Source organism: Osmerus mordax, chromosome 4, assembly GCF_038355195.1.
Source record: "Osmerus mordax isolate fOsmMor3 chromosome 4, fOsmMor3.pri, whole genome shotgun sequence".
NCBI classification, from domain to species: Eukaryota; Metazoa; Chordata; class Actinopteri; order Osmeriformes; family Osmeridae; genus Osmerus; species Osmerus mordax.
Window position 1 is genome coordinate 17,767,242 of NC_090053.1, and position 125,159 is coordinate 17,892,400.

General features: G+C 45.2%; 9 protein-coding genes and 2 non-coding genes across 15 annotated transcripts; 7 read left to right on the top strand and 4 right to left on the bottom strand.

Annotated features, from left to right (window-relative positions):
- Positions 1-622: 622 nt before the first annotated feature.
- slc12a3 (solute carrier family 12 member 3) lies at positions 623-10,421 on the top strand. Its single transcript, XM_067235546.1, has 26 exons — positions 623-742; positions 1,030-1,173; positions 1,264-1,339; positions 1,527-1,622; positions 1,709-1,848; positions 2,019-2,129; positions 2,233-2,344; positions 2,542-2,672; positions 3,145-3,229; positions 3,393-3,550; positions 3,806-3,913; positions 4,108-4,231; positions 4,354-4,455; positions 4,810-4,965; positions 5,073-5,172; positions 5,521-5,629; positions 5,976-6,107; positions 6,377-6,483; positions 6,763-6,845; positions 6,950-7,024; positions 7,268-7,369; positions 7,597-7,708; positions 7,967-8,053; positions 9,561-9,693; positions 9,886-9,953; positions 10,075-10,421. The coding sequence occupies exons 1-26, from the start codon at positions 623-625 to the stop codon at positions 10,214-10,216; spliced, it is 2,913 nt and encodes a 970-aa protein (XP_067091647.1). The 3' UTR covers positions 10,217-10,421.
- Positions 10,422-13,817: 3,396 nt separating this feature from the next.
- On the top strand, positions 13,818-22,474 carry herpud1 (homocysteine-inducible, endoplasmic reticulum stress-inducible, ubiquitin-like domain member 1). The gene is made up of 9 exons (XM_067235547.1): positions 13,818-13,949; positions 14,061-14,534; positions 14,749-14,826; positions 15,227-15,298; positions 16,129-16,337; positions 16,481-16,591; positions 17,002-17,361; positions 20,523-20,658; positions 20,739-22,474. Exons 2-9 carry the CDS (start codon positions 14,382-14,384, stop codon positions 20,922-20,924), a joined length of 1,305 nt encoding a protein of 434 aa, XP_067091648.1. The 5' UTR covers positions 13,818-13,949; positions 14,061-14,381; the 3' UTR covers positions 20,925-22,474.
- Positions 22,475-23,561: 1,087 nt separating this feature from the next.
- cetp (cholesteryl ester transfer protein, plasma) lies at positions 23,562-28,592 on the top strand. Of its 3 annotated transcripts, none has more exons than XM_067234736.1 (16): positions 23,562-23,817; positions 23,992-24,106; positions 24,269-24,400; positions 24,697-24,767; positions 24,990-25,077; positions 25,406-25,475; positions 25,691-25,751; positions 25,869-25,960; positions 26,137-26,316; positions 26,432-26,482; positions 26,703-26,852; positions 26,950-27,017; positions 27,141-27,183; positions 27,304-27,373; positions 27,632-27,717; positions 27,849-28,592. In XM_067234736.1, exons 1-16 carry the CDS (start codon positions 23,667-23,669, stop codon positions 27,924-27,926), a joined length of 1,506 nt encoding a protein of 501 aa, XP_067090837.1. In that variant the 5' UTR covers positions 23,562-23,666; the 3' UTR covers positions 27,927-28,592. The 3 variants fall into 3 exon arrangements, with proteins under 3 accessions (XP_067090837.1, XP_067090838.1, XP_067090839.1); XM_067234737.1 differs by having other exon boundaries at positions 26,718-26,852; XM_067234738.1 differs by lacking the exon at positions 26,703-26,852.
- A 3,145-nt stretch (positions 28,593-31,737) lies between these two features.
- nlrc5 (NLR family, CARD domain containing 5) lies at positions 31,738-52,102 on the top strand. Of its 2 annotated transcripts, none has more exons than XM_067234307.1 (49): positions 31,738-32,067; positions 33,697-33,792; positions 34,086-34,274; positions 34,490-35,628; positions 35,932-36,321; positions 36,453-36,691; positions 37,010-37,093; positions 37,371-37,454; positions 37,774-37,857; positions 38,255-38,347; positions 38,454-38,504; positions 38,624-38,653; positions 38,761-38,841; positions 39,118-39,201; positions 39,742-39,831; positions 40,515-40,571; positions 40,720-40,764; positions 40,878-40,961; positions 41,305-41,388; positions 41,501-41,590; positions 42,626-42,673; positions 42,761-42,817; positions 43,092-43,175; positions 43,265-43,348; positions 44,333-44,479; positions 44,726-44,809; positions 44,905-44,988; positions 45,138-45,227; positions 45,725-45,790; positions 45,930-46,013; positions 46,384-46,467; positions 46,562-46,648; positions 46,874-46,933; positions 47,016-47,054; positions 47,215-47,298; positions 47,812-47,895; positions 48,703-48,786; positions 48,940-49,023; positions 49,141-49,227; positions 49,451-49,534; positions 50,122-50,217; positions 50,306-50,389; positions 50,508-50,591; positions 50,784-50,867; positions 50,973-51,056; positions 51,147-51,224; positions 51,340-51,423; positions 51,509-51,592; positions 51,818-52,102. In XM_067234307.1, exons 1-49 carry the CDS (start codon positions 31,755-31,757, stop codon positions 51,897-51,899), a joined length of 5,772 nt encoding a protein of 1,923 aa, XP_067090408.1. In that variant the 5' UTR covers positions 31,738-31,754; the 3' UTR covers positions 51,900-52,102. The 2 variants fall into 2 exon arrangements, with proteins under 2 accessions (XP_067090408.1, XP_067090409.1); XM_067234308.1 differs by having other exon boundaries at positions 47,019-47,054.
- A 1,699-nt stretch (positions 52,103-53,801) lies between these two features.
- On the top strand, positions 53,802-72,701 carry cpne2 (copine II). Its single transcript, XM_067233866.1, has 16 exons — positions 53,802-53,932; positions 55,790-56,014; positions 58,241-58,420; positions 58,641-58,715; positions 58,866-58,937; positions 59,101-59,184; positions 59,629-59,718; positions 60,218-60,316; positions 61,058-61,144; positions 61,923-61,982; positions 65,480-65,613; positions 65,930-65,984; positions 66,964-67,015; positions 67,163-67,296; positions 71,060-71,296; positions 71,910-72,701. The coding sequence occupies exons 2-16, from the start codon at positions 55,841-55,843 to the stop codon at positions 72,015-72,017; spliced, it is 1,641 nt and encodes a 546-aa protein (XP_067089967.1). The 5' UTR covers positions 53,802-53,932; positions 55,790-55,840; the 3' UTR covers positions 72,018-72,701.
- A 121-nt stretch (positions 72,702-72,822) lies between these two features.
- psme3ip1 (proteasome activator subunit 3 interacting protein 1) lies at positions 72,823-77,936 on the bottom strand. Of its 2 annotated transcripts, none has more exons than XM_067233868.1 (9): positions 77,879-77,936; positions 77,150-77,212; positions 76,035-76,163; positions 75,609-75,707; positions 75,013-75,135; positions 74,104-74,239; positions 73,849-73,931; positions 73,499-73,690; positions 72,823-73,191 (listed from the first exon to the last, which is right to left on the bottom strand). In XM_067233868.1, the coding sequence occupies exons 3-9, from the start codon at positions 76,153-76,155 to the stop codon at positions 73,187-73,189; spliced, it is 759 nt and encodes a 252-aa protein (XP_067089969.1). In that variant the 5' UTR covers positions 76,156-76,163; positions 77,150-77,212; positions 77,879-77,936; the 3' UTR covers positions 72,823-73,186. The 2 variants fall into 2 exon arrangements, with proteins under 2 accessions (XP_067089969.1, XP_067089968.1); XM_067233867.1 differs by having other exon boundaries at positions 77,164-77,212; positions 77,879-77,935.
- A 481-nt stretch (positions 77,937-78,417) lies between these two features.
- rspry1 (ring finger and SPRY domain containing 1) lies at positions 78,418-86,903 on the top strand. Its single transcript, XM_067233865.1, has 15 exons — positions 78,418-78,875; positions 79,349-79,979; positions 81,154-81,206; positions 82,312-82,424; positions 82,924-83,050; positions 83,341-83,399; positions 83,567-83,633; positions 83,753-83,884; positions 84,628-84,743; positions 84,885-85,028; positions 85,292-85,403; positions 85,495-85,597; positions 85,852-86,004; positions 86,273-86,377; positions 86,566-86,903. Exons 2-15 carry the CDS (start codon positions 79,606-79,608, stop codon positions 86,660-86,662), a joined length of 1,755 nt encoding a protein of 584 aa, XP_067089966.1. The 5' UTR covers positions 78,418-78,875; positions 79,349-79,605; the 3' UTR covers positions 86,663-86,903.
- A 924-nt stretch (positions 86,904-87,827) lies between these two features.
- On the top strand, positions 87,828-89,867 carry arl2bp (ADP-ribosylation factor-like 2 binding protein). The gene is made up of 7 exons (XM_067234485.1): positions 87,828-87,955; positions 88,238-88,313; positions 88,393-88,454; positions 88,573-88,679; positions 88,762-88,847; positions 88,971-89,067; positions 89,189-89,867. Exons 1-7 carry the CDS (start codon positions 87,937-87,939, stop codon positions 89,297-89,299), a joined length of 558 nt encoding a protein of 185 aa, XP_067090586.1. The 5' UTR covers positions 87,828-87,936; the 3' UTR covers positions 89,300-89,867.
- Positions 89,868-94,723, bottom strand: pllp (plasmolipin). Its single transcript, XM_067234487.1, has 4 exons — positions 94,338-94,723; positions 92,414-92,587; positions 91,913-92,032; positions 89,868-90,703 (listed from the first exon to the last, which is right to left on the bottom strand). The coding sequence occupies exons 1-4, from the start codon at positions 94,467-94,469 to the stop codon at positions 90,596-90,598; spliced, it is 534 nt and encodes a 177-aa protein (XP_067090588.1). The 5' UTR covers positions 94,470-94,723; the 3' UTR covers positions 89,868-90,595.
- A 503-nt stretch (positions 94,724-95,226) lies between these two features.
- On the bottom strand, positions 95,227-95,309 carry trnal-cag (transfer RNA leucine (anticodon CAG)). Its single transcript has one exon. It is a non-coding gene; the product is annotated as a tRNA-Leu (tRNA).
- Positions 95,310-96,145: 836 nt separating this feature from the next.
- Positions 96,146-96,228, bottom strand: trnal-cag (transfer RNA leucine (anticodon CAG)). Its single transcript has one exon. It is a non-coding gene; the product is annotated as a tRNA-Leu (tRNA).
- Positions 96,229-125,159: the final 28,931 nt, after the last annotated feature.

Here is a 125,159-nt window from a genome sequence, read left to right on the forward strand (position 1 = left end):
ACCCCTGGGTCAGTTTCCAGCTCTCAATGCCCTTCCATCGTCCTGTCAAGGTTATCTTAGTTCTGGTTTCAGCCAGTCGGTGTAACAACCCTACAGGCAGCCTGTAAACAGCTTGCACTCTAACTGGTAAAGCCCTGAAGGCAGTTATCCAACACAATATTAATCACCCCGCTCTCCGAGAACTGTTAAAGGAGAGAGTCTGGTGAACATTGACTGGTCCTAACATGGCCCAAGGCTTCCCTTCCTGTTGCACGTCTATATAAACCTCTCTCCTCACCAGCCCTGTCCCATTACCTGAATGGTCTACCGTCCGGTTTATTGAGGACTGGTTTCTTCCGGAGTAATGTCTTGCTGACCGTTCTTCTCACTGGTGGTTTTAGTGGCCGTCATTGGATGTCTGAAAACTGACTGTACTACACTGCAATACTGCATGTTATCCTGCTAACAGCTGGCTTGCCGACTGGTTAACTGCTAGCTTACTGACGGTTGTCCTGAGATGGAGGACGGAATCCGCCTGTCAGTCTACAAAACCCAGCTATCAAACGGAGGCAGGGATGGGCCAGGATACAGCCTGGACAGCTATCACCACAACGGGGATGGATCCTCCCTGGCCTCTGTGCCCATGACGGGTTATGAGACGCTCGATGAGCCGCCTAACTACGACTTCTACGCCAACACCGAGGCCTGGGGGCGACAGAAGCGCTCCAGACCCTCCCTCTTCCAGCTGCACGCCAGCCCCGAGGTAGGGAACACAGCTGGTACACAGTGCACCTGCATGTCCCACCCATGTATAGTGAAAGCTACGCTCCTGCGTCTGGAACACAGTCTACCTGAGCTTCCTCTATGATCCAGATCAAGCTTTGGTCTCTAAGGCCACGCAGTTGGGTTTGATTCCTAAACTTCACCACAGACGTTTAGTGAAGCCTAGTCTGGGTTTGGGAAATTGGGATCTGGGAGGACACTGATGGGAGGGTTCTTCCTGTCTTCATCCACCTCATCACCCTATCTCCCGATCTCCCTCCCCAGGAGGACCCCAGCCCCCCTCCGCTGTACGAAGAGACCAGTGGGGAGGGGAATGCGTCCGGGGGGTCTGCAGGTAAAGACTTGGAGGATGAGGATGCGGAGGGCGCCCCGCCGGAGCCCACCAGGTTCGGCTGGGTCCAGGGCGTCATGGTAAGACGGGGTTCAAAGGAAACCGATGGTACCGGTCACGGTTGTCTAGAACCTGAGGCTCCTCTTTCCCCCCCACCTGTTCGTCTGTAGATCCGCTGCATGCTGAACATCTGGGGGGTGATCCTGTACTTGAGACTGCCGTGGATCACAGGACAGGCCGGCATTGGTGGGTCACACACACAGCACGCTCGCTGTCCCTGGATTGGGCTGTATTTGTCGTGGTGACACACTAACGACGTGTCAGACAGTGACTCTTTGTCTCTGTTTCTCTCTCTCGATGCATCTATATTTCTCTCTGCCTCTCTTTCTCTCTCTTTCTGTCTCTCGCTCTCTCTCTCTATATCCTCCCTCAGGACTGACCTGGGTGATCATCCTCCTCTCCTCTTGTATCACCGGCATCACAGGTCTCTCCACCTCAGCTATTGCAACCAACGGCAAGGTCAAAGGAGGTACATGTACGCGCACACTACAAATACACAACACACACACTTACACACACCCCACCCGTTCTCACACCCTCTGTGTGTGTGTGTAGGAGGGACATATTTCCTGATCTCCCGGAGTCTGGGGCCAGAGCTGGGAGGTTCCATCGGGCTCATCTTCGCCTTCGCCAACGCTGTGGCTGTGGCCATGCACACGGTGGGCTTCGCAGAGACTGTACAGGTTCTCATGCAAGTGAGTGTGTCTCTACCCCAACACACACACACTCCCTCACATACACACATACACAGTCAACTTCTCTCTGATGCACACACACACACTCCCTCACATACACACATACATACACACACACATGCACATCACAGTGTACTTCTCTCTGACACACACACACTGTTTCCCTCCAGGAGAACCAAGCCAGCATGGTGGATCCCCTCAACGACATACGCATCATTGGAGTGATCACGGTCACATGTTTGCTGGCCCTCTCCTTGGCCGGCATGGAGTGGGAGTCAAAGGTTCGTTTGTTTTTGTTGTAGAGGTCTGTTACAAACAGGACTGTTTTGATGTGATGTGAGGCTTCACACACTGTTTGAACTGTGTGTGTTCTGCCAACTTCAGGCCCAGGTCCTGTTCTTCATTGTCATCATGGTGTCGTTTGTTAACTACTTTGTGGGGACCATTATACCTGCTACCACAGAAAAACAGGCCAAGGGATTCTTCAGCTACCGAGGTCAGGAGTGAATCACCTCCCCTGTTTCACCTCATCACTATCAGACAGGAACCATGTGGCTGAAACATTCTCATAAACAGGACTCAATTTGTACCTGTTGTTCAATTATGATGTCCATTTGCAGGTTATGTACGCTGCATACAATCACAATCCCAACAGACTCCACCCTCCTCCTCCCCCTGTCTCTCTTCCCATAGCGGACATCTTTGCAGAAAACTTTGTTCCCGGCTGGCGTGGGCCAGATGGCAGCTTCTTCGGAATGTTCTCCATCTTCTTCCCCTCAGCCACAGGAATCCTGGCAGGAGCCAATATCTCTGGAGACTTAAAGGCATGTGGCTCGCCTCAGGCTGGAGTCTGCTCTGTCCAGTCCTGTCATCTCCTCTCCCGTCGTCTTCTTTCCTGTCCCGTAATCTCCTGTACATTTTACATTTAGTCATTTAGCAGACGCTCTTATCCAGAGCGACTTACAGTAAGTACAGGGACATTCTCCCCGAGGCAAGTAGGGTGAAGTGCCTTGCCCAAGGACACAACGTCATTTTGCAAGGCCGGGAATCGAACCGGCAACTTTCTGATTAATAGCCCGATTCCCTAACAGCTCAGCCATCTGACCCCCTGTCCTCTCCTCCCCTCTCTCCTCCCCTCTCCTTTCCTGTCTGGTCCAGTTCTGCTGTACTGTCAAGACTAGTCTGATTCTAATCAACAGCCTTACTGTTGGAGGGGGGTTCTTCATATGAGACTGGGTTCTGTACTTGTGTGTGTGGAGTGGTGTGTCTAGTAACGCCCCCCTCTCTGCCCCTCAGGATCCTGCTGTGGCCATTCCCAGAGGAACTCTGATGGCCATATTCTGGACCACCATATCTTACCTCGCCATATCTGCTACCATCGGTACCACTGGCACACACACACACTTACCCTGGGTTGGCATTTTTGGGTCTGGAATGTGTGTAGCCTATATTCTAAAATGGATAAATAATTGCATGTATGGGTGTATGTGTGTTTGTGTCTCTGTGTTTATGTGCTGTTGTGTGTGTGTGTGTGTGTATCCCAGGGTCATGTATGGTGCGTGATGCCTCTGGATCGATGAATGACAGTATATCCTTGGGTAGCTCTGAACACTGTGAGGGTCTGGCCTGTACTTATGGCTGGGATTTTTCTGATTGTGCTAACAACCACACCTGTCCCCATGGCCTCATCAACTACTACCAGGTAAACACTGGTAGTCAAGTATTAATGAGTACTAATCAACAGTAATCTACTAGTACCAGGTAAACACTAAAAACGAATGACCACTAACAAATACTTCTGATCCAAAACATATACCCCTGAATCATTTACAAGTTAGATCAACTATGAATTGTTTGTTTGTCTTTGCCAAGTAGGTTTTTAGTTTTAGTCAAGTATACATTTTTTACATGTATACATCTATTTTATAATCGTTTCTCTCACTTGTCAACCCTGTAGACCATGAGCTTGGTGTCAGGATTTGCCCCTCTGATCACAGCTGGGATATTTGGGGCGACACTCTCCTCTGCCCTGGCTTGCCTGGTGTCTGCTCCTAAGGTCTTTCAGGTGAACACAACTCCTCTGACACCAGCTAGAAATTCAGGAAACACAGTTACTTGTTGAACTACCATTTAGCTTCTCTTGAACATACATGTAGCCCCTCAGTGACCTGCTTTATTCCAGTGTTACAACACCACGAAGGTTTCCTGCAGTACTCTCCTCATGTCTGCTCCTCTCACATCAGCTCATCTCTCCCTCAGTGTCTGTGCAAGGACAAACTATACCCTCTCATCGGCTTCTTTGGGAAAGGTTACGGGAAGAACGATGAGCCAATCAGAGGCTACGTCCTGACTTACCTCATCGCTATCTGCTTCATTCTCATTGGTGAGAGCGATAACGAGTGAGATGAAGGTTATGGCACGGTGTGATCCCACACAAACAGAGCCTGACTGTTCTTCTGTCATCCTCTCTCCCCTCTTCCTCTTCCTCTCTTGCCCCTCCCCCAGCGGAGCTGAACACCATCGCCCCCATCATCTCCAACTTCTTCCTGTGTTCCTACGCCCTCATCAACTTCAGCTGCTTTCATGCCTCCATCACCAACTCACCCGGTCAGCACGCTGTCAATGTAGCAACGTGTTTTGAGTGTAACGTCCCTTTAGAAACATCGTCAGTAACAGACTTGGTGCGTGTTCATCAGCACATTCGGCGCCCTAGGCGAGATGTATCAACCCCCCCCCCCCCCCCCCCCCCCCCGGGCCGCACCCCCCAAACGCAAGACGGAGATATGACGTGGCGCGGTTGGCGCCCTCTGCTGGTTGTGCGGGAGGGTTAATTAATGGATGCACTTGGGAAAATGCCGCCCCCCTCTTCATGCGGCTGCCTATGTTGCCTGTAGGAAGGATCAGCTCTGATCAGCATCGAGTGTAAATGTCAAGGTTTTGTGTTTTTTGATGTGTTTACAGGTTGGCGGCCCTCCTTTAAGTACTACAGTAAGTGGTTGTCGCTGCTGGGCGCAGTGGTTTCCGTGGTGATCATGTTCCTGCTGACGTGGTGGGCGGCACTCATCGCCATTGGCATTGTCATCTTCCTGCTGGGATACACCCTATACAAAAGACCTTGTAAGGCACACACACACATAGGCACAAACTCCCATTGTCTCCATGTGATGCAAATAGATATTGGCTGCATGTGTTTGTCTGATGTGACCTGTGGGATTGTGTCACAGCGGTGAACTGGGGCTCGTCAGTGCAGGCCGGCTCCTACAACCTGGCCCTGTCTCACTGTGTCGGTCTGAACATGGTGGACGACCACATCAAGAACTACAGGTGAGAGGTCAAACGTCTCTCCCTCTACTGAGGCTGCTTTGAGTCGTATGAATATTCGGTTCTGTTCTATTTCTTTAAAACTGAGAATGATGTATTTATCCTTATGTTTATCCTTGTATGTATTCCTCTGTCTTCTTTCTTTTTTGTCTCTCCTGCCTCTGCTTGTTCATGTCGCTCCTGCCTCTTCTCTGATCTCTTCTCTGATCTCGTCTCTCCTCTGATCTCGTCTTTCCTCTGATCTAATCTCTCCTCTGATCTCGTCCCTCCTCTGATCTCGTCCCTCCTCTTGTTTGTCCTGCCTCCTCTGCCTCTGCTTGTTCATGTCTCTCCTGCCTCTCCTCTGCTCAGGCCCCAATGTCTGGTTCTCAGCGGGCCCCCCAGCTCTCGCCCCGCCCTGGTGGACTTTGTAGGAACCTTCACCAAAAACCTCAGCCTCATGATGTGTGTCAACGTCACGGTAAGTTCTCCTTTCCATTCTCCGTTCCCTGCAAGAACCCACAAACTGATACACTTCTCACTAGTCACTTTACACGCTGTCACCTTCAGCTACTGGTTGCACTATCAGCAATATTGCACGACTGTACTTCACTTGTCTTAGGTTAGTATAGGTTTATAAGGTTAGTATAGGTTATTATGTGTATTAGAGGTTTAGTATACTGTATTTAATATTGTATATTATTTGTATATTAGGAGGTTTACTATATTTTAGCTTATTATTGATGTAATCTATGTTCTGTGTACTTATGTGACCCCAGTCCTGAACCTGTCCCTCTCCTTCCTGTGACCTTTGACCCTCTCCACAGGGAGACCCCTCCATGATGAAAGCAGTCAACAGCAGCAGTCATGTAAGCTGGCTGAACCAGCGAAAGATCAAGTCGTTCTACCGTGGAGTGGTGGCCAGCAACCTCCGCAGTGGTGTTCAGATGGTTCTACAGGTGGGTGTGGGTTCAGACAGTTCTACAGGTGGGTGTGGGTTCAGACGGTTCTACAGGTGGGTCTAGGTTCTGACCTGGCTACATGTGTGTCTGGTTTCTAACACTGTTACAAACCCTAAAACACCCCTTTAACACTTACAATCTGACCCCTGAACCACTTCACTGTGATCTCGTGGAGAGGATATGGGTGATTTTGCTCGCTGGAGTCCACTGCAGTGTATCTGCTGTGTGTTTTCTGATAGTCTGTCTGTACCATCTGTGGCCTGCAGGGGGCAGGGCTGGGCAGGATCAAGCCTAACGTTCTTCTGATGGGCTTCAAGAGAGACTGGCGCAAAGACACACCTGGAGCCATGGATAACTACATAGGCATCCTGCAGTAGGTTAACGCCACACGTTTAAAATCCACAGGCATCCTAAATTAAATAATAGTTATGAAATGCTGAAATGTCACTTTAGCTGCATCAAGTAGGGAGGCTAATATTGATAGCTAGCTATATACTGTGCATAGTCTGTAGACAGCAGATATACCCAAGAATAACTTTCAGGCCAATGGAAATGCAGTTCTCTCTGTCAGCCCCCCTAAGCAACTGTGACGTGCGTGTTCAACAATCCAAACAAACATTTAGAAGAGTTTGTGTGTCTGTGTGTTTTTCAGTGATGCCTTCGACTTGCAGTATGGAGTGTGTGTATTGAGGATGAGGGAAGGGTTGGACCCTTCTCGACCCAATCAGTTCCATGGTGAGAATCCACATCTCACCACACCACAGTCAGGACTTGTGATGGTCACCACTCTTCCTCCCCCAGGTCACGTTTAACCCCCATCTCCCCCCCTGTTGTAACAGTGAACCCAGGCTTTGATCTGGGGCCAGAGAGGGTTAGCTCCACAATGCCTTCTGCAGCTTCAGCCACCACTACAAGTACGTATGACTGGACTAGGTCACGTTTCTCTCTATGATATTTACATAAAAAGGATGTCGAGTGATTATCCTCCAAAAGCAGGTTCGACCGTGGGGTGTGGGAATAGCACAGTGGCAGAGCAGTTTGACGGTATAGCGAGAGTCAAAAGGCTCCTTTATTTTTATGTGTAAATCAAATAATATCTCTTTCGAAATGAAAGCGTCTGCTAAATGAATGCGTCATGGTGATGTCTTGTGTTCCAGCAGGCTGTTCTTCCCCCCTTGACGAGCCACAGCCTCACACGGTTTTCCAGGACAGACAGGGAAAGAGGACCATTGATGTCTACTGGCTGTCTGACGACGGAGGTCATTATGGGATAGATAATACCATACATTATTATTGTGGGGTGGACGTGAACCTGATTGGTTTCTTTTGGGCTGGAGATGGATGTTAGACAATGATGAGCATGTGTGTGTGAATGCGTGAATGTTTCTGTGTGAACGCGTGCATGATTATGTTTCTTCTGTGTGTGCACGTGTATGTGATTATGTGTGTGTGCGTGTGTATTTGTGTGTGTGTGTTCCGCCCTCAGGTCTGACGCTACTCCTGCCCTACCTGCTGAAGCGTAAGAAGCGCTGGGCCAGTTGTAAGGTGCGAGTGTTTGTGGGTGGAGACTTGCACAAGAAGGAGGAGCAGAGAGAGGAGTGAGTACCCTCCTCCAAGTCCCGTCTGAAGAACACGCTGTTGTCTCACATTCATGTACCTGCTGGTGGATCAAACTGAACAACATTCACCTCTCATATCCTCTCCTTACCTGGAATTAACAAGTGTTTGAACTTCTCTCTGCGCATCTGTGAATGATACCAAAGGACAAAATAGATGTCTGTATTTAGAGACAAGTAGATACTGATAGGTACCAGCCTGGCTGTGATTGGTTGATCGGTTGCCATGGTTTCTTTCAGAGTGCTGGGTCTCATCAAGAAGTTCCGTCTTGGTTTCCATGAAGTCGAGGTGTTGCCGGATATCAACGGCAGACCTCAGCCTGAACAGTAGGATATTTTCTTCGTGCTGAAAACCTTGTTCCCCTCACATGCCCTTAGTCACATGCCCTTATTCAACAGATTCTGGAAGAATTCTAGGAGAAAGCAAGAATAATTCTTGAACCACACCAAAGAACTTATATAGAATAGAAAAGCCTTTATTGTCTTTGTATTTGCATACAACGAAATTTTGAGTGCTTCTCCTGTTGGTGCAACAAGGGACAACATAAAACACAACAACATATAACACAACAATATTGTATATATATATATATTGAGTTCAACAAGTGCGGTGGTATAGATTGAAGTACTTCCCTGAGGAACAATAAATACATCAACAGTACTTCCCTGAGGTGCTTCACAATAAATACAGAAACAGTTATGTTCATATACATGTGTAAGGTGACAGAGATGGTATGTGTGACTTCTAGTCAATAAAGTGATTAGTGTTGAGTGCATGTCTATATTTAGTGTTCTGATGGCCGTCGGGAAAAAACTGTTCTTAAGACGAGTGGTCCTTGCTCTAAAGGATCTGTACCATCTGCCTGAGGGCAGGAGAGTAAACAGGTGGTGGCCTGGGTGAGAGGAGTCTTTCAAGATGTTATTGGCCCTGCTAAGGTAGCGGGAGCGGGCAATGGATTCCAGGGAGGGCAGTGAGCAGCCAGTGATTTTTTGGGCTGTGTTGATGACCCTTTGGAGGGCTCTCTTGTCTGCTGCAGTGCAACCGGAGTACCACGCTGAGATGCAGTAGGTTAGTATACTATCTATAGTGGTGCGGTAGAAGGCCACCATCAGACTACACTCCAGGTTGTTTCTCCAGAGTGCTCTCAGTAAGTGTAGTCGCTGCTCTGCCTTTTTGACTGTCTCTGAGGTGTTGGCAGACCATGAGAGGTCATCTGATAAGTGGGCTCCTAGGAACTTGAAGGTGTGGACCTTCTCCACTATTGACTAGAGTATAGTGCTTCTATACTCTTTGACCACACTCGGATAATTCTGAAAGAATTCTAGAATAATTGTAGAAAAATGCTTTCAGAATTCTAGATGTCTGCTAAATTATTCGAGAAGAATTCCTAGAAGAATTCTAGCAGATTGTCTTTGAATGACACCTTCTATAAAAAGTTGTATTAGTCCAGTGATGGTTCATGATATGGCTTTAGGAAACTGGCACACTGTGTGTTTCCCTTTAGTTCAGTTCTTACATTACATTTACATTTAGTCATTTAGCAGACGCTCTTATCCAGAGCGACTTACAGTAAGTACAGGGACATTCCCCCAAGGCAAGTAGGGTGAAGTGCCTTGCCCAAGGACACAACGTCATGTGGCATGGCCGGGAAGCGACCTTCTGGTTACTAGCCCGATTCTCTAAGCGCTCAGCCACCTGACTCCCTGTTCTCAGTTCATTACTTCATAGAGTGTCTGAAACAGGAGATGCGGTTGGTTTTCTGAGCTGAATGGAATCCCACTGTCTCTGCACTAATGAGGAGACGCACCTGTCTAATCCCCTTTCACCCTCCAGCGTGCGCAAGTTTGAGGACCTACTGGCGCCTTACAGGCTGGACACCAATCAGAAGGAGGGCCAGGCAGAGGAGAGGAGCCAGGAGCAACCGTGGATGGTGTCAGAGGAGGAGATCTCCAGGAACAAGGCCAAGGTGACGTCTTGACACAGTCCCTGTAAAACATGTTCTGAACATCTAAATGTGGGTTGGTGATGTTACATGTGATATTACAGCGCAGGTTAAGTCCTAACTTTATTCTGTATGTATGTGTGTGTCTGTCTGTGTGTGTATATATGTCTGTGTGTGTTTGACTGTTTATATATGTGTGTGATTTCTGGTGTCTAGTCTCTTCGACAGATCCGTCTCAACGAGATTCTACAGGACTATTCCAGAGATGCAGCCGTCATCATAGTGTGAGCTCTCTGTTTACCAACTGAACGTTTCTACAAGTTACCCAGGAACTGTATAACTGATCTCACTGTGTGTGTGTGTGTGTGTGTGTGTGTGTGTGTGTGTGTGTGTGTGTGTATATAGGACCATGCCCGTGGGGAGGAGGGGACAGTGTCCCAGCGCCCTCTATATGGCCTGGCTGGAGACCCTGTCCCGTGACCTTAGACCTCCGGTGCTGATGGTCCGGGGGAACCAGGAGAATGTGCTCACCTTCTACTGCCAGTGACCCCTGAACCTTCACCCCCATTCCAACCATCTTATTCTGCCTGCAACCCCTTTTAATCTGATGTTATGTGAAATTCTGTTATTATTGAACTTTTTCTGTGTGCCACAAACAATCCCGAATGTCAAAACAATCACTGTCTGCCATTCCGGTGTATATTTCAGTATGCTTGAGAAGCACAATAAAAAGACCACTTATTTTAGACCTGATAAAGAGTTAGTGTTTCTTTCTCTCTGTCTCTCTCTCGTTAGTTCTCTCGTTCTCTTTATAATCGTTTTCTCACAGAAATGTATTTGGAATAGATTTACATTTTGACACTTTAGTTAGGAGTTGGCTATTAAAAGAAACTGGAAAGGGTATAATTTCTGGGGAAATTGAGATGTGCTTGCGTCCGTTGCGGATGGGTTAGTTTTATTATTTAAATTTTACAACTAATATTTCTGTATATTCTAAGGATTTCGGCTTGATATCGCAACCAAACGGAGGGGAGACTGTCTCACATTATAGTTTTTGGGGGAAGAGAATGAAAGATAATACGTTTTATACATAGAGGTGTTAGTACTTAGGTAGCCTACATTTGCAATCAAGGGGTGTCATTTATTGGGTGTGCTCAAGCCTTCGGCGAGAGCACAACCTTTGTTCTCTCACATATATATTTATTTATTTATTTATTATTATTTATTTTCGCCCCCCTAAGGATCAGTCAATATTTGGACTACATACACAACGGCGGTGTCAAAAGGTTCGTCTTGGTAGCGATTGCGTTGGTTGTATTTTTATTTACGTTCCGTTGCATGGTTTAAGTAGAAATTGCGTTTTTGTGGTGAAAAGTGAAGCTAACGGTGGCTAATTTGCTAGCCACAGTCACTGACGTTACTAACGTCACTACGTCACTAACGTCACGAAAACACGCGTGACTACCTGTAGCAGAACATTCGTTTCACATCTGTTAACTTGGGGGATAGCTAGGCTAACTATAGCTTTACTGCAAGGCAGCTGCAGAAACGCCACAAGCAAAGAGGCCAGGGTGATAACTATTTTACTTTGTGATGTGAAACACAATTATGAAATGTAATGTACAATATTAGCTGATATTATTAAGGAAGTAGGCCCACATCTACTTTTGGAAACGGTAGTCTACTATTTCACTGAAGCATTAGCATCATGACATTAGCCTCTGTTGCCCGGGCAACACATACTACTGTGGTCTATGATGCATCTGTTTTCAATCTTTAAAATAAACATTCCTCACAAATACATTTTCGTTGTAGGATTTATTATGACATTACATTACAAGTAAACGATTTGTGGGTGAAATTATCATTACCTGTGGTTTCAAACCAGTGTTGCTCACTGCAATGCTGTAGCCTAAACATCTACACAGCTGTAGGAAGTCAAACGGCGACAGAACATGTTCGGCACTCCCCTTACTTAATCAAAAGTCTATCTAACTACTAACCTGAACTTCATTGCCACAGCCTAAACGTTGCCAATCTGTTCATGAAAATAATTAATTTCAGCCTAAACCGTACAACGGAACCTTAAATCCAATTCAACCAACGCAATCGCTACCAAGACGAACACAGCAGTAGTCTACTAGTAGGGAGGACAAACGTTCTGCTCTCAATGTAATCACAACGGAGTTCCAAGCGTCAACAAATGCTAAACTGAACTTATTGCTCATTTAAAATTGTCATAAAAAACACACTTGTGAGATTTAATGTACAATACGATGTACGATGATATTATTAGTACATTTACTTTCGAAAACAGTAGTCAATTTTTGCTTGTTGACTGAGACGTTAGCATAATTAGCCTCTGTTGGACGACATATACGATAGCGGTCTGTGATACATCCGTTTTCCATCGTTAAAATAATAAACATGGCTCACATATCAATGAACGTTTTATGATTTATTATGAGATAATATTACTAGTAAACAGTTAATGGGTACAATTATCATTATATACCTGTAGTTTTAAGCCAGTGTAGCTCACTGTTATGCTGTACGCGACGCGGTTTAGAGAAACTTGTAATTCTATTGCTGTTTAGGAAGCCAAACGGCGACAGTAAAATCTCGGCCCTCCCCTTACAAAAATCAAAATTCCCAGATGAGTTTTTCAATTGGTGAATCAACCTGTCACTCAAATTAGAGCCAATCCCTGTGCCAATACCATCCCGTATGTGGCACAGAGGTTTTCCCATTTTAAGACGTCTGTAATGGGCTGAGAGTACTTTGAGCCATTGGCTACTAACCTGAACTTCAATGCCACAGCCTCAATTTGATGTCATTCTGTTCATGAAGGTCTCCTCTACAGGACTGTGAAAACCTCTAACATTTCCCAGCTGGGGTTTTTTTTATAATCGAGCTTAAGTCCGAGGAGTGCCTGTGATTTACTGAATTCTGACAGTAGCTAGCTACCTAGCTTGGAATGCCCACAACAGACTGATGGTATACTGGCTTTGTTTTAGTTTTACAGTGCCTAAGTGGCATGACATGGTTGCGTTTTAAACTAAATTGTACTACTACGGTACAGTACTGCTTCTCCACACAGGGCTATATCGCATTTTGCGTTGTTACTGACAATGATCGCTACCAGTGAGCTTTTTATGAATGAGCGATTTTCCACTAAATAAATGTCAAGCTTATTTACGTTTTGGGGGGCATATTTTCAGTTAGCAGATGGGACTGTCTGAATCGCGATTCCATCTTCTACTGCCGGGTAACGTCTTACAATAATCTTCAAAGGGGGTTCTTTATTAATGAATGAATGAATGCAATGAGTAGGCTACATGCCTGAAAATATCACGAGAAGGGAAAAACTTAAAATGACGTTTAAGTCATAGAGATTAGGTCAATTTTTACACCGGTCTGCCAAATTTATTCGTTTTGATTCAACGATGAGGCTGCCTCTTGCAGGGGAAATGAGAAGACATCTATTTCATTCTACACTTCACTCGTATTTTCGGTTGTAAATGAGCAGCAAAAAAAATGCCTTTAAATCTATTTAATCTTTATAAATAATAAGTATGCATTTTCATATAAAATATACATAAATCAGTTGTAAAAATGTCATTCAAAAACGGACCCCTGTGCAACCGACGCAAGCAAGCACACCCTACAATTTCCCCAGAAATTGTACCCTCTCTAGTTTACATTGTTCTTCATATGAAAATAATGAACTATTATTAACAACTATATTTACTCAGAGTATCGAAATGCAAATGTAGGTTGGAGCCAAATAAAAAGAGAGTTGCGACACGCTTTGGTCTCGCCGACACGTGATCACGTAGTTCAAGTAGCTCGCTGTAGTTCCAAAAAACCCACTACTGTCAACCTGTTTGAATGGTTTTAGAATAGCCTGGCTAACGGAGGTCGCTTTATCAGGCAAATGACGAATGAAACAGGCTCGGTTAAAGAAATCCGAAATTCTGGCCATCTAAGCAACGCAATCGTGAGCAAGACGAACCTTTTGAGACTGATATTGTCTTTGTAGTGCAAAAATTGAGGGAGGAGTTAGGGTGGGAAAATAAATAAATAATAAAATATGAGAGAAGGTTGTGTTTTGCCAGAGGCAAACATTGAAGCAAGCGCTTTATCCGTAGCAAAATAACGTCCCTAGGACGTCCCCTGAAAGTCCCCGAAAGTTATCAGGACGTGGCAAGGGAATGTCCCCACGACGTCCATTGTTATCTGGGTGGGTGTCCGAAAAAGTAGGCCTACAAGAAAAAAAGGTAAAGTCTAACATTGTGTTGTTCTCTCTCAATAATTGAACTTTAACAGGGAGGATCTCGAAACTGTACGGGCGAAAGCCTGGCTGTCAAATAACTGTATCTCTTGCGCAGGCGCTTTAGGTACGGAACGCACCCTGAGCTTCCACGTCTGATCGCAAGTCTCGACTGGCCAATCACGTCGAGCCACAGTGTGTTTGGAAACAACACTCCCTGGTATTTCACATGCCACGGACTGTGACTGTCGCTTCCCTGTCCCAACCACAAAGTATCGCTGTAATCAAATGGCCTGCTACTAGCTACTAAGTAAATCGAATTATTTTTTTGTACTTTGTTGTTCGCTTAAAGGTTACATTTCGTCGGACCTGCGCACAGATCGAGAGAGAGAGAGAGAGAGAAAGAGAGAGAGGGGCGCCACACAAAACGGCAAAGAAAATGGATCTCCAAGGTTTTCAACAAAAGACGATCACGCTTGTGATTAAAGCCCCGAACCAAGTACACGGTGACAAAACGATCGAGGGAGTCGAGCTGAACTGGACGGTGCAGAATCTAAAGACACACATATCGAACGTGTATCCCGGTAATCCGGTGAGTGTGTTGTTCTTGTGTGTGTTGTAATAACAGAGGGACGACGACAGATCTTCTCGTACTATCCAACGGCTTATCGGTGGGCCTAGCTAGCTGTAATGTTGTGGTTTTGGAGCAGTAGTTTACATTCTTCGAATATCACCAGTTAGAACCTTTACTATATAGTTAGTATGAATGTCTGTCACGCTCTTAACGTGCTGAATTATATTCTCAGGCTGCGGCTGATCAGAGACTAATCTACGCTGGAAAACTGCTCCCAGACCACCTCCACATCCGTGACGTTTTCAGACAGGTGCGTCTCTATTTCTCATAAACTTCATCGGTTGAAGGATTTTCTTGTCCCACAAACGCTATGTCAAAATGGGATATTTCATGGTTTTGTCTATAAACCCCAAGGAGATCTCAAATTACTGTACAGGGAACAACAGAACACAACCGGTCTGTAAATGTACCCGTGTTCCAGTGTGTGTTATCCCTAAGGAGTCAGATCATTGTTTTGAGCACAAACAGCGATCCTATTTATCCAAGGCAGTGATGCTAATCTACTGTAAAATGATTTCCTCACACTTTTTGTACACTGTATGGTTACAGCCTGAATTAGGCCTTATAATCTGAGTTCTGGACTGGTGGAGTCAATATTGATGCAAGGGGTTAGAAATTTTAACATAAGTCACCAACCTGTCTCTTCCCAGACGGATACAACTCCCACTCTGCACCTGGTGTGCTCCTTTAGGACTACCGGGGCTCTGGGAGCCAGGCCCAAGGTAAGACTGGATACAACCGGTATTTTTATTTATTTAAAGGGTACACCCGGCCCTATCTGTATACAAAGTATTTCTGTCCTCTTCTTTCTCTTAGATTCTCTCCTCTTTTCTTCTCGCTAGTTGCTAGCCACGCTCGGCCTGTTAGCTTTCCTTAGACACTGCTTTGCATCTCTCTCTACTGCCTTCAGATCGAAAGATAGCCCTGAAGTTTCACTTCATTTTTTTGTTGTCCCTGATCAGCTTGTGTGTGTAGCAGCATTGTCATATAGTTTGACGGTTATGTAAATATCTTATCAGGCCCTTCTCATAACTGACCTATGCTTTTTGACAGTTTTTGGTCTTTCCTTAAACTTATCCTAAAGCTTGTACAATCATAGTGTGAAATACAATCATGTCTGCTTTGTCTGACTGTTTTCTATAATAAGTAATAGCCTAATAATGAACATACAGTAGGGGTGGAACGGTACACAGAAGTCACGGTTCGGTTCATACCTCGGTTCAGATATCACGGTTGGGTACAATGGAGGGAAAAGCAAAACACAAATCTAAAGGCTGGTTAAGCACTGTGGGGAAGAGAAATTGGACAGTTTTTTTAGGTGTCCCTAAAGAACACCAGTATCTAACAGTAGTTCCGCAATACATTAATAAATTTGCACGCAAGTTTTTTATTTATTTATACCGTGTATTCTCCGTGTTAAATTTATGTACTGAACCGTGACGCCCGTACTGTTTCGATTCAATACGAATACATGTACCGTTCCACCCCTAACAGACAGTATACAATTCCCCAGTGATATATTGACACACTGGGCTGTCTTGGTCGTTTCCAGGTAAGGGGACCGGAGCAGCCAGAGACCCAGCCCTCCTCCTCCCCTGCCCTCAGCCCACAGGTAGGCAGCATGCCACCCTCAGTGCCTGCTGGCCCAGAGCTGAGACAACGCAGACACCCGTCCCACGACCAGGCCTCCGCCCCCACAACTGGAGAGGCCACGACCCCCACTTCGAACCCTGGGGAGGCCATCTGGCCTGGCACTGCAACGTGAGTGTACACCCTGGCAACTGCAGTCTCGTCTGTGGGTACTGGGCTGTTGTTGTGGATGTTGATGTTTTTGTTGGTTTTGATGTTATTTTGGATTGAGGTTGTTGTTGGTGTTGTGATGAGTGTCTCTGCTGCCCCTACAGGCCAGGAGGAGCAGAGATGACGCCCCCAGCCTTCCCATCCTTCTCTCTCTACAGTCCCCAGCAGCTCCTCTGGTTACAGCACGTCTATGCGCGCCAGTACTACATGCAGTAGTGAGTACTACGTATAGGATCGCAGGAATACGCCTGTGTCAGAGCACACGTTCTATTGACATTCAGCAGTAAAAGAGCCGCCATCGTTGTGAAGGCACTGGGATCTTATTCAGGAATAGGAAATCGTGTCCTGTGTGCTATAGGTAGGAGTCACAAGGAAGCAGTGGATGTCTGTCTTAATGAGTTAACTAACTCATCCACCCGTCCAGAATATCATCCTCTCTCTACTTTTACTGCCATTAATAGGGCTAATGGTAAAATAAACGGAATTGGCAAGCTAGCTATCACCCTCAAACACATTTAACTGTATAGTTCATGCCTACTCCATAGCCTCCTACTTTGTGGTAAAGAGCTGTAAAAGGTGGAAGATCCTATAGGCTAAAACATGTCTGTCCTGTTTCGTCCAATAGCCATGCTGCATTAGCAGCAGCAGCCTCAACCCCATTGGCCCCTCCCACCGTTGGACCTGCTGTTGCCGCCCACCAAGCTCCCATCCCTGCCGCGCTGCCCAATCAGAACCCCATTGACAACTTGCCAGCAAATCAGAACGCCCAGGACCCTGGATTCATCAACCCAGGAGCAGCTAATCAGAACATGCGGATGAATGCACAGGGCGGGCCAGTGATGGAGGATGAGGAGGATGTGGACCGTGATTGGTTGGACTGGATATACACAGCCGCTCGATTGGGTGTCTTCCTCAGCATTGTCTACTTTTACTCCAGCTTGAGTCGCTTTGTCCTGGTGATGAGCAGCCTGATCCTCATGTACCTGTAAGTTTCTAACGCTAATCAGCTAGTTAACCCAGTATGTATCTGGCTAGTTAACCCAGTATGTATCTGGCTAGTTAACCCAGTATGTATCTGGCTAGTTATCTCAGTCTGTATCTGGCTAGTTAACCTAGTTTCTACTTGGCTAGTTAACCTAGTTTCTACCTGGCTAGTTAACCCAGTCTGTATCTGGCTAGTTAACCTAGTATGTATGGCTTCAAGTTTACCCTTGTGCTGCCTTCGGGTCACATGACCCAAAGGTTCATAACGAACCATCGTTGTGTTTACCTAATTTTACCCAATACGAAAACAAATAAAAATCATTTTCTTTTAACCTTCGCAATATGGGGGGTCTGAGACAGCCCAACGGTTAAAAGAAAATGCTTCACTTTGTTTTTGTATGCGGTAAAGTTGTCGCAATACGACGGTGGGTCACAATGACTGATGGGTCAGAATGACCCGAAGATAAAACAAGGGTTAAAGTCTTTTATTGTCAGATGCACAGAACAGGGTCAGACTGGGCACTGAAATTCTTAGGACAAGACAACGCAAAGCAACCAGGCATAACATAACATTTAAGTACACAGAACATAGATTACATCTATGATAAGCTAAAATAAAATAATATACAATATTCAATACAGTATACTAAACCTCTAAATACACATAATACACATAATAACCTATACTAACCTTATAAACCTATACTAACCTAAGACAAGTGAAGTACAATAGTGCAATATTGCTGATAGTGCAACCAGTAGCTGAATAACCTGATGTATAGGGGTGCATGCTCCTCCTCCTGCCGCCTCCTATAGTCCACAATCATCTCCTTAGTCTTGCTGACGTTGAGAGAGAGGTTATTGTCCCTGACACCATGATGTCAGGGTATCAACCTCCTCTCTGTAGGCTGACTCGTCACTGTCAGAGATGAGGCCCACAATGGTTGTGTCGTCAGCAAACTGGCTTGTTAACCCATGTATCTGGTTAGTTAACCCAGTTTCTACATGGCTAGTTAACCCTGTCTGTATCTGGCTAGTTAACCTAATCTATACCTGGCTAGTTAACCCAGTCTGTATCTGGCTACTTAACTTAGTCGCTACCTGGCTAGTTAACCCAGTCTGTATCTGGCTACTTAACTTAGTCGCTACCTGGCTAGTTAACCCAGTCTGCATCTGGCTAGTTAACCCAGTCTGTATCTGGCTAGTTAACCTAGTCTGTATCTGGCTACTTAACTTAGTCGCTACCTGGCTAGTTAACCCAGTCTGTATCTGGCTACTTAACTTAGTCGCTACCTGGCTAGTTAACCCAGTCTGCATCTGGCTAGTTAACCCAGTCTGTATCTGGCTAGTTAACCTAGTCTGTATCTGGCTACTTAACTTAGTCGCTACCTGGCTAGTTAACCTAGTCTGTATCTGGGTAGTTAACCTAGTCTGTATCTGGCTAGTTAACCCAGTCTGTAGGTATCTCTCTCTCTGGCTGGTTAACCAAGTCTGTTCTCTGTCTAGTTAACCTGGTGTGTTTGCTGGAGTGATTACCAGCCCTGTAGTTACCTCAGTGTTTCCTGTAGGATTTTTTTTGGCAGTGGGGGCAGGTCTGTCTGAACCCCCCACCCACCCCCCAGCAATCGCTATCGAATCAACAGACGTGCAATTTAGCTAGCAGGGGAAGAATATAAACAACGAAAATCACCAGTTAATTTACATTTGCAAGAACTATAGTCTTATACAATAACAAGCTTAAATGAACTGACAACATAAATTATACGATTTACAGTTCTCAAGGACGCACACACGCAATCTCAACTGCGGTGTGAAGCGCGTGTCCGTACTATTCTCCGACATGCACTCTAACAATCACTGCTGATAGACGGCCTATAATTTTGTACAGCCCTAATTCTGATACTGTGGCGGCAGAAATTTAGCCGTGGCGGGCCGCTAAATCAACATAAAGGAAACCCTGTACCTTGTTTGACTGGTTAGCTGTGTGTTAAACCTGTTTTCTTCAACACACATCTGGCCCTCAGGCCTGTTGATGTGGAACACCCCATGTCATTCCAAGCTGTAAACAAACCACCTGACAGTCTGCTGTCACTGGAGCTGAACCAGAACCAACTCACTGTAGAACGTATAGCCTGTTTGTTTAGGACTGTTTGGAACTGGGTGTGTTCCTGTAGGTCCCCGGCAGTCTGTCCTCTACTCTGGTTACAATGGTTACCAAACTGGTTTCATGCCATAATTGAGCCCCTGTGGAAATCTGTCTGTGGAGTTGGCACAGTGTGTGTTGCAGGTAAAGGAGGGGGTATAGAGGCAACAGAGGGGATGGAATGTAGGCTTTCCTACTGTGTGTGTGTGTGTGACTGTGTGTGTTTGTTGACTGTAGAGAAAATCTTTACCTCACATGCTGCAGTCACACACTATCACTCTTGACAGTATTGTGTAATGGTCTCACACATGTACTTACTCTCACAGCCACTCGGTTAATCAGCAGTATGGAGGTTGGGGCTGAGGTTAGGAATGAGGATGGGGCCGAGGCTGGGGCTAAAGTTGGGGATGAGGATGTGGTTAGGACTGGGGTTAGGGATGAGGCTATGGCTAAGGCTTTGTTGCTGGTCACGAGAACTGCAAGGGACAGACAGGAAGAAGTTGAATGTGGCCTGTCTGGATTTAACGTTAGCTGTTAGAAAACGAAAGTAGTCTTGGCAACCCTGTGAACAAAAGCCAAACTTTTTCAGTCCAGAAGGAGTGTGTGTGTGTGTATGTGCACACACACATGCCAATGTCAGCATGAGCACAAGGACATATCTCATGGTGATAACATTATGTACACGTGGCTATGTTAGGCTCATAGTTACACTGTTTTGAAGGAGGTGGAAGGATTCATGTTCAATGGAAACAGACTGCCTTCTCTTTTTTCCGCTCTCTCTCTCTCTCTCTCTCTCTCTCTCTCTCTCTCTCTTTCTCTCTCTCTCTCTCTCCTACTTAGATAGCCTTATGATTATTGGGTTTGTAACTCAACCACCTTCTTCTCTCCTCCTCTACTACCCACCCCTTTCTCCTCTACCTCTACACCCCCCTTCTTCTCCTGTTCTCTACCCACCCCCTTCTTCGCACTCCTCCTCCTCCAATATTCTCCCCCTCTGCTCCTCCTCTGCTCCTCCTCAGACACACTGCTGGGTGGTTCCCCTTCAGAAGGAGAGCTCTGGTCCGAGGACCCAACCCCCCTCCCCTCCAGCCCCTCCAGGCTCCGGAGGCCCTGCAGAACCAGCAGAACCCGGACAGGAACCCCAACCTACCTCAGGTAAAAATAGTTTACCCATGCGTGTTTCTGCTTCGTGTGTGTGTGCATGACCACCAACATGTAAACCCTTCTTCCTGTAGGGGGAGGAGCCTGCTGCAGGGGAAGGAGCAGAACCAGCACTAGCTATTGGTCCGGAGGGACAGCCTCCTCTGACAGCCATCCTGGTTCCTCCAACCAGAGTGTCTGTGATGTGGACGGCGTGGGTGTTCCTCAAGACGTTTTTCTCCTCTCTGATCCCTGAGGCCCCCCAGGCCGTGGTCAACTGACTGTGCAGTACCCCAACTGGACAGCAGGGGGAGACCAAGGCCAGGACACTCTCACAGGGTGTGTCAGCCTTGGTTTTCTCCTTTAACAGAGTTCAAACAGTGGGGTGGTACAGTGCTGCAGTTTGAGATCGACCGGCCCATTCAAGAGCCTAACTTCTATAAAAACAAAAACGACTAATAAAGACCCATGATCTGTGCATAAAGGCAAATTTACTCGCCCCTGTATCCACCTGGCTCTGCCTGGCTCTGGGGACTTGTTCACATGAGGCATCCTGCTGAACTGAAACTTGTCTACCATGAATATTAAGACCACAGTGAAGGCTTGAGACTAAGGTAAAGAGTGACTAATACAAATGTATTTAGAAGATCTTTAACAAAATACATTGTGTACATATACCGACAAAGAACTGAGGTGCCCTTGATTTGGTAAATCAATTACAGTGGCATGGAAATGACACCCGCCATACTGCAAAACCTGAGGTAGATTGAATTTACCTCTGAGGAATTTGACCTAGATCTGGTGTGTAAAGTTCTGATGTTGATTTGGTCCTTCCGGAAGATTCTGACCAAAACCATGGCTGTTCTCTGCGAAACATTATATGTACTGTATATGACTGTTGTATTCAGAGGCCGAGTGGTGTCAACACCTCTTTCACGGTATCACTTCCAGATCCACAAGAACATAGGATTATTCTATTTTTATTGTTTTACAGAGCACTTTATGTCCTGAATCTTATTATGCAAATGTACTGTCCTGACCAGGGGTTTGAATTTGGGTGCAAGAAGAGGAATGTTGCAGGAAGTAGGTTGACTTTTGATATCAGTGTAATAAAGATCCGAGTCAGGGGCTTTGATGGATGAAAATGATGACAAGTGACAGTTCAGTTCTTGTGTGTGGGGCGGGGCTTAGACAGGAAGTGCATGCTGTGTTGTGTAGAAGACAGAACCATGTAAACAATCTGGTAAAACTTGACATTAAGGTTACATTAACTGCCATGTAACTACATAGCATTACCTATCGTAAAAACCTTGCAGGTGCAAAATAATTGCTATGTTATGGTATTAGGTTTAGGTTATTACAAAAATGAACAAAGGCCCAGTGTGAGGGAGGGGTGTAAGGGGTAAGTGGATGTTATAAAAGGGCAGTTGAAGGTTGTGTAACCAAACAAGATGTTAACATCCACTTACCCCTGGAAAGCACAACCTCCCCCATATCAAGTTTCACTTGTGTGATAACGTCTAAACTAATGAGGTGTAACTACATAGCAGTGCTTGTGTAACCACAATGTTGTTACTAAAGGTTTTGCTATGTAGTTACATAGTAGTTAATGTAACCATAATGTAAAGTGTTGCCAAAAATCTTGTTACACAGAAAAGATTCAGATGTATTTGTGATTCCTTTGGAAATGCCTCTATATGTACATAAATACTGTACACTAAGTGTAATCTTTAAACCTGTTTAAGTTTGATTTTATTCTGAAAAAATAAGCATTTTGGTGAATGATATGAGTGTGTTGGAGAGACTTGCAATAAAACATGCAATAAATAAATTGTATTTGTCATGACTGAAACCTCATGTTAAGTGTACTTTGCCAGAGAGAAAGGCATGTACACCAATCCATCCCACATTTACATTTATGCATTTAGCAGATGCTTTTATCCAAAGCGACTTCCAAGAGAGCTTTACAAAAGAGCATGCTTGTTTTCATAACCTGCACAAAGGTCAAATTATTGCTCATGTTCTTTTTTTTGTTTTGTTTTTATTTCGACATAAACTTGACACGGAGAACGGTCTTGTGTCTCTCCCTCATCCTCTCTTTCATCAGAGTTCATTGACCTCTGGCTGGGCTTCCATGGTAAAGAGAGGCCGTGTTGTTAAGAGACACCTCACCTCAATTCACTTGCGGCTCCCCCTGGCGGGAACATCTGGTCCCCATGGTAATGTTGTGGCCTCTGGCCTTGATAGAACTCATATAACTGAGCAGATCCTATCATTCTTCTAGCAGTGAATCTACAGCTGGATGCATTAGCCACACAGGAAATCAGCATTCTGCCACTGCCCAAGACAACACACTGAAAACTCACAATGACATCTTCTAGCAAGAAGCAGACATTCGTGAGTTTTGAGAACCACTGAGACGAAAAGCATATTCCTTTGCGAAAGAATTGTTGATCAAATGTTTTTGCTGCAGGGTCGCAGAATGGTGGGTGGGAAGAAAGGGTTTGGTACCGTGACCCCAGGGTCAGGGTCACAAACTGTCCTATAGAAACCTGAGCCTCTCGGTATCTGTGTTCTTTACCGCCCGGTAGTAAACCTCTCTCAGCATGAGGTACCAGCTGACCCCCAGGCCTCTAAACAACCATGTGTATATCCTTCCCCCCCCCACCCAACACACACACACATAAATATCCAACATGGAAGTCCACTCTGCCCCCACCACCCCCAAACACATACACACACACACAGAACATTCTAACCCTTCCTATCCTTCAAAAGATCTCTGTGCGCCCTCCCTTCTCTGGCCTCCCTCCCTCCCTTTTTTATCCTCCCTCAAGTGCCTTGGTTGACCACAGTGCTGTTCATTGCAGATAAAAAGCCCTGAGGAGGCTGTAGTTCTGTTGTTTAGTCCTCGTTTGACCAATATTTCAACATTTCTCCTTTTGGCTTGGTACTTCAGTCTGTGTGTCCGGTGGGGGTAGTGTCAGAAGAAATTATCGAACAGTAGTCCAGTATAGTTTACTATGATGTTGATGGACAGGTATGGGAAGGTTCTCTGTGTGGCTCTGGTGTCCCTGGTCATGTTGGGATTTACTCAGGCCTGTTTGGATCCACAATCGGCCTATCGCTTCAGCGGAGCTGTCTGCCGACTCACCTATCCTGCTGCTGTAGTCTGTGAGGACTGTCTGTTTGTCTGTCTCTGTATATCGGTCTGCTAGTATGTCTATCTGTCTGGCTGACTGGCTGTCAGTCTGTGTGTCTGTCTATCTACCTGTCTGGCTGTCAGTTTGGAATATGTGAGATTAAAACTACCTGCCTGCCTGCATGTGTGTGTCTTTGTGTGTGTAGTAAATGAGAAGACTACCAAGGTGATTGAGACAGCATTCCAGCATGCCAAATACCCCAGTGTGGAGGGAGAGAAGTCTCTGCTCTTCACAGGAACAATCAAATATGGCCTGGAAAAGTGAGTAGTCAAACAGCGCCACACCTAGAAATGCTCACTTTTGATCCACACAAACACACTCGCTTTATTTTTCCCTCAATGTTTTCTTTTTGGTCAGCTCTTTCGTTCCTATCAGTGCTTCTGACCAATCAGATCTTTCCTTCTGTCCTCTGTCCCTCAAAGTCTGGAGATCCACAACCTGAGCATTGGTCAGAGTTTGTTTGAGCTGCAGCCAGGGGTGGGCATCGCCATGGAGATACGTAATGTCTCTGCAGTCTTCAGGGGAACCATCAAGTATGGTTACGGTAGCTGGCTGTGAGTACAGGTGTCTGGAGGCTGAACTAGGATCAGTTCATAACTCCCTGACCTTAAACATAAGTTGCTAAAATATAAGACCGTTTTTTTCTTTTCTTCTCACATTTAATTGACATTTTATTCAAATCGAGGTAACAATGGTGCACATAGAAAGTACAGAAAATGTATTCAGTTCAGGGTTTTGGTAGAAAGGACAGTGGCCTTGCTGTGTATCTGTGACTCGTTATTAAGCTGCATTCTTGATCGATCAAGTGTTTGTAAACATAGAAGCTCATAGCGAGAACTCTGTCTTGCAGCTTTAAATTGGCACATTCAATTGATTTTGAGATCGAGTCTCAGATAGATCTGGGAATCAACCCCAAGCTCTGTAAGTATGTTACATTAGCCATCATGTGTTTGTTTTCCTCTCTGTTTTGACATAGTGGTATATAGCTGGTGTCACTGACCAATATTAACCTTTTAAAACATCTACCATTGATTTTGGGCAGAAAGATTTTCCCTTGAAACGTGGAATTTGGCTCTATGTTTGTTTTGGAAACGTATTTCGAAATATCTTGTTGCTGAGCCTGTTTGTGTGTGTGTATGCTAGACTGTGGAAAGGGGAAGGTTGCTGCGGATACATCAGATTGCTTCTTGAACTTCCATAAGCTTCGTCTGCATCTGCAGGGAGACAGAGAGTAAGTCACAAGATTGAGTGTTTTGATACGACTGTGGTTTCTGTCTCACAAACATTCATTTACACAGACTATTTTATCCAAATCAACATACATTTACAAAGTACAGCAGAAAATGAAGGATCAGAAGTGCATCGTTCTAACCGAATGGTCAGAGTCAAGGAACGGTCTGTATTTGCTAAAGACTGCTGAATGACTAAATGTATTTACAAGCAACATCAGAGAGTAACCACATCTACAACAAGTAATACTAATACTACAGTGCAATAATGACATACATATATACCTATACTACAGCATGTGGGGGTGGAACCTTCTATCTTGTGTGCAGACCCGGCTGGATGAAAAGACTCTTCACAGAGTTCATCACCTTCACTGTAAAGCTGGTCGTCAAAAGCCAGGTGAGAGAATGGGCTGTAGGTGGATGAGTGTGTGGGTGAGAAAACAAATAGGTTTGGGCGGGGTGGTGGAGCTGGCGGGGAAACAATTATCCAACATATGGATAAACTATGCCCCCTACTGTAGAACAAGGGTATCGGCTGTAAAAACAAGCATTGAAGCATCCACATTACGACCTATGACAACCATCTGTGATGCTCTGTCCTCTTAACTGTAGATTTGTAAAGAGATCAACAATGTGGCTAACATCTTGGCTGACTTCATACAGGAAAGAGCAGGTAGGCTCTTAGTTTGGGGAGGAGAGGTTACTGGAGAGATAATACACTCTACTGTAGACCGTTACTGAAGTGACTGATATATAAGTTTGAACCTTTCTTTGTGTTTTATCTCCACAGAGAAGTTTCTTAGTTACGGTAACATAAGTGTGGACATAGGTGTAACCTCTGCTCCGGTCATCACCGCAGACTACATAGAGTCATACCACAAGGTACATTGGATACGCAACCTCACACGCACACATACTTGCACATTTTTCTCGTCTTTCACTATACTTGTGAGGACATTTGGTCCCCATAAGGGTAGATAAAGACCAAAGACCACGCACACTCAGGCGCACACACACACTCTTGAACCTGCAGCCCTTACTTTTGTAAACGTCCTCAGGGTCTGACCAATTACAACAACGTGACTGCAGTGATCAACGCGTCGGTGTTTGACCCCTCCCATCTGACGGAGGACCGCATGCTCTATTTCTGGCTCTCCGACGAGTTCCTCAACCCTGTGATGACGGCAGCACACCAAGACGGCCTCTTGCGACTCAACATCTCTGGCCCTGAGTTGAATGTAAAGATCTTCTTGGTATCTCTGAGTGTGAAGTGGGGGTGGGGGGGGGGAGTGTGTGTATGTGTGTGTGTTTCACTTTTATACATGGTCAAACGTGATAACATCTCCTTTTCAGGAGCTGTTCCGGACAGATCTTTCCTCCCCCATGCCAGAAGTTCTGAGCAAGGTAGACACACACCCGCCTCATATCTCACAGGAAAACAAGTAAGTTTGGGTGGGGTGGTGGAGCTGGAGGGGGAACAGTTATCCAACAAATGGATCAAATATACCCCCTACTGTAGTAGCTTCACCTACTAAAACACCTGCTCCTCTCTGCATCACCTTGAACACCTTGTTCATGTCACCATCAATGTCAGAGTCTCTTAATGTCTGTCTGTCTGATCCAGTATCTGGCATCTGAGTCCCTCATGCTCAGAGTCTGGAGTTTGTCTGAGCCCAAACTCTGTACCACTCCTCTGGGTACAACGGTCAGAGCCATGGCAGGGATACAACTGGCCCCTGGAGCCGAGGACACACCTGGACTGTACTTTGAGATGGTTCGACCAACCCGGCAAACCCACTGGATTGAGACGATTGTACTTTCCATAGCTGAACCACCAGCTGACAGGACTGTGTGTGTGTGTGTTTGTCCAGGAGGTCGAGGTGATTGTAACAGCAAGCTACTCTGAGAAGAAAGTGTACCTGAAAGCCATGTCATCACAGTGAGTAGTACTAGTGCTTCTGATAACCTCAAGATATAATAGTGTGGGCTGGGCTCACACCTTACTCTATTTCCTTGTGTGAGCAGACTCACTCTGATCTACTTCTGTCTTGTCGTCCGGTAGAACTTCAGTACTGAAGGCCTCACTGCTCCCAGATGTCCTACAGGTGAGACCACCTCTCGACCCCTCTTCCTGTCTTTCTCCTCTCTCTCACACATACTGTATCTACATCTGTGTATTCCTCTCTCATTTCTAGTAGAGTAACTCTGCCTTTTTATGTTGCCAGCTGGATAAGGCTCATTTTGAATACTTCAAAGAGGCTGTCCAAAAAATAGGCCTTCCCAAAGTCCTGTCTGGTGAGATCACTGTGTGTGTGTGTGTGTTTGTGAGTGGCTGCAACGGTTTAGGTTTGTTTACAAATGTGGGTGGGACAGCTTCTTTTTTTATAACTGAGGATGCAGCCCTTAAGCATAATTTTCTTCATGAGAACTGGGGGGGAACAGATTTGCAGTTTTAAAAAGTGTCATGTATAATGAAACCTACGACCATGTGTGAATGTATGTGTACTGTGTTGTATTTGGATCTCAGTACTGGTTGTAATGTCTGTGTTGTAGTTCTAGAGCCAGTGATCACAGGTCTTCTGGATGAGCAGGGAACATACCTGTTTGACATCATCGACCCTCAGGTCATCCCTCAAGATGTAAGCACTGAGCGCTCACTTTTTCTCAAAATTACAACAACAATCATGCAGAACTGCTGATGTCATTCCAGAAGTGTACCCTCTCTTTTTTCTTCTCCCTTCTTATAATACCTCCATCTTTCTATCCATAGGGCTATGTGGTGGTCCAGATGGACTTTGGCTTCCCTCACCACCTGTTGGTTGAGTTCCTCAGGAAGACCCTGGAATAGTCCACCCATGGAAAAATACATTTAAAATATTACTTCCTGTCTGATGTTGAGCACTGATCTTAACGGCAGTATCAGACATCACAAAAGCCATTAATAGCCACTTCCACTCTACTTATAGCCCCCTGGCCTCTCTGTGGTAGCCCCAAACCCAGCCTGTTGCATTCCCTGGTCCTGACTGTGGAGATTGAAAACAGCTGTAGCACACCTAAACAGCTAAAGCACCACCCAGTGGACATACTAGTTAACTGCTTTCAGGTTTTTAGGATGGTGTTTTAAGTGAAATTACAAGGTTAAATGGCAGATTGACAATAGATGACGGTTTACACCTGCTATGTACACAAATTTAACATTGGGTAATGGTTTTTGTGCTATGCGTGTACATTGTCTGAAGGTATTTGAGATAGTCTAGCTCTATGTAGCCTATATTCATTGTGAAATCGATTGACATTGCTGACACCTGTGATGTCAATCTTTTGTTATTATTTAGTTCTCTAGTTCTTTGTTTTAAAGTAAGATTTCTGTTGAAATAAAGAGTGTCCAACCACCGTCGTGTAGGCTATAGAGCTAGCTGCTAGGTGAGTAAGCTAGCACTACTGTACCTGTTGTTAATAGCGAACGAATCCTATGGTGATGATATGAGAACCATTAAGCATTGATTGTTGACAACACCTGTCTTGTGTCTTGAGGTAACTGTATCTACCTGTAGCTACCATCACTGCAGTTACACTGGTGTCAGTCGAGTTTGTGATTTTAAGTGTAAACAAGACAGTCGTTTCCGAAGCAAACTAATACGGCATATTTGCTCAGACACACTATTTAAGCAAATCCACCAAAAAACTAAAACGTAGAATTCCACTAGGAAGCTAGCCACGGACAAGCTAGCACTCCACAGTGCCAGTAGTATACTTAGCTTCAGTCAAAAGTCCCAGATTAGTTGTTCAACTGATGAAACAAACTATCAGTCAAATTAGAGCCAATGCCTGTGTGAATACCGCCCCGTATGTGACACTGGGGTTATAACATTTTAAGACGTCAGTAAATAGCCGAGTGGTCTTACAGGGGTGTCAAACATACTGCTCGCGGGCCGAATCCGGCCTGCTAGGGCGTCCATCTCGGCCCGTCGGATGTCTTTGCTAAGTTTGTAAATTACAGAAAGACTTAAATCGCAAGTAACTGCTATTCCGAATGCAAATGTCTATTAAGAATATTCAGGTTTATGATTACAAACGTTTTGTAATTTTTTTAAATCGATCCATTATTTTCTTAAAAAACAGCGTAAATGCGATGTCTGCTCCGTAGGCACAAGCGCTCATTGCCATATATGTCTATGCTCATTGCCACAGGCAGCAGCGATCGCTGTTCGCTTTGTGACGCATTTGACGTCAAACGCGTCACAAAGCAAGGGAATCAGCAGAGGAGAGCCCAGGCAGATAAACAGTAGTGATGGGCATTCCGGCTCTTTTTTGTGAGCCGGCTCGTATGGCTCAGCTCACTAAAAAGAGCCGGCTCTTTTGGCTCCCTAACGGCTCTTTAAAAAATACATGTTTTAACTATGAATTTGACTATGATAGGTGTGAAAACAATTTGATTAAATTATTAAATGAAATCATACTCGACCGTAACCACATATCTTTAAAAATGCATTGATTTGTCATGGCTCTCCTCCGAGTTTTGACTACTGTGACTGTGTGAGTTGTCTCGGCCCTCCCTCATGCAGGATTGACAGGAACAGACGATGATCGTGTGCGCCTTTAAGCCTACATGTATTTTTTCGTTGTTCTTTGAATTAGTAAATTATTTTAAATACAATTAAAATTCATTATTTCATAATCATTTAGTTTTTATAGGCTGTATTAATCTATTAAAAATAGAGTCGGCTCTTCAGATATGCGAGCCAGCTCCCGACGTTCACCTTCAAGAGCCGGCTCTTAGAGCCGGATCGTTCGCGAACGACCCATCACTAGTGGGCTGATGTCTTGAGTTTTTGGTCTTAAAATATGGTTTATCATCAAAAACCTTCACCAATGATTTAATCATCAAGAAATATTGTCGTTATGTATGCGTTATTATGCTATGATTTTACTGGTCTGGCCTACTCAAAGTGGGGCAGTAGCCTATGTGGCCCCTTACCTAAAACGAGTTTGACACCCCTGGTCTACACCCTTGGCTATTATATATATATATATGAACTTCAAACTTTATGTAATTCTGTTCAGGAAAGTTTACTCTACAGAACTGTGAAAACCGCTAACTCCGATTTGGAATCTGAGCTTCAGGGACATTTGACAAAAAAAGACAAGGCGTGTCGCGGGTGTTATACAATTGTTAAGTGCTGTGTTCCCATGGTATTTAATATTTTACAAACGAGGTTTCTTAATGAAAATGTATACATATCTCACTCATAGTTACGGTGGCCGACATGTGCAAACGCGCTGCAAATTAAGAAAACAGGCAAATAGACAAAACACAAGCAAATTAAGAAAACATCTTCATTTGTGGCTAATCAGCTATGTTAAAGTCGTCTACATCCAAATTCGCTGTCGTGAAACTAGCCTATTTTTCACAAGCTGCTGATGGAAGTAACATCGAGCTGGGGTTACGTGAAAAAGGATCCAAAGACTCGTACCCGGCAGATGAACGAATCGTTCACCTCCCGACCGTGTCTTCGGATCAATGTTTCGTTCCTCTGCCAACCGAGTCTTCGGATCAATGCTTCGTTCCTCTGCCGGGTACGAGTCTTTGGATCCTTTTTCACGTTACCTGCATTGGTTTAGTAGAGGAAACAGTTACGTCTCCCGATGCGCGGCCACGAGAAAAATGAATGAATCTCTCTTTGAGAAGACTCGTTACTCCCGAGTCCTTGTAAGGATTCGTTCAAAATGAACTAATCGTTCACGAACGATGCATCACTAGTCCCTTCTTTATGGCTCGCCTACCCAGATAGCAAAAATCATCTAGCCCAGATCCTGCCCAGAGCCGACACAGACGTAAAAAAAATAAGCTAAATGGGAGTCAGGTGGCTGAGCGGTGAGGGAATCGGGCTAGTAATCCGAAGGTTGCCAGTTCGATTCCCGGTCATGCCAACTGACGTTGTGTCCTTGGGCAAGGCACTTCACCCTTCTTGCCTCGGGGGAATGTCCCTGTATTTACTGTAAATCGCTCTGGATAAGAGCGTCTGCTAAATGTAAATAGGCTACTTTTACAGATATGCCTGGTTAGATGACCTAGGACACTTGTGCTTTGCAAAAGTTAGCTGGGAACTATAATTCTCATAAAAATCGATCAATTTTTGATGCCCGTTTTGATGCCACTGCTGCCTGAAACGAAATAAACCATAACTTTCGGTTTCACATAGGACAATGAACCGCAAAAAATATATCTCAAGAATACAGTACGGATTTGATAGTTGCAATGCATTTCATTCGTTTTTTTAACCTATTTTGAACTATAGCGATGAGGCTACAAGCATCAAATGTAGTCTCATTCATTTAAAAGCGTAGGTTTGGGAAGATGTGTCCTTAACTGACCCCAAAATAGCCTATTGATGAGTCTTCCAACCGTCTAACAAACCTAAAACCGAAAGTAATCATTGTATGACGTATAGTAGCCTATTTTATTTGTCTATAGCAGGTTACAGACTACATTCATTTGCAAGCGTAGTTTTGGAAAGGTGTGTCTTTAACTGACCCAATATTGCTATGGGTCTTCCAACCACTTAACAAACCTAGAACCGAAAGTATAGTCATAGGCTATTGTATGACGTAGTATTTTATTTGTCTACTGCAAAGATCCGCAGGGGATCTGTGTTTCAGTGAATGGTTTGGGATTATGGAGGATGTAGAAGAAAATGAAGATGTTCTCGCAGTACTGGACCAGGAGGCTGTGGAGTTGGTGGACCTTCTAAGCTCTCAGGCACCCGCTGTTCTGGACACGTTATATGGTATGATGGACCACCGAACGAGGTGGCGACTGGAGAGACTTGACTTGTTGGGGCGCTTGGCTGAAATGATTAAGTACTTCAGAGCCTCCGGCCCCGCGCGCTGCAGTCAGTTTTTGGAGACGTTGTGTATGGAATGTGAGAACATCCCCATGCGTCTGGAATCTCGCCTCGTGTCTGTGGCCGGGACAACGAGTATACCAAGTAAGTATACCAAGGAACTGCTGTGCTGCGATAAGCTTTGGGCTGTTGCGTGGGAGATATTCAGGGTTTCCTTTGGTGCCATAAGTCTCGAGGCTCTTTTTGCGAGGAAGGTGGTATGTGTGGTAATGCTCAATCCTGTGTCCACCCCGGTCCGGTCCCCTAACACACTGTTACAGTTTTGCACTGTCTGCGTTTCCAGGGGATGCAGGGTGTCTTGTAGCCAATCATCGTTCAGCTCTCAGTGATCCAGGGAAACAGTAACAATTGTTTCACTGGTCAGCAGGGTCGGAATGGCCGTCGGGAGTCGGGAGATTTCCCGAACGGCCGGTCAAACGGCCATGGCATAATGCAAAAAAATAAAAATAATAATACATGGCCGTGGGCCGGTCTGCGTTTTAAAGTCCCGGGCCGTTTTTTCAGGCCCAGTCCAGACCTGCTGGTCAGTTTTGCATGCCTGTGCTGTGTCTGCATGGTAAGCACTGTGAAGCATGATCAGCTCTGGTGAAACTGTGTCTGTAATTTGGAGATTACAATAGATACATTACTCTGGTTTGTGTGGCGGTTGCCCTTGGTCCTGTCCTGTGTCTGTGTGAACACCATGACACTGCAGGGTCATATGTACCATTGTCTGTGACTCTCAGAAGTGGTGTTACCTTAAGCACATGTTAGTGTGTGTGTGCCTCTCTCCTCTCCACACAAAGTAAGTGGAGATCTAGTGTCTCAACTTGATAAGACACGAGAAAAGTTAAGAGTCCTCTGTGTGTGTAAGTATCAGTTCATTTCTGTCACAATATCTGTCTGCTCTGGTTCAAAGTTTGCATGGCTGGAGTATCACATTTAAACACATACAGGTAAAAGAGCCATGCTGTAGCCCACACATGGTCATTTACACCCTACTCATCTAAATACATCCAATAATTGTAAATTCACCTAGAGTAACAAAGTGATTGACTCTCAATGCTGAATATTGTTTTCGATCTATACACAACATACCACGTATCACTATTGATAAAAAGGATCAAGACGCACTTGTTCCGGGAGTACAACGGTACTTAGGAACGGTTCGCTTGACCCGATGTTAGTTTCCTCAAGGATCACAATGACTCTTGCTTAGAGACTTGTTGCTCTTGTGGTTAGTGGTAACTGATTTACATTTTTGGTTCTCGCTGTGATATATTGTTTTATTACTGTTGCTTGCTTTTTTCCACAGGTACACTTGCACTTATAGCTGTTCATGTTGTTTGGTTGTGACTTGTTTAACTACATGCTCTTATGGTTCTTCCCTTTGGCACTTACTTTGGTTGTTCACAATGTGTGCTTCATGTTTTGGCTACTCGCGATGTTTTTTGGCTATCTTGTTGTTATGATCAGTGACCTATGCACTTTGTAAAGCTCTCTCTTGGAAGTCGCTTTGGATAAAAGCGTCTGCTAAATGAATAAATGTAAATGTAAATGTTAATGTAAATGAAAGTGAAAGGGAGGTGGTGCAGTGGTAAATGTAAATTCGAGTTCGATGTGTTTATATTTTCATATTAGTTATATCATCCAGGAAATGTAAACTGTAATCTTGAATGCAAGCGTTTCATTGTTCTGTAATTCCCCTAACTTCCGTGTGCTCTCTGCCATCAGTGGAGACTGTTGACTGCACTTCTCACATAGTGGGGGAAGCCAACTCACTGTCTCACTCTCACACACTAGAGGGCCATGGAAAACGCCAGTGCATAGGTTCAGTACCCAGCTACGCTACTCTACTGTACTTTGCTCTTCTCTACTGTACTTTCCTCTTCTCTACTTCTACTTCACTCTATTTTACTCTACTCTACTCAATTCTACTATATTTACTCTACTGTACTCCACTTTACTTTACACAAATCTACTATTCAGCACTTAACTATACTTTACTCCACTCAATTGTACTCTAAATGCATGTGTTTTATTTTATAAATATATATTGGCATGCTCTTGCCATCATGAGCATGTGCAGTGATCATCATCCTGTGGTGTTGTTGCACCTCCAGACCATGTGGGGTGCTACAGCGCAGCAATACGGAAGATGCTGCAGCAGAGGTGGGAGAGGGCGGTGCAGAACGTGCTGACCGAGGTCTCTCTGGATGAGACCTGGGTTTCCCTGCGCCATGGCAACCCCGGCAAGCCTCGGGACAGACCAGACCGAACCCCAACCGCAGACAGAATGGACAGAACAACAGGTAGGTTGTGTGATGACCCTCCCCTCTTCTGTCTCCCTTTTTGTTACAAACCTGTGCCAGTTTGTAACAGTTGGACCAAGGACCTCAGAACCTCTTACAGTTACAGCTGTTGGTTGAAATTGTAAACAAGTAGGAAAGAACAAGGTACTCATTCAGGATTAACTCTGTTCTACTCCACTCTTCTTTTCACTACCCCTCCCTCCGTCCTCCCTCAGATATGTTGGAGGTTGAGGAGGGGATCATGGAGGACAGGGTGTCAGTTGCTTCATTTCTGGAACGTTCTGTTGGTAAGGTGGTGGTACTGCTGGGCCCAGCAGGCTCGGGGAAGACCCTCCAGATGTCGTGTGTGGGCCAGCGATGGGCCCAGGGTCTCCTCCCCTCCTACTCCCTCCTGGTTCTGCTGGAGTTCAGACAGCTGAACCTGCTGACCAGCCCTCTGTCACTGGCTGACCTGCTGCTGCAATGCTTCCTCCAGCCAGAGGGGGGCGACCCTGAGGCCAGTGCTGTACTAGACTTCATCTCAGACAATCCAGAGAGGACCTGCTGGATTCTGGACGGCTACGATGAGTTCCACTCCAAGATTCAACTGGGGGAGGAGAGGGGCAGCCAGGAGAGGGGCAGTCAGGAGAGGGGCAGCCAGGAGGGGGCGTTGGGGGGAGAAATGGAGGAGATGGGTGGGGGTCTGAACCTCTGGAGCCCTCTACCCGTGGCGAGGCTAGTGGCTGGGCTCTGTAGCCGCAGGGTACTCCCAGGATGCACTTTGCTGCTAACCTGTCGTCCACGGGACCTTGGGGACCTGGAGGAGGCTGCGGACTGCGTGGGCGAGCTGCTGGGGTTTGACCGGTGCCGTGTCAAGGAATACGCAGCAAAGTACTTCCAGGTCAGAGGTCAGGGTCAGGGCGAGGAGGCACTGAAGATGCTCCTGACTAACAGCCACCTCCTCAGCCTCTCCTACCTCCCCTCCCTCTGCCACATCTGCTGTGTTTACCTGGAACACATGCTCTGCCCTCAGGCCTCTCGTATGCACCCTCCCCAGGTTCAGCCCTCTCCCCAGGACCGCCCCCGGCCTCAGCCACCCCAATCCCACCAAACCCCCAAGCTCCCTTCCACTCTCACCCAGGTCTACCTCACTGTCCTCTGGGCACTGCTCTGCCAACGCCCTGGCAGGACCCCTCCCCCGGCCCCGTTGCACTGGCCTGGGGGACCGCCGGCCCTACATGTCTACAGGTCAGAGGTCAGGGAGCTGGGGCGCCTGGCCATGCAGGGGCTGGACAAGGGCAAAATCCTCTTCCTGTCTGATGAACTTAGTCCAAAACTTCTGGACCTTGGCTTAAGGACTGGACTTCTCTCACTGGTAGGCGTGTGTGTGTAATGTGTGTGTGTGTGTGTGTGTGTAAGCATGTGTGTATGATGTGTTTGCAAGCATGTGTGTATGGTGTGTGTGCATGATGTTTATGTAAGTGTGTGTATATAATGTGTAAGTGTATGTGTATGATGTGTGTGTATGATGTTTGTGTAAGTGTGTATATATAATGTGCAAGTGTGTGTGTATGATGTGTGTGTATGATGTGTGTGTATGATGTTTGTGTAAGTGTGTGTATATAATGTGTAAGTGTGTGTGTATGATGTGTGTGTCTCCCCTCCTCTCCTCACCCAGGTGGAGGTGACTCTGCAGAACGTTTCCAGGGGGAAGGGCTTCACCTTCACCCACCTGACCCTGCAGGAGTTCCTGTGTGCCCTCCACATCATGACCAGCGACGAGGTCAACGAGACCCAGCTGAAGAGGAAGTTCAACCTCAGAAGCCGCTGGACCACCAGAGCTGACCCCAAGACTGTCTTCACCGACTCCCTGCACCTGTACATGTGTGGGCTGGCTTCACCTGCCTGCACCCCTACTCTGGTCAGACTGGCAGAGAAGGCTGGGGCTAGGGGGAGAACTCTGTCTGGGTCTGGTTTTGGTGCTGAGACCTGCGTGAAAAAGCACCAGGCAGTGGTCCTAAAGCTGCTGAAGAGTCTTGCGGGCAACCCCAGTCTGACTGGACCCAAGGTAGGCTGGACCCTAACCCGAACCATTTCACAGATTGCACAAACAGTAGTACAACTATATATATATATATATGGTCTTTCCATTAGTTTTCTGTTAGTTTGTCAATTTTCCTTCTGTCTCCCCCTCCCCAGGTGGTGGAGTTGTACCGCTGTGTGCAGGAGACCCAGAATGTAGAGCTGGTGAGGGAGGTTGTGGGGTCACGACCCTGCATGGAGCTGAGGAACATCCGCCTGAATCCTGTCGACTTGGACGCCATCGCTTTTGCGGTGGCGTCCGCGGGAGTGGACTTCGACCTTGACTTTGGAGCATGCTCAATGGACCTGGAGTGTCTGGATATTCTACCCAGCTGTAAACACCTGCACCATCTTACGTGAGCAAGTCAACCAGTTGGTCAACCGGTCAATTGATCAATAAACTAGAAAAATCTAGCTATCATTACTAATTTCTGCAGCATTTCTGTAGAGCATTACAGCATTTCCTTCTGTGATGTGAAATATTTTTTTACTGTCATGTTGAAATTTTTTTGATTTTTATAAATGGCATTAATACTATTATTATTACATTATCTGCAGAGATACATTGCAAATCATAGATTCAGTTTAGATGCCAGCTACTATTTTGGTCAGCCAAGGAGCAGGAGAACAAGTTAGGACCATAACAGTGCTGCTTGTATCTGATGACTTTGCAGGTTTCGGGGCAGGAAGTACGATGACCGGTTTGCAGATAAGCTGTCCTCCATCCTGCCCAAGCTGCCCACACTCAGGAAGCTAGAGTGAGTTACCTCTCTGTCTGTGTTAGGCTGAAGCCCCTTTACACACCCTGTTCAAGGCGGTAAATGTCGCGCCTTAATGCCGCCTTGCGGGTATGGACACATTGGGGTTACCCCGTAGCTCAGGGGAAAAGAGCACGTACCATTAAGGCTAATGCAGTGGCCTGGGTTCGAATCCGACTGATTGCCTGCATGTCTTCCCTCCCTGCCATCCTGTCTCTTTGTAACGGTGTCTCCAACCGTGACTGTGGAACTGTGTCTGTCTAACTCCCTCCTCCAGGTTTACGAGTGCCAACCTGACTGATGTAGGAGCTGCCAGACTGAGCAAAGCTCTGGAGGAATGCCCAAATATCACTGACATCAAGTAACAATACCTCCTTTCACCACATATCACAGTGTAGACCAGCCTTTGTCAGTCCTGGTCCTCGAGCCCCCTGCCTTGTATGTTCTAGGTATTTCCCTCCTCCAACATGCCTTATTCAAATAAATGGGTCACTATAAAGCTCAGCAGAAGCCTGATAACGATCCATTCATTTGAATCAGGTGTGTTGGAGCAGGGAAAACTAAAACATGCAGGGCAGGGAGCTCTCAGGACCAGTGTTGAGAAACACTGGCATAGACATGCATACATTTTATGTTCAGGTCGGTAATCGTGAGATGGTTTGTTGTGGTGTTTGTGACAGTTTGAGTGACAACAGTCTGTCAGATGATGGGATCAGGGAGGTGGCTGAGGTCTTCTCCAGACTGCCCAACCTGGCCTCTGTCATGTGAGTTCACCTTCTCAACTGGACCCCCAGGTGGTCACCTGGAGCATAGATTGTTCAACTATTGTTAAACAACTATATTGTTCAACTGAGTTCAACTAGTTTATGCATACCTGTCTATATATGCTGCTCTTGTTTAACTACTTTAGGGGACCAAATGACCTCACAAGTATAGTAAAGCATGACAAACTTGACCTTGGGGGACCCCTTTCCTTAGCTCCATAATGCTTTTTTCAAGCACTTTAACGTTAGAACTTTGGGTTGGGACTACATTAAGGGTTAAGGTTAGGATTTTGTGGTTAGAGATAAGTTTTGAATTTGATTTGAATTGGAGTGAATGGTCAGACCCCACTACAATAGAAAACCAAACTTGTGTGTATGTGTGTCTTTGGGTTTTCAGGCTGGGGGGTAAGAACAGCTGCTCTTTGGGAAGCGTCCTTGCGGTTCTAGAGAAGACCAGTTCCTCTGCCAACCTCGAAAGCATTTATGCAGAGTAAGCATCACTTAATTGCTTCCTCTTTTCTAGACCAATGGGAAACCTCTCTAATTGTCACTGTGAAACCACACTCGAGCTGTCTGGTTTACTTTTCTGTTTGCAGTGGTAAGAAGGAGATCAAGGTCGTGTTCTCCCTGAAGTCAAGCATCAGCAGGTAGGTTGTAGTAAAAACCAGAGGAATCCTCCTTCATGCTTCTCTCACACCAGCAGTACACATCACATCTATGAAACACGGCCGTTCCTGACCTCAACCCTCTCTTTGTTCCCGTGAAGCCATAAGGACACACCTGGACTCACCATCAGGTAAGAGTAAACACCAACACAGTTCCAGTACAGAGCCTGGATGCTGGGATGTAGATGTTCCTGTCTGTACTCTCTAAGCCTGGGCTCTTCCTCCCTGCCTGCGACAGACTGCTGAACCAGAAGATGACCGGGCAGCAGGTCTTAAGACTGTGTGAGCTCCTGGCCAGCTTCCCCCTCTCCGTCCTGGAGTAAGTCCACGTTCTCTCTCTGCCCATTACAAATGTTGCATTGTGAAACTTTATATGATGATCAAATTTATATATCTATATATATATATAAAGGACATGGTCATTGGTATTGCCGCTAAATGCAGTTCATATGGTATTTTTTTAATGTATTTATTAATTCATGAATTTGTTCCAACATTTCTAATACTGTAGGAAACGCATACAAAACAGACACATAAAGGAACAGTCTGTCAGGTGGTAGAGAATGTTTGTTGTGTGTTTCCCTGGCTCTGTTAGTCTGTCAGGTGGTCTGTGGGAGGAGAACAGTCTGCAGGCCCTGACTGGAGCTCTGCAGCAGCTGTCCATCGCACAGAGTCTCCTGTAAGGCCAGGCTCAGCCACCGCATCACACAGTACTGCTCAGTATCACAGTGCATATACTGTATTCAGTAATACACACAGTACTGCTCAGTATCACAGTGCATATACTGTATTCAGTAATACACACAGTACTGCTCAGTATCACAGTGCATATACTGTATTCAGTAATACACACAGTACTGCTCAGTATCACAGTACATATTACAGTAATACATACAGTACATATTATTTTATTACATACATTACATATGACAGTACTCAGTAATACATACAGTACTCAGTAATACAATAGATATTATAGTATATACATGAATACATACAGTACATTTTAGAGTACTCAGTAATACTGTACATATCAAAGTGTACATCCAGTACAAATCCAGTGAGACCCACCATATCACAGCACTCAATAAATGTGACATGACATATATTGCATGTGAATAGTATGGCTATGTAATGTAATGGGAAGTAATGGGATGTATAATGAATGTTATGATTTCCGAGGCATGTAACAGGAGATGTTTGTGGTTGTGTTGAACAGTCTGAACGACAGCTCACTGTCTGTGGACGAACTGCTGGCCATGACCTCACTTCTGTCCCAGTGTCCCAATGTGGTGAAGATAGACATCAGGTACAAAAACACACACAGGCACGCTCACACACACACACACCAACACACACACTTCCTCATTCTCAGAAGCGTTCTGGAACTTTCTGTAATCAGAGGGCTTTCTTTTGTGTCCAGGCAAGCCACTGCATGAGAGACGCTGTAATCACAGCCTGGGGTGTAGGATTGGTTCGAACGTTGGTGGGGGGATGACAAACATATTTTTTATCATCTACATACTTTGATCATCCTACATGCTAATGCTACCCCTGCTCTATTGCTAATTACTCCTGTGATCACAGCACCTCAATGGCACTGTGCTTCTGCAGACTGCACACTTTCACATACCGTAGAAGCTGTAGTGTGTTGTGGGTGACTCACTGACACTGCTTCTGTTTATGATCATCTAACCAGGGACTTGGTCTACCTAGGCTGTACCTTGCACTCAATTAAAATGAATAGTATTGTATCGCCCATTTTTACGAGCAACGTCACAAAGGGATTCGCATACGGCCTTAGAACGACACCTAAACCTCAAGGGAGACAGGGAAAAACTCCCAGGGAAATTTAGGGGGGTAAAAACCTTGAGAGGAGCAGTTCAGTGAGGGGTCCCCTCCTCTAGAGATGGTTGGTGATTCAGAGAGGTGCAGACCAAAGGCTGAACACAATTACTAGCTCCTGTCTGTCTGTTTGTCCCTTCTGTCCAGGCTACCAGTCCATGTGTCCGTGGAGTTCTCTGGAAGCAGACAGACACACAACCCTGGGTAGGAACCCACCGACCCGTCCCCATATTACAACACTAGTCCAATAAGCCGACTACTAAACAGTCCATCTTAGATTTTGTAAGACCTTTTTAATGCAATGCATGAATGGTTGATATTAGTGTTCAGTGTTTGATTCCCTGACTTTCAGAGATGAGACAGAAGCCACAGGTGTGGAGGTGGGCAGGAAACTCCGGTAAGTTCTCTCCATGCCTCTCCACCTGACGCATGTGTCGTTTCAATGATGACATCATAAATATGATGATGACTCATGATGTCCCCCGTCCTGCTGGGCCACCGTACGTTCAGCATGCAGGGCTGTGGCCTCCTCCCCTCTCACCTGGAGTGCCTGACTGACAGTCTGGTGCGATGCTCTGACCTCGCGCTGCTGGAGTAAGGCACACACACAAACTCACATATACACACTCACATACATACACACACACTCACACCTTTACACGTACACACTTACACACATACTGTATACACACACACACAATACACATACACACTCACACACACTCACTCGCTCACACATACACATATATACAGTCACTCACTCTCACACACACGCACACACACACACACTCACAAGCACATACACACACATAAACACACTCACATGTGTAACACAGTATTAAGCAATGGCATAATGTCGGATCTTATTTGCATATTTGATGACTCCTCTCCACCCCCCCCCTCTCTCTCTCTCTCTCTCTGTCTGTGTCTCTATCAGTCTTTCTCGTAACTCCCTAGGTACCGAAGGTCTACGGGTGCTCTTGGATCTCCTTCCTCAGCTCAGCACCATACAGCAGATACAGTAAGACAGTCCTGTGACCTAACCCACCCTCACACAGTCTCTCTCCTCCGGTCACCACTCGGAGTCATGGTCGAGTTGGTCTGCAGTGTCAGGTGCTGTTGTTGTTTTTCAGCCTCGGTGAGAATGACGTCAGCATGGAGGGTGTATCCCTGCTGGCTGGGGCCCTCTGCTCACAAAGAAACCTGTCTGAAGTCTGTGTCAGGTAAACTCATGCGGCAATGTGTTCTCTTACTTTCCAGGCCCCCTATGTGGTCAGTCGTTGAAAACTGACAATCTGTTTTTTATATATATATTTTTTTATATAGCGCCAGATCACAAAATAAGTAATTTAAGGTTACCTTTCCTATAAAACAGGTCTATAGCTTGCTCTTTTATGAAACAAACTAAATGGCCTTATGTTATTTATCTTATTTACAAGACGGCATGTCATTTCTGTCTCTAGATGGTCGGTCCCCCCCCCCCGCCGCCCCCGCCCCCCCCCCCCCCCCCCTGTAAACAAAGCTGTAAACCTAGGGGAGACACTGTAGTATGTCCATGCGTAGCAAAATCCATTGTTATGTCTACAAAATTATTTTTGATATAGTATAAGTTTAGCTAGCTTGCAAATCCTGAGGATAGCCTACCGAAGTTGAATTAGCCAATGTCGTTAGCGATGCTAGCTATTGTTGGTTTTCTAGCTGTATATAACATTTCACTGGGTCTTGCAGCTGTTTGATTTACTGAAATGATTATGAAATGTTATGTTCTACTAGCCCTTTGCCTACTTTAGCAAGTCACTGTATTTCCAAGCCCTGATAGTGTAACTTAGACGACACAGTAAATAATTCCTCTTTCCATTCCTCTTTCAATAAGCCCCCATTCCAGTGTTGAGCATTAAATTAGCTGCACGGTCTGTAGAGAACTTGGGAAGAAGCCACTTTTTTTGTTCTAAAAACGGCTATAAGCAGCTTCGAAATATAAGCTGTACAACCACGGTTTTATTTCCGAAAAATAAGGTACACTGATTTGCTGCTGTGCAGAAGTTTTGAAACATCTGTGTTCTGCTTGGTCATACGCATCCAAACAGACCCAAACATTTCTACGTTTTCTTTCTATGTCGTTATTCCAGACATGAAATGAAAATGTATGTGGTCAAACGCAGTTATAGATTGCACTGAGAAGTGACGCACAGGCTGTGAAAATACGCTGTAGGGTAAACGTCCAGTTAAACTCCAACCATCTCGTCTCCCTCCAACAGTGATGGAGGGAAGAAGATTGTGCTCCTGAAGTTTCTCCCCAGTACAGGGTTAGTACAGCAGTCCTCCTCACCCTCCACGCCACACACACACACACACACACACACACAACAGTAACTGGTCTTCTGCCCTTCCAGACAACAGCCCTCAGACCCCAGGAGCTCAGGTGGTCTGGACCAGGGGAAGAAACTCGGGTAGGATACCACCTTATTCAAGATCCTGCCCTCTCAATTCAATTCAATATGCTTTCTTGGCATGAATGTTCAGGTGAAGCAATGTTGGTAAAGCAGTCCCCAGTGAGGGGACAACACATGGTAATTGTTAACACGTCATGTTACTCTCTCTCTTCCACTCTCTGTATATCTCTCACTCTCCCTCCTCTCTGTCTCCCTCCCTCCCTCTCTCTCTCTTCCTCTCTCCCTCCTTCTCTCCCTTTCTCCCTCCATCCCTCCCTCCCTCCTGTTCCAGGGTGACCTCCAGTGCTCTGAAGGCTTCAGATGTGACCAACCTTTGCAGGAAGCTACTGCATTGTCCCAGCCCCCTGGAGATAGAGTGAGCTAACGGGCCATTTCTGTCTGTGTGTGACATCCATGTACAGCTTCTTCTTCCGCAGGCCTTTTGAACTCGTTCTTTCCTGTCAGTTTGTCTCACACGTCTCTGAAGGATGAGGCTGTAGGCTCGCTGCGGACGTTCCTGCCCCGGATGACAACCCTACACACGCTCAAGTGAGGCCCGTCTCTCGAAAGATCGATTCAGAACGATGACTCATTCTTCTCAACGACCTTTATCAATCTCGGTCCTGGGACCCTCCCTGCCCTGCAGGTTTTTAGATGTTTCCCTGGTCCAACACAGCTGGCTAAAATGAATGGGTCGTTACCAGGCTGACATTTACATTTAATAATTTAGCAGACGCTTTTATCCAAAGCGACTTCCAAGAGAGAGCTTTACAAAAGTGCATAGGTCACTGATCATAACAACAAGATAGCCCCAAACATTGCGGGTAGCCAAAACATAAGCATACATTGTGAAAAAACTGTGCCAAAGGGAAGAACCATAAGAGCATGTAGTTAAACAAGTTACAATTAAACAAGTGCAAGAGTGTACCTGTAGAAATGCAATCAACAGTAAAATATTTCACAGCGAGTACAATAATTTTAAATCAGTTACAACTAACCAACAAGAGCAACAAGTCTCTCAATAAGAGTCATTGTGATCCTGGAGGAAACTAGCATCAGGTCCAACAAATCATTCCTAAGTACCGTTGTATTCCTGGAACAAGTGCGTCTTCAGCCTTTTCTTGAAGGTGGGGAGACAGTCAGTGTCTCTAATGTAGGTGGGGAGTTGATTCCACCATTGGGGGGCCAGACAGGAGAAGAGCTTGGGTTGGGACCGGGCGCTCTTGAGCAGTGGGACCACCAGACGGTTGTCAGAAGAAGACCGTAGGTGGCGGGTGGGGGTGTAAGGCTGGAGGAGAGACTTGATGTAGTCGGGTGCAGTCCCGTTCACCGCTCGGAAGGCTTCTGCAGAGCTTGATGATGACCCATTCATTTGAAGCAGGTGTGTTGGAAGCAGGGAAACATCTAGAACATGCAGGACAGTGGACCACCAGGATTGAGGTAGACTGGTCTAGTGTTCCTGCATTATCCCTATCATGAACATCACTCAAACATCTCCCCTCTCAACTCCTCAACCTTCCATTCGTCTCACAGTCTCAGCCACGCCCACATGTCCATCAATGGAGCGCTGCTATTGGTCAGCTGTCTGGGAGACTGCCAGCGGGTCAGAGAGGTGGATCTCAGGTGTCAGGGAGAGTCCTTCATCCGGCTGGGCGAGAAGACAGACAGATGTTCCTGCAGGTGAGCGCTTTCCCACAGGGATGATTCACATAGGTTAGACTGTCTCTATGCTGGATTGACCACCTGTTTTTTGACTTTCTCTGTGTGTGTGTGTGTGTGTGTGTGTTTGTCTTTCTGTGATCTGTCTCTTTGTGTGTGCCTGTCTGTGTTTGTCTTTCTGTGTGTGTGTGTGTGTGTGTGTGTGTGCGCGTGTGTGTTTATCTGTGTGTGTCTGTCCATATGTGTTTTGTGTATGTGTGTGTACAGGTTATCTCAGTACTCTCTGAGCTGTGCCGACGTGAAAAAGCTGTCTGGCATTTTGCAACAGTGCCCCAACCTGTCTGACTTGGAGTGAGTGTGTTTCCACACACACATACATACACACACACGTATACATATACACCCACACATACATGGATACTGAGCCAGTCTTTACCCTGCTGTAGTTTATCCAGTAACCTACTCAAGGATGAGGGCGTGAAGAAGTTTGTGGAATATCTTCCGAAGTTGCGGATTGCCAGCTCTGTCAGGTAAGACTGAACACACAACATCACACACGTAACCCATGTTGGACTTGGCATTGGACATACCTAAAGCTAGCTTTTTAGCTAGGGTTTGTTGTAGCTCTAGATTGGACAGGTTTATCTGGGAGACCAAGCTCGTCCTTTTCTCAATGCAGCCTGAATGATAACAGACTGAGCAAGCAAGGTGCACTCCATCTGGTCAGTGCCATCCTCAGCTGTGCCCGGGTTTCCTTGGTAGAACTCAGGTGGGTTCTATTCAATTCAATTCAATTGGCTTTGTTAGCATTAAGGAACAAATGTTCATATTGCCAAAGCAACGGTGGAGCCACAGAAACCGTATTCATATCATTACTATGGACATCGGTATACTATTACAACTATTACTATAACAACCAAACATGGCAAGTTCTAATGTTTCCATCTTAAAGGCAGGGTCGGTAATGTTGTTAAGACACACGTTTTGACATATTTGCATTTCACATCCTGATAGCAACTTGGGGTACTTGTCTGTCTGTCTACTTACCTCCAGGCAGTAGTCAAAGCAGTGCGTTCATGTATTATGGAGGAGTGGCTTTGAATGGAGGGGGTGGGATATTTTGGTTTGACTCCTTTCAAACCAAACTCAAGCCAAAATTGCTAGGTCGCAAAAACATAGCGATCCTGCCTTTAACGTTCAATCTCTTTAGTGAGCATCACCAAAACCTGTGATTCTGTATTCTCCTCTGTTGGGTCTAATCTGTAGTTTGGGGTCTGAAGAGAGATTGTTAATCCGCTTTCAAACAGACAACCACTGTGGTCAAACTTTGAGGTAGGAGGTGATACAAACACACTCAATGCAGCCGTTTTTGCGGCTGTTGACACAGCTTGCATAAATACATATGCATAAATCCATTTCCTACATGACTCACCCCACTTTAACCACCTGATTTCCACATCTGTCACTGCAGTCTGAACGCCTGCAGCTTCCAGGCAGGCCAGCTCAGCAGACTTGACGAGATCCTGTGCAGCTGTGCCTCGCTTGAGAAACTAGAGTGGGTGTAGTGTGTCCAAAAACACCTCAGCATTACAGTACATTGTATATTGTGTTGTCATTAGGTCATCCAGTGTTTCTGCGTGTGTGCGCGCGTATGCACGAGCGTGTGTGTTCTTCTGTGTGCGGATGTGTGCGTGTGTGTGTGTGTGGGTGGGTGGGTGGTTGGTTGGAGCAGGTTCTCTAATAATACGCTGCCGACAGGAAGTCTACTGGGTCTGCGGACCTGTCTGGCGCAACAGGCCTCATTGCACACACTGGAGTGAATACCACACACACAAGAAACACATGCAAATACACGCACACACAATGCCCACACTAACTTAAAACAAAGTACCGTTTGCCTGTGTGTGTGTGTGTGTGTGCCGTAGGCTGAGGGACAATGGTCTGGGTATGCAGCAGGTGATGGGTCTGGTGGAACAGCTGAGTTGTGACCACAGACAGCGCTCCGTAAGGTAAAGAGGATATGACATAAGGTAATGCAAATATGAACGTCCTGTATGTGTGTGTGTGTTAAAATAAGCATGTGTTTGTTGTGTGCTCTGTCAGTGTTAAGGAGCACTGGGTCGGTGCACAGACCGCTGTTGAGCTGGTGTCATCCTGCCTGGAGCTGAACCCCAACATACACATCCTCAGGTGACACTGAGGGATCAGCAAGCACACACACACACACACACAAACACACACACCTCTACACACACACACACCTGCACACACACCTCTACACACACCTACACACACAGATCTACATGCATACACGCACCTACACGCACACACAATCACACACACACAATCAAACACAACTATACGCACAAACACGCACAAACACACCAAAAAATAAACCCTGGCCTTCATCTGCAGGGTGAACCACTCCACACTCCACATCACCCTGGAGGACAAGACAGAGTTCTACCGGGCCAGGTAACGTCTTCAGAGCACAGAACAGCCATGTTCATAGGTGATTTATGAAGCTAAGGCTAACATTTGTTGTTTTTTGTTTCAGCAGAGGGTCTTCTGGCTGTTTGCCTGTGGTCCAAATCAGGTGGGAGAAGTTTTCTGGCATGTTCTGTAAACAGGGGACATTGTAATACAGTGGTCTGACCAAACACTTCTGTCTGTTTTTGTGTGTGTGTGTGCTTGTACATGTGTGTGCATTTGTGTGTGTGTGCATTTGTGTGAGTGTGGGTGTGTGTGCGCTCCAGCCTGGTTGACAGTGCAGAGTCAACGCTCCACCTAGAGGCCATGAGCAGCGTTCTCCAGAGGTGTGCTTTCCTGCAGGATCTGCTGTGAGTAGGACGACATGAGTGCTGGCTCTCCATTAGACTAGATCACAACACATTCATTTTGATTGTGTATCAAGTTATATGTAAGAATACATGAATAACTCATAAAACTAACAGCTAATTCTATGAGAATTTTTACGATCAATCTTATCAGTATATCCCTATCCAGAAATATGTGAAAAGGAGTATAAAGAAGCAGACAGTATAGAAGTATGTCAAACGTAATGTTTACCCTATTTACCGTTATTAATTATTATTTACACATACATAATCAACGTGCTCCTCCAGCAACAACGCATCATGATCAACAACTTTATAAATAATGGATCGATCATTTCAACAACATCCAAACTTTTTTTTAACTCAAAACATCAATCAAACATAATTTTTTTGAAGAAATGTAAGAAACACAATCAGGGTGCAAATGCCCATCCAACAACGTTCCAGTAACCATGTCAGGCTTTCCAGTGTTTTCTGTGTGAAACGTGAGTTGTGTTGTTGCCCTCCTGTCTGTAGTCTGTCTGGCTGCAGCCTGGGTAGAGAGGGGGTAAAGGTGCTCTGCTCCGCCATGCCCTTCCTGGCCCGTCTCACTACACTCAGGTAAGACTGCTCTGTGTGTCGATTTCTGTGTGTTTCTGCATCTGTGTACCGTATTTTTCGGACTATAAGTCGCTCCGGAGTATAAGTCGCATCAGTCAAAAAATGCGTCATGGAGAGGAAAAAAACATATATAAGTCGCACTGGACTATAAGTCGCATTTATTTAGAAATGTATTTAACAAAATCCGAGACCAAGAACAGACATTTTATCTGGAAAGGCAAGTTATTCAACTACACAATAGCACACAGAACAACAGGCTGAATAGGTGTCCGGTATGTTAACGTAACACATTAACAGTTATTCAGCTACACAATAGCATAAAGAACATACCTGGGAGGCTGAATAGGCTAAATTAACATAACAAGCTAGCAAGTCCAACAAGCAAGTTACCGGTAAACTAGTTCACCAAGCTCCCAATCTCATTCCACATCACTGAATCCGTTGAACTCGTTGGTTCATGTCAGTAAATATGAATTAACATTTAAAAACATGTTAAATTATATATATTTTGATATATAAGTCGCACCTGACTAAGTCGCAGGAACAGCCAAACTATTTTAAAAAGTGCGACTTATAGTCCAGAAAATCTGTGTATCTGTGTGTGTATTGGTGTGTCTTTGTGTGTGTCCCCCTTTGTGTGTGTGTGTGTGTGTGCGTCTTTGTATGTGTGTGTCTTTGTTTGTATGTGTGTGTGTGTGGTGTCTGGCAAGCTCCCCACCAGGTTCTGACACAGGTTCTCATAGACAGTTTCTTCTGCCATATGGATGGCTGAGATGTTAATCTACGCGCGTCTCTCCCTCTCTCTAGTCTGGACTCTAAAGAAATGTGTGAGGATGTGGTGATTCTCCTGGCTGAGGGGCTACTGCACACCAAGACCTTACACAACCTGAAGTAATAAACACCTCATACTATAAGTATTCAAGTAGTCAACTAATGTTCTAGACTGACCCTGTTCCTGTTTGGTCTGTGTGTTCCACCTCTAGTGGTTCTGCAGCAGTCATTGTACAGTATGATGATGATGATGTCCTCTCCTGTCTCTGCCAGGCTGACTGGTCATGTGATCTCAGACATAGGAGTTGAGGCCCTGGTCCGGGCCCTCAGGGGCCTGCCTGCTCTGACATCATTGGAGTAAGTGTAGTGGAGGTGGTTTAGACACCCATCGTGAAACAATATGTTGCATGCCACTTTGGCAGCTGAATGTGTTTAATGATTGACTGTATTATTACCTCTTCTCCCGCCCCATAGTCTTTCTCTGTGTTCTGGTTGGACGGCCGCAGGGGGGGTGGAGCTTATGAGCGGACTGGGACAGTGTGTCTTCCTACAGTATATCAGGTAACACACGCACAACCACACACACAGCCACATACACACACAAGCATATACTCTACACATACAGCCACGTCACAAACAGACACATCCATGCAGACATAGAATCACATACACATACTGTACACAAAAAAACACAAACACACACACACAACCACACACACACAACTGCATATGTATACATGTACACCAGGAGCATGACCGGTGTCTGTGTTCTTCCTTTCTCCAGCCTGGACTTTGTCTCTCTGGATGAGCAGAGCCTCTCCCGCCTGGCCCAGCATCTCCCTCACCTCTCCTCTCTCAGGACGCTCAAGTGGGTCTAACGTACAGTACGGTAGAATACATGTTATGGCTCAGTTCAGCTGAATCACCCTCTGTGGTCTTGTTTGTGTCAGAATAGGAGAAGGACTCAAATGCTAAATTGATTGTCAGGGTGGAGTTTACTCAAAACACAAGAAAAGCTCATCCAGAAAACAGGGGTTGGGTCAGGAAAAAGGCAACAGGCAGACACGGAACTGCAGAGCAGGCTCAGGTAACCACTCAAACGGACTGGCAAACCGGGTAGAGCTGTACCGTTAAGGCTAAGGCTGTAACACGGGGGCCTGGGTTCAGAGCCAGAGGGAGCCAGGGAACTTTCTCTCCCTGCTTTCCTGTCTGTCTTCCACTGTCTCTACATAAAAAAGGAGCAGAGAAACAGAGAGGGAATGGATAACGCAGGAGATAGTGAGGAACTAGGTGAAGCTGATAATGAATTTGCTAATGGTGACAAGAGAAGGGTGTGGCAAAGAAGGAGAAATGGAAGCAGGAGGCAGGACTAGGAGTCACATGGAACCTGTAAACAAAGAAATGAAAACATACACTGAAATTTAGCCAGCAGGACTGACTGTTTGTGTTTCCTAGTCTGAACAATGTGATGGTGAGGAGCTCATCAGAAGACCAGGCTGTTGTGCTCCTCTTGGCCTCTCTGAAGGGACTCACATACCTCGAGGAGATAGAGTGGGTTCAACACACTACACACACACAGACAAGAACACTCACACACACTCCGGTACAGCCCTCAGTGTCCTGTGCGTGGGTCCTGCAGGTTGGACTGTTTGAGGATGGGTGATGGAGGAGTGGAGGAGCTGACCAGACATGTGACCGCCTGGGCTCAGCTGAGAAAACTCAGGTAGGACCTTCTGCCTCCAGCTGACCTCCAGCCTCGAGTGGGAGGAGGGTCATCTCCTTTAGAATACAAACAGTACTCTGTGTGTGTGTGTGTACCTGTGTGTGTGTGTCCTCCTCAGGCTGTCCCAGAACCTTGTTAGTGACCAGGCAGGGGACAAGCTGCTCCAAGCTCTGTCTTCCTGTTCACACCTCCAGGAATTGCAGTAAGAGCACAGATACACAACACGGATACATATTCTGACACACTGTCAATACTGTAGATTGTCTTAGAATTTTAATTCTACAAACAGTCAGATCCTGCTTTGTAGCTGAGACTGTATTCTAGAATGTTCTATTGTGTTCTGGATTGTCCAGGGGGCATCTAGTGTGTTCTAGAATGTTCTGTTGTGTTCTAGATTGTCCAGGAACAGCCTCGGTGTGGCTAGTGCTGCAAGGATAGCCCAGGTTCTACCCTCCCTTACGCACATTACAGTTCTAGAGTAAGTCTACTGCTTTACAACCCTCCCCTGTCTCTGATTCTACCAAAGACTGGTCTTATGTATTCTGATTTAATATCCCAAACTGTCTTCCTGTGTGTCTGTCAGTCTGTCAGAGAACAAGTTTGGTGCCGAGGGATCTGCCAGCCTTTCCAAAGCCCTGGTCTCCATGAAGAGCCTGGTCAAGCTACAGTAAGATGAAAGCCTGCTGGGTTTTGTTCTCTCCTCCTCTAGTCTCTAGTAACATGGCATGTGTCTAACCTGTCTGGTGTTGTGTTCCAGCCTGACCTCCATAGGAACCCCAGACCTCGCTAGCCTGGCTGCCAGCCTGGATCACTGTGTTTCTGTACAGGATGTGAGGTAATAACAGAACAGGAAGTCACTTCACTCAATGTCACTGGAATGGTTGTTTAGGATGTTTCCTTATCATTAAGCCTACTGGATTAACCTGCTTTTATCTGTCTTTTTGTCACAGTTTGGCATGGAATGGTTGTCAGGATGACGTCGCTGTAGAGCTAGCCAATGTTCTGCCTAGGTGTCTGAAGCTACAGAGATTGGAGTGAGTCCCTTTTCTTGACACACTGACGAGATCCGAATTTCAGGGTTAGAGGCGTCAAGGCTGTTTTGTCTTTGTTCATTTCCAGCATGGAGGCAAATGACATCAGCATTGCTGGAGCAGAGACTCTGGTCAGAAGCTTGAAATCCTGCCCCTCTCTCCAGCTGCTCAGGTCAGCTCTGCCTGGTCGCTGTCATCACTCCTGAACTCCTTGCCTGAACCAGCAAACACCACATTTTATATTATCATATAGCAATCAGTAGAACAGTATGGTGATAACTGCCTGTCTCCTCTCTCTCCTCCTGTGTGTGGATGTGTGGGGTTGTGTGTGTGTTTGTGGTTGTGTGTGTGTGTGGTTGTGTGTGTGTGTGTGTGGGTGTTCGATATGTATGACTAGGTTGTGGAAGAACAGGATTTCTCAAAGTGACGCTTGTAGGCTCACACAGAAGGACCAAAGAGTGAACTTCTCATCAACATGAGAGCCTGTCTGTCTGTTAGCCTTTCTGTCTGTCTGTTAGCCTTTCTGTCTGTCTGTTAGCCTTTCCATCTGCCTGTCTGTTAGCCTGTCTGTCTGCCTGTCTGTTAGCCTGTCTGTCTGTATGTATGTATGTAATTACACCTGTATGTATATTTGTTTGTATGTATGTCTGTATGCACTGGCAAATCCAAGGAGTTGCAAAGGGGTCAGATGGCTGAGCGGTTAGGGAGTCGGGCTATTAATCAGAAGGTTGTTGGTTCGATTCCCGGGCCGTGCAAAATGACGTTGTGTCCTAGGGAAAGGCACTTCACCCTACTTGTCTCGGGGGAATGTCCCTGTACTTACTGTAAGTCGCTCTGGATAAGAGCGTCTGCTAAATGACTAAATGTAAATGCAAAGGGTGTCAGCTTCCACCCCAGCAAAAAAAGACTTGCCACCCCAATCTCCCCATGCTAAAATATACGTATATATATATATTTTTTTTACATTGGAACATTTCATAAACAAAACTATATTATTGGCCTTATTTAAACTATAATGTTATAATAATTTATGGTGGCATCGGGTCACACTGTCACTCTACACCTGTATGCCACCATACAACTACCTCCTGCCACCCCAGGTGAAAATGTCTAGATCTGTCTGTCTGTAGGTACTGTATTAACTGTGTGTAGAACTCTGCTACTGACTACTGTAGAACAGCAATGGCAGACAAACTTGCACTTTTTTATCAGTGTTTTGAAGCACTGCATGTTGCCTGTTTTTTTCTCATGTTCTTGGTCCACGGATGCCACATTCTTAGAAACAAACAAGATTTCCATAACGTCACAGTGAATTAGGCCAGGAGGAAGCATTATATTCTGTCTTGTTTATTCTTTTACTTCATCTTTTTATCTTTAATATTGTTTTGTCCCCTTCCCTTTCTGTCTCTCTCTCTCCTCCTGGCCTGGCAAGTATGTCTGTGGTCTCTATCCTATTCTTGTATCTGTGTCTGACTAAATGGGATTAAAAAGGCTATTTGTTTTATATAAGTAATATTTAAGGTGGAGGTGCCAAGTCTACAAGGCCAGAATAAGTCTTGAGGAAGAAGCTTTATTACGAATTTCTAGGCGGAAGACAAAGATTCACACGTATTTATTACAACTGCTTTGAGCCTAACTTGAGTTTGTCCTAGAATGTGAATTTAAAAACGTAATGTTGAGTTTTGTTTGTTCTAACATGCACTGAAATCTGAATAAACCTTCTGCTCTAATTTTACTCATGACGTCATCCGCCCAGTTGTGTAAACCTTTAACACTTGACCTCTAGGTGGCGTTGTCGCTTCGTTTTACAAGAGTCATAGTAAGTGTAGTTCTGTGTCTCGCTGTTTCTCTTAACAATTGCTTCTATTTTCATTGACATTCACAAGCCACAGTTTTCTGATTTGAACACGCCAGGTCTTCATGACCATAGATAGGAGGATACATAGCTTACTGTCGACCAGCAGGTATATGTGAGGAAGATTCAGCCCTCATTTGGCATAACAGATATTGTATTTTAATACTGCGAAAAGTGTATCTCTCGCGAAGACATACTGTTGAGTAGGCTACTCCTCGTAAAGCCTTCCTAGACTGATTCTTCCTGTTGACCTGAACCCAAACACGCTTACACAATTAACACATGTGTCATTTTCACTGTCAAATTCGTGTAGATGTGACAGATTCGTGCACATTTTCTTTCTGGGTGTATCTAGCGGCATTGTGTTCAATCGTAACGGTTACAACCGTTAACGGCGGGGAGAGAGTGCATGTGTTAAGAGTCGGGCGGAGTTCTTACTGTAACACACCACCACATGAGTCGCACCACCAAGCGTCAAACCTACTCTGAGAGGAAGACGTAGAGAATGACTCGTATACATGGCAATCTTTCCTGCTTTACTTATATTTTCAATGAAAGTGGCATCAGTAAGCGCTTAGAAGAAAACTAGTGTTTTAAGGAGTCTTCATTCAGAGACGAGAAGCGGGAGACAAGTACAACGTTACATTTCTTATAAGGGTAAGTGAACTGACTCACTTTAGTAGTGTTCAGAATCTGTCTTTCACGAACGCAAATCGTGGTCAGTTTGTATAAAATAAAGTAAGTTATCTTTCAAATAGCCAGCCAGAACATTTATGCATCTGTGCTGCAATCGGATGTGTTCTGATTGTTTGTAACAGTAGGATACTTTTATTATTACCCTTTACGATGAATTAAAAAATATATATTTAAATCCTCTGGCTTGTTACAATAAATGGGTGTCAATGTGTCAGATGTTACGGAGACGGATAGGCTTTTCCTTTCAAGTCTGCGGTCTCCTGAGGAGTCGTTTGTGGTCAGGTCCCCTCCACATTCTTTTAGAGCTTACAGACTTTGTAGATGCATGCAGTCTCAGAGAGCCCTGTGTTTATAGGGGCTTGGGCGAGCTGCTAACACTCGGGCTATCACCACAAGTGGAAACGGAGAAGGAGTCACTTCTTGTTGTCTGGCTGGCAGAAGTAGTGCTCATTGATAGAGGAACCAGTTGATCATGATTGTTCATGTGCGTGGACTTTCCAGTCACTTCTCTGCCAAACCCTGTGTTTCTGAATACATCCATCATGAATGGAGGGTTTTCTGTGGTGAGAATGCCACCATATTTTAGACTTGGAAGAGACTGAGGCAGAGCATGATAGTGTTGTGATTGAACAGACAATCAAGCTTTTATATGTTTTATCACCTGTGCTGTACACACACAGGCACCAGGACAGGTCATTAAACTTACACAAACTTACACAAAATGTCTTTTTTGTTTGTTTGATGTGTGCTATTATAGGGTGTGATGCAGTTTCCACTTGTGATAAGGGGTTATTGGATTGTGAATACAGTTGTCCTGTAAATACAGTTGACCAAACTGTTGTTCAGTCAGGCACCTGTCAGATTTTCCATTACATCATTTTCCAGAGGATGGCAGGTAGTATGTGTCTGTTTGGTTAAAAGCTGACTTGAGTTAGGGTATAATGAACTGGTCATAAACTTGGCTGGTAGCAGGCCTGGACTGGTAATCTGGCATACCGGGCATTTGCCCGGTGGGCCGACGCACTTGGGGCCGATATGATATGATATATATTTTTTTTTATAAACTTAAAATTGGCCAACAACCGGCCCATTAAGCAGGGACAGCGACCCATTGGTTCATTTTCTATACGGACATTGGGCTGGCCCGATCACATCTCTTAACTCCTTTGGTGTACTGGTGGGTGGTGTCCGACCGATTGTGGTGGGCCGGTCTGAGCAAAAATGCCAGGGCCATTTTTTTTGTTCCAGTCCAGCCCTGGCTGGTAGAGAATGTCTACATACCATGGTCAGGCTATAGAGAATATGGCCTGACTAGGGTGTGACCAGGTAGGTAAGAGTGATGTTGTATGGACGAGACTGAAGACTGTGTGTCTATGAGGTTGACTGAATTCTGTAGGTATTTGATGACTGAGTGACTGACTGAGAATAAACCATGTTTTCTCGTAAGCATGTCATGTTTGTGGATCAATGAATTGCTAACATTTCAGTCATTTTGCAAGCACGGCCAGATGTTTCGTACGCAGTATTGGGGCTCATAGCTGTGTTCAGTTTATCTGTAACCTTGATGGAGAGAATCATTCTGTATGGTGTTCATGCTTGCTGTATTACACAGACCACCGACACATGCAGGGGAGGGTCTCACACACAACGCCATGCTAGTATCTTAGCAACAAGCGCCCTTGCCATACCTCCTGTCCTAGCAGGAGCTGCTACAAGAGTTTGAATGTGTATGAGTGGGACTACGATGCATTTGGATTCACGTGTGGAGCTGAAGGTTCCACTGTGTGTGTGTAATGTCTTATCCGTCCATGTCCCCAGGCTGTCTCCAGAGTGTTCCCTCAGCGTCGGCGGCAGGGTTGTTGTGAGGAAATGGCGTATACGCTGGGCTCGGGGTCAGACTCGGGCGCCGCGGCGGTGCCCCAGCACTGCGTGACCCGCGTGGAGCTGTCCGTCTGCGGGGCCAACCTCCTGGACCGCGACGTGGCCTCCAAGTCCGACCCCTTCTGCGTCCTCTTCCACGAGGTGGACGGCAACTGGGTCGAGGTGGGCGTGTGTGTGTGGCTGTGTGTGTGTGGCTGTGTGTGTGTGGCTGTGTCTGGTGGTGGTGGTGGTGGTGGTGGGGGATAGTGTGGGATCAAGGTCTTGTGGGTAGTACATATATTGTTGTGTAGGTGCTGGGGACGTGTGTGTGTAACTGTGTGGGAGCAAGGCATTGTGGGTATTAGTAGACATACTGTTGTGTAGGTGCTGGGTAGGTGTAGGTATGTAGGGCCGGGCAGGGCAGTAGGTCTCTATCGGATTGACACAGGCACAGGCGCAAACACTGCAATGGTTGGGTTTGCCGTAACCATAGCAACGGGGACAGAAACAAAAGCCTCGGTGTTGTAGAATGTGAACGTGGAAACACCAGAGGCTTGACTGGAGAGAGAGAGAAAGAGAGAGAGTGATGGAGAGAGGGAGAGAGAGGGGGAGAGATAGGGAGAGAGGAGAGAGACGGAGAGAGGGAGAAAGAGAGAGAGAGAAGGAAAGAGGAAGAGAGGGAGGGAGAAAGAGAGGGGGAGAGAGAGAAGGAGATAAATTAAGAGAGAGGGAGAGAAAGAGAAGGTGAGAGGGAGGGAGAGAGGGGAAGGGAAGGGAGAAAGAGATAGGCGGAACACATGATGAAAATCTACGACGTCTCAGTCGTACCACCATCTACGGACAGCTGTGCTTTATGTGAGAGTAGTACCCGGGTTCAACTCCACCTTTTGACCCTGGGCTTCTTCTGAATGGGTTTAAGGACGCTACTTCCTTTGAGGGGGGTGGAGGGAGGAAGCTGTGTCCTCGGGAGGGGGGGGGGGCACCATCTGGGTCATAAAGGGGAGATGGGGGAGGAAGTGTGATGACAGCTAGGAGAGGCAGGGTAGGGGGAGGGGAGGGGGAGGGGGAGGGGGGGGAGAGGAAGGGGAGGGGAAAGGGGAGGGGGATCGGAGTACAGTAACAGTCAGGAGAGACAGACAGGACCACAGTAACAGTCGGGAGAGACAGACAGGACCACAGTAACAGTCGGGAGAGACAGACAGGACCACAGTAACAGTCGGGAAAGGCAGACAGGACCACAGTAACAGTCGGGAGAGACAGACAGGACCACAGTTACAGTCGGGAGAGGCAGACAGGACCACAGTTACAGTCGGGAGAGACAGACAGGACCACAGTAACAGTCGGGAGAGACAGACAGGACCACAGTAACAGTCGGGAGAGACAGACAGGACCACAGTAACAGTCGGGAAAGGCAGACAGGACCACAGTAACAGTCGGGAGAGACAGACAGGACCACAGTAACAGTCGGGAGAGACAGACAGGACCACAGTAACAGTCGGGAAAGGCAGACAGGACCACAGTAACAGTCGGGAGAGACAGACAGGACCACAGTTACAGTCGGGAGAGGCAGACAGGACCACAGTTACAGTCGGGAGAGGCAGACAGGACCACAGTAACAGTCGGAGAGGCAGACAGGACCACAGTTACAGTCGGGAGAGGCAGACAGGACCACAGTAACAGTCGGAGAGGCAGACAGGACCACAGTAACAGTCGGAGAGGCAGACAGGACCACAGTAACAGTCGGGAGAGGAGGTAGAGGGTGGGGGGGAGACGACGAGAAACCAGGAAGGATCCCAAAGTCTTCGCCTGTAGCTCCGGAACCCCTCGGACAGCAAGACAGAGATTAAATAAACATGAAACGTCAAAGATAAACAAACACGAATAAACAGGAACAGGGGGACTAGAAGACGAAGAGGCATGATTACCTATCTCTTGTCAGTGAGTCATATGTACGGACGTGGAGTACAGTAGACTCCAGTCTTAGTCACCATCACCACCTGGGTCTGACTCTCACGTCAACAACATGGCCCTCACCACCTCATACACACACACACACACACACACTCCACCTACGCATCACTGTAGAGCACCCCCCCTGGCCTGCATGTTCTAGATGTTTCCCTATTCCAATACAACTGGTTCAAAAGGATGGGTCATTATGAAGCTCAGCAGAAGTCCGATAAGGATCCTTTCATTTGAATCAGGTGTGTTGGAGAAGGCAACCTTCTAAAACATGCAGCCCATGGGGAACCAGGACTGGGAAGCACTACTGTAGAGCTACAAGAAGAGAGAAAGATATCTGGGTGTGTGGGTGTTTGTGAGTGTTGGAGGGTGTCAGTGTGTGTGTTTGTGTGCTTGTGAGCGCGTTTATGACCTTGGCCCTGTTCCTGTCCATACATCGTGTTATAGATGGGACGGACGGAGACGGCGATTAACAACCTGAACCCCGTCTTCGGGGTCAAGTTCCAGGTGAACTACCACTTCGAGGAGGTCCAAAAGCTGAAGTTCGCCATGTTTGACGAGGACAAGTGCAGCAGCCAGCTCTACGAGCATGACTTCCTGGGAGAGTTCAGCTGCACACTGGGGGTGGTAAGCTAACGCTAGCTCATGCTAGCTTTCTCTGTCATGGCAGTTAAAGCGAGCATCTTAGCTAACGCTAGCTCATGCTAGCTATGTCTGTCACGCTAGTTAATGTTGGAATTCTATAGCTGACGCTACTGCATCAGTGCACAGGTTTACTGTTAGCACACTCACTAGCACAGCAATATCTTAATCCCAAATACACCTGCACTGTCTCTCTTCCCTTTAGATTGTGTCCAATAAGAAACTGCACCGACCTCTTATTCTAGCCAATGGCAAACCAGCTGGGAAGGGAACTATCGCAGTGAGAATGCACACACACACACCCCCGCACACACATACACACACACACACACATATGGAGGTATGCACAAATTCATCTGACACACACCATAACTAGATGATTCATATGTATCATTGTATTTAAAGTATGTGTGTGTGTGTGTGTGTGTAGATAACTGCCCAGGAGCTGTCTGACAACAGGATCATCACTCTGACCCTATGTGGGAGGAAGCTTGATAAAAAGGTAGGAGGCCGTCAAACCCACCCACTCACACCCACACAAGCACTCCAAGACACACACACATCCACACACTTAACAAATCCATATTCACAACACGGCAGCTCAACTTTAAAGTCAGTTAAAACTGGTTCCCAGTGTTCTCTATCTCGTGGTTCTCGTTCTACAGGACTTCTTTGGGAAGTCCGACCCTTACCTGGAGTTCCACAAGCAGGGGGAGGACGGGAAGTGGATGCTGGTCCACAGGACCGAGGTGGGTCTAGGTGCCGACTGGCAGTGCTCACAGAGACCCTAGCTAGCTCCACCTCCCCTTTCTCTGTGTGTGTTCTAGTTTACCTTTAGACCTGTGCCTAGCCTTGTGTGTATGTATGTGTGTGTCTGGCCCGTGTATGTGCTGTACTGAAGTAGTTCTTTGACCAGTGAGTATATGTGTGTGTGTATATAACTGTTCTCTGACCTGTGTGTGTGTGTGTATATAACTGTTCTCTGACCTGTGTGTGTGTGTGTGTGTGTGTGTGTATATAACTGTTCTCTGCCCTGTGTGTGTGTGTGTGTATAACTGTTCTCTGACCTGTGTGTGTGTGTGTATAACTGTTCTCTGACCTCGTGTGTGTGTGTGTATAACTGTTCTCTGACCTCGTGTGGGTGTGTGTGTGTGTGTGTATAACTGTTCTCTGACCTCGTGTGGGTGTTGCAGGTGATAAAGAATACCTTGGATCCAGTGTGGAAATCCTTCACTGTTCCCCTGATCTCTCTGTGTAACGGCGATGTAGACAGAAACATCAAGGTAGGATACACACACATGCACTCAGACACACACACACACACACACACACACACACACACACACACACAGACACTTGTCCTGTGTCAGATATTAAGCTACAGTTCATGAGTTGAAATCTACACCAACATCACATTGTCAGTACATCTAATGATGGAGAAGAATGGACGATGAAACCGTGATGACTGGATGTTGGTGATGAGTGGTACAGACAGCTAAGTCTTTTAAGGACCTGGCCAGGGAACATTTTTATAATGTGAATGTACAGTACAGTAGCTCTAAATGTATATCTTGACCTGTGTCACACCCTATATCAGGTACAAGATGAGATACATCCCCCCAAAGGGAAATTTGTGTTGGACTCCCAGTAATTAAAAAAACAAAACACTCAATACACGATTTATATCCACCAATTTACATACACATTCTTCAAAGTCAATAGATAAATGATTCACACAACATACAATGTGTCATAAAGCTGGGATCTCCTTGTCTTTCCCAGGTCCTGTGTTATGACTATGACAATGATGGAGGCCATGACTTCATAGGAGAATTTCAGACCACCGCAACCAAGATGAGCGAGGCTCAGAATTCATTGGAGGTGAAAATGGGCAGGGAAATAGCAGTCCCTGGTTCAATGACTACAGAAGATGTGCATGTGTGTGTGTGACTGTTTGTTTGCCATGTTTACGTGTGTTTGCTTGGGCGTGTGTGTGTGTGTGTACTTGGGCTTATATTGTAGGACAATTGTGTTTTTGGGAGTGTGTGTTTTGGGGTCTTTCTGTGTTTCTTTGTTTGGGTGTGTGTGTTCGTTTGTGTGCATGTGTTCATTTGTGTGCATGTTTGTGTGTGTTTGTGTTTGTTGGAAGCAGCTTGCCTCCCCCATACCGTGTCTGTTCATGTGTAGTAATGTTGATGCTGGAGAAGAACAGATTAGGGAGAGTGTGTAAGCAAGGAGAGAGAGAGAGAGAGAGAAAGAAAGAAAGAGCTAGATGCTTTTGAGATGTAAATAATTCCTGTGCTGTGATTCCGGTGACAAGCCGAGGCCTTTAGCCTTCCCATAACAGAAGATACTAACCAACAGTGGAGCTAGCAGTTGTGTGCGTGTGTGTGTGTACGCACGTGTGTATGTGTGTGTCGTTAATGGAGGGGAATCTCATCCTCGGTGTGTGGGTGAGTCATTAAGACGAGAGAGAACCTTCTCCGAACTGCTGGATGTGTATGAAGCCCACCAGCTAGCCCACCACAACCGTTCAGCTGTTCCCCAGTGGTTCCCAGGTTCAGTAAAGCAGAGCATGTTGTGGCTAGCGTACTGACTCTCCTTCCCCTCCCTCCTCCCCAGGTGGAATTTGAGTGTATCAATCCGAAGAAACAGAAGAAGAAGAAGAACTACAAGAATTCCGGCGTCATTGTTCTTAAGTCATGCAAGGTGAGCATTAAGTAGATCTAGATCAGTAGAACACACAGTTCATACGTAGGAGTGGTACAGTAGATGGTTACCGAAGAAGTTCAGTGGAGTTACACAGGAGAACCACCCAAGAGAACCACCCCCCCCCCCCCCCCCCCATCCAGGAGAACCACCCAGGAGCTGGTGGTGTGAGCCAGAGGATGCAGCTCCCAGTGTGAGCTACAGTCGAGCCTGACACATAGTCACTTTCCATGGTGTTGGTGGAGCAACATGAAAGCATTGTGCACACTGCTAATGACAGCCTTTCATTAGCTGCTGGTTACTCGCTGGGAACAGAGAGGCAGTTACAGTTCTAGCCCCAGGCGGTGGGATTAGTGTAATGGCTTCAAATCCCTAGTAAATGCTCTTCTTAATATCGCCTTCCAGCACCTTCTACAACTCCAGCCTGTTACAGCACCCTGCTCTCCTCACTCAGCGAATCAGAGCACCCGATTGACACTGACTAATCACAGGACCTGCCAGGCTCCCCGGACCAGTCACATCACCTGCTCTGCACCAGCCAATTAACAGCAACTGTCAGCTGTCAATGATCTATCTTAGAGTAGCTATTGTTTCTATTGTTCACAGAGGTTATTACCAGAAATTAGTTGATGCCTGGTGTTGTAACATTTAAAGGTGTCAACCAAGCTCCACCTGTGCTCAATCCATCCAGATGACATGCTCAATAATGAGTGGGTTTATATGCTGTATGTGGTTGGTTTGTCTTGGTGTCAGTAATGTTTGTGTGTCCTGTCCTCAGATTGCCAGAGACTACACCTTCCTAGACTACATCTTGGGAGGCTGCCAGCTCATGTTTACTGTAAGTATCTCTTCCCAGAGTCTCCCACACTCACCCTGTCGACTGTGACCTCCGTGCTCCTCTCCTCCCCCTCCCTCCTCCTCCTCCCCCCTCCTCCCCTCCACTCTCCATCTTTGCCATCTTTAACTAGATTGAACTCAGGAGTAAAAAAACAGCGTACACACACACAAACACCCACCCACCACCCAGCAGATTGGATGCATGTTTTTACATGCCTCCCTTCTCGAAGCAGGAGACACACGTGTGATACCACATTAGTTCCCAGCATCCTCTGGGGCAGGCCAGCCGTCAAAGCTTCTCACTGGTCTATTTCTGGGCCAGCCTGCTGTGTCCCTGCTGATGTCACACCTCTGTGTCTGGGTGAGAGCTGCGATTGGCCGTCCCTCTCCTGGTCAGATTGTCTCGATGTTCATTTCATCTATTTCAGCTGCACCCTGTCTAGCCTGTCAGTGTGCTCTGATCCTGGTTGGTGACACCAGGCCATTCACACCTTCTGTCACCAGCAGGAATCCATCCTGGGATCAGGAGAGAACATGCACCGCTAATGACATCCTGGTGAACAAACTACCTGGCAAGGACGTGGTCATTAGGGCAGGGATGAGAACCGTATGAATGGTTCACTGTTGTGTGTCAAGGGAGTCAGGTGGCTCAAGGGAGTCAGGTGGCTGAGCGGTGAGGGAATCGGGCTAGTAATCCGAAGGTTGCCAGTTTGATTCCCGGTCAAGCCAACTGACGTTGTGTCCTTGGGCAAGGCACTTCACCCTACTTGCCTCGGGGGAATGTCCCTGTACTTACTGTAAGTCGCTCTGGATAAGAGCGTCTGCTAAATGACTAAAATGTAAATGTAAAAAATGTGTGTGTGTGTGTATATAGTGTGTGTGTGTACATAGTGTGTGTGTGTGTATATAGTGGGTGTGTGGTTGAGATCAACACGAGCCTGTTCATCTTCAAATACAGATCCCTTGGTTTTAAGGTTCCGTCAACGTGGCGATTACTCGGATTCCCATTGTTTTCCGCGATGCACATCTTCGCACAAACGCTCGTGCTCGCGACTGCGTCCGCCGTTCACTGTTGCCGTGGTGAGCCAGCTCGGCCAGCCCCTCCGTTCTCTCTCTGCGTTATTGTGAGACGTGACGCTCACAACAAATGGAACAGTTGCGTTGCCATAGTAACCACGGTTTGTGGCGGACAGGGCACCTCTCGTAGCAAATGGGGGGGGGGGGGGATTGACAGAGACGCAAAGACATGGCTTAGATAAACAGAAAGAGAGTGGGTGAGTGAGTGAGTGAGTGAAAGTGACATAAGGAAATGGGTATTAAGAGGAGACAGAATAATAAAAAGGGACACAGAACATCACCTGGAACACACAGACCCACATCCTTGTTGTGGTTCGCCTCCATTGTGAGTTTGTCTCTGCGACTGTTCCAGAACAGTCCGAGAGCCTCGTCTGTGATACAGCGTGTGTTGTGACAGTGGTTCTAACAGAGTGCCTGGGAGACACGGCGGTGGGATTGGGGTACGGCGGCTGCTGAGGAGGCTGGGAGTCTAAACCCCTGCTGCTGTATGCTGCTGCTCACCCTAATCTGCAGGCTTCTGTGAAAGAGCCGTAGCTCTTAGAGAAAGTCTTAAACACACACTCATCACATACGCACACATATACACACTCACCACACATATACACACTCACCACACATATACACACTCAACACACACACTTTCTCACACATATACACGCACACTCAACACACATACACACTCAACACACACACTTTCCCACACATATCCCCCTCACCACTCTCTCTCTCACACACACACACACACTGGAATGTGATGTGACTATAAGGCATGGTGTTCAATCAGACTTAGCGTGGAACAAATCCTAATCTGCTGGAATGTTCTCTCTGCAGAGGTACAGAGGAGAGGAGGACTCTTTTTACTCTGTCTGTTTTGGTCCTCGTACTTTTTGTGTTTGTTGTTAGTGGCCATCAAACCAAAGCGAATTCCTTGCAGGTGAACACCTACTTGGCAATAAACCTGTGTCTAATTGATTGGATTGATTGTACTTCCTTGTCATAATGTTTCATGCGTCACAGTGATTCCATTTGCAGAAGCACAGAGAAGACAGACATTAGAACAAAGAATTCACATTTACCAGAACATTACAATCACAGGAGACAATAGACAGATTTGTATCTCCTTTTCTATGGGATAATGCTCCATATTCATTTTCAGGATTTCCTAGTGCACAAAAGGGTGCTTTAGTCTAGTCTTATTCAGTGGTACTGTAACACAGAAAATTCACTGTGTAGGACATGGCAGGGCTCAGGGACAGTGTTAGCAGAATTATTACCTCACAATGACAGTTTTTCCAGGAATTGGCGGACTATATTACAGCAGATTTGTATTCGACAGAACCGTTTTGACTTCAAAGGGGTGGACAAACATTAGTACCATGCAGAGGTGCAGTGCTGTAGGATACTCATAGCTACGGAGTGTGGATCCAGAGATGAGCTGTCTCAGCAGAGCCAGGGTTAGGGACACCTGCAGCGAAGGGACAGCCTCGTCAGCCTGGGGGATGACGGGAGGCCTGGAGCTGGGAGGGCCCGCTGCTGGAACTAAATCTATAAACTGCCTTGTTGACCTTGAAAAACCATAGACTTCCTAGTTGACCTTGAAGAACCATAAACTACCTTGTTGCTCATCCAGCTCGATTGCTTAGTGTCAGGTCAAGGAGAAGATCAACATGGTCGTTTATGGTTTTTGAGAATGATTGTTTGTTATTTAGTACCGTATTTTACTTTACGTGCCTCTGCAATTTGCCCCTCGGGGACAAATAAAGTGTATTGATTGAATGATTCGAGGAACAAGGCATTTGCTTGGAGCTAGGAACCTTTGGAGCTAGGAACCTTTTGTTTAATTAAATGTTTCCATTCTAGTGTCAAGAAGGGTTGAGGACAACAAAGGGAGGCTTTTCTCTGCAGGGCAGTAGACCACGAGTCAGTCCTGTGACCGTAGAGTAGCAGTGACAGCCTGCTCAGTCACCAACAACCTGCCTAGGGCCTTAGAAGACACACAGGGTCACACACACACAAACACCCTGATTCTGTCACTTCTCATCTCTCTCTGTCTCGTTCTCTGTCTCTCTCTTATCCTCTGTCTCTCTCTCCCTCTCTCTGTCTTTATTACAATGTCTCCCTCTCTCCGTTCATATGCTGTGGCCTGTGTTCAGCTCCAAATTTGCAGTGGAGGTACAGCTGTGTGTGTGCTTTTGTTAATGCTTAGGGTTGAGGTTGTCATTCTGAATCTGTGACTACACCATTATGTTTACATGATAACCGTGGTAAACCGAGTCAGTTTGCCTGAGGACAGCAGTGGCCCTTCAGAGGAATCCGCAATCTCTTTCTGCTTCTCCTGGAGCTCTTTAGCCATTCATATGCCTGGTGGATGTCATATCTATGGGCTGATCTTGCATCCGTGTTTCTGTTGAATGTTTCTAGGTTGGGATAGACTTCACGGCGTCCAATGGCAACCCTCGAGAGGCGTCTTCCCTCCACTACATCAACCCCCTGGGCAGCAACGAGTACCTGTCGGCCATCTTGGCTGTAGGCCAGATTATACAGGACTACGACACGTAAATTGTGACCCCTCTAACCCCAGCTCTCTTATTGGTTCACTGAATTGGTAGCGTTTAGGGGATTCATCTGTTTGGACCACCAACAATGTAATTACTGGACTGGGAGTCTTCGGGTAATGACATCGAAATTGGTTTCCATCACCATCACCGTAAATAATAGCCTGTGGTGTTCATTTACATTCATGAACCTGGTTTAATGGGGAAATTGCGTTTGTTGTGGTGAAAGGCCAGCCCTTCGTAGGGCTCGTCTGGACGTTGTTGCTAAAGCGATGTCTCACTCGCGTGCCTCTAATCTGTTTCCATGGTTTCTTAGCGACAAAATGTTTCCTGCTTTGGGCTTTGGAGCTCAACTCCCGCCTGATTGGAAGGTAACACTGTGTGTGTCATTGTGTGTGGATGCACACAAGTGTGTGTGTGTGACATTTATTTTGATTTTACACCCAATTTACACCCAACATATAGAGAGAAAGTGTGATATATCAATAAAGAGAGGTAGAGAACAGAGATAGTGGAGTGTAAGAACAAGTGGAATATGGTAAGGGGGGGATGTGCAATACATGCATATTCCAATGATTATGCAACCCATGTCAACCCATCTGCGTTGCCATGGTATTAAACTGATGAAGAGGACAACAAGAGAGGAGGGAGAGATGCTGGGATAGACAGAGTACTGGAGCAGGGGAGGAGCTGGAGGAGGGGGGATGACCGGGGGGAAGACCGGGGGGGAGAGGGGGGATGACCAGGGGGGAGAGGGGGGATGAACAGGGGGGAGAGGGGTGAAGACCGGGGGGGAGAGGGGGGATGACCGGGGGGGAGAGGGGGGAAGACCGGAGGGGAGAGGGGGGAAGACCAGGGGGGAGAGGGGGGATGAACAGGGGGGAGAGGGGGGATGACCGGGGGGGAGAGGGGGGATGACGGATGACCAGGGGGGATGACCGGGGGGGAGAGGGGGGATGACCGGGGGGGAGAGGGGGGATGACGGATGACCAGGGGGGATGACCGGGGGGGGAGAGGGAGAGACACTGGGATAGACAGAATAATGGAGCAGTAATGAGTGGAACATACAGGCCTGCTAAACCTAGAATTCTTGAGAAAGAGTGGGGGGGGACTAAAGAAGCCACATTGAGTGTAAACAAGTATGAACTGGAAATAAATTAAACCAAATTGAATTGGAAAGTAGAAAGGAAAGGAAGACGCTAAAGGATAATGGAATGGAATATGGAGGAGAGGAATAGAATATGATTCACACACACAATCTCAAGTTGTCTACCCCTGCAGAACATGAATTAATAGTACACTCTACTCATTTAAAAAAAAAATCTGCATGTGTGTGTTTGCTTACTACAGGTATCCCATGAGTTTGCCATCAACTTTGACCCCACCAACCCATTCTGTTCAGGTAAGCTTCCCTCTAAACGACCCAGTAGAATATTAGTTTTTAAGGTTCTGTTTTTAACTTGTTCCTCTAACCCCAGACCCTTAACTTGAGTCTTGTTTCTGGCCTGTAATGTGTCCTGTGACTGGGCCTGTGTGTGTTCATCCCCAGGGGTGGAGGGCATCGCCCAGGCCTACTCTGCCTGCCTGCCTCACATCCGCTTCTACGGCCCCACCAACTTCTCCCCCATCATCAACCATGTGGCTCGCTTCGCCACCCAGGCTCTGCAGCAGGAGCGTGCTGCGGTGAGCACCCCCATTCTAGAACCACAACCAGAAAAACTTGAAAAAGGACTTAAAAAAAAAAAAAAAAAAAGATTTCGCTTCAAAGAATATTGACTGTCAACAGTCATAGAAGTGAGTCTTAATGCAGAAGTGGGAGGAGCCACTTCCTCGTGTTTTCAACATACTCATCTTGGATTAGTCAATGGCTTATTTGTACAGGTTGTTGGCAGTCTGTTTATAGTCCGTAATCGTTGCAGCCAGACAGTTCTGATCAAAGTTAGATCTTGTACACTGTGTGTGTATGTTAGGAAAATAATCCTTAGAGGTGGCATATATGACCCACTCCCACCACTCATCTGGGATTGGTGAAAGGCTTGTTTGTTTAGGTCGGTGGGGGCCTGTGAAACGGTCGGTCCTGGCTACTGAACGAGCAGCCCCAGGCTGCAGGACATGTGAATACCAGATGACCAGCCACTGGAAGGAGACTGTACGTGGGCAGGAGACTGGCTGTGAGCCATCAGGCCTTGTGGTGACTTTGAGGTTTTTCTAGAAACAGCCCCTTTCCATGAGCCCGACTTGAATGGGGAAAGTATAACGTCATAGTTGCATAGTGTCACGCTCTGGACTGAGGCCTTACACACGTGCGCGCAAACACACACACACACACATTGCACACACACACATGGTCAGATTTATGAGCATGAGGTGGGTGCTGTAGAGATGGGAGTTTTGCCCAGACCTCTACAGTACATTTCTCCTGTTCCAGCCCCCTCCCTGAGCAGGTCTAGAACACAGCTGGTCTGTTCTCGGCTACTCATGCGTGTCTGTGTGCTAACAAGACTCCTGCTGATTGGTCAGTCATAACATTCACAGCAAGAAGGAACCACCAATTGGACAGGCCTCCTGTCACTCCAGCAGTTCAGAGAGAATAGTGACTGAGTGAGTGCTTGTCTGTGAGACAAGACTGTGTTCCCTTCTGATCAGAAAAGTGTGCCGTAATTAGAAGTAATTAGAGTCCCTTTTTGCTGTTCACACAGGCTATTTGTGTGTGTATAAATGTGTGTGAATGTGAGGGAGGGAGAGAGAGAGAGTTGGATCCAGCATTAACAGATCCCAACTGCTGTGTGCGTAACCTCTAGTCTGAGCTTGTGGTTGTCAATTTAAAGTCTGAGGCAGGTTTGAACCTCTTTTTATCTGCCTCTCTCTCTCTCCCTCCCCCCTCATCCTTCTCCCTGTTCCTGTTCTCAGTCCAGCCGAGAGAGGAGCAGCCATTAAAATACCCTTTCAATTATAGTTATTTATAGAAGGTGATTCAGTGAACAAATGTTCTCTCTTTTCCCCTGTTGTTCATAGCTTTTAATGACTAACCAGACAGATCCCATTCTGCTGCTCCATAACTGGCCAATAGACCATACAGACATAGAACTATGTCTGCTAGCAAGTCTAGAATAGTCTAGTTCTATACACTCTGAAAGAGTGGGATGGCAATGCATATCTTATGTCATCTCAGCTGTCCAATATGTGCTATGCAATAGATTCAAGGTTCAAGCATATTTTCTGTTTCTCTGAGGTAACAGTGGGCTGGACAGGACATGTTTTAAGCTAAGAGGGACGTGATCTGTGTTCCTCTACAGTCCTGGTGTGCTCAGCCTTGCCAGGTCTTGTTCAGCTTCTAAACCTGGTCTCTGGCTCTCTCTGTCACATGCACCCAGACGAAGCCTTCTACCAGCCTGATATTGTGAACCTCTTGAGAGCTTTTTGTCCTTAATTGCACCCTGTCACATTGGAGAATAGAGAGAGAGAGAGAAAGAGACACACAGAGAGGTAATAGAAAGAGAGTTGGAAAACCTGTATTTTTTTTACAGTAAATACAGTAGAAGTTTATTTTTTGTTGTTTTCACGGTTGTTGGTCCACACAGAGATGGGAACACACAGGGCGTAGAAGCAATATGATGTGACAACTGTAAAATATGATTTATGATTGTTTGACTGCTGGTTGGTGTGTTGGTAGGAGGGTGGTCTAGACAAATTGCCTGCTATGCTTTGTCAAATGTTCTTGTCTCTCAGATAATGAGTGAGTGAGTGAGTGTGTGTGTGTGTGTGTGTGTGTGTGTGTGTGTGCGTGCTGCTACGCACTGTGTGGGTGCGTGTGTCTGTGTGATAAGGATTCACTAATGATGTCGCTTGTAAGGACATTAAAGAGGCAGACTTCAGAGGTGGCCCAGCGGGGCAGAGCAGAGGTCTTGGATCGGGGAGCAGGAGGAGAGACAATCCCCCCCCCCCCCACACACACACACACACACGTACACACACATACACACATGTACACACACACACGTACACATTCATACACACATGTACACATACACACACACATCTAAGGGAGATGTCTGCTGGTGGCTTGTTTGGTGGATAATATTAGAAAACAAGAAGCCAGTTACTAATGACAACATACATATTAGTGTGTGTGGGTTTGTGTGATTGTAACAAAACATGTCTATAAAAATACTGTTGCTGTGTATGTAAGTACTGTTTGTGTATGTATGTACGGTACAATAGGGTACTGTACAGTGTGCATAAAGGATGTGATATTATGTCAGTGTGATAGTACTCACTGTGTGAGGGCCATTTCAATTTCCTGTGTCTGTGTTTCTGCATGAAATGTGCATAAGTGCGTGTGTTTTTATGTCGGAGTGGGGTGTGGTTTTTTTTTCTGTGTGTGTAGCGTATGTTTCGTGTGTGTGTGTGTTGGCAGTCTGAATGCTCTCCCTCCCCTGCTAAGTGTGAGGAGAATGGGGGGGGGGGGGCACTGTAGGTATCCCTGTAGGGCTGGACGTCACCGTAAAACAGCATCACATTAACCTCACCACATGTCCAGGTCTGTTACCATAGGGACAGGGTTTTGTGTGTGTGCATATGTGTGAGGTGTATATGTGTCTGTGTGTATGTGACAGCACTGCATGTGTGTGGTGTGTCTGCATGTGTGTGCGTGTGTGTGTGTGTGGTGTGCATGCATGTGTGTGTGTGCGATTGTGTCTGTATGTGTGTGCGTGCATTCAAACGTGGGTCTGTGTGTGTGCACGCTGTCAAAGTGCAGCTGGCATGCACAGCTTTCACACAGTGTGCTAAACCTGACGCGACGGAGGCAACACTGGGGGACGTTTAAAGTTTGTCCCTCAGCGCTGCAAACAAATACACATTAAACATACCTCATCTTTCATGGAAAAGAATGGCCAATGTCTGTTACCGAACAGATTACACTTCCTGTAATTAGTGCTCTGTAATTCAGTTGGAGCCAAGCTCAGCAGTGCATGTGTGAATTGGTGGTGTTATCAGTGTAGCCTGATGGCTGGAGTGTCTATTTAACTTTGCGCTTTACGACAAATAGGTAATTAAGTATAATAACAGGGTTAGGCTTTCTCGTCCCATTGGATGGTTGTGAAGGGAAGAGGGCAGTCGTGTCTGATTATTTAGCCTCTTTACTGGTTCGACACTGAAAAAGCAGAGGAGGATAGGAAGGGACAGGGACAAGGAACCACACTATGGCAGCCCTGGGAACACAACTCTCCTCCCCCTCCCTGCCCCTGCCCCATCCCCCTTCTTCCCTCCTCCCCCCTCTCTCTTTCCCTCCCCCAGCCCTTCCTCCCTCCCCCACGCCCTCAGCCCTAGTACAAGTGTTAGTAATCATCACCAAAAGCGTGTTCCGTGGTATAGAAAATCATCTTTTTGGTATTTCGCCATTTTTGGTAACGCTTCACCTGTGTGCCCCTCTCCCCACCTGTAGCAGTACTTTACGCTGCTCATCATCACAGACGGCGTGATCAGTGACATGGACGAGACCCGCCACGCCATCGTGCAGGCCGCCAAGCTGCCCATGTCCATCATCATCATCGGCGTGGGAAACGCCGACTTCGCCGCCATGGAGTTCCTGGACGGAGACGCCAGCGTGCTGCGCTCCTACACCGGCGAAGAGGCCGTACGAGACATCGTACAGTTCGTCCCCTTCAGAGACTTCCGGAATGTGAGTGTCAGATCAAGTAGGGACTCCGTCCAGCAAGTCCAGATTTTAGCATATGAGAGGTGGGGGCAGGGTGACACCCAGCCCTACACTACCAAGTCCCATCTAAAAAAAAAGATGAAATCTGTGTAGAAGGTGATGATATCACCAGGCAGCTGTGTACTCTATCACATGGCAGCATGTTGTTGTTGGCGGTCAGATTATGGATAATGTATGCAAGGCTGTAGCCTGTGAAGCTGGCTGGCCTGCAGGCTGAACAGCCCTGGGAGTGGGCGGCAAGGTGGGAGTGGGCAATCTGTGGGTCATGTGACTTCCTTTACAGGCAGCCAATCCTGACAGCCGTCCACCTGTTGGAGATGACATCATATCAACTAAGATCGCCGAGATTTGAGACACAAAAGCGGTTTTGATACAGGGAGTTTGTTAGTGTGCGGAGTAGTGACAGGGTTTACAACCAGCTACAACGGGTGTTTTGGTTGACCCCACTTTGTAGAAGATGAGTTAAAAATGGAAATGTCTTCCTTCTCATTGCAGAAGTGATCTGAAAGTACGTCATGTAACAGTGTGTGTGTGTGTGTGTGTGTGTGTGTGTGTGTGTGTGTGTGTGTTTTCCTAGGCTCCTAAGGAAACTTTAGCCAAGTCAGTGCTGGCTGAACTGCCTCAACAAGTCACTCAGTATTTCAAGCAGAGGAACCTGTCGCCTAGCAACTCAGTTCCAGAGTGAGCATCCTGTCTGCCCATCCTGCATGTTGCAAATCTACTGTTTACAAAACACCAAGGAAACAATGCATGATGTGTTTTTTTTTTTTTTTTTCATTATGTAATTATTTGTCAGATTTTTTTTTAATCTTACCCGAAATATAACATTTTATGGAAGATAAAAGTGGTTACAAAAATCCCACTATCCTTTGCAGTTGACATCCGAGGGGGAGAAGTGAAGGATTTTATGAAAATGCATATATATTGAATGTACATTTATACAATGTTCTCTGTTTTGAAGACAAAATGTTTATGAACTGTTTTTATGTATATTTTATGCAGTGATCTGTTTTTGTTGTAACTGTATTGTGTACCCCCGGACCAAGGTGTTTCAGATTTTCTAACGTTGTGTCACCACTCAGGTCAATAAACGTATTGAAATGTCCCCAGGTGACCTTTGACCATGTGTGACAGGACTTTGACCGAACCCAAGCATCCATTAATATCAGACCTGTGCTTTCAAATGACAGAAATCCCACGTCATTTAATATGCTCAGAATAACCAGAATAAGTCGCTGCATAGCTTTATCTACATCCATGTTTATGTATCCAGCTCTCCTGTTTCCCAGACCAGAGAATATCTAGCACACACACAGGTCCTGTTACTGACTCTGAGGAGCCAAGCCCAGCAAACAGAGGTCAGTCAGAGAAGCAGTCATGAGAGCGTGAAAAGCAGAGCACTTGCTAATACATAATGCCCATCTATGAGACTAGGGTGTGTGAGTGAGGGTGAGCAGAGAGGGAGGGCAGTGACCAGACCAATCAAACTGTCAAAGGGAAAGCTTTTTATTCCTCCTCTCCTCTTGTCTCCACCATCCATCCATCCATCAATGTTGCCATGGAAACCACATTTTAAAAATCCATCATTCTTTTTTTCTCTCCTTTTTTTTCCATTTTTTCCTTCTGTGCATTAAAAAGAACAAAAAATAACACAAACAATGAGAGAAATGCATTTCCACAGATGGGCCTGTCATTCCACGAGAGGCAACCAGCCAACCGGCCGACCAGGCCTCCTCTCCTAGACTTGTCCTTCCTCCAAAAGCCGTCAATCACTGTTCCCGCGGCCAATAGCACAGCTGCAGCCACAAAGGGGGTGGGGATGTCGTCGGGTTAGGCTGCGCAGGATTGGCTGGTTTAGACTGTGTGAGATGCGATATTGGGAGGAAGGGGGGAGGCGTCATGTTTAAGCGCACAACACCACAGGCACAGTGACAGAGGTGCATGGAGGTCATGACAACAGTGCTGACTGGCAGCAGCTCAAACATCTAGGAAACATCTCGAATTACAGTTACCGGAAGCATCGTATACTGTCTTTGTTCACACATTTATTGTTCTGTATTTGTCCTGTATGTATATACAATTGATATACCCATGATTAGCTAAAGGAGTGTGTGATTATCTGAAGGCCCCGTCTCTTTAGGGGCGAGGTGATCCCGTCCACGCTACCTTCGCTGTCGCTGCTGGACTCGGAGTCGCTGCTGCCAGAGTAGGCCCCGAGGCCAGGGAGGATCCCCACACACACCGCGGCCGACGGCAGGTGCAGGACCCCTGGGGGGCGTTCGCCCAGCCCCGGAGGGGGCGACCCCACCTTGGCACCCTGCTCACCCCCTGCTCCTCCTCCCCTGCCTGCCTCCTGCTCTGAACACACAACACACTGTCAGATCTGGCCGTCTGCAGGATTGGAAATAAGTGTGTAGGATTTTTTTTGTGTGTGTGTGAATCTCTGTGTGTGTGTGTGTATGTATCTGTGTGTGTGTGTGTGAGAGCCATTCCCTCAGCCTCAGGTCCCAGCCCACCTGTGTGTGCTCTGCTGACGGCGCCTCCTGCTGGCCTCTCCTCCACTCTCTGCTTCTTACTGCCGTCTGACGACTGGGACGAGCTGCAGGGACAACAACACCAGCACACAGGGGCTGTGGGTTTCACCACCACCATCCATACAGACTCTGAATCGCGAGAACGGAGAACTTCAAATGAGCCTTGGCCTGACAGAGGTGTGTGGGTGTGTGTGTTTGCACTCGGCTGCATCGAGAGACGTTGTGGCGGGTTCGAACCTGCGTCTCTTGACCGCTCCGGCCAGCAGGTGGGCTTGAGACAGGTGACTGGTCCTCTGGGGCTCCGCTGGCTTAGGGCCCGCCTTCCGCTCGGGCTCCTTGCGACTGTCATTGGACGCCAGCTTCTTCAGGGCGCTGTGACACCACCAAGTCAAGGACAGGGAACTGAAGGACGACGCACACACGCTAGAAAACACACTTGCACACACACACACACACACACACTAGCTGCTGATGTACTCTGCCCTGGAAAACTGACACACTTCTCCTTAGTAAGAACAAGCATTGACCCAGGAGATAGAGAGATGGAGGAAAGAGAATGAGAGAACGAAATCGACTGGTTGATCCATGAAATCTAGGCTTCATTCTTTAAAACTGAAATAGGATCGGAGCTGATGGAGGATCAGTGCTAACTAAGCTCTTTTAACTGTCTCCTGTCACCGTAGCTACCAGTGATACAGTTGCCACGACAACACATCACCCCCCCTCCCCTACATCTGCCTATAAAACTGATTGTCAGTTATGGGAAAAATATGTGAGAGAATCCAAAAATGTGAGTTTGTGCATTCATGGGATGGAAGGAGAGTACAGCTGCACCTCCTGATCAGACATGTTTGGGGGAGGGGAGGGAAGGGGAGAGGAGGATCAAATGTCAGAAAGAGTAAACAGTTAACCCTGACCATCACAGAAGGCAGATACAAATACAGAAACACGGAAAGAGAGAGGCGAGAGGCAGAGTAGCACTCGGAGAAGCACTCCAGAGTCTCTCGTCTCTCCTCAGTGTAACGTGTGCGTCACCATGCCTACTCCCAGCGCCAGGGCCAGTCCTTGTCAACACGTCTCTGAACACAAACACACAGCGACTCTGCTCTGTGGCCTCTGCGTGTCAGCGTGCCTGTTCCAAGGATATTCTGTACTCTCTTAGCTCCTGCTGTTCCTCATCCCGACGTTGCTTCTCCACCAGGCTCTGTTGCCGGGAGACCTCGTCCAGGAAGTGAGACTCGTCCTCGTCCAGACCCTTCACCATGTTCTCTGCAGGAAAGCGTTTTACAATACAGTAACCATGACATACAGTCACAAATAACAACACACCCAATTACAACACATCCCGTTCTGTCCCTTTCATAGTTAGCTCTATATTGCCTAATGGAACAAATGAACACACATTCAGATCATTTACTGCACCTCCTCCATGTTGTCAAACTATTTGCAATTCAATTGGTTTTATTTTCCAGCTTCGAAATGTGATGCAAACTGTTTGGTCACCAAGGTGACAGAGTCGTCTGGTCACCAGGGCAACAGAGACAGTTAAGGTACCATGACGACGCCAGGAACCAGTCATTCCTGACACCAGATCTATTCCAGTTCTAGAGCTCTCGTAAGAGACCCCTTCAGATTGCGCAAACACACCAACGTGAAACACAACAGAACCCAAAAAACATAATCTAATCTGGGCTGCGAGGGGGGGGGGGGGGGAGAGAGAGAGAGAGAGAGAGAGGTCTTACTGAATTTAAACTGTTCGTCATATTCCTCCTGTTTCTTATCCTTCTGTTCCTGTAGCCTCTCAAACAGGGAACGAGAGTCATACTCCTCCTCTGGAGCCTCTGCCAGGTACACACACACAAACACACACGTTAGACTTAGTGAGCGCACTTGAGTGACATGTTAGATGGTAACTGTAAGGGAGGTAAAGAACACAAGATAAAACCACCATTATTTAACACCTGGCCTTTTGAATGTAGTGTGTGGTGTGAAGTGTGTGTGTCTGCATGTTTGGATGTGTGTGGTGTGTGTGTGTGTGTCTGCATGTTTGGATGTGTGTGGTGTGTGTGTGTGTGTCTGCATGTTTGGATGTGTGTGGTGTGTGTGTGTGTGTGTGTGTGTGTGTGTGTGTGTGTGTGTGTGTGTGTGTGTGTGTGTGCATGTCTCACCCTCTGGGTCTTCCGGCTTCCTAACCTTCTCCCATTCTTCCTGTCTCTTCTTCTTCTGCTCCTCTATCTCCGTCTCCGAAACAAACTTCCTGTTGAGGTCGACTCCCCCAGCCTGCGCCATATCTGGCCCTGGGAGACACAAACATCATCCTAAGACACAGGTGCCAACTTAACACACACATTACAGTTTTTCTCAATTGCTAAAACACTAAAACCCATTGGCTGAACAAAGTTCTCAGTTGCCTGAACTCATGTAGCTTATTGTGCAGTCTGTTGTCAATACCTTAAACCATTTCACATGGTAAAACACAATTTGCAGATCTCACTTAGACTTTTCAGCAAAACTCTAAACACATTCTCATTCTCAAAACACATTCTGCACTCTAATGCACATGTCATCAGGTAAACAAATGGCAACAATCAAATACAAATAGAGAAAACATGTCATTGACAAAACACAACCACTCAAAATTGATTTCACTTGTTTCAAATGATGTGACACAACCAATATAAGCCAGTTCAGAGAGCAAAGAGGTTGTTGAAAGTGGGAAAATATTGTTTGTGATGTCGACGAAGTGCTCTGGCCTGACCCAGCCCAAAGACAAGAGCAAGTAATTAGTAGTAATTTCTGATCAATTTTGAGCTACTATGATAGAACATGTTTTCGTTCATCAAAAGACAATTACGGATAAATATGAAATTTGTTTTGAGATAAAAAAATTACTTCTCCCTGAGAACTATATGTTTTGAACAATGTGTTTTCTATTTTTTGGTGTATTGTTTACTGACTGATACTGTATATCATTTTGATCACTTTGTTTATGATTTGAGAGCAGTGTTTGATTTTGAGCACAGGCAAATCTGTTTTGAGGCGAAAGTTTGATTTTGATCACAGGTAAAACTGTTGTGAGGTGAAAGTTTCATTTTGCAAGAGGATTCAGAGATTTTGTAAATAGTGCTTGAAGATGAGGTTTTGTGTTTACAGTTTTGAGAAAATGGGTGACTGTTTCAAGAAATTGTGTTTTAGCAATCGTGAAAAACTGTAACTCACCAACCTCATCAAGAAATACCATACAGCAAAACTTAACATGTTGATATATTAAGAGATTACTTACAGTTTACAACTTACCTGTGTGAACTCAATTAAGCAGACCACAACCTCCTAACCTTGTAGTCATCTGTTGAGGGCAACATCCATTTTTACACAATAAACATTAGTGACTGAGATTGAAAGGTTGTACATAGACACATCCAATACTGTGTCTCCCTCTAGTGTCCAAATCTATTGAGAATCATTCTGGATTACACCAATCAAGTCTAATGTGATTGCTATTATTTACAAATGAATATAGGTAGTGAAGGGTTAGTCTACATTTAAATTGGTCTTGCTAAATGTCGGACAACCCAAATACCAAAAAGGCCATACTTTATCTGCTGACTATAAATAGACAGAAATTTCCCAGGTCTGCTTGCTTGTTTCATTACTATAATTTTAATTAATAATTAGCAGTCCTTTCTCAGCCCTGTCTGCGACTGGTTATGCTAATCTGTGACACGGTGACAGATTCGTTACAAATGCACCAGTGACATATAGAGCCATATCGCTGTGTCTGGCAGAAAACGCTTGCTAGTCAACAAGCTAGCCTGCCAGCTAGCTATTACTAGCCAGACAGATGGTAGCTAGTCTAATCGCGTAAAGAATATAAGAGGCCTTGTCTTAACAAAACGATACAGCATTCAAATTGAGTTATTGTTTGAAAGATTACTGCGTGGTCCAAATCTTATATAAAACATAGAAGCTCAATTAGCATAAAATAAACAACTCATTGCATTGGGTATATTACCTAGCCAACCAACCAGCTAGCACAATCCAAGAAACCGCATGTCACAGCAAATATACTCCGCCTCTCTGTTTTGACAGATCAACTTTAGTTCCCATACTTGAAAATTGTCAAATAATTACAACACATTTGGATTTACTAAATTTGCATGTCAGGCAGAATGTTGGTTAAACACACATCGGGTAAATGTTGATAAACAGTCATATCTTTGTTTTAGGATAATAAGGATGTTGAGGTTTATACAAACTTGAATAATTTTAGCAGGCAGACGCTTTTATTCAAAGCAACATACAAGTAGCATACGGCAGATGATGATGGATCAGAAGAGGCAATTAGTCGCTAGTGGGTTATAGCATAACATTATCAATATATAGACAATATATAATAATATATTCTTCTGATCCTAATAGTTAACCAGCTAAATACGAACGTATTTATAGCCAGGTGTTCTTAATAAGATATAGCTTACTGTTTTTGAATGTTTGAAAGAAAGTTATCTTGTTGAGATTGAAATATTTCACTGACATCATCACAGCCCTGCCTGACTCACCACCACCACCCCATGCATCTGCTGCTGTAGTAAGCGCAGGGCTAGGTCTGACTGGAAGAGGAGGACTGATCGGATCGAGGACAGCTGACGCTACGGAACTAGCTAGCTCGTAGCGAGCGAGCCCAACAGCTATTTAGCCAACGTTAGACTAAACAAAGGGGATATAACGGCTTTATAATTTATAGGTTTAATAAATTGTTGATTATTTATTAGATGAGGTAGCTTTACGAATATTAGATGGTCTTTCAACGGGCGTCTTCTTACGTTTCCACGAGTGGTAGAAGGGCTACAGTAGCTTTTCAGTTTCATAAATCGGGAGCTCAACTAATAACGTTAGCTGGAGCAAGCTAAGCCAGCTAGCACCAGCTAGTTTGCTTTACCCGGAGGCCTTAATTTTGAGGTCTACAAGAGGAAGACAGTCCGACCCACACGCCCATTGCTGCAAACAAGGTAAGTGATGATTTAATTCCTGGCAGGATGCAAAGCTGTTGTCTATGGGGGCCAGTTTACTGGCCTAGCTAGCTAATTGGATGTCTGTATTGCTAACCAGCTCACCATATCCATCTCACTGGTAAAATATCTTTTTAGATGACTTGACTTTAGTTTCTGGTCAGTCTAACGTAGTTAGCTATCTTGGTTAGCCTAGCAAGACTTCGACGACCAGCCGTAGTTAGCCTATTTGTAACATAACTTGTTTGGTAATTGGTTTACTGCTCTAAAATAATCCATCAATATTGTAACATTTACATGGGTCCATCCCTGATGTCAACGTCGATTTTAGATGTTTCTCAGGCTGTGGGTTTGTCAGGATTTGGTGTCATTACATTTCGCTGGTGAGCAACATGTGTGGATTTAGCCCTGTTTGATTGCCAACAACAACACCTGATGTGTCTCATGATGTCTCATGTTTCCTCTTAACGCAGGGGCTTTCTGCGTCCCTGCTTCTTCAGAAGTTGCCAGTGTGGAGAAAACCGGGCCAAGACGGATGGACCTCCTCTCCCGGTGAACTGTGATGGTGACAGCACCACCCGACCCAGCTCCCCCTGCCTCTCCTCTTGGCCAGCCCCCAAGCCCACCTTCTCCCCGCCTCTCCTAGCGTCTGTTCTGCTCCCTTACTGCACCATGAGTGGCGTCCCGCCCCGGACTGTGATGCCACGCGCCCAGCAGAGCTCTAAATGATATGATAGTAGTCGCCTGGATAGCCTTCTGTGCTAGCAGGAGCCTCGCGCGGGTACTGCTTCTCTCCTGGGAGCACTTTCCCTCGCCACTCTTTTGGGAGAGCCTTGCGAACGCCGCCGCCGTAACTATGGGCAACAGCTGTGTGTGTCGGGAGGACAGCGACGCAGAGGAGGGATTGGGTCAGACTCGCGGCCAGACTAGACGAGTCAATCACAGCACAGTGGGAGAGACCCCCGAGGCCAGGTCCAGCCGGCCCCGAGAACCAGTACGACCCCCCCGCCGGGGCCGGGGGCCCCATGAACCCAGACGCAAGAAGCAGAACGTGGACGGGCTGGTGCTGGATACCCTGGCCGTCATCAGGACTCTGGTTGACAAGTAAGGCCCTGTCCCAAACACGTAGTGTATTCCGTATCAGATCTGTCCCCTACACTGTCACTGATATCTCCTGTCATCACAAGTCAGGCTAGCAACTCCTTCTCAGTTTCTCTCGTTCACTTTCTGGAAAGCTCCGAACCATTCCCCGTTTTATCTTTCTCTTTTATTGTTGTAAGTGTAAATGGGTTGATTTAGTTAACAAACTGGTTTGTGAATAGTAGCTTGTTGCCCCCCTGCATGCCCAGCACCAGAGGGAGGTACTGGGAGACATGTATAGCAAACTTATGTTCCCCTGGTTCAGGCTTAGCTGGGCATCAGCTGCCCTCAGACATCAGAGGGATCTGCTGTATCCTTGGTAAGGGCCCAAGGGGAAACCGGTATAAATCGAATTTAAACCAATTAAACGAGACCTTGATACATTTTCACCAAATGTATCATCTCAACACCGTTTATTTAGGCCTACTGATTCTGTTCATTCACATGCTCATTGACAACTTCATTCTATATAAGTATGTTTGTCCTTAAGAATATTTGGAATAAAATTTTCCCTTGGGGAGCCTTTCCCTGTGAACATGACACCTCTCAACAGGCACGCTTCCCCTGGATTAAGACTAGGCCTGCCTGATGTATTGTGTTCCGACCAAAGCAGCCCTGTGTCTGAATCACCCAACAATCAACCCTGTCCATGTGTAGACTGTCACAAATAGACGTGGTGTAGCGCTGGGGCACAGAAATGAAAGGGAACAAGGTTGTGCTCTGCTCCAGTCGCTGGTTTACCAGCCGGAAGGACGAGGCAGAGGGGAGACCCTGCGGCCACAACAACAACAAAGATGACATCATCAACAGCAGCAGCTGCAGCACGCTGATCTGGCTCTCAGCTCCGTCTGCCTGTCATCTGGATAACACAGTCGCTCCGAGCCCAGGGACTCGCAAGAACCATTCTCTCAGGCTCTCTGTCTGTGTGTCTCTGTCTCTCTCTACCAGTCTCTCTCTCTCTGTCTCTCTCTATCAGTCTCTGTCTCGCTCTCTCTTTGTGTCCCTCGCTCTCTGTCTCGCTCTCCGTCTCGCTCTCTATTATTCTCTCTGAATTAGACTTTATTGAGAATGAATCGCTATAAGAATGAATACACATTATTTTCCTCTCCTTCTTACAATCCCTTGTGCTGTGTTTCAGTGACCAGGAGCCCCCGTACTCCATGATCACCCTGCACGAGATGGCAGAGACGGGTAAGGAACAGCTATACTGCTCAGTGGTGCCCGAGGCTCACGGCTGGGGACAGACCAGAGAATTGCTCCTCTGTGTCTCAGATCAGGTTCTTCCCCTTGCTGACCTCCTAATGAAATAATTAGAGCCTAGTCTTCATTGTAGCAGACACCTGCTCTCATGCTGGAGCTCTGGTTCAGACTGGTAAGACTGACTGATGTTGTAACCGTCCCTTATTGGCACTTCATGGGCACTGTCTGTCCCTGATTGGTTCTTCGCTGGCACTGGCTGTTGCCGTTTGGTGGAGGAATGGTGTTGATTGGAAATTAATGGTAGAATTCACTTTGGTGCTTCTGTATAGGAAAGGATCTTATTGAAGATCCTTGCTGGTGTGGGGGAAGTCTACTGTCCATTGAGCAGTCAGACATGTAAAACATAGTCCTATTGTGTTTGAGTGTTGCCAGACTATAGGACTTGTTCGGTGCTGTTCAATTGGAGAGACTTCTTTGTTGTTGCCTAGGCTAGTGCCCGTAATTGACAGAACCTGACAGTCTCCCCTTGCCTGTGTGTGTGTGTGTCTGTGCCTGTGTGTGTGTGCGCGTGCCTGTGTGCGCGTACTGTGGGGAGGGTTAGCAGGGCCTTACAGAGTATTAGCAAGCTTCTAGTCTCGCCAGGCTGTCTCCCTCCTCCTGTTGCAGCAGTCCTGTTGTGTATTTATAAGTACCTCTTTTCCTCTCACATGGGAGCCTGTTGGATGCGGTAGCAGAGTAGGCAGGTGTGAAGTGACTCAGTTTTACTAAGACAATAAAAAAGAAATTCTGCCTTAATGGCTCCTTACAGAAGCAACAGGTGGGTGCATGTCATGAGGAGGGCTGTTAGATTGCTTGTTAATGTGTTAGCTTGTCGGCTGGAGGGTCGGAAATCTTCAGCTTTGACATGAAGAATAAGTGAACATTGCCAGTTATTATGATGATAAGTAAAGTGGTCAGACATTAAACTCTCTCTTCCTCATTCCTTGTCTCTCTCTCTCTGTCTCTCTCTCTCTCTCTCTCTCTGTGTCATTCATTCACCCTTGTCTCTATAAATATACTTCTCTCCATTTCCTCCCCATCTCTGCCCCTCCAAAAGATGATGGTTGGCTGGAAGTGGTGCAGTCTTTGATCCGCGTGATTCCATTGGACGATCCCCTGGGACCTGCTGTGATCACTCTACTATTGGACGAGTGTCCTCTGCCCACCAAGGTAAGAAGTGTGTTTGAGGGGTTGTGCTTCGTTACAAACATCGAGAGAGAGACGTGTGCCAGTGTGCACTGTAGCCCACTGGAACAAGCGCTTGTAGGATTTAGAAAAGTGAAAGTAGAAAGCTGTCATGTGAATAGATGACTAGCACAAACACACTGTTTTCACTTTTACTTAGCTTGAAGGGTTTTTCTACCTCTGCTGTCTGATTTCTCCATGTCTCATCAAGATGTGTGTGTTATGTGTGGGAGTTTTTTTTTATATATACATTCTTATACAAGATATCATATTTCTTTTTTTATTTATATAGTTTGGGCCTTTTTTCAGCTGTATTTTATAGAAACAGTTGAAGAAAGAGAGGGTTCAGGAAGAAATGCAGGAATTTGCCCGGGCAAGAATCAAACCGGGGCCCCCGAGTTAAGGCCTCAGCCTTTGTGGCACGCACTCTTACCCAATGAGCCTGTGTGTGTTTTACCTGTCTCCCTGTCCGTCGTGTTCCCAGGATGCATTGCAGAAGCTGTCTGAGATGCTGAGCCTGAGCGCCACGGTGGCGCGTCAGGACGCCGTCATCCCTGCCAAACACCGCAACACCACCGCCGTCCTGGGCTGCCTGGCTGAGAAGCTGGCTGGTGAGGGACACACACACACACACACACCACAGGTAGTGCATATCAAGTGGTCGGTCAGAGGCTGGAGTGCTGAGTCTGCATCTCTTGTCAGGACAGGACTAGAGTCCTGCGGCTGTTCCCTCAGTCAGCCAGACCCCCCCTGGCCTCCTCTGACAGGGCTGCTGAGTCTGCAGTCTGGGGAGCAGCCGAGCGGGGGGGGGACGGGGGGGAGGGAACAGCCTTTTGTACTTGAATGTAGGGTCGGACGGCGCTGTGTTCCTGTCAGTCTAATCACATGTTCTGCTTTTCAGGGCCGGCTAGCATAGGCCTGCTCAGCCCTGGAACCCTGGAGTATCTACTGGAGAGCTTGGTGAGACGACACACACACACTCACACTCACACACTCAGTTCTAGAACCACAATATGATACAACAACCCTGTTTAGTACACAGGTTCTTTAAAAGTTTAGGAACCCAGATCTGGTTTATAACATCCACCCTCCTCCTGTTCCTCCCTCTCTTCTTCCTCCCTCCATAGAGTTCCGAGGCCCATCCCACAGTCATGTTGTTTGCACTCATCGCCTTGGAGAAGTTCTCCCAGACCAGTAAGAATTCCCGTCCTTCCCCCCCTGTCCTCGCTCAGTTCACCTCCCTGTCTCTGAACCCACACTCCCATGTCTGGGAGGAGCGTGGGCAGGTCGGTTGACTCTCCTCCATCTCCCAGGTGAGAACAAGTTGACGGTGTGCGAGTCGTGCATCAGTGATCGGCTAGCCGTCCTGGAGACCTGGGCGGAGCACTCGGACTACCTGAAGCGCCAGGTGGGCTTCTGCTCCCAGTGGAGCCTCGACAACCTCTGTGAGTACACCACTTAGACAACTACAGCGTGTGTGTGTCAGAAATATTAATCTATCAAGTATTGCACAGTCAGTCGGTGAAGAAGTTTAGAAAGCTTGCTTGCGGCCAGCCCACTAGGAGACAAAAACATCACACGCCATGGTGATACAAAGTTTGTCCGGTAGCATGTTGTGCTAGCTACCTATTTAAACAGAACCGCTCTTCACAGACATTGGTTCATACAACTGTCACATGGCTCTCCTTTCATTGGCTCCCTTGCATAGATCTTGCGCGCGTGTGCATGCGTGTTTGCGTGTGTGTGTGCGCTCTCTGATCCCTCTAAGCTTGACCATATGATTAACATATTTTATGGCCTCTCCAGTAAGATAGTGGTCAGCCCAGGTCACCTTGTTTATGTAAGCCTAGTGTTACCCAGAGTTCAGATTTGGGGGTAGGTCTCTTTTTGCACACAAAGAATGCTGAACACAGTATCATTCTTATACAGGATAAAAGGTTACATCTTAAACTTTTCTGACAGTGTGTGTGGTTTCATTTTACTACCCTTGTGGGGACCAGAAATCCCCACGTGGATGGTCAATTAAGAACACGTGACCATTTTCTTGGTTTGCTGAAAGGTTAGGAGTTAGGGATAGTTTGAAGGTTAAGAGTTGTTTTTAGATTTAGGGTTCAGGTTGGGGTTAAGGTTAGGAGTGTGTCAACATTTGTGTGTGTTTAACCAGCACTTCTACCCTCTCTCTCCCCAGTCCTGAAGGAGGGTCGGCAGTTAACCTATGAGAAGGTCAACCTGAGCAACATCAATGCCATGCTCAACAGCAACGACGTCAGCGAGTACCTCAAGATCTCCCCCACTGGTCTCGAGGTCAGCTGCAGCTCCCAACTGAGAGAAATGTGTACTTTGTCCAGAAAGGATTTGATGTTTTAGATTTGCTAGCAGATAGCTACTGGACACAGTTACCTGTTGACCTGATTCTAACAGATGCACCTCCTCCCCTCCCCTCAGGCCCGCTGCGACGCGTCCTCCTTCGAGAGCGTGCGCTGCACCTTCTGCGTGGACTCCGGGGTGTGGTACTACGAGGTCACGGCCATCACCTCGGGGGTCATGCAGATCGGCTGGGCTACGAAGGACAGCAAGTTCCTCAACCACGTACGTCATCCGAACCAAGCCTGATGAGTGGGGGGGAGCAGGGGAGGTTGTGCTGGGTCAGTTGGGGGAGAGAGGTGGGCAGGGGGAGAGAGAGGTGGGCAGGGGGAGAGGGGTGGGCTGAGATAGGTGGAGAGAGAGGTGGGGTGGGGGAAAGAGGTGGGCTAAGGTAGGTGGAGAGATGGGTGGATGTGGGGGAGAGGTGGGCTGGTATGGGGTGGGGTGCTGGGTGGACAGCTGGAGGTGTAACGAGTGTGTGTTTGCAGGAGGGCTATGGGATAGGAGATGATGAGTACTCGTGTGCGTACGATGGCTGCAGGCAGCTCATCTGGTACAACGCTCGCAGTAAACCACACTCACACCCCTGCTGGAAGGAGGGTGAGTGCGCGCACACACACACACACACACAGCTGGACCTCAGTGATATCTGCCTGTTGGGATTAAGGGTAATGCTCTCTCTGTCCTGTAGGAGACACTATAGGCTTCCTGCTGGACCTCAGTAAGAAGCAGATGATATTCTATCTGAACGGACACCAGCTGCCCCCAGAGAAGCAGGTGTTCTCCTCAGCCACGTGAGTACTCACACACACACACCCTCTCTCACTCACACACACTCACACACACACTCACACAGTTTTCTACCTTCCCTACAGTCTTATTAAACATTGATCCTCTCCTATCTTTTCCCAATTCTCCCTTTTCTCTGTCCCTCCACTCATCCATCTCCCTCTATCCCTCCCTCCCTCCACTCATCCATTTCCCTCTATCCCTCCCTCCCTCCCTCCACTCATCCATTTCCCTCTATCCATCGGTCCCTCCCTCGCAGATCTGGCTTCTTTGCGGCAGCTAGCTTCATGTCCTACCAGCAGTGTGAGTTTAACTTTGGGGCCAAGCCCTTCCGCCACCCACCCTCCGTCAAGTTCAGCACCTTCAACGACTTTGCCTCTCTAGCCTCGGACGAGAGAATCATCCTGCCAAGGTAGGACACACACACACAAACGCACACAGTCAAGCTCAGCTGTAGACAGCTAACTGGTCTGGAACAGCTTCCTTTCTGCACAAAAACTGTTAATGACGTTGACTCTCCATATCTTCAGAGCTGTTCGGTGTATGCTTATAGACTGTGTGTACTTGCCTTTGTGAACGAATGTGACCCCCTGTAGGTCATTTGGAAGAAGAAAAAAAAGTAAAAAATACTTTTTTACATTAATACATTATTCTTATCATGATTGTGTGTGTGTTCTCAGACACCGGCGTCTGGCCTTGCTGAAGCAGGTGAGCATCCGGGACAACTGCTGCACGCTGTGCTGTGATCTGATGGCTGACACAGAGCTGAGGCCCTGCGGACACAGGTACATAAACATATAGATATGGTAGCACTCCCACCCACTACTGTCCTCTTTGGTTGACATCCACTACTAGGAGAGGTCATCTACTGTACAGTGTACATGTATATAGACTCAAATTGATCCATTTGATTATTGTTGACACATTGTTCATCTCCTGTGTGTGTGTGTGTCTTCTCCTTGTGTCCACGCAGTGGGATGTGTATGGAGTGTGCCTTACAGCTGGAGACATGCCCGCTCTGTCGCCAGGACATCCAGACTCGCGTCAGACTCATTTCACACGTGTCCTGACACACCACCTCCACCAATCAGGACACAGAGACCCCCCCCCCCCCCCCCTTCTCCCAACATCATCTATCATCTAGCGCCCTTCCCACCACGTGATCACCCTGACCAATAGGACTGTGAGGCAGAGCCAGGACTTTTAACGTTGGGACCCTGGGCTGGGCATGAAGAAAGGAAGGGGTGAGGGAGGATGGAAGAGCAGTGGACTCAACATTCAGGGGAGATGGGAGAGAGAGGGAGGGAGGGAGGGAGGGTGGAAAAGGAACCATGTAGTTGGCAGCCTTCAGGAGGCACAAACCCCTACACACACACACACACACCTCTAGATGCAGAGAGGACCTCCAGCCTCCCAGAAGCAGGATGGCGGATCATGTCCTGCAGGATCCTCTGTCTGTCCTCTGGTCCTGTCAGCTTAGAACTCTGACATTTCTCTGTGATTCTTCTGTTTTATTCTGACCCCATGTCAAAGGCACAACCACCACCGATAGGCCAACCGACTCTTCCCTTTGCTTGAATCGTTCGGTTTGATTGAATGAATATTGTGTTTGAAGAGCAGGCAAAATTAATTATAAAAAAAAAAAAACAGTGATTTAAAAGTATTTGTGTACAATTAAAATCCACTAGAACTATTTGGGAATCAATTAAATCAAATCATGAATATTGTCTTGGGAAGTTGGGTTATTTAAATGATCTGAGAATGCACAATGTTGTGAAGAATTCACAACTAGTTTGGAGCTCAGAAAGTATGGGGATCAGGAAGAGTCTGCTCTCAGGTCCTTCCTGTCTGAATGGGTGTGTGAAGAGCCACCATTGGCAGACCAAGCCTGGCTGGAAAGAACTGCAAGACTGAAAAAGATAAACTAGAATAAGTTGTATTTATACATCTTTAAAAGAATAGCCCCAGGGTTCCCAAAGATGTGATTTACTGAAGAATCATTGTTTTCTGGATTGTGATATTTGTAATAAATATATGTCAACGTGAGGTATCTTGTCCAAAGTTGTCATAATTTGTTTTGTGTATCCGATCACAAACTAAAATTGTGTGAATAAAATATGCAACATATCAAGATTTGCGTCAGAAAACTATAATTTTTTATGCAACATATCGGAACCTTAGTTTAGCGATATATTTTCATTCCGTACAGAGTGTAGAGAGGGACATGTTTTCTTCGTTGCCTTGGTAGCCACTGGTTCGGTGTTTTCATCAAGCACGTTAGCTACTAGCTAGCTAGCTCTAGCTATATAGCAAACCTAACGTCAGCAGGATTCATCGGCTTAGAATGGATATTAAAGAGCGTAGTGAGTGTATATTATATATTGTTTTTATTGACATCTACAATCGTAACATCCGTACTAAATGTGTGGAAAACAACATCAATTTGTCAGAAGAATAAATTAGCTCTAGCTGTTACGTCGTAGCTCGATAAACACTTCGTTCGCTGTGCACTTCCTTGCTAGTTCGCTAGACCACTGTAGAATTACTGTGACAGTAGTAAGCTAACGTTAGCTTTGATGTATGACACCTGTTGCTAGCGCAAGACTTCGTTTTCTGACTTTTGTCTGTTATCCCTGTCTTGTTAGGTCTAATAGGCGGAGAGAACATTGGTAACATCGTTGAAATGGTGGACATGGAGGAGGAGGACTTTGCAGTTTCAAGGTACAGTAAGCGTATGTGTGTATATTATCATTTAAACATTACCCCTACCCAATACTGATGTCAGTGCTCCATCTCCCAGCTCGACAGACGCTGAAGCAGCCTTCGATGCTGTGATTGGAAGCATAGAAGACATTATTATGGGTAGGTGAAGAAGCAGATGGTGCAAACACAGCCTTTATTATTTGCGTGAATGACGTTATTGTCCGGGGCTAAATGTTCGTTTTGGTTTTTCGATTGTTTTTCCTTCCTGTCCTCTCAGAGGAGGAGTTCCAGCACCTGCAGCAGAACTTCATGGAGAAACACTACCTGGAGTTTGAGGACTCTGAGGAGAACAAGCTCAGCTACACTCAGATCTTCAACGAATATGTGAGACATCTACTGCCCATCCACCCCTTCTCTCTCTCTCATACTCCAATACATACAGTATCACATTTGATCTCCTTTCCAGATTGAACTGTTGGAGAAGCACTTAGAGCAACAGCTGGTACAGAGGATTCCTGGCTTCAGCATGAGTTCCTTCACACTGCTGTTGAAGTAAGCAGCGTTTCAACATTACAGCTGCTGGTCATTTCATCCAAGGCCTCTAGGTGTCACATGATGCCTTTTCAACTGCCTTGAAATGTGTGTCTCCTGCGCTCTCTCTCTCTCCTGTTTTAGGCAGCACAAGGATCAAGTGTCCGACGACATCTTCGATATGCTTTTGACATTCACCGACTTTGTGGCCTTCAAGGAGATGTTCATCGACTATAGAGCTGTGAGTAGTTACTCATCCCATGTCTGAAAGTTCCATCTCCTGGCTCCAGCTGGGTAGTCACCCGTTGATACAGCCCTTTGACGGATGAAGAAATAAAAAATGACTTTGTGTGTGTGTGCAGGAGCGTGAGGGCCGCAGGCTGGACCTTAGCCAAGGTCTTGTGGTGAGGTCCCTAAGCTCTGCAACTTCCAAACCGTTAAACAAGAAGACTACAAGTACAGGACTGGAGTGACACACATACATCATACAGATATACATTAACATTATGGCAACAGGATGAACTGTTTGCAGGACTTACCATCTCACCTAGAGGAACATGATCTATGCTACAAATCTGCTGACTACCATTGCAGACTGTCTTGTTCCGCCATACAGACACCTGTGTCCTTACCATGGGAAAACAACAAAATCAATTTGTACATACTAAGCGTGAACTTGAGTCTTGTGCCTGTGAATTTAACTGATGTGTCTGAAGCACTTGAAATGTCTTTGTTTTGTAAGATGAAAATCTAAAGGTATTTTTTAGCTTACTGTTTTGTTGGTAGATGTTTTGTTTGTAGTTCGTTAAGTGAAAATGCATCAGCATCTTTCATAGAAATTTCTCTTCATTTAGAATGCTCCCACCACTGTCCAACTAGCCAATGGAAGGCTGTCTATTCATGGTGTATTAATAACATTGATACATAAACAGTGTTTTCTACCTTTCTTTAATATAGGACTTATTGCACTGTATGTCACTGTTTGTACATACTGTCTGTAAATATCAATGTTTTACAAATAAAGATATTGAATCGTTCTGTAAAATCACATTCTAGTTTATTTATTTTAAGTACTGATAAGTTGGGACCAACAGCTCCTAAACTCAAACTTACATAGGTCTTCAAACTGATATTTGTATAAAAGGGATACTGCATATCAAGTGGCACATTACTGCTTTATAAATAAATGAATAATTTCATGTTTGGTCTAGAGAGGACACAGGTCAGTCACAAGTCAGCTAAGTCTCTATCCACCCCCTGACCGACCTTTAGCTCTGCGTGCTAGCTCCTGTGACAGAGCCCTCTACCGTCCAGTATAACCACAGCCATATAGAATGAAAGTACAGTACTGTGCAATGCTGTACTGCCAACATGAAAACGTATCTGAATGATTAACAGCTGTCGGCATAGCAATAGTTGCCGTGGGATGCCAGTTTTACGTCTGTTGGCGTCATGCACACAGCAACCATAGTCAAGACTCAGCAAGCTGCCAAGGAGCCAGTTTATGAAATACATCATCCTATACACAGAGAAAACAGACAACGGTAGGTCAACGGTAAACAGTATACAGCCAGCACACAACAAGTGCTTGAGGGAGCTTGTCTTGTGCAGTGAGGGGTTTTAAGTATTTTTCTCTGTATTTTTACAGAGAGTCCCACTGGCTGGCAGTGTTTCTGTTGTGTACCAGTCTTTCAGTGTAGACTGCAGTGCAGTGGAGTCTAGTGTTGCCAGAGGGTCAGGGGTCAGGCCTCTGTAGGGAAGGGTTGCTCCTACACCGGCACAGTGTTGCTGGCTGCGTTCCCTTCATCCCCCTTCCACGCCAGGTAGGAGAAGAAGGCACTCGCTCCATATGTCAGAGTCACCACAATGCCGAAGAACTGCACACAGAGTTTAAGTACATGTGACTAGTCTGATTCAGTGGTAAGCACACATGATTAGTTTTTGTTGTCTCAGATGCGCTTTTCAGATGGGTTAGGGTTAAGGTAGGAATTCACTACACGCATTGAGTGAATTTAGATTTATGAAAAAATCCATGTTATTGTCATGAAGGGAACCTGACTCAAATCCATTAGTGTGGTTTATTTGTGTGTGTGTCTTGATGTGAGAGAGAGGGATAGTAGAATATATATTCCAATATATCTAAGAGCTAAGAGAACGATTGTGTCTTCAATCTACAGGGTTTGGCTACTGATCTACTAGACTTAAATACGTCAGTTAGCAGATTCTTTGGTGGTTTAGGTTAACTACTTGAGTCTGGTGGACACAGCTGGACAGGGAGATCAGGGAAATAAAAAAAGAAGTATCTATGAGCTGTTTGGTTATCAGTTTTGAGCAGTGGGCAACTGTTTAGCCATTTGTGACATTGACTGTAAAAAAGGGCAAGACAAATGGAATTTAAATTGAACTGGGTGAGACTCCCAGGGACAGAGACACACTGTTGACAGTAGCTTTCATTACCCTACCAATGTCAATAACTGACTAACACCCCACAGCTTAGACAACTCTACAGTCATGGCATTGTGTGTGTGTGTGTGTGTACATATACAGTGTGTGTGTGTTTGTGTGTGTGAGTGGTTTGGGCATGTGCACAGTATACAGGGACTTTGGCCTGGCACACAAGGCGTGTGTACCTGTACTTGTCACTGTCACATGGTCTAGATCCTCCTCTTAGTCAAACAGCAGATAAAACACACTGTTTAGTTTCCACATCCGACTGTCTGTCTCATTGCAACTATTTACAAGGAGTGTGTGTGTGTGCCTCTACACTTATCACTCGAACGACTATGTCTTCAGCCTGCAGGGCCTCCTGCCCACTGAACTACTAAACTTAAACACTTCAGAGAACAGACTCTCAAAGGGCTTAGGTTGAATACTGGCTTAAACAAGAGTTGAGTCTGGTGGACACAGCTGCCCAGGGAGAGTTAGGGGATATTTTTAAAAGTATTTACTAACTGTAACATCCAAGTGTGTGTGTGTGTGTGTGTGTGTGTGTGTGTGTGTGTGTGTGTGTGTGTGTGTGTGTGTGTGTGTGTGTGTGTGTGTGTGTGTGTGTGTGTGAAACAGGTATCAGGTTGTGTCAGACTTACAGCAGCAGCAGCTGTGTGGTTGTAAAAGTGAATGAAAAGGCGATAGTAATGGATGGAAGCTGCGTTAGTCAGAAATGCTGTCAGGTACAGCACCGCTGCCACCCCGTTAAACACCATCACCTAGGAGACAGGGAATGGGATGGTCACTTCAACACACCGTAACAGTGCCAGGAACCACATGTTCATGTCATACAATTGATAAGTGTTCGAAGCACTAAGCTACATTTACATTTAGTCATTTAGCAGACGCTCTTATCCAGAGCGACTTACAGTAAGTACAGGGACATTCTCCCCGAGGCAAGTAGGGTGAAGTGCCTTGCCCAAGGACACAACTTCATTTTTCACAGCCGGAAATCGAACCGGCAACCTTCTGATTAATAGCCCGACTCCCTAACCGCTCAGCCATCTGACCACTTGCTATGCAAAACTGTTTAATTATCCATGCAAACAGGTGGTAAACCAGTCAGCCAGGCAGCCAGTAGCAATGGGCAGGAGACTCACCACCAGCGGCCAGGGCACAGAGGTCAGTTTGTGGTGTACGCCACTGAGCAGCATGCCAAAGAGGACAATGGTGAGGATCCAGAGGGTCACACTGACAAACATCACCCAGCCAAAGGCTGGCACAAGTGTGTATGTGGTACTAGCGATCAATGCCCACACCAGCAGGCCCAGCACCTGGGGAGGAAGAGAGGGGGAGAGGGGGAGAGGAGGAGAGGGGGAAGAGGGGTGAGAAAACAGAGAAAAAGTCTATAAAAAGGTCAGAATTGTTCGCTAAACTTGGCAGCATTGCATGTTTCCCTTCCCTCCCCTTTCTCGTTCAGCCTCTCCCTCTCTCTCTGCCCACTCTCGCAACATAAAAGGATGATCCATTATGTATTCAGAGGTAGAGTTTCATTCTTCACCACCCCTTGGTCCCCTTCTTCACTCACATAAACACACACAAACATAAACACACCAGGTGACTGGGTCAAAGGTTCACCTTCATATGGGTTTGAACAGATCAAAGAGATTAAAATATGACCCTGTGAATGGTTACAACTTCACTGAGGTTACAACTGCAGAAAGTTACAGTTTTACAGTTTATGTAGTTTTTATCACACTTTTGTCTTTTGCTGCCGGTCCTCGAAAGGACAAACAATAAATTGCTCAGCTTTACATTAGTCATCTTTCTGAGAATATTCTACATATTCTTTAATGACTTGAATGAGGTTTTGAAAAACATTAGCACTGCCCTGTATTTGTATTTCATAGAGCAAAAGCTAAAGCTACATCCCTTTGATACAAAACCAACAACAACTTTTATTAACCTTTACTATCTGTAGCCAGAATAACCACACTAAGGAATACTTTCATTTATCTCTCTTTGTAATGTATACTGTGCAAGGAATACAGACAGTTGGCTCTGCGCCTAGAACAGTGAAATACCTGTTTCATTATGCAACAAGATTAATATCATGAAGTCAAAGACACATGCTACGCAGGTTCATAGCATTGCCTGATAGCTTGTTCCCTCCATGGATGGTGGAGGTAAAAGTATGGGCGGTTCCCAGTTTCTTTCAGTCAGGTTAATCTTATCATTTTCTCAACACTCCTCCAGCACTTCTAGAGTTCAAAGTTTGACTGTGTACATTCCATGCCTCAACAATTGTGTGTGTGTGTCAAGGCAGATAACTGAAACCAGGAGTAATGAACGGCAATGAAGAAGCTTGTCAAGAGCCCCAATTCATCGCTGTCCGTTCCATTTTGAGGTTTATAATAAAATAAGGATACATCAGATGTGAGGGACTGGTTTAACGTGTATACTTGTCACTCCAACTAACCTAACCAAACAGATCTGTTCTTTAAGTAGGGTCAATATCAGTCTTAAGCGTGTCTCTCACAGGCTAAATACAACTAGGTAATGCCAAGGTGGCAATCAGCGTACTTAGGCAGTCAAATGGATGCGTTTTCAAAGCACTCTTCTGATTAACTGAACCACGACCAGCATGTGGATGACCGACTGAATAACTAGCAGGGAGATCCTTCCTATTTGGCTCCTTGCCCTGGTCCCACCCTCCTTAAAATTTTGAGTAAATGGGACAATAATGTCATCAAGGGGTGTACCTGGCATAGGCAGTTAATGATTAAGTCACAGGACATATTTTCAATTGTATTGATATCTACTATGACATCATGCTCAGACAAGAATACAGACTGCATATTTTCAAACAGAAAGGTTTTAGCTTTAGGAAGAAAACGGTAAAGGTCTTTGTTTAAATTACAATAATTTACTCAAGCTCTGTCAACAAACTCTCACAGGAACAATGCCTTACTGGATCTATAAAACATTTACATTTGTTATTTTCCAAAGAGATGAACAAATAGTGCTTTGAGAGCGAGAGGAGACAGAATGAAAAGTATTAAATCTTAATGCAGTGTAACTCACGATCTCAGCCATCATGAGTATTGCAGGGATGGTTTTGATGAAGTCCAGGTCCAAGAAGGCAGAGATGGCAAAGCCCTGGTTGGGTTGTGGCGGGCTCGTCTCCGTGGTTACCTTGGACGGGAAGTCAGCCATCTCTTTTCACAGATAATCAATCAATAAAGATTGATAAACTTGCCGATAAATACCACAGATAACAACAATTAAAAAAGAGGGGAAAAAAAGAAAAGAAATGTTGATCAGAAAAGTTCATCCAAGTAAGAAGGGCTGTTGAGAAGTTCTTGGCTGTCTGGCAGACAGAGAAAGTTAGTTTGGAGAGTGGATGGGTTCTAGAATGCAGATCGAGGAATTGTGGCTGCTGTAGTAACCACCTGTGCTGACAGGTGTCTAATGGTGCGGTCTCCCTCCCGCTACCTCCCCCCCTTCCCTCTCTCTTTCTCACACAGTCACACGCTACCTCTGCCCCTCCCTCCCTCTCTCTTTCTCTCTCTCTCTCTCTCTCTCACACACACACACACACACACAGTCACACACACATTGATGGCAACTCCCTCCCTTCATCTGTTGTGATCCTAGCTACTGTTACACATTAATTCTGTCCAATAGTCTGAGTCAGTCATTAACATGAGCACCAAGCATTTGAGAAGATCTTACGTTGCTCCAAAGATATTTTACAGACATTTACTCAATGTAGCCTATCCTCTAGTAAATTATCTTGAATAAATGTGCTGAACAAGAATGGTAAAACCTGAAACTATGTCACAAGACATCGGGGTAAACACTTACCCTGCCTATATACTTTCCACCAGGTAGAATTGTTTGCTGGGTGGCACAGTAGTATGAATATCCTGCACAGTATCGTAACTCAATGTAGGAATTCAAAATAAAAGTATGTCAGAAGTGGGATTCGAACCCACGCCTCCAGAGGAGACTGCGACCTGAACGCAGCGCCTTAGACCGCTCGGCCATCCTGACTGCTACTGCACTCCGATTAAGTTTAAGTAAAAATCCTAAGCAATGTAAACATTTAATAAGCCCTATGGTGGCTTTCTACACTTGCCATCTTGCACACGAACACGGTTCCGATAAGTCTCAAACTATTTAAGATTTCGTGATCAATGTCTATGTTCTGTAGAGCACTTATCCGCCCAAGTACCTCTACAAAATCTTCAATGTGTGCCAAAATGATATCCCTTGACAAGCCATGCTGATCAATTTGATCTACTAAGGCCACCATGCCATCTCTAACATTACTTCTCGAATCTAGGTGTCCCTATTTGCCTTCGATCTTGTGCAGCTGCTTTGGTCTGAAGATAACCATGCCGCTCTCGCTTGCATGTAGGATTGGAAATAAATACAGCACAGAAATAAATGTGGTTTTCGTATACATATGTGGCGTTAAGAAATAAGTCTCAATAAATACATAAGTGTGGCATTAGGAAATAAAATTCCCATGAAATAAATAAATGTCTTTACAAAAACGTAATTTTGAAATAGGTAAATGTATGTATTTATTGATGTAGGTAAATGGATTCAGCTATATAATTATATGATGCTATATTTATATATTTATTACCATCTTTTTGTTAATTTCAGGGTTTATTTCAGAGCCATATTTTTCATTACAACAGTCATATATTTACCTATCTATTTAATTTTGACTCAAACGGCGTTCCATATCTCTGCCAGTTCATTCCTTGTGAAACGTAGTTTCTGTATCACTACTACGGTCCTATGACTGGACTTGTATCTAAATATCCTGACCTGCACAGTATCGTAACTCAATGAAGGACCACCCCTAAAAATATATATGTCAGAAGTGGGATTCGAACCCACGCCTCCAGAGGAGACTGCGACCTGAACGCAGCGCCTTAGACCGCTCGGCCATCCTGACTACGTGGCACCACGATGTAATGTTCAAAATACAAATGTGGACGATAAAGAATATATTGTGCTCATTAAAGTTATGCATTGTGCTTATTAAAGTTATGAAACTTAGAAGTGTGCTCAGGCTTAAACATAGGGTCTCACACTGAGTGTGGGAAGCAGGCTGTTCTTTGTGTCTCTATCTCTTCATTTTCAGAAACAACCTTGAATCTGGGTGGAGATGGCACCCGAGCAGGTGGGACGGCAAGAACAACTCCCTGACGCACGAGAGAACAAGTTCAACCCTTTTTTGATACTTGTGTTTTCAATTGCATTGTATATGATATGCTGGGGCAGGAAAAGATAGCCAGTTGGACTTCGTGAACCAGCCCAAAACTCTGTTGCGGGTAGGGAAACTTCGACAACCCCAGAGCTCTGTACTTGTTGATTTCCAACTGCTGCATTAAAGCTGATATTATCGGACATCTGCGACTCCAGACCACTCTTTCTAGAACACAGATTTGTGTCATTGAATACCATCATTACATATTGGAATAGACACACAGACTTTAAATCCTTCAAATGGTGACCCCGACGCTGAAAAGAGGGAGTCCAGAGGGTTCCGGCCCGACCGACAGATCGGGAGAAAGACCCATACACCGGTACGAGGAGGCAGACGTAATCGTCAGAGGCGCCTCAACATAAAAAAAAGGTAAGCAGACACCTGTTAATTCAAAGTACTGCTATTCGGAACTGAGAACCAAATTTAGACGATTACTATGTTTCATCGTACCTAATCAAACCAACAGGGGAGGTTAGAGTCCTCTCCAGGGGTTAGTCCCTGAACTCGTTGTCTTTGTCCAAGGGGAGGTTAGAGTCCTCTCCAAGGTTTAGAGTCCCTGAACTCGTTGTCTTTGTCTAAGGGGAGGTTAGAGTCCTCTCCAAGGGTTAGAGTCCCTGAACTCGTTGTCTTTGTCCAAGGGGAGGTTAGAGTCCTCTCCAAGGGTTAGTCCCTGAACTCGTTGTCTTTGTCCAAAGGGGAGGTTAGAGTCCTCTCCAAGGGTTAGAATCCCTGAACACTGTCTATTTGTGTTGAGTCAGATTGAGTTTAATAAAAATAGAGAGGAGTGTGGTGTCTTTTCTTTGTCCTCTCCGGTACAAGGGTTACAGTCCCTGAAAAAGTAATATTTGTGTGGAATCGGGTTGAGTTGAACGGTATTTTAACCCTCGTGCTGCCTTCGGGTCACATGACCCAAAGGTTCATAACGAACCATCATTGTGTTTACCAAATTTTACCCAATACAAAAACAAATAAAAATAATTTTCTTTTAACCATTCCAATGTGGGGGGTCTGAGACAGCCCGACAGTTAAAAGAAAATGCTTCACTTTGTTTTTGTATGAGGTAAATGTGTCGCAATACGACGGTGGGTCACAATGACTGATGGGTCAGAATGACCCGAAGATAACACAAGGGTTAAACAGATCTGTCGTTCTTTATAAATAAATAAATAAATCCACTAGGTGTCCTCCAAGGACCATAATTGCCTTCAGTGCAAAGTCTAACAAGTTTTCAAATTGTGAAATCACTCACTTTTATCAATATCGTGCTTTTTTCTTTGACCAAGAAGTTACAGAAATCCCGAGGAGAGTTGGAGAAAGGTGGGGGCTAAAAGAGTCCCGTTACGTTGAGATCTTACAAAGGTTATCCCAGAGGGTATACCCCTGGTTTATAAATTGGTTCTAATACAATTGGAAGAGTTATACTAGAGCAAAATTAAGTGAATAGACGGTAAACGCTAAACAGCTGTGTTGGTCAAAGAATGGTTTGAGGAAATGTATGTGAAAAATTATGAGGAAGCAATTGGAAAGTTACATAAAGGATTGGTTTAGAGAGGATCATGGAAGGTTATGAAATAAAACAAGAACGTTTTGTGGATGTGAAGAGATGATTGGTTTAAACACTGATGTTTTGAAGAGGAAACTATGAATATACTTTGAAGGTATATGGGGTAACATTTTAAGTCAAAATAGTAAAATCTAGGGTTTTTAAGAGTTTTGATAAAGGTATTAGATATAATTTGGTTAAAATGAGAAATGAGAAAGAGAAAATAACTAAATGTACTTTTATTTGGAGTTTAATTGTAATTTGGTTTTAAGTTTTATTTGAGACAGTTAGGCTGTGATAATGTTGTATTATGAAGAGGGTTATTATAACATTCAGTTCTGAAATAATTTGGGAAGACTCATCAAGTCTGATAAATTGTGGTTATAATGGTTTGAGCTAATTGGCTCGTTTTGAACTGCAGCAAAACGAGTCATGAAGTTCTACCTATCTGACCTTTATAGAAAATATAGTTGGGAAAAATGTTTGGTTAATAGCTACATTAAGCACATTATTTGGTTTATATTTCATTTAAGAAGCATACGGATTCTGGTTTGGCATAATGAAAATTGCTTTGATCATATCTTTGATAAAAAGAGCTGTGATTTGGTAAAATAGAGAATCTAAAACAATATTGGTCTTAAACTTAACTGTTTTAAAAGACAGAAAAGGTTTTTTGGAGTGAAAGAAATTAGACTAACAGTTGATTTTCTAAAGAAGGGAACAAAGAAACAGATTGTCATTTCTAGGCATGACTAATAGGAGTTGAATATCAAATGATGATGTATGGTCTTATTAGATGCTGTTACATGTGTGTGCTCAACAATAAGAAAACTGAAGGGTCAATACTGCCTGGTAATTATAGATATGTTTACAGTGGATTGAAATCTTTCCCAGTCCTGTACCAGATGCATCAACAACATTTGAATTGAATTATGGAAGATCATAATTCCACAACTTAAACCTAATGCTCAGGAGAAAAGAGATGTCTTCTGCTAAATTCTGTTCCAGGTGAAGCAGTAAACCAAAGAGTGGAGGAGTCAAATGAGGAGATTGGGTATTGATTAAAGTTATCAATGAAAGGAGGGATCTTATGAAAACTTTAAAATATCCTGTCTTATTTCTGGTTTTTCTATTTGTTTCGAATTTATTTTATTTTATTACAATTCTAAAAGCTTGGCTAAAGTTGTATGTGGTAAAGGGGGCCTGTGAGCATGTCCAGGTCTGCCGTGGATACATGGATGTCGAATGTCCACTCTGTGGAGTGACGGTGGGTTTTCCCCTATAACATCATTAGGGTTTTCCCACTGTGTCCAGTGTGTCCTCACCACTTGGCCATAACGCTGCATAGTCTCATCATTATTGTTGATTTGTATGCCAACATTGTGTAATCAGTAATGGGATATTTTTAAATTTGTGTTTGTTGTCACACCCTAAAAGGGTGTGAAAGGAGGGATTTATTTGAACTTTAAAAATATCCACTTTAAATCCTTAAATGGGTTCTTGATTTCAATATCTGTGTTTAATCATTGGTGTTCGACTGTTCGCATCTCATTTGACTCAGTTACTGCTTGATCATGGGAGATAAGGTGATGCTGGGACTGTAACTCTTTTCTGCTTCAGGACGAGTCAGACCGGCGGGTCTGACTACCTAACCCCTGTTCTAAGGCCACATTCCCCTGGAGACCATGTCCCCCCCCCCTTTCTCACTGGATGATCTACCCCTTCCCCTTGAAGACCCTGTCCCACCTGCCCCAATACATCATCAGATGTTCGGGAAAGCCTGTTGTACATTTATGGACAGGACCATTCAAGGTCATCGAGAGAAACTTGCACGCCCTAAGGGTGCTGGGGAAAGGAAGTACGTGGTACCACTGGAGCATGTGTTGTGCTGCTCCAGAATCCAGTTGTACGTTGCAGGAGTTGGTGGAGAAGGGCCAGTGAACCTTTTGCTATTGCTACGAATGTGAGAGTCCGGAAAAGAGGGTTACGACTAGGCCAAGAGTGATACTGCTTGACCACACTAGAATTGTACTGGACTAAGAAGGTTTCCGCTATTTTACTTAAGAGTGTGCTATATCAATATCAACATGACTGTTGCTGTATCCCATGTATCAGGTCCCTGTGTAACAGGATCATTGTCTCGGCTGAGGAGAACCCAACGAAGGGGTTCCAAATGCCGTTGCTGGGGCTGGCTGACCAGGACGAGAAGGCGGTGGTTGGTCCGGGCTATGTTGATTGATCTCTGGTGTTTTCAGAGATCAAAAGAGGGATTAAAGAATATATTGTGCTTATTAAAGTTATGCATTGTGCTTATTAAAGTTATGAACTTAGAAGTGTGCTCAGGATTAAACATTGGGTCTCACACTGGGTGTGGGAAGCAGGCTGTTCTGTGTCTCTATCTCTTCATTTTCAGAAACAACCTTGAAACCGGGTGGAGATGGCACCCGAGCAGGTGGGACGCGTAGGCAAGAACAACTCCCTGATGCACGAGAGAACAAGCTCAACCCTTTTTTAATACTTGTGTTTCAATTGCACTGTATAAATATATGCTGGGGAGGGACAGATAGCCAGTTGGACTTCGTGAACCAGCCCAAACTCTGTTGCGGGTAGGGAAACGTAGACAACCCCAGAGCTCTGTACTTGTTGATTTTCAACTGCTGCATTAAAGCTGATATTATCGGACCTCTGCGACTCCAGACCACTCTTCCTAGAACACAGATTTGTGTCATTGAATACCATCATTACATATTGGAATAGACACATAGAATTTGTATCCTTCAATATGAGCCTACCGAAGATAGCCAGAATATTGGATTTCTTTAACCGAGCCTGTTTCATTCGTCATTTGCCTGAGAAAGCGACCTCCGTTAGCCAGGCTAGTTTTGCCCGTTTCACTAGGTCAGGCTATTTAAAGGTTTTGGACAAATGGCTTTTGTGCATAGAACGTAAGTGCCTCAAAAAGTTAATGTCAAGCCCTGCATCTGACATTAAAGAACATTGTCAAGATTAATGACAGCTAGCCGTGAGCTTAAGTGGCACTAAGATGAGTGCTAGCTAGCTGTTAGCCACTTAGCTAACAACTCGCTATAGTCAGAGTAAACTGCACCAAAAACATACATTTGATTTCTTTCAAATAATAAATAACTTTCCCATGATTAAATATAAGTCCTTGGTGGCCATGTGCCGCACTTTCACGTCATTCACCCATCCAGCCACAGCATATTGATAAACATCCGTACTCTTGAAAGACTTCAAGCTATCCCCACTGTATGGGGAGGGTTATGTACAAGATAAATGTTTATAGCTAGCTCTGTCATTGTAAGCCAATTGGGACAAGCCTGGGGCAGATAATAAGGAACCAAAGAAAACTGGGGGTAACAAATAGGCTAAGGATCGGAGCTTAAAATTGATTTTTTTCCCGACATATCTCTGTCTCACTTTCTCATTGAAATCGGCAGTGTGGGAGGCCATACTGGGCGAGATCGGTAGTGCATATGGCGGCGGTCTGTTTGGAAGTGACGTAGGTGGCATCTATGAATCGTATAGTTTGCATTTAGTTACAAACTAACTAAATTTCAATTCACTATAAGTTTTTTAATGACCTCCGAAGAAACAGGCTCCAAACATGTGAGAAGTACTCCTGGTGAATCATCCCTGATGACAGGTTGATTCATCCATTCATTGGTATCTTGTTGTTATGATCAGTGACCTATGCACTTTGTAAAGCTCTCTCTTGGAAGTCGCTTTGGATAAAAGCGTCTGCTAAATGAATAAATGTAAATGTAAATGTGTCGTTGCCCAATACTTCAGAATGCTGGTGAAAGTCAAAGTGCTCTTGTTTTGGTGTCTGCTCCAAATACCAGACACATGAAATGAAAGCAATGGCCACTAAAGGTCATTTGATGGGTTAAATAACAGATCTATTGACAGTGTTTTGTCTGACAATGACAAAGGTTTTTATGATGGCGTTTGGTTTGACGGCGTTTTGACTGAGAATGACAGACGTTTTTCTGACGCCGTTTGGTTTGACGGTGTTTTGTCTGAGAATGACAAAGGTTTTTCTGACGCCGTTTGGTAAGACGCCGTTTTGACTGAGAATGACAGAGCTTTTTCTGACGCTATTTGGTTTGACAGCGTTTTGTCTGAGAATGACAGAGGTTTTTCTGACACCGCGTTTGGTTTGACGCCGTTTTGTCTGAGAATGACAGAGGTTTTTCTGACACCGTTTGGTTTGACGCCGTTTTGTCTGAGAATTACAAAGGTTTTCTGAGACTGAAGCTGTTTCGCCTGAGTCTGACGACTTTTGGTCTGAGACTTGACGCCTTTTCGTTTGAGAATGAGAATTGAGTCTGAGATCTGAGGATGTCCTAAAACGAACACCGTACCAACGGTCGCTCAAGTTTGTCAAGAAGACCTCCAAACAGTTAAGGTAAATCTTTAATGTCACACACAACTTACACCGTTAACGTTAGCTAGCTGTAAAGTTATCATAAAAACTGTGTTCATTACTTATACCAATCACAAAATAGAGAGCTATGTAAACTAGCTAAAGCTACTGTAGCTACTGTACTGTCGTTGACAACTCTCTCAGCTAGCTAGTCTCAGCTGTCCGTGACTGACCATAAACTTGCTACCAGTAACTCTACGAAAGAAGTGTCAAATGTGTAATTCATACTGACAAAGAGAATCTTTCCTGTTTCAAGATTATTTTTTTTGACAATCATCGGAGTGATAGTGTTATTAGCTCTAGTGCTAGCAACATTAACGTAGCATCGATCGTAGCAACGATCCTGTGCAACGAGAGAGAAATGTCCGTAAGGGAAACCTTGTTTTATTTTTTGAACCTTTGTTTTTTTTACCACCACACCTTGACATTGGCTTATCGCCACTATTTAAATGTTTCCCCCCCTCTTATAGGTAGCTCTGAAGACTTGCGGTAAAGCCTACAACAATTTACATAGCCTACCTGTATTCCCAGCACTTTTTCTACCTCAGTAAGTACAATATTATACTAAATCATAACCATACACAGAGACCGGAAGGGTACTTAAATACAGAAATAAATAAATATATTATTATGAATTAAATAGCAAAAAAAAAAAATCTGGACTTTAATTTCAGATTATAATGGTAGACAAGTGGACCGAAGAGGATGTCTGCATATGGCTACAAAACATACATCTAATTGATTGCAAAGAAACCTTCAGAGGTAAATAAATGGTCTTCTTCAAATGTCCATTCTGCAATGTAGTCAAATTTAAATTGACAAATTATCTAACACACTTGCAATTACTGCACAACCAGCAACCAGATTTCAGTGTTGTTTTTCAATATAGAAGGATGAAAAAGGAGATACAAAACTGTTCCAAGTTTTAGAAATCATATATATAGAAAGCATAGAGAAGCTTTACACCAAGCAAGTTGCAGTCAGGAAAAAGCACTCTCAGAGCAGATTGAAGAAGTGGACATTTTTTACATCAATGATAACATTGATGAAGATAGTGAAAGATGTTTATCTGGAAATGATTTGGAGACACTTTTGTCTGGACTGAAACAGCATGTGTCTCTTTTTATCTTAAATCTACAAGAGAAGCATCTCCTTCCAAAAGTGACACAAGACACAATTGTTACAAACCTTCAATTCATACTGCAATGTTTTCAACAGCATTATGCTGAAATAATCAAATACCACTTGACCAATTCAGGATTTAAATTAGAAGACCACGAAGACTTGGAGAATTTGCGTTCCAATGAGAGAGTATTTAACTCTGCATTTGAGTATGTGCAGTCTGAATACAAACTTCTGCAATACAGCTCAATCTGAATTGAGTGGAACCAGTGCAACACATTCTAGGCATTTATAGCAAGGGGAATGAAGATACGTTTCAGTATGTGCCAATAAAAGGGGTTTTAAAGATTAATTTGGAGAAGCAGGACATTTTCAAATCATTTCAAAGAACCTGTGAAAAAGCCGCAAGCTCACTTTTGAATGATTTCACTGATGGGGAGATTTTTCAACAAAGTCCTTTTTTTGAAGATTCCAACCTACAACGACTTAAAGTCTCATGTGAATGAAGATAGTGTGGTTATTCGATCTTCTCAGGTGCACAAGTACCATCTGCAAGCACTCAGGGAGAGTGAAATATCAAAACAAACATACGGTGTGGTCAGTGAATGTCCATTTAGTGAGCTGGAGTACTTTGATGTGACAAGTGCATTTCCCACTGACTTAATGCACGACTTCTTGGAGGGCATTGTACCTATTGTGATCTGCAAAGTTATCAAGGCATTGCATTCCTTGCACATTGTCTCACTGGATAGCATCAACGCTGAGTTGGAAGCATTTAAGATAGGGAAGAATGACAGGAGCAACATCCCACAGAAGTTACCACAAAGTGTGTTAAAGAAGAACAGACTACAGGGATCTGCAGCTCAGAATTGGTGCCTCTTCAGGATTTTGCCATTTCTCATTGGACATTATATCCCAGAAGGTGAAGTCCATTGGAATATTTATCTGAAGTGTGGAGAGATAGGCGAGATCCTTTTTTCCCCCGCCATAAGGAAAAGCATCATCCCTGTCCTCAGCTTTCAGATAGGTGAATTCCTCTCCGCTTTCCAATCTGTGTTCCCAGAGACTTGAGGACCAACTGTTTTCGGGTATCCAAATCACAAGATGTATGCTGATGTTCTGGGGAGTTTGATCACCAGATTTCCATTCCTGAGGGATGGCAGCTCCTCTGGACATGTATGTATTATTAAGTATTGGTATGGACAGTGTTGTTGTTATTTTATTATTCTGTGTTCGTTAGTGTGTTCAATTAAAAATGCTTAATAAAAAAACAAGATCTATCCACGTAAACTATCTCTGTCAATTAAACACTTTTTCCAACAAAAATGTCACAATGTGAACTACCGCTTGATGGTATCCTTATGTCTAGGAGACCTTGCTGGAATGCCTCCGGAATAAACTCAAAAAGGAGAGGATTCCACTGGTAAATGACTGTCGTTCTCCAGATGAAGAAGAAGTATGGGACCAAGAAGAGAAAATCCTCTGAGGACCTTACTCCAGAACAAGAGGTTTGTTTCAGTAATCAGGGGGTCCACGAAGTCTTAAATACAATTTTACAAATATAATGTATCGTACTTTCTATTAATGCAGTTGTTGAATATACAGGACTATACAGATACTTTTGCAAAAAGGAGAAAAGAGCCAGAGACTCTAATGCAGATGCCATTAGATGATCCTATTCCCTCACAAGAGGTATTTTGTTTTGTTTTCCCTCATTTCAGTAATGCTGACCAAAATAAGGATGCTTTTTGGAAACTCACCCCTGGTCTACTGATCATTTACACTTATTGTACAATGTTGTGGTTTTTTCTCAGGACGTCTTGGACTTAATCAGAATTGGTGGCAAGGATGAGACCAGTTTCAAGGATCACATCAAAGCCATCAATCAGGAGATGCGCTAAAAGCAACCAGACTACGCCCAAATAAAGATTAAGATGAGGCGGACTCTATTCCAGAGAATAGAGCAAATGAATGGGTCAACAGAAGAGGTTCCCAGTTAGCACACATACGTCTCCAAGACGTCTGGGAAACATCGGAACATCTGAAACACATCGCGTTCCATTTGAAACATATTATTTTGATCTTATGAAGGTCGTGTTGCGATGTGTTTGGATTCTACGTCGGGAAAATGTCGGATAAGTCTTAAATACGTCGCGTTCCATTTGAAACAATTTTTCAATCGTTTAAACGTGTTTTGATCGGTTTGAGAGATCCTATCCCAGAGATGGTCGGTGACACGGAGGTGAAGATGGCTGAACATATGCATCAAGAGTAGCCTAGCCTAGACATAGGCCTAAAAATTTAAATATAGATTAGGAAAAACCGAAGGATCATAGTTCACTACACACCAATGTTGGCTACTGTTACATATTTTATGAATATATGAATACATATTTTGTTGCTTGGTGGATTGGATGATTGCACTCTCCCACAGTAATAAGGAAAAAACAAAACACATTGGCCATTTTTACACTTAATTCATTTTACACTGTCAGGGATCTCAGTAGCGTGTGGAAGATCCATACGCAGCCACAACAGCTTGGCATCTCCTCCTCATGCTGGTCACCAGCCTGGTCACACACCACTGTGGGATGGCTTTGGATTTGTCGCAAGTCAGCCAACGTGTTTGCGTTGGTCACTCTGGCACGTACAGCACGCCCAAGCTGATCCCACTTGAAGCTCAAAACGAGAGCGAATACCAACAGAAAAATATTGCAGGGGATTTGAGATGGGTATGGCTGCAGCCTGCAGCCTCCCGTCTCATTCCCTCCCATCTCATGCCCAGGCTGTCCAACAGTCAGTTCAGAGGGTCAAAAATACTAAATCGCGAATTATTTTAAGGATGGAGTTAAAGGTAAGTTCGTGAGCACGTTTGTTGCAATAAATAGAAAAACTTGAAATTGAAAAATGTTATCCATATAGTTTGCTGATTTCTTGATGTTATTGTTCTGTCCCCGATCTTAACGTAGCCTATATTTGATGAAACCTGCGATGACCTTCATTTAAAACTGCATCAGCGTTTTATGTTGACATTTGTTAGCGAATATTAGCTAACGTTACCTAGAGAAATTCATGGTTGCAGACTTTGATGGTCTCTTTTTGTGATTTTCCTTAAGGTACACATCAGTGTCTTTAAAAAAAACAACACATCGCAGGTGACAAAATGCATGGTGTGCTGTACCGACCATCATTGTCCTCCAACTGTCGTGGTTGTGCCTAACCTTAACCTCCACCTCTGTGCTCTTACTTGACTCTGCTTGCTGACCTTAACCTCTCTCCTCTGCTACAACTCCTGGCCTTAAACTAATCCTAACCTCAAACGTCGTTGTGACGCCTAAACTCAACCGGGCCTCCCAGGCTGCAGCCGTAGAATGGATTTTTAGTTTGTAGTCTAGCAAAACAAAACACGTACAACAAAGTAGGAAGGAGAAATAGCGGACAAGACAAGCTTTTATTTTGAAAAGTAGAAGCATGAGACGGGAGGGCATGAGGCGGGGAGGGCAGGAGGCTGTAGGCTGCAGCCATATACTCTTGGAGGATTTTGGCCCTTTTTTTGGGGCCGCTACCCACACGGTTAGCTGTGTTGCTCATTCCACGAATGCACGATCCTTACAAGTTGTATCTTGTTGTAAAGGTGACTAATCAGGATTTTCAACAATATAAAATACAATACCAATTGATATTATTGAAGGGGAGGAATAATCGCCCGAAATAACGTTCCAAAACTTTTTTGGAGGGGTTAGTTTAGCTTGCTAACGCAAGAGCATAGAATGTGTGATTATTTAGCCTAGTTTATTGGCAATGGGACTAACGCGTTATTTCATGTTCCTGACTGTGTTTCATTCAAATAAATAACCCGTGTTGTCATGTAAATCTACAATTCACGATTCATTGTAATTGCTACACTCCAATCCACCTGGAACTGCAGTCAATTTGCCTCCTTTTTTGCTGACAAAATTCATAAAATTAGACAATCAGTCGGTGCCTCCACACCAAGTCTTAAAAACTGCAGTTATTAAACCACTCCTAAAAAAGGCTAGTTTAGACCCTGCAAATAATGAAAAATTATAGGCCAATATCAAACCTCCCATTTTTAGGTAAAATAATGGAAAAAGTGTTTTTCAACAGCTGAACAACTTGGCCGAAAATAACTTTTGATATCTTCCAGTCCGGTTTTCGTCAGCACCACAGTACTGAAACTGCACTTGTTAAGGTCTTCAACGACATCCACTTAAACACAGACAGTGGCAGAATTTCAGTTTGAGTGTTACTGGGTCTTAGTGCTGCATTTGACACGGTCGATCATGACATACTACTAGACAGACTAAAAGTATGGGTAGGACTCTGGCGCAGCACTTAACTGGTTTGAATCTTACTTGAAGGACCGTCAATACTTTGTGTCTGTAGCTAATGACAGATCAGAGCTGATGAGGATGACGTGGTGTCCCTCAAGGTTCAATACTGAGACCTCTTCTGTTCAACATCTACATGCTTTCACGGGCTCAGATTATGAAAAACAACAAAGTTTGTTATCATAATTATGCAGACGACACACAGATCGACATAACTTTATCACCTGGGGACTATAATCCCATACAAGGGCTAGGTAAATGCATTGAAGAAATAAACAAGTGGATGTGCCTATATCTTCAATTAAATAAAGATAAAACAGAAGTAATTGTTTTTGGTCCCAAGGACGATCGATTGAAAGTCAGCGCTCAGCTTCAATCGCTGATGTTAAAAACCACAAACCAAGCAAGAAATTAGGTGTAATTATGGATTCAGACCTCAACCTGAACAGCCATAGACAATTACAAAGTCAGCCTACTATCACCTGAAGAATGTATCAAGGGTTAGAGGACTTATGTCTCAACAGGATTTGGAGAAACATGTCCTTGCATTTATCTTCAGTAGACTCGACTACTGTAACAATGTTACATCAGAAAGCTGCAGCTGATTCAGAACGCTGCAGCTCGAGTCCTCACTAAGACCAAGAAAGTGGATCACATCACTCCAGTTCTGAGGTCTTTGCATTGGCTTCCTGTCCAACAAAGAATTGACTTTAAAATCCTGCTGCTGGTTTATAAAGCACTGAAGGGTTTAGGGCCTAAATACATTTGTGATCTGCTGCTACCTTACGAACCATCCTGACCCCTCAGGTCATCTGGGACTGGTCTACTTTGTGTTCCATGAGTCAGAACTAAACATGGAGAAGCAGCGTTCAGTCCAGATATATAAGCTGCAGGTCTGCTGAGACCCTACTTTAAATACAGATTGAAGACTTTAATTGAACCAGATTCAAGGATATCAATTTCTGCATCTCACTCCTGCATTTTATTTCTTAAACTGCACTGCAACTTTTATTTCTTGCTTTTTGACTGTTTTTAATGTCTTATTGAATGTTCTTAATTGTTTTTAAATCGTGTTTTCTTTTGCATTATATGTAGATGCTTTTAATGGTTTTATGTGAAGCACCTTGAATTGCCTTGTTGTTGAAATATACTATACAAATAAGCTTGCCTTGCCTTACCAATCTGCTTGTCTGTTCAGTAGTTGGTCTTTTTTTATGGGCGAAGGTAGAAAGCTTTAGCATCACTCAATCCCGCTTCATCCAATCACCTGCCAAGTATCACACAATACTGCATCATCCAATCACATCTTTTCTGAGCAGTTTCTAAGAACGACTTCCCAGATAGTTGGGTTTAACAAACCATGTGGCGAGTCAGGGTATAATAAAATGACCTGATGCAGATTGTTATCTTTATCTGTCAAAGTCTGTTGACCTTTTCTTTTCCGATTAACCAGTATTTAGACACCGCCATAGACCATACCCTGTTCAGTTTACTGTTTATTTATTGTCTGATAATTGTAATTATCGTCCGCATCCCCATCATAATTGTTGTCATCACAATCACCATCATCCTTACCATTACCTCGAGAGTGAGCGGCTTTGATTTGTTTTCTGCCAACCTGATTGGTCTCCTGCCAACCTAAGCACCTTTCCTCCTGACTGCCTTCTCGTCTGTCCTGTGATTGATTCCCTCGGTAGCCTCTGGCAGAGTGATTGGTTTTGGTTCTCTGACAAACAGTCAATACGTTTTTTTTCTCTCTCATTTGTTCTAATCTACACTATAGGCTAGATATCTACACTGTAGGCTATCTGAGGCTAGATGGCTCAGGTGTTCACAGCTGTGTTGACTTACAGCCCCCCCTCCTGCCGCCCCCCTCCCCCCCCCCCCGTGCGGTCCCTCTAGTTAGTAGTGGGGAATGACAAATGATCACAGAAAAGTTTGTTCTTCATTGCTTTGCTTTCAGTGAATAAACACTGATGTATGACCCAAGATTTTCCCGAAAACATACTCAGTCAGCACGTTAGAAAACACTCAGTCAGCTTGTTGCAAATATGTTGTTTTCCAAGTTTGCCTTTCCCATTAGGACATGCAGTATTTGGTACAACTAGTACCAAGTGGGAGTCAGGTGGCTGAGCAGTTAGGGAATCGGGCTAGTAATCTGAAGGTTGCCAGTTCGATTCCTGGCCGTGCCAAATGACGTTGTGTCCTTGGGCAAGGCACTTCACCCTACTTGCCTCGAGAGGAATGTCCCTGTACTTACTTAAGTCGTTCTGGATAAGAGCGTCTGCTAAATGACTAAATGTAAATGTAGTACAGCATGCCACAGAGCATTTCACTGGCACTTTAGTTCCTGTAGTGGCCACTAGAGGGCAGTGTCATTACACTGTGTGGAAGGTTGAAGTTTGTGCTCTCAACATCCCTGTCAGACACACGCAGACAGAAGCCAATGGTGTTTAGGTGGTTTATGAAGCTGTTGCACTTCATCCACATCCATATTCATCCACCTTATACTTGTTTTTTGCTGCTCTGCAGAGTTGGAAAGTCTAATCGGAAGTGGATGCAATAGTACACAGCAGGCTTTGGTATCACTGATAATGAGATGGACTAAAAAGTGCCCTTGAAAAAGGCTTGAGCAGACATCCATCAAGAGAGGGCTTTTGTACTCGACAGTCACCGTGGCATTGCACACAGAAAAGGCTTTTAATGTGTGTGGTGAGATGTCTCACCAGGGGCGTCGTTAGACCCTTCTTACTGGGGCACGTGCCCCAGTATAAATATGCTGTGCCCCAGTAAAATCAAAAGTTTGAGTTTTAACAATTCACTTTCAGCCCATGCATTAATTTAGATTGATAATACCGGAAAAAAATTAACGCAGTATCCCAATCAACGCTTGTAAAATTAAAGCAGTTTAACCGAAAACACAAACCTATGCAGCAGAATTCCATGTTAGCTCACTCTTCTGAGCTTGACAAATAGCCACTGCAGCACGCACACAGAAGTCCAGGTGTCGGACTCGGCACACAAGTCACAGTTGAGGTAGGCTAAGAAAACATTAAAAAACTAAAGAAAGTTTTTAAATGATAGGCCTACCGATCATCTTATTTGACTAAAATATAAAAACTATTACATGAAGCTCAAAAAAACAGTATTTGTGCTCAAATGAATGCAAAAAAAGTGTGGGCGCTCGCATTACAATTACATTACATTTACATTTATTCATTTAGCAGACGCTTTTATCCAAAGCGACTTCCAAGAGAGAGCTTTACAAAGTGCATAGGTCACTGATCATAACAACAAGATAGCCAAAAACATTGCGAGTAGCCAAAACATGAAGCACACATTGTGAACAACCAAAGTAAGTGCCAAAGGGAAGAACCATAAGAGCATGTAGTTAAACAAGTTACAATTAAACAACATGAACCGCTATAAGTGCAAGTGTACATGTGAAAAAAAAAAGAAGCAAGCAACAGTAATAAAAACAATATATCACAGCGAGAACAAAAATTTAAAACAGTTACCACTAACCACAAGAGCAACAAGTCTCTAAGCAAGAGTCATTGTGATCCTTGAGGGAACTAACATCGGGTCAAGCGAACCATTCCTAAGTACCGTTGTACTCCCGGAACAAGTGCGTCTTGAGCCTTTTCTTGAAGGTGGAGAGACAGTCAGTATCTCTGATGGAGGTGGGGAGTTGATTCCACCACTGGGGGGCCAGACAGGAGAAGAGCTTGTGTTGGGACCGGGCGGTCTTGAGCGGTGGGACCACCAGGCGGTTGTCTGAAGAAGACCGTAGGTGACGGGTGGGGGTGTAAGGCTGCAGGAGAGACTTGATGTAGACGGGTGCAGTCCCGTTCACTGCTCGGAAGGTCAATACCAGGGTCTTGAATCTGATACGGGCCATGATCGGTAGCCAGTGGAGAGAGATGAGGGGCGGGGTAACATGGGAGCGTCTGGGTAGATTGTAGACCAGGCGGGCCGCTGCGTTCTGAATCCTCTGAAGAGGGCGGGTTGCACATGCTGGGAGACCAGCGAGCAGCGAGTTGCAATAGTCCAACTTGGAGAGGACAAGTGCTTGGACTAGCAGCTGGGTGGAGTGCTCAGTATTGTGCGCACTCAGGAGTGCGCATTACCTATTGATGTCCCTGCCAAAGCTGATATCAAACTTGCGTCCCTGAACTGTTATAGTGGGTTAAGCAAGGGGAGTTTCTATAGCTGAAGTGCATTGTGTGCAGCAAGCTTGGAAGAATAAAAAGGGATATAAATAGGGGCCTGTGTCCCAGTGGAGCTTTATGTCTAACAACGCCCCTGTGTCTCACGCAAGGTCAGAAAGCTATAATACTTCAAGGCCTCCAGAGTTTAAAAAGGAAGTATTTTACTTTACATAATAAGTTAAGGACATATCACTGGTCTGCCTTTCTTTCGAAGTAACAGAAACAGCTAGACAGGTAGGTAGGCAGAGAGATTGGTAGGCAGGCTGAGAGGCAGACAGACAGGTGGGTCTGCAGACAGGCAGGCAGACAGGCATAGATAGACGAGTAGACATGTGGGATTGGGGATCAAGGCGGCAGGGGTATCCAGGGGGAGTCAAATCCTGGATTTGAGCTCTCTGTCATGCACAAAGCAGCGTTCCAACAGAAACCCAGAACAAATATAAACCCACGAGTCCCAGGGAAGACAGATCACATCACAGCAGCTTTTGTGTTCTTTTTCTGTTCTTCTCCTTCCCTCTTTGCTTTCCTCTCCTCTGCAGACAGTTCAGCTTTGCCCATCCCCATACACTTGCCCCACCCCCACTCCACCCAACCCTTTCTAACCCTTTCTCAAATTGCAGCTCCCTGGGAAAAAAAGTCAATAGTGTTGACATACCTCCATCTCTCCTCTCCCCCTCCTTCTGTTCATCTCCCTGTCTCTTTCCTTCTGTTTCTGTCTGTCTTCTCACAATCTCACTCTCTTCTTTCTGTCCCTCCCCCCTCCCTCTGTTTCTGTTTCTCCCTTTCTCCAGCCCTCTCTCTCTGTCTCAAGTAGGACTTCGCACTTAGTAAACTGGAGAAAAACATTAGTTATGCAAAGCTTCAACATGTGTTGATGGGCTGTTGTCTCTGTGGGTTAACTGACTAACGGTGTGAGACCAGAACAGAGACAGGATTATGTGGAGCACTTTTTTTTTTGCCACAAGTACTGTAGGAATGGTGCCTGGTAGCTGAGAACTGGTAATTGGTGATGTGGCTGGTAAATACAGACCGTTCCTTTGAACTTTGACCACAGAAATACTGTAGAACTGTGCACTTCTGGTCCTTTCCTTCTGTGTTTTCTATAAGTACTGTTTGTTCTTCACTTTGTCAATTTTATGCGTTCTCTCGAGAACCTCTCAACTAGAACCTCTCACCTAGAACACCTCATCCTCCCTGGAGTCAAGGACTCATTGGCAGAGATGGAAAGTGAAGGGTGAATCAGAGGTGGTTCAGTCAGGTGCTTAGAATACAGCTGAGCACATTAACCATATGCTCTATTTGTACGTCAAGTTGAATAGTAGCGCCAGCTCAATCGGAGGGTACCTTTGCCTTGCAACTCCTACTCTCCTACTGCTGCTGCCTACACAGCAGACCAAGGCGGACCCTGTAATGAAGTCCCCTTCGCCTGTCTCTTTGCTCTGTCAGGGATCTTTTCCTGCGTGGCGTTTATCCGCCTCTCAGCTCATTGACACCGAGATGCCAGTCAGAGAGATTTCATCACCTCCTGCAATGGATTCTGGGTTTTTCAATCTAGCATGTATCGATTGGCCACTCTATGACAACATGGAAGAAAAAAACCCCGATAGGCTTGTCTCCCTGGAAACATTGTCTGTCAGATAGATCGTGTGAGGACAGGGATTGTGTTTGACCAATGAGATGCCAGGATGAGACAGGCCAATCTTCTTCATGACCATTATGATGTGGTGGAATTTTTTATATTCATATATTTTGGTTCTTGGAAACAGAGAGGCAATGGGACATTTATTTTAGAGAAAAAGAGAGGGAGTATAAAAGAAAAAAGAAAAGACACGCATTCAAATAATAATGCTGCTGGCTTAGTTTATTGTATTTCATTTTCATCTCCAATATCGCCATGTCGTACTGATTTACGTGGAGTCACGCTCCCTCCCCGCCTCACCGGCCGTTCCGGAATCCTGGTCGGCTTTCCAGGGAGCTCATGACACACTCAGTTGTCCCCTTGCTTGGCCAGGGCTCAGAGAGTGCCATACTGCATGCAGAGAAAGCCTGCTAGGGAGATCTGGACAGGGACAGAGATCTCAGTTAGGCGACACACACACACATAGACTGAATGAGGTGTTTTTTGTTTACAGCCTGCTGTCTATATGTAATAACACATTTCCTGCGATTCTTGAGATGCTCACACTTTACCATAACCCCTAGGCTTTAGTTCAGATATGTGTGTGTGTTTATACTTTTGAATAACACTGGTGGATCTCTACCCATCTCCACCCCCTATTTTAAAGGTGAAACACACCTTAATCTCCTGTCATTTAAAACTGAAACTCAAGGGAGACATTTAAAAAAAGCTATTTTGTACAATAACAATTCAGTATATACTTTACAAATTATGGGAGTAAATAGAATGATATTCAAAATGTAACTTGACTACTCTGAAATCAAGTTGGCCACTGTCAAGGGTCACGTGAAGAAAGATCTAATCTTTTGAATATTGGACATTAGACACATGAGCATATTGGAGAACATGCAGCTGTTTGACCGTTAATCGAGTCCATTATCAATGTGTTGTTGTTTATAGAAGCATATTTGATAAGGTATAATTAATGTTGGATAACTAAAGAACAACGGATTTTCAAACTTCACTTATGTTTGTTAGTAAATTATGACAAGACAGACATGGAAAATTTGTATTGAATAAGCCAGGCTAGTGGTACACATCAGAACCTTGCAATATGCCTCGTGAAGAAGTGGCTTAATAAAAAAAAAATTACACTGATATTTTGCCATTACGTTTCCTTGCATCGCAATCCCTGTCGCCATGGATACACTTTCCTTAAAACAGCCTGCGATGACCTTGACCTTAACTTGCAGGTTCCCTAGGTAACAAAGATGTGCAGGCCACTGTGTGGCGTCACCCTTGTTTGTCTAATTAATGAGCCGTAGTAAAGATAACTTTCCCTGTCGAAAGCCATCTAACCAGGGAACTAGTTGAGAGAGTGAAGCCACAGAACCAGAGAAAGAGAGGAGGGAGGAGGGGGAAGTTTACCCCTAACTGCGTTGAACCTTTTAAACCCAGACTGCGTACACAGCATAGTCTCATCATTCATGCTTAGTTAGACATATGCAGTAGTGTTTTTTTCTGGTATCTGTACGGCTGTGAATACCAGCATATCAATACCGCTGCATGTGGATGCTGCATGCATGATGTTTAGGACCATGGGAAGGGTTGAGAAGACACATACGCACACCACAAGGATTTGACCTCTTTTTTAACACACACAATGCACACAATGTGCAATATCTAAACTGGGACTGTGAGCGTCTCTGCAGTCTGAAGATACCATCTTATTTACCCTTCATGAGGCACTGCAAACCGATGAATCTGTACAGCCGAGAGGGAGAGAGAGAGGAAGGATAGAGAAACAGATAGTGTGTGTGTGTGTGTGTGGGGGGGGGGGGTAGAGAAACAAAGAGAAAAGATGTATAGAGAAACAGACTGAAAAAGAGAGAGAGAGAGTCCCACCTCCCAGGAGCTGTTGTTGTGCTATGAGAGAAGAGGACAGAGGGTGTAGAGGGATCAAACTAGCACAGAGGCCATGGGCAAGAGATCCCCCTAATTACTGTGACAAGTGGAAAGAAGATAGTGAGCGAAAGAAACAGAGGGAGATAGAGACAGAGAGAGAGAGATGAAGTTATATGTTTCAGGTGCAAATGAATAGTCCGGCCGCCGCACAGCTGTACACAAATGGAGACCACCTATTTTCTCCTGCTCATGACCGTGTCTGCTCTGTGGCCTTGTGTTCCTTCTTGAGAGTCCTCGAGATCCAGCCTCTTGCCTTCCTACTGAGATACAACCACACTCACAGCTCCCAAGATAAATAATAATAATGGATTTTATTTGTATAGCACACTTTAAAATACAAAGAGGTCTCAAGGTGCTTTAACAAGATATAGATAATCACAACAACAATCTCAACATCTCAGTCTGTGTGTGTCAACATCACCATTTATGGTGATGTTGGTGATACCGACCTTTTTTGTTTGATGGGGGGTGCCAATAAGAATGGCTTCTGACTTGCTGCCATTTAGCTGTAGGGAGTTGTTGCTCATCCAGTGCTGGATGTCATCCAGGCATTTGGTAGTCCGCGATTGTGCCAGGTGTTTGTCAGGTGAGGTTCGGAGGTAGATGAGCCCAAGCCCACACCATCTCCAACATCGAGCCAGGCAGGTAATAATTATTCATGTCGCAGACTCTTTCATTCAGAGTTTATACGAGGGGGGATCAAACCTGTCACCTCTTGATTCACAATCATACACTATATCAGCTAAACCCATACCCAAGCATTGGTAATGTCGTTATTTTTTGAAGATGACATTTAAAGGCAGGGTAGGGACATTTGCGAAACTAGCAATTTTGGCTTGAGTTTGAAAGTATCCAACCCAAAATATCTCACCGCCTCCCTTCAAAGCCACTCCGACAAAACACATTAAAGTGCTGCCTGATTTATTGATTGCTATCAAAATGTGAAGTTCATTTCAGTAAATATGACAAAAAGGGCTTCTCAAAAACATTACCTACCCTGCCTTTAACAATTCAACTTGTTTTCTTTCGTGCAGCTTTCATCATTGTGAACTGTAGTACTGTTGCACGTCACCTTCGACACTTCAACAAAAGACAGACCCTGTCACTTCCTGACCAAACAACCAGTTGTCCCCCCCATCTCTCCCTCCATCCCAAGTCTTGGCTGCCACTGAGACACTGAGTTTGAGTAACATCATCGCCATATATATGATTCTTACAGTGAATTGATAGTTACAAAGAGTGACAGCCCAAGAATGAACATGTCACTTAAAGCCAGGGGTCTGTCCTCGCTAGCGAGGGGATCCTTCATGCTGTGTCCTCTGGAGGGTGCTCCTTCTCACACACTGTCATCTTGTCTCAGTCTCAGACGCAGGGGCCCTTGGTTGTATTGGCTCTGCTGCTAACCAGATCCACTGGAGCTCTGGCAGTCACCACAATCACGCCAGTCTTTGTAAGCTTAGGGTCTAAGCTTAGGGTCTCTCTCTATCGCTCTTTCTCTCTGTCTATTTCCATCGCTCTTTCTCTCTATTTCCATCTATCTAAGTATATCTCCCTTTCTCTCCCCCTTTCTCTCTCTCACTCTCTCACAATATCTACTGGATCTATCTATATCCTTCTATATCTATATATATATACTGTACCTGTATCCACACACACACACACACACACACACACACACACACACAGGCAAACCTTTAAGATGCTTGATAGCACTGGTTGCATAGCTGGATCATCGGGGTGATGTCACGTGTCTGAAATGACACACATTCCACACTTGATTCAAGGGTGTTGGTTGTATCCTTTCATGTGCAACACTCCATTCCCATCTCTTTGTATGATCAGAAACAGCAGCAGCCTGAGATCCCAGGTGGCAAACCTCCCCTCCCTGCTGAGATGGATCATACCAGTAAATAGACGTGTCACCTCTTTGGTTGGGTACTTGATAGGTGAACCTATTGTTGTTTGATTGACGTGTCATCCATCTCTCTGGCTTCTCTAATTACCTCCCTGCCTCCCTAAAAGACAGGCCCTGTGACGCTGATAAAAGAGATGGAAATATCTGGCCTCAGAGTCACTCATGGCTTTTCACGCTGCTGGGCCGATAATAACTATACCTGGATGAGTGTTTGTGTGTGGGTGTGTGTGTGTGTGGGTGTGGGTGTGGGTGTGGGTGTGTGTGTGTGTGTGAGAGAGAGAGAGAGAGAGAGAGACAGAGAGAGAGAGAGAGAGAGAGACATTGTGTGTGTGCACACGGAGCTTGTGTGTTTCTGGAGTTAAACATTGTCTATAGCCAAGGTGACTTTGGGCACATATATCAGAAGCTGCATAATTCCTTTACATTTCTTCTGTTTGAAATCAGCAGTGGCCCACAGCTGTGTCTACCTGTCTGACTGGGTCTGGTGTTCCTGGGTCATCGTCACAGAACTAGCTCTGTGAGCCCTGGATCTCCCCCTCGGCAGGACTACATCACTACCATCATGAACACACACAGACAAGCACACCATACACATACACACACTAACCCTAACCCAGCCAGGACTACATCACTACCATCATGAACACACACAGACAAGCACACCATACACATACACACACTAACCCTAACCCAGCCAGGACTACATCACTACCATCATGAACACACACAGACAAACACACCATACACATACACACAGTAACCCTAACCCAGCCAGGACTACATCACTACCATCATGAACACACACAGACAAACACACCATACACATACACACACTAACCCTAACCCAGCCAGGACTACATCACTACCATCATGAACACACACAGACAAACACACCATACACATACACACACTAACCCTAACCCAGCCAGGACTACATCACTACCATCATGAACACACACAGACAAACACACCATACACATACACACACTAACCCTAACCCAGCCAGGACTACATCACTACCATCATGAACACACACAGACAACACCATACACACAGACACACAAACACTAACCGTAACCCAGCCAGGCCTACATCACTACCATCATGAACACACACAGACAACACCATACACACAGACACACACACACAGTAACACACACTAACCCGAACCCAGGAAGGACTACATCACTACCATCATTAACACACATAGACACACACACCATAGACACACACCACTCACACTATTCCAAACCCAGCCAGGACTACATCACTACCGTCATGAACACACAGACACACACACACCATATACACAGACACACACACACTAACCCAGCCAGGACTACATCACTACCATCATGAACACACAGACACACACACACCATATACACAGACACACACACACTAACCCAGCCAGGACTACATCACTACCATCATGAACACACAGACACACACAAACACCATATACACAGACACACACACTAACCCAGCCAGGACTACAACACTACCATCATGAACACGCATACCACATACACCTAGGCACACATGCACACAACACACACACACACTGCGCACACACAAAGACACACATCAAACACACGTGCACACACAAAGAGAGAAGAACCAGAGAAACATTGACAGAAAGAGTTGATACTACGTGATTTAATAACTCTTGGTGGGCGTACGTGATGCGATTAGGAAGGACTCCGGGTAAAATACATGAAACGAAGGAGCGATCATGTTGAAGGTTTGGAGGTGTGTGGTGGTTTTGGTGTCGATTCAGCTCAAATCCATTTTTGTCCTGAGGGAATACGAAATGTTCCGCTAACAGCAGAACGATACTCAGTCTTTTGTGTTTTGTTCATCTCTGTCCAAACCGTTTTATGTGTGGACCTGCAGGTGGTTGTTTACCTCTCTTTGTCCCAGACTGCTGTCTGAAGCCAACACGATGTCTGGGCCTCTCTCTCCAACTGGAAACAAAATATTGATTTGGTTTCTTTGAAGATGAAACGTTCGTATTTGACTTGATGATCTTCCTGATGGAGCAGCCATTAAAGAATTCTTGAGAAACACGACACACCAGGGACGTTGTTAGACATAAAGCTCCACTAGGGCACAGGCCCCTATTTATATCCCTTTTTATTCTTCCAAGCTTGCTGCGCACAATGCACTACTACGCTATAGAAACTCCCCTTGCTTAACCCACTATACAAAAGTTCAGGGACGCAAGTTTGATATCAGCTTTGGCAGGGACATCAATAGGTAATGCGAGCGCCCACACTTTTTTTGCATTCATTTGAGCACAAATACTGTTTTTTTTAGCTCCATGTAATATTGTTTTTATATTTTAGTCTAAATAAGATGATCGGTAGGCCTATCATTTAAAAACTTTCTTTCGTTTTGTAATGTTTTCTTAGCCTACCTAAACTGTGACTTGTGTGCCGAGTCCGACACCTGGACTTCTGTGTGCGTGCTGCAGTGGCTATTTGTCAAGCTCAGAAGAGTGAGCTAACATGGAATTCTGCTGCATTGGTTTGTGTTTTCGGTTAAACTGCTTTAATTTTACAAGCGTTGATTGGGATACTGCGTTTATTTTTTTCCGGGATTATAAATCTAAATTAATGCACGGACTAAAAGTAAATTGTTAAAACACAAACTTTAGATTTGACTAGGGAACAGCAGATTTATACTGGGGCACGTGCCCCAGTAACAAGGGTCTAACGACACCCCTGCGACACACCAAACAGACACTCAGCGCTGGCTTTGAAAGCTGCATCTCCGCTAGTCAACAGAAATACAGCAGCACCCTATTCTTATTCTCCGCGATCCCATTCAGCTGTAATTACAGCTTCGTTTGCGAACCATTTGAGGCGGACGGCTTCAAAGCGCTCTTCTACCCCTCTGATCTGTGTTGTCTAACCGTTTCCTGTCAGCGAGAAGCGAGCGTTGCTTCTAACATCTTTTAACCTAATTTTGTTTCACCCTGTGAGTGTCTTACACACACTCGTCGGACCCGCACGCACGACGCGCGCCACGGCGCAGCTCAACTGTCCCCATCCGCAGACAGGACAGATCAGGGCCGGGGGGATCTGTCATTGCGGGTGTTGTCGCTCGTCACATACGAAGCAAAGAACTCCAGACGTTTGATTGATTGATTGATTGATTGATTGATTGATTGATTGATGTTAAAAATGTTATTTTTCCACAGTAGATAATCCGCCTCCGCCTCTGTATTTTGTCAATTCAGTCCTTCCCTGTGTGTTCTGTGGTCCCACCTGAGAAATGGAGGTAGTAGATACGGGACAACAGACTTTAAGTGCGCTGAATGTAGTCTAGAGGAGAAGCTTAGCATTTAGACTGAAGATAACAAGTAGAAAGAAAGAATGTTCCGCCCTGGGTTCGAAGGGCCTCGAGGTGATATGTGATGTGAGGAACTATGTGCAACACCAGTTAATTGGCTTCCAGAGGGGAAACGGTGGAGACCATTAATAAAGTGCATGTTTGGGAAAGGAAGGGGTGTGTGGGAGACTTTCTGTTGTTCTTCTTTTTCTTTCTTTCTTTCTTTCTTTCTTTCTTTCTGTCTTTCTGTCTTTCTTTTCCCACCTTTCTTTCTTCATTGTATCTATCCCCATGCTATCCCCCCTCTCTCCTCTCTTCTTCACCCAGCTCTTGCCTCTTCACTTGGGTTTTGTCTGTTTCTAATTAATCAGAGTTACATCCTATTGGCACTAATTACAGCATTCAGCCCAGAATACAGGAAAAAAAAATACAACATAATTATGGCTCTGTGTTTCTCTGGGCTGTGTGTATGTAAATGAACAAGAATGTTGTGTGTGTGAGGTGTGTGTGTGTACATGAAGTCTCTTTATAATGGCACAGCCTCTAAAAATATTACCCCGGGCAACCATACATTTCTCTCTCACTGACCCTGCACTGACCCTCTAACTCCCCCACTGCCCCACTCCCACAAACACACACTATTTTTCACATTTCTTTTTATGGTTTTGGCTTTATTGAGCTTAACAGAGTGCCAGAATAATATGACTCACCCTGGCAGGCTGATTAAATAAGTGCATCCAACTTAGTGTGAAGATGTATTTAGCTCATTGTCTTTGTATCTATGTGATGAGTCGACTAACCTCCAAAACTGAGCAGTGCTGAAAGACTGCAGTGAGCTGATGAATCTTTCTGAAGTGTGTTTGTGTGTGTGTGTGTGTGTGTGTGTGTGTGTGTGTGTGTGTGTGTGTGTGAAAGAGAGAGAGAGAGAGAGACAGACCCACCACTCTACAGAGCCCCAGACTCATCAGGTCAGATTAATCAGGTATACAGTATAATGTGTGTGTGTGCGCACGCTCTTGTTCCAAATGTCCTCACAAGTATAGAAGTCTGAAAAACTTGAGGTTGTGGGGTCCTTTTCCTTGGGCCCAAAACGTCAAATGCTTTTTTCATGGGTTTTAGGGTTAGAATGAATGTTAGAGTTAGAATTACATGAAGGGTTAAGGTTAGGGTTATAGGCCCAGTTTCCACAACATGGATTAAGCCTAGTCCTAAAGTAAGAGAAATGTCAATAAAGATCTCCATTGAATACGTTTTTAGTCTGGGACTAGGCTAAATCCATGTCTGGGAAACCGGACCATAGTGGTTAGTGGTTAGAGATGATTTTAAATGGGACCCACTAGGATAGAAAAACAAATATATTTGTGTGTTCTGCTGATAACTCATGTGATGTTCTGAGAGTCTGTATCATGCTGTAGGTGAAAACACAGGATAAACTGCTATTATAAAACATCTGACACCTATGTCCAGGACAATTTACTGACATTTTCATTGTGTAGCGTGGTCGCATGGCCTTTTACAAATAATTACTGAGACACAAATGTCAAAATTTGTTGGCCACAGATTGTTCTTTCATTTACATGAATTCGAACTCAGTTTCTCTGATGGAAATTGTGCTTTTGACAACAGCAACCATGGTGTGTCTACTCAATTCTTTTGGCCAATATTAATCTGATGGAAATATTAGGTCCAAAAAGAAAATCATGTGGTTAGAATTGAAGGAGGATTTCCAGGGTGACCGCTTTGTGGTCAGCTTGAGGACACGTTGTTCTACTGATTTGAATTTAAAACCTGATCCTGGGTGGGTCTCTGAGGAGAGCAGAGAGTCTCTCCTCCAGTCCTTCCTGGACCAGCGGCAGCACTGACGTGTCTTTCTCACCCGATGACAATGTAATCAGACGCTTCAGACAAGCGTGGAAACTGGACTTCCTGCTTTAATGGATTCTGGAACATAAGCCCCTCAGTGTGAATACTGGCATCCTGCTATAATTGGAGGAAAGAGCGTAGGCAAAAGGAGAGGGAGAGATGGAGTAATTGGAATGAGGGAACGAGGAGGCGTGGAAAGAGAGAGAGAGGAAGTCTGTATGGAAGGAAGGAAGGCAGGAAGGCAGGAAGGAAGGCAGGAAGGGAGGAAGGAAGGAAGGAAGGAAGGAAAAAAGGGTAGGAAGGAAGGAATGAGGGGACAAAGGAAGAAAGAAAGGATAGAAAGAAGGAAGAAACAAATAAAACCTCTTTCCCACCTCCGTTGTGTCTCAGTTGAAGGAGGCTGTGGGAGAAGAGGAGTAAGTCCCTGGCCTCTCCTCTCTGCAGGAGGCTGTGGGAGTAGAGGAGTAAATCCCTAGCCTCTCCTCTGCAGCACAGTCGTTTCAATAATGATTTAATGTATTTGAGTGGAAACGAGCTCTACAGTCTGGGCTCACTGTTCCAGTCAGCTAAAATACTGATGAGGGCTATCCATTTCATCACAACTCAGACAGATCTCTGAACCAACCAGATTTTATGTGTTTGACTGCGGAAACAGGCCAAACAAAGTTCCCGACTAAAGTTGCAGGGAACTTTACTATAAAAGTGTAACTGATAGAGTATATTTAAGGAGATCATGCTGGACCAAAATTAGTTTCTGCACAGTGGGGCAGAGACTGATTGAAACCAGGCCAGAATACTTAAATAAAGAAAAACACTTTAATTTCATGGGTCTGTTAAGGACAGAATTCAAATTATTTGTGGTAAGATAAAAAGCTTTACTGTAGGCCTATTGGTTTGCTAAAACCCAGTCCAACACTGTTAACACTGTCCATCATGATCCATATACAGTAAGCTTTGCCCGCTGGAACATGAAATATTGCTCTCTTCTAATCCTCTGCCTGCATGAAGGCCTCATGTTGTGATTAATGTCTATACCGGAGGTCCAAATGAATAAGTAAATACTATCATCATCACCAGCCAAGATAAAAGGGTTGTTCAATGGATGCAGGACAGTTGGATTTCAGTGAAAGGTTTCTGCATTCACAGAAGCCTAGCAGCATACCGTAATCAACAGATAAAATATATCTAAGGACTTCCAACTCTCACAAGAGACTCTGGCATTAGACTACACCCTGTCCATGACACCAGATCCACTCTTTTCCTTCTGGGAACACATTTCGAAAAAACTTCAATTACGGAAGCATTCTTTTCCCTCTGAATCAGTTTTCCCTCTTAATCGTCACACAGGCTCCTTCCAATAAAAATTAAACAATCAGCTTGTGATGTCTGGATGACTTTGCTGCATCGCTTTCATTCTGCTGCGGCGTCCTGTACGGATACCTAACTCGTTTTTGTGTTCCCCGAAAAATGCCATCATGGCCCTCCTATAGGCCTATGCAATATTCAATTTAGAGCTTTGTTTCCAAACGTCTTATTAGTCATAACTCTTTTCCACAGAGACCCAACGAAAGTTAGTATTGATTTAAAACCGGCGTCTTTGAAAGCCCCATAGTCTCAATGCTTAATATTTCAGAGCTCATGCATATTTAATTGTCCTGCTGCGTCCTCTCGTGCGCTCTTTAAAGCGCGGGGTTTCACGGCTTGGTGCGGGCAGTCACCGAGGTGTGAGAGTAGAATGAGTGAGGCATTGGATGAAAGACAAAGATCAAAGCCGCCGCTCGGAGGTTCTATCTGTGGAATACATCTGTTGGTGGTGTTGAGCTCTGAAGTTATTTCAGCAGGAGTTATAGCAGTGCCCCACGTTCCCATCAGCCGAGCTTGGGTTGTTTGAGCGACAGGTTCGATTTCAGCTGCCTGTGATGCTGTGACACACCTGTCAGAACAGGAACGTCCCCTTTGAGCATTTCCTATTGACCAAAGATCGTTGTTTCAGATAATCCCAAAAACGTAAATCCTTCTTTCTAGCCAATTTGCCTATTCAAATCAAATCAAATCAAATTTATTTGTATAGCCCTTTTTACACGCAAGCATGTCACAGAGGGCTTCACATATGCCCATAGAACTGCCCCTCAACCAACCTAAACCCTCAAGGTTTACAGTCCTGCCTATTGCAGGACTGTCTGTTACTAATCAATGTGTAAAGTTATGAATCTACTGTCTTCAAATCTATATCCCTTTCCCCTC

Excerpts from the sequence above, each read along its gene's own strand:
- cpne2 (XM_067233866.1), top strand. The coding sequence starts at position 55,841 with ATGGCGTATACGCTGGGCTCGGGGTCAGACTCGGGCGCCGCGGCGGTG. Across the intron at positions 61,983-65,479 it reads GCTGCCAGCTCATGTTTACT|GTTGGGATAGACTTCACGGC; the intron begins GTAAGTATCTCT and ends GAATGTTTCTAG. Across the intron at positions 65,985-66,963 it reads AACTCCCGCCTGATTGGAAG|GTATCCCATGAGTTTGCCAT; the intron begins GTAACACTGTGT and ends TGCTTACTACAG.
- rspry1 (XM_067233865.1), top strand. The coding sequence starts at position 79,606 with ATGATAGTAGTCGCCTGGATAGCCTTCTGTGCTAGCAGGAGCCTCGCG. Across the intron at positions 85,598-85,851 it reads CAGGTGTTCTCCTCAGCCAC|ATCTGGCTTCTTTGCGGCAG; the intron begins GTGAGTACTCAC and ends CCTCCCTCGCAG. Across the intron at positions 86,378-86,565 it reads CTGAGGCCCTGCGGACACAG|TGGGATGTGTATGGAGTGTG; the intron begins GTACATAAACAT and ends GTGTCCACGCAG.
- nlrc5 (XM_067234307.1), top strand. The coding sequence starts at position 31,755 with ATGGAGGATGTAGAAGAAAATGAAGATGTTCTCGCAGTACTGGACCAG. Across the intron at positions 34,275-34,489 it reads CAGAATGGACAGAACAACAG|ATATGTTGGAGGTTGAGGAG; the intron begins GTAGGTTGTGTG and ends GTCCTCCCTCAG. Across the intron at positions 40,765-40,877 it reads GAGGTGGGCAGGAAACTCCG|CATGCAGGGCTGTGGCCTCC; the intron begins GTAAGTTCTCTC and ends CCGTACGTTCAG.
- herpud1 (XM_067235547.1), top strand. The coding sequence starts at position 14,382 with ATGGATCTCCAAGGTTTTCAACAAAAGACGATCACGCTTGTGATTAAA. Across the intron at positions 14,827-15,226 it reads TCCGTGACGTTTTCAGACAG|ACGGATACAACTCCCACTCT; the intron begins GTGCGTCTCTAT and ends GTCTCTTCCCAG. Across the intron at positions 17,362-20,522 it reads AGCCTGATCCTCATGTACCT|ACACACTGCTGGGTGGTTCC; the intron begins GTAAGTTTCTAA and ends GCTCCTCCTCAG.
- arl2bp (XM_067234485.1), top strand. Across the intron at positions 88,455-88,572 it reads CATAGAAGACATTATTATGG|AGGAGGAGTTCCAGCACCTG; the intron begins GTAGGTGAAGAA and ends CTGTCCTCTCAG. Across the intron at positions 88,848-88,970 it reads TCCTTCACACTGCTGTTGAA|GCAGCACAAGGATCAAGTGT; the intron begins GTAAGCAGCGTT and ends CTCCTGTTTTAG.
- slc12a3 (XM_067235546.1), top strand. The coding sequence starts at position 623 with ATGACGGGTTATGAGACGCTCGATGAGCCGCCTAACTACGACTTCTAC. Across the intron at positions 7,370-7,596 it reads CTGGCTGTCTGACGACGGAG|GTCTGACGCTACTCCTGCCC; the intron begins GTCATTATGGGA and ends TTCCGCCCTCAG. Across the intron at positions 9,694-9,885 it reads TCTCCAGGAACAAGGCCAAG|TCTCTTCGACAGATCCGTCT; the intron begins GTGACGTCTTGA and ends TCTGGTGTCTAG.
- pllp (XM_067234487.1), bottom strand. The coding sequence starts at position 94,469 with ATGGCTGACTTCCCGTCCAAGGTAACCACGGAGACGAGCCCGCCACAA. Across the intron at positions 92,033-92,413 it reads CTGTGCCCTGGCCGCTGGTG|GTGATGGTGTTTAACGGGGT; the intron begins GTGAGTCTCCTG and ends CCTGTCTCCTAG. Across the intron at positions 90,704-91,912 it reads ACCACACAGCTGCTGCTGCT|TTCTTCGGCATTGTGGTGAC; the intron begins GTAAGTCTGACA and ends CTCTGTGTGCAG.
- cetp (XM_067234736.1), top strand. The coding sequence starts at position 23,667 with ATGATGTTGATGGACAGGTATGGGAAGGTTCTCTGTGTGGCTCTGGTG. Across the intron at positions 23,818-23,991 it reads CTATCCTGCTGCTGTAGTCT|TAAATGAGAAGACTACCAAG; the intron begins GTGAGGACTGTC and ends TTGTGTGTGTAG. Across the intron at positions 24,107-24,268 it reads ATCAAATATGGCCTGGAAAA|TCTGGAGATCCACAACCTGA; the intron begins GTGAGTAGTCAA and ends TGTCCCTCAAAG.
- psme3ip1 (XM_067233868.1), bottom strand. The coding sequence starts at position 76,155 with ATGGCGCAGGCTGGGGGAGTCGACCTCAACAGGAAGTTTGTTTCGGAG. Across the intron at positions 75,708-76,034 it reads GAAGCCGGAAGACCCAGAGG|AGGCTCCAGAGGAGGAGTAT; the intron begins GTGAGACATGCA and ends TGTACCTGGCAG. Across the intron at positions 74,240-75,012 it reads GGAGCTAAGAGAGTACAGAA|GCGCCCTGAAGAAGCTGGCG; the intron begins TATCCTTGGAAC and ends GGTGGTGTCACA.